The sequence below is a fragment of the Spinacia oleracea genome, chromosome 5 (genome assembly GCF_020520425.1).
Source record: "Spinacia oleracea cultivar Varoflay chromosome 5, BTI_SOV_V1, whole genome shotgun sequence".
Lineage (NCBI taxonomy): Eukaryota > Viridiplantae > Streptophyta > Magnoliopsida > Caryophyllales > Amaranthaceae > Spinacia > Spinacia oleracea.
The window spans coordinates 37,493,261-37,637,439 of NC_079491.1; the positions used below are offsets into that span (position 1 = coordinate 37,493,261).

The window sequence follows — 144,179 nt, forward strand, 5'->3', positions numbered from 1 at the left end:
TCGTAATTAATTAAAATAATAAATATTCTAATTAACAAAATACATTAAATAAAATGCATTTAAATATTATTTAAATGTTAATAAATCGTAAGATGCTTTATAAATATAATAAAATATACTTATAAATATTATAAAAATACGAGGTATTACATTGTGCATCCCCAGACCACCCTTCAACTTGTGCAACTCAAGAACTTCCTTTTTCCGCCAATATATAGGTCGTTTATCCATCGATGGGGACCACCAAAATCTAAGAAGAAGGGAAGAAATATTGTTAAGGATTTTCTTAGAGATCAAGTACACAGCCAAGATGTGGGACGCCATTGTTGCAATAATGCCATTTATTAGGATTAATTTGACGACTTGGGAAAGATAAAGAAACTTCCAATCGGACCCCCATAGACCTTCTGTCTACTTCCATGGGGCAACCTAGATACGATCCTAGCTTCTACACCTTATCGACACCTAGCACCCCTTTCAGCAACCTTTTGAACATGTGGTGCGTGTTGACGAGAATAAGACAAAGGATCTTTGAAGGCTAATTATTTCGCCAGAAAGTGAGCATAACAGCTCCATGGTGTTCTTCATTACCCCGAAGCTTGCTAGGTCCGCTTTGATGAAGAAGATAGCGTCATTGGCGAAGAACAAGTGATTGATTCTCGGAGCATGCCTTGCTACTTTAAGGCCCACTAGGTCACCTGATTCTTGGAGGTGGGTTAGTTTACGTGACAACCCTTCCATACAGAAAATGAAGAGGTACGGAGAGAGGGGGTCTCCCTGGCGCAACCCCGCTTTTGGCACTATTTTTCCGAAGGCTCCTCATTAACCAAGACCATTGTTTATGCCAAATTTCGTATGGACGACCTTTGGTTGGGACATAGACGACTAGATAAAATAAAGTATGCAAATGACAGGAAATAAATGACAGAAAATAAAGAGAGACAAGACAAGAGATGGTGACGCGGAAAACCCGAAAGGGATAAAAACCGCGGGTGGCAATGAGTCCACCAATCCACTATGTTATCGGCATAAATAGCCTAGGTGAGTACAAGTACAATGTATATTTGCGTGTATATAAATATGGCTAATGGCAATGCTTAAGTAGAATGTAATATAGGATCATAAGTGGATGAGGATTATCGGAGAAGGTGATTGGTAATGGGCGACTGATGTTTCCAAGGTTTGTTTCATGGCGGATGATACCTCGTGGAAGGATATGTATTATGAGAAAGTGCATTATTTGAGAGATAGATCAGGTTCATATCATTAGGAGAATGGTCTTTTGTTGAGGTTAGTATAGATAGACGTGGGTAATGATAATTGGGTGTGTAATGGAATGTCTATATGGAAATTAGGAGAGGTAGGTTTATTATCTTCAGTTGCTGCTAGGCTATAGGTATCGTGGGGGAATTGCAATAGTTGGTTTAGCTCTTGGGATATATTTTGGCGGAGGAAGTAGACAGCAGTAGTAAAGGTTCTGTCGTAGCCTTTTTCTTCCTAGAGTCTTACTTGGTGAGGCTATTTATACAGAAGTGTAGGTCAGATAAATGTGTTAGCAACTGCCTCCATGATCTTTTCAACTGCCTCCATGATCTCCTCAAATAATTCCTTGATATTCTCTAACTGCTTTGACCTTGACTCAGCCACAACGACTCCCTAAAAGTAGGAGTTAACTGGTACGATCTGATTCACGTTGACCCGTTCATGCCGTCGACCTCACGTCATACAAAACGACCCATAACAATAGCCCCCATTTTCCTAATTGTAGCAAGCCGGAAGTTAGGAAAATAATCTTCAAAGCTTGTCACCATCTTCGTTTGTTATCGACGCTAATCTGTCACTGTCTTCGGCTTGTCCGTCATCTTTCGTACTTAGCCTTGTTCAATGACGTCGCCACCTGGTGTCATCCACGATTTCTGACAGCACTCGATGTCATCATGCGTATATTGGTGTCTTCATGTCGACGTTGGTGTCCTCAGCTTAATTAGATGTAAACCTGACATCTTGTGAAAGAATTGTTTCTCTTAACGAGCGTAAGACAATAGGATGTAGTTCTTAAAAACCTGTGCGAAAACATGTTGAGACATAACGTCAGTTAGGTATCTAGCGTCATGGCCAACTTTTGTATCTTCGTCCGTAGTTTGATGTTTGCGGGCGTTACGGCCAACTGTTGTACCTTAGTATGTCATTTGACGTTTGCAGGCGTCATGGCCAACTGTTGTATCTTAGTACGTCGTCTGATGTTTACAGGCGTCATGGCCAACTGTTGTATCTTAGTCTGTCGTCTGATGTTTACGGGCGTCATGGCCAACTGTTGTATCTTAGTCTGTTGTCTGATGTTTACAGGCGTGCCTCTATTGTCGCTGTTGTGTGACATCTACCGTATGAAGGCGGTATAAGCCTCTTCATTTGTTCGTAGTCATGCGAAGAATTTAGAGAAGGAAGTTGCGTCGAGTGTGCGTATGGTTGAATCGTTTTAGATGGTTGCAATGTCATGTGAGGATAGGTAGCAGACGACTAAGTTGAAGTTACAGGTGAATGAAGTGGATGGTTCGAAGCAACCTTATGACGAATGTCAAGAAGAGTCGAAGGGTTGTGAGGTTTCCTATAACACGAGGACAAGGGATAAGATGTTTGGATGGCGCAATCTATGGAAGGAGACTTTAGCCTATGGGATATTCAGAACAACAGTTTAAGTAGGACATGAGCATTCTGGGTCGGCTTTGTTTGTCGTCAGTGTTGAGGGGGAAAGACGTGTGTTTCTCTGTTTTGTATTTGGCGATTGGTTAGGAGTTTGGACAAGCGTCGAGGGTGCATATGAAGGAAATAATGCCCTTGGTCCAAGTATGCATTCTATGTTAAGTCTAATAAATGCGGTTCAGTATTAATTAACAAGTTAATAATTCAGTGAGATCAAGTGAGCTGAATGCCTAGCTAGAGGCCGCTTCAGTTCAAGTGGAATTAATGATATTAATCCACAGCTTACTCTTGACTGAACCCGTAGGGTCACACAAATAGTACGTAAACGGATCAAGTATTTAATGGCATTAAATACTCCATCTATGAATATTCGGAACCGACGGATCTTGGTTTCAGTGGGAGCTAAGATCGTCACAGGCAAGAAATGAATACTCCGGAAACGATGATATTGCCGGAAACGGAAATATGGATCGTATCGGAAATATGAATATTATCCAAGTCGTAGATGTTGCCGGAAACGGAAACATGGTACGTATCGGAAAATATTGTTGGAAATGGAAATATTACCAGAATCGGAAATATTGCCGGAAACGGAAATATTGTCAGAATCGGAAATATTACCGGAATCGGAAAATAATTCCGGAAACGGAAATATTAAATATTTGTTCGAAACGGAAATTAATTCCGGAATCGGAAATATTAAATATTGTTCGTATCGGAAATAGATTCCGGAAATGGAAATTTAATCGGAAGCGTATCGTACGAATTAGCATCGGACGAGGCCTGCCGGACGAAGGCCCAGCACGAAGCCAGGCCATCGCCCAGCAAGCACGCACGCCACAGCCCAGCGCGCACAAGGCCGCGCATGCGTGGGCCGCGCTGCGTGGGCTGCTGCTCGCATGCGTGGGCAGCCCTTGTGGCTGCCGTGTGTGTGTGAGTTTGAGCTCATGCGAGATTCCTGAATCTGCAAGAGTCAGTGTATGATTAAATGTCTATTCCTATTGGATAAATTGATTAAGTAGAATTCATGTAGAATTCTAATTCCAATTAATTCGCATCCTACTAGGATTACGATTCCTTTTCCATAACTCTATAAATAAAGGCCTAGGGGTCATAATTTATATACAAGTTTCAAAGTATTCAAAAGTGAGTTTTTTGAGAGAAAATTCAAACACCCATCTTGCCCCAAAAGTGCCGAATTTTCTGAGTACCTTAAGGGCGATTCTAGTTGGTCAATCTTAAGGCGGATCCGGACGTGCTGTGGACTTTCTACGGAGGGACGACACTTGGAGTCCTAAAAGACTTGTTCTTGTTCGGTTCGGGCGCAGCTAGGGAAGGCACGCAACAAAGAGTATGCATCTAAACTATGCTAAATGATTATGTGTAAATAATATGTTTCCTGGGTTAATGGTTGTTTCCGCATGATTTATGTAAATGTCATATGTATCATAACCTAACAGTGGTATCACGAGCCCCTTATTATTTTCATAATCTAAATTGCATGAACATGGTTAAATATTACAAATTTGCAAGAATTAAAAGGGGTGATTAATTTTCGTAATTGTTAATTAATTGCAAATTGCGTTTATTTAATTATATGTACGCAGTTTTTTCGGCAGTTTCTTCATTACTCATCCGAATTGAGTGATTTTTGTGTCAATTCCGCATGTAAAAGGCATTCTAAAATTTTGACAAAAAAAGTATTTTTCTGCCGAACCCAGAATTCTCAAATTCGAAGCCTAACTATGACTTTTCGAAGGTTTTAGTTTTTCGGATGCAAAATTTCGTAAATTTAAGATGTTAAATTAAATATTTGCGATTCTTGTTGATAAATCTTGAATTTTTGATTGACCTACTGCATATGTTTAACAAGTTTGAATGCCTAGTCTTGTTAATTATGCAATCTAATTTGTAATTATGATTAATTTGTTGAAAATTAGAATAATTTAGAATTAATTTGATTTTCATAATTAATTGTAATTTAATTAGAAACCTATGATTAAAAACCACCATAAAAATTGTAAATTTACGATAAATTTTAAATTTTTATGACCTAGACTTGAATCCATATCAATCGGAAATCAATTGGATAATAAATTTTCGATTTTTCGCCCTAAAATTATGAAATTAATATTATTTATTAATTTGTCATTAATTTTAAATATAAATTTTAAATTTTTTATGCGATTCGTTCAAATAACTTGCACGCACGAAGCAATGGACGCTTCGTGTTACCCTTAAGGGGTGTTGTATAATGCGGGCATGCGACGACGAGCAAGGGAGCTCGTCGCCCGTGCGGCACGAATGCAATGAGCAAGGGCGTAGTGCACGAGCGCAAGGCAGCAGCCCTGCCTTGTGTCGTGTGCCACGAGCAATGAACGGATGGGCATGGGCGAGGGGCGAGCCAAGGCAGTCGCGTGTGGGCAGCAAGCGAGCTGCGCCACAGCGCGCGCTGCCTCGCACAACAGCGCGCAACCTCGTGCGCAGCGAGCGCAAGCTCGCGTGCCACGAGCGCTGCGCACAGCATCACTCGCGCGCACAGCGCGCGACGTCGCCCGCCCAGCGAGCGATGTCGCGCACCAGCGAGCGATGGCTCGCGCGCGCGCAGCGAGCGATCTCGCGCGCCAGCGAGCGATGGCTCGCGCGCACCAGCGAGCGATGCAGCGCCCCAGCGAGCGATGGCTCGCGCGCACCAGCGAGCGATCTCGCGCACCAGCGAGCGCGGTAACGCGCGCGCGCTGCGAGCGATAGCTCGCGTGCGGTGGGCGCTGTGCGGAGGCTTGCGTATGGGACAGCAGCAGCTATGCAACGAGCGCATGGGCTGCGCGCACATGGCCAGCAATGGCTGTGTGCGTACGGCCCATGGGCATGCAACGCGTAGGGTGTTTGCGTTTCGATTAGATCGTTTTTGAATGTTTAATTTGAAAATTTCAGTTCACGTAATTTTAATTGATTTTAAAATTAATAATTTGAATTAATTTCTTGGATTTTAATTTTGAATATTATAATTATAATAAATGGCATTTATTCTAATTATTTTACTAAAATTAAAATCATAAATTAATTTAAATGTGACTGAAATTAAAATTAAATTTTTGGATTCAATTATAAATTTATATGAGCTTTAAATTTTAATTAAATTTGTATGTTTCCGGTTAGACTAGAAATACAATTTTATGTTTAAAATTAGTAAAGCATATGAATTTATTGGTTTGAGTGGGAGTGCTTTTAGTCATAAACTCTTGATTAGGTCTACAAATCCTTAAGGTTAAAACAACTCGATTAGAATTAATAAGGACTGAATAATTGGTAGATTATTGGTGACCTTGATTAATTGCTGCAAATGTTTACGTGATGCATAATGTGTTTTACTAACCAGCTATGTGGGCCATTCATGATAATGAATGGGTGAATGGTATATATTGTATATGTACTGTTTTGCAGGTTATGAAGTGACTAGTATGGCCCAAATAGGATAGAAAATATGGTCTGCGTACCATTAATTTGAATGTAATTGGTCTAAAGCACCAAAGTTATTTTTCAATTCAAATATGGTCTGCGTACCATCAAATAGTTGTAATTAGTTATAACTTATCCTATTTGAAGAAAATGGTGCCTCCCACGGAGATTTTCAAGACGGACTTTGAAGTCAAAGCTTCAAGATGAAGTCGGGCCATACTAGATCACAAATATCTTATGCATGTTTTAAGTTATTTATTGCTTTAAATATGTCTTAAAATGCATGAGATCAAAAGCTTGATTATGTTGCATGATTAAGGATTTTAGTTCACTTAAAATCTAACCAACATAGTAAGAGCCTTAAGTTCCAAACTTAAAAATTGAGTTAAAAGGTGCCATGCCAAAATATACACTTGCTTGGATATCCTTTACATCAATCTAGTAATAGTTTTCGCTCAGCGAGGTGTTACTTATTGGTCCTAAAGGGGCAAGGTACACAAATAATTGTGAGTACATGTTAGTTTTGGTGAAACTCAACGATATAAGTAAGGAGTCCTTTTATGTCGTGGCAAATTCGATAGGTTTACCTAATAAGTTCTTAGACGTACCTATCAACCAAGAATAGTTTCTAGACTATTAGCAAAAGGCTTTTGCTTACCTAAGATGTTCTAGGATTAAGTCGACAAACTGTGCTTAGTTCTTCAATGATTTTAGGATCTTGGAATCATTTTATTCACACCTGCCGGAACACATAACTTGAATAAAATGCTTAATAAACATTGAATTATGCATGAATGCTAGAATTTAAGTTTATTAAGAGAAACTGTGAATGGTTATTTATTTGTTTATTCTTTTCAATTGTAGTTTTAATATGGCAAACAACAATCAAAACATCATCATGGGTTCTGAGCTTATGGTCAAGCTGAACCTGACAAATTTTCTTGAATGGGAAGCTAAGCTAGTTGAAATAGTCAAACTCAATGGACTTGAGTATGTACTATCACATCCCATGCCAAGCTACTATGCCAGAGACATGACCCCTGAGAGATTTTACGCCTGGGATGCGGATCTCAAAAAGGTTATGAGTCTCATGCTGAACAATATCCCTGATGATTGGGCTAGAAGGTTTGTAGCCTATGAACCTTTTACGCTCATCAAGAATCTGAGGGATATCTGTCGTGGAAGTACGGAGGACAGGGACCTGAACGTCCATGAGTTGATTGAATCAATGTCTGGACTAAAGGTTAGTTCTCCCAACAGGTGTTATAGGATGGAGGTCCAAGAAACACATGTTCAGCTCCTTCGCACTAAACAGAGGGTAGGCGTCCCACTGAGGTTCCATGTGGATCTTATGTGTTCATATTTTGATCGCCTAAGTCTACTAGGAACACCAATAAGCGAAAGGATGGCAGTCTCTGTCTTGCTCAATTCACTACACAGTGGGTTTGGTCGCTTCAAGCAACAATACCTAAGTGAACCAAGAGAAGAAACAGTTGCAGAATTTATTCACCTTGTCAGAAAGGCTGAAATAGTACTGGACTGTGAAGCCAAGGATTTACTCAAGGCTAGAAAGAGACCATTCAAGAAAGGTGGAAAGTCCAAGGGCAATGCTAAATCAAAGCAGGACAAGTCCACATCAAGCTGTCTTTATTGTGATGGAATAGGCCATTACAAAAGAGAATGTCCAAAGCTAAAGGAAGATCAGAAGAACGGAACAGTCGTTCCATCTTCAGGTATTTTCGTTATAGACTGTATACTTGCTAATTCAACTTCTTGGGTATTAGATACAGGTTGTGGCTCACACTTATGTTCCAATCCACAGGGACTAAGAAGAAGTAGAAAGTTAAGCAAGGGAGAAGTCGACCTACGAGTGGGAAATGGAGCACGGATTGCTGCATTAGCCGTAGGAACTTACTATTTGTCGTTGCCCTCCGGGCTAGTTTTGGAACTGGAAGAATGTTTCCATGTTCCAAGTCTTACTAAAAACATCATTTCAGTTTCTTGCTTAGATGCTAAGGGATTTTCCTTTATAATAAAAGACAATAGTTGTTCGTTTTATTTTAAAGAGATGTTTTATGGATCTGCTAGATTAGTCAATGGACTTTATTTATTAGATCACGACAAACAAGTATATAACATAAATACCAAAAAGGCCAAAAAGGATGATTCAGATCTCACCTATCTGTGGCATTGTCGATTAGGCCATATAAACTTGAAACGCTTAGAAAGACTTCAAAGGGAAGGAATTCTAGAACCATTTGACTTAGAGGATTATGGTAAATGCGAATCATGTTTACTTGGCAAAATGACAAAGCAACCTTTCTCTAAAGTTGGAGAAAGAGCAAATGAACTATTGGGTTTAATCCATACAGATGTATGTGGACCAATGAGTACAAATGCTAGAGGTGGTTTCAGCTACTTTATCACTTTCACTGATGACTTCAGTAGGTATGGTTATGTCTACCTAATGAAGCATAAGTCTGAATCCTTTGACAAATTCAAGGAATTTCAGAGTGAAGTAGAGAATCAATTAGGCAAGAAGATCAAGGCACTGCGGTCTGATAGAGGCGGTGAATATCTGAGCTATGAATTTGATGACCATCTGAAAGAATGTGGAATTCTATCAGAATTGACTCCTCCTGGAACACCACAATGGAACGGTGTGTCAGAACGGAGGAACAGAACCTTGCTAGACATGGTCAGGTCAATGATGGGTCAGGCCGAACTTCCATTAGAATTTTGGGGACATGCACTAAATACAGCTGCACTCACTATAAATAGAGCTCCGTCTAAAGCTGTCGAAAAGACTCCATACGAATTATGGTTTGGAAAGCCTCCAAATGTGTCTTTTCTTAAGATTTGGGGATGTGAAGTATACGTCAAACGATTAATTTCAGACAAACTTCATCCAAAATCTGACAAATGTATCCTTGTGGGCTATCCAAAGGAAACAAAGGGGTATTACTTCTACAATACATCTGAGAACAAAGTGTTTGTTGCTCGAGATGGTGTCTTTTTGGAGAAAGATCACATTTCCAAAATGACAAGTGGGAGAAAAGTAGACCTCGAAGAAATTCGAGTCGAACAACAAACTCTAGAGAATGCTCAAGATGACATTCAGGATGAAACTCAGAGATCTTTAGAAGAATCTGGTGAGAATCATGGCCAATCTAGAAATGTTACCCCGCGTAGATCGCAAAGATATAGATCTCAACCGGAAAGGTACTTAGGTATTTTGACGAACGAAAGCTATGACGTTCTATTACTTGAAAGTGATGAACCTGCGACTTACAAGCAAGCTATGACGAGCCCTAGCTCCAAGCAGTGGCAAGAAGCCATGCAATCTGAATTAGACTCCATGTCTGAAAACCAAGTATGGGATTTGGTCGATTTGCCAGATGGCTACCAAGCCATTGGAAGCAAATGGGTTTTCAAACTGAAAAAGGACAAGGATGGGAAACTTGAAGTTTTCAAAGCTAGATTGGTTGCGAAAGGTTACAGGCAAGTCCACGGTGTGGATTACGATGAAACCTTTTCACCAGTTGCAATGCTAAAGTCTATTCGAATAATATTAGCAATCGCTGCATATTACGATTACGAAATATGGCAGATGGATGTCAAAACTGCTTTCTTAAACGGCGTTTTAACAGAAACTGTGTTTATGACACAGCCTGAAGGTTTTGAGGATCCAAAGAATGCTAAAAAGGTATGCAAGCTAAAGAAGTCAATCTACGGATTGAAGCAAGCATCCAGGAGCTGGAATATACGTTTTGATGAAGCAGTCAGTGACTTTGGTTTCATCAAGAACGCGGACGAATCTTGTGTATACAAGAAGGTCAGTGGGAGCAAAATTGCTTTCCTAGTATTATATGTCGACGACATATTGCTTATCGGAAATGACATTCCTATGTTGAACTCTGTCAAGATTTGGCTTGGGAAATGTTTTTCGATGAAGGATCTAGGAGAAGCACAGTACATATTGGGCATCAAGATTTACAGAGATAGATCTAAAAAGATGATTGGACTTAGTCAAAGCACTTATATCAATAAGGTGCTTGATAGGTTCAAGATGGCGGACTCCAAGCGAGGCTACCTACCCATGTCTCATGGAATGACTCTAAGCAAGACTCAGTGCCCAAAAACACTTGATGAGCGTAGACGAATGAATGGGATTCCATATGCATCATTGATTGGTTCAATAATGTATGCTATGATATGTACACGCCCGGATGTTGCGTACGCACTCAGTGCTACGAGCAGATACCAGTCAGACCCAGGAGAGGCGCATTGGACTGCTGCCAAGAATATTCTGAAGTACCTGAAAAGGCACAAAGATGACTTCCTGGTCTATGGTGGAGATGATGAATTAATTGTTAAAGGCTATACGGACGCAAGTTTCCAAACCGACAAAGATGATTTCAGATCACAGTCTGGGTTTGTCTTCTGCCTCAACGGAGGAGCAGTAAGCTGGAAAAGTGCTAAGCAAAGCACCATTGCGGATTCTACAACTGAAGCGGAGTACATTGCTGCACATGAAGCAGCAAAGGAAGCTATATGGCTAAGGAAGTTCATAGGAGAACTTGGTGTAGTCCCCTCCATTAAAGGACCAATAGCCCTGTATTGTGATAATAACGGAGCTATTGCACAGGCAAAAGAGCCTAGACACCACCAGAGAGTCAAGCATGTACTTCGTAGATTTCACCTTCTACGAGAGTTCGTTGAAAGAAAAGAAGTCGAGATAAGCAAAATTGGAACTGATGACAACATATCAGATCCATTAACTAAACCTCTGCCGCAAGCGAAGCACAACTCGCACACTGCAGCTATGGGAATCAAGCATATTGGAGAATGGCTTTGATGTCTCTATTTAATGTTTTAAAGTTTTAGAGTTTAAATCTTTGTAAAACATTATTGGTTAATCATTCACAATAAATGAAAGGAATTCATTTTTCCATTTAATTTGTGGTTTATTAAATGATGAGTCCCTTCAACTTGACGATATATTCAAGATAGACTGTCAGGACCAGTCCTGTGACTAAGAAATGTCTATCAAGTGAACTTGAATGTCAAAGGTTGAAAATGGTCCCTAGTCGGAGTTTTCTATAAAATTGGACGCATAGAAAACGTTAGACGATTAGAATGCAAGATGACTAGTAGTTCTGTTTCTTGAACTATGTGGACATGGCAATGTCATAATCATTTGCATAGATACTTACTTTGGGAAGACTAGTATCGGACAAGACCTATGAAACTTTACTGTAAGAGATGAAAGTCTGTCATAAGTAAATTTCATTAAATTATTAGACACTAAATCCTCAATACCTGAGTGATTTGAGATTACTTGTTTGAGAACTGGTTGCTTTGACGTTGACCAACCGTCGCACCGTAAAAGGAGGCTATAAAGGCAACGCTCAGGTAATCACCTATCAAACGAAGTCTAATCTCAAGATCGCAAGATTGGGATTGTCCTCCCATAAATCGGGATGAGATGCTTAAAAGTTGTACAAGGCCACTCGGAGAGCTAGAAACTGTGAAATGCATGGCCGTGCTCGGATGAATCATAGGCTATGATTATCTGTTTATTTGATCAGTTGAACTCTGAAACCGAGGAACACCTCTGGACATAATAAGGATGACAACTCTTACCTTATGTTCAAGAGCAAGCATCGAGCGACAAAGGAATTAGGAAATGCACACTTGTCCCTAAGGACAAGTGGGAGACTGAAGGAAATAATGCCCTTGGTCCAAGTATGCATTCTATGTTAAGTCTAATAAATGCGGTTCAGTATTAATTAACAAGTTAATAATTCAGTGAGATCAAGTGAGCTGAATGCCTAGCTAGAGGCCGCTTCAGTTCAAGTGGAATTAATGATATTAATCCACAGCTTACTCTTGACTGAACCCGTAGGGTCACACAAATAGTACGTAAACGGATCAAGTATTTAATGGCATTAAATACTCCATCTATGAATATTCGGAACCGACGGATCTTGGTTTCAGTGGGAGCTAAGATCGTCACAGGCAAGAAATGAATACTCCGGAAACGATGATATTGCCGGAAACGGAAATATGGATCGTATCGGAAATATGAATATTATCCAAGTCGTAGATGTTGCCGGAAACGGAAACATGGTACGTATCGGAAAATATTGTTGGAAATGGAAATATTACCAGAATCGGAAATATTGCCGGAAACGGAAATATTGTCAGAATCGGAAATATTACCGGAATCGGAAAATAATTCCGGAAACGGAAATATTAAATATTTGTTCGAAACGGAAATTAATTCCGGAATCGGAAATATTAAATATTGTTCGTATCGGAAATAGATTCCGGAAATGGAAATTTAATCGGAAGCGTATCGTACGAATTAGCATCGGACGAGGCCTGCCGGACGAAGGCCCAGCACGAAGCCAGGCCATCGCCCAGCAAGCACGCACGCCACAGCCCAGCGCGCACAAGGCCGCGCATGCGTGGGCCGCGCTGCGTGGGCTGCTGCTCGCATGCGTGGGCAGCCCTTGTGGCTGCCGTGTGTGTGTGAGTTTGAGCTCATGCGAGATTCCTGAATCTGCAAGAGTCAGTGTATGATTAAATGTCTATTCCTATTGGATAAATTGATTAAGTAGAATTCATGTAGAATTCTAATTCCAATTAATTCGCATCCTACTAGGATTACGATTCCTTTTCCATAACTCTATAAATAAAGGCCTAGGGGTCATAATTTATATACAAGTTTCAAAGTATTCAAAAGTGAGTTTTTTGAGAGAAAATTCAAACACCCATCTTGCCCCAAAAGTGCCGAATTTTCTGAGTACCTTAAGGGCGATTCTAGTTGGTCAATCTTAAGGCGGATCCGGACGTGCTGTGGACTTTCTACGGAGGGACGACACTTGGAGTCCTAAAAGACTTGTTCTTGTTCGGTTCGGGCGCAGCTAGGGAAGGCACGCAACAAAGAGTATGCATCTAAACTATGCTAAATGATTATGTGTAAATAATATGTTTCCTGGGTTAATGGTTGTTTCCGCATGATTTATGTAAATGTCATATGTATCATAACCTAACAGCATACACGTCGTTAGCTTAAAATGTTGTTTACGTTGTCTCTGTTGTTCGCTGTGGAATAGATGACACCTGTGAGGTACTCAAAGCACGAAGTTATGTGCTTAGAAGCGACATGTCGTCGTTGGGATCCAATAAGTTTAAGGGCCATGACCATGGAGACGTTGTCGCTTGTAGTTGATAGCGTCGTTCGTTGATGTCGTCTTCTGATGATGTCGTTCGTTGCTGTTGTCGTTGGTGATATCGTCAACAAGTGATCTGTAGAGAATAGAAAAGGTAGAGGTGGACGTTCGCTTGATGCGATGTTAGCGTCGATTTTCAAATAAATAAGATGAAACATAAATATAATATAATTGCGTTTGGAAGGATATATTCAATGCGACAGATAACAAAAACTGAAATTGAACTTTAATCGCAGTGTAGTGAAAAATGTAATAAATTAATTAACGCACGAAGTAAGTGTTAGATATTACTTAATATGGGCTCGTGTAACGAAATTACGTCGTGTCGCTGACTGTCCCTTGATGACGATTCTACAATCAACAGCATTCTCCTGATGTCGTGGCACCTCTCGTCGCCGATCTTGTTTTCGTTCCTGAGATCATTGTCATCGCTTGTATCATCGTCGTCACATCTGGCGTCGTCCCGTCACGTTGAATGAGATTGACGCATCGCTGGTCTTGACACTATCCATTCCAACGTTGGTCGACTTATTGGTTGATCCTCGCAATGTGGCACAAGAAGGAGCATATGGTTAATGTGAATTCCTTATACTGTCTTAAGTGGACTTTTTCTTAACGTCTTTGGTAAAATCATTTGACAAACTTACATTACAATATGTCGTAAATTCAAATACATGTGAACTCTTTATAAATTACCTTTCTTGTTAATCGGTTGACGTCTTATCACTTGTCGTCTTTGGGAAACCCAATGACTTCTCTTTATCCGCCTATTTCGACATGTGATAGTGGTTGAGCCCCAGTGTCCGTACATTTGTCTTAGCGTCATACCTGTTACCAAAATCTTACGACAAGATCATCATGAAAATAAATTGTATCACATCGTCAGTTAAATTTCAAAGTTGTAACAAGTATATTAAACTGAACAGGAGTATGTACTATCTTGCCCCCCTGTGGCGGCTTTAGGAAGATATCATGACTGAAGTCGGCCACAGATATGATGACGTTCGTTTATATTTGACGTCGTACATGCGTGTCAGCATGATGCAACCTCTAAACGTCATGTCAAGTCAAATTACCTCAAAACGATTTGATAAAATGGTTTAGTCATTAGAGAAATTGAGACATTCATGGTGCGATGCAAAAATTTATTAGTTAACTTGATGAACGTTGAATACGAGACATATTAATACAAGAGAACAACAATGAATGAATTGAAATGAGAAAGTGTGTGAAAAATAGTTTAGAAGTTACTCATGTGTCATCATGGTCATTGATGATGATTATTCGACATTCCGATTTCCTTAGCTTTCTCGGTAGTCTGGTGGCGTCGTGTCATCGGTCATTGCCATCTCGTGGCGTCGGAGCATACCGTCATGATCAAGGTAATCTGTTGTCATTAATATACATACTAACGCGTATAGTCGCGGCATGTCGTTAGTAAATGAAAAATAGTTATCACGGATGATATATGAGAAAATTTCAATAGGATATGAGGTGTTAGTTTATAAAATTTTGACGTCACTAATAAATGAATTAAGTCACTCATACCATTCGATTGTGTTGATGACCCTCACGATCTGCGATGTACGTGGCAGCGACAATACGTGTATATTATAAATAAAAGATAACTCACTTCGAAAGTATGTTCGTACCTTTAGCCCCCATTGATATTCATGTATCAATCAACGATCTGTTGGCGAACTTACGAAGAAATATATTGTTAAAATAAAGATGTTCGATAATTACTTCTACGTACCATGTTTAACGCCAAGAAACTTCTTGTCGTCATAGGGGTAACCAGAATGGTCGCGTCCTGCTGTCGTGACTTGCTGTCGTGGCGTCATGTTGTATCGTCGTGACCTCATGTCGTGTCGTGACCTCGTGTAACACTTCTAACGTTGGTCGCCTGCTTTACTCACGACCTTGCCAAGCGACACGTCAGTACCTGTAGACAAGACAGTACCTTGTCACCTGCATTCTAACGTCGGTCGCCTGATGTACTCATGACCTAGCCAAGCGACACGTCAATACCTGTAGACAAGACAATACTTGGCGACACGACATGATCAAACGACAAGTGGTGACGATGTTAGTACAAAAAGTAGGATAACAACGTATAGCATATATTTCAAAGTGCTTTTGGAAATTAAAACAAGCAAAGTATACTGTATAAAAAGAAAATCAAGTATACTATATGAAAATTAAATGAGATAGAGTATACTATATGCTCCCCTGTGGCGACTTCAGGACAACTACAAATTCTCCTATTTGATACTTGGACTGAAGTTAGCCACAAAATCTAGTGTTGCCGACAATTTGTTGCTGAATCTCCATTTGTCGCCTTCGTTTTTGGAGACGTCGTCGACTGATGTGGAGGTGACGTCGGACGAAACTATGTTGACGTCATGTCATTGGTGGATGACGTCACGTGTTCGCATCTGTTTTAGTGACAACAAGGACTAGAAACAATATTAGTTTAAATTAAAATCACTGGGGTTGAGTTTTATACCATACTTCTCGCGACGTCAAGTGATCAAATCGTCTCGAGATCTTATCAAGGTACGAGACAACTCATATTGTATCTTGTTTGTGGTGACATCTGCATGATGGTCCGTGACGTCTATTTTCGATGTCATCAAGCGTTGGTGTCGTTGTTGTCACAATATGCATCATCTAGGTTAAATTCGACCACTGCAACGCATCACTTCTAGCGATGACACCTGCTGATGTCGACACCTGATCTGGCGACGACATGTACCCTGACGTCATACCATATTCCATCGACCAACGAGCCTGGCGACGACACCTGGCCTGCTGACGACAGTCGACCCGTCGACGACGCCTGACCGTCGACGAAACCTGATCCGTCGGCGACACCTGACCCGTCGGCGACACCTGACCCGTCGATGACGCCTGACCCGTCGACGACGCCTGACCCGTCGACGACACCTAACCTGTCGCCGACACCTGACCCGCCGACGACACTTGACCCGCGACGACACCTGACCCGTCGACGACACCTGTCATGTCGACGACATGTGCCCTGACGCAGCTCCATCTCATGGTGGCGACACAGTATGACAACAATCCCTCGCCTGGCGGTAACTTTATTGGTGAGCCCAAGTGGGTCGAATATTGTGTTTGGGAGGATATTTGTGGATATGTGTTTGAAGATAAATCTAGCCATCTCCCCACAGACGGCGCCAAACTGTTTATGCCAAATTTCGTATGGACGACCTTTGGTTGGGACATAGACGACTAGATAAAATAAAGTATGCAAATGACAGGAAATAAATGACAGAAAATAAAGAGAGACAAGACAAGAGATGGTGACGCGGAAAACCCGAAAGGGATAAAAACCGCGGGTGGCAATGAGTCCACCAATCCACTATGTTATCGGCATAAATAGCCTAGGTGAGTACAAGTACAATGTATATTTGCGTGTATATAAATATGGCTAATGGCAATGCTTAAGTAGAATGTAATATAGGATCATAAGTGGATGAGGATTATCGGAGAAGGTGATTGGTAATGGGCGACTGATGTTTCCAAGGTTTGTTTCATGGCGGATGATACCTCGTGGAAGGATATGTATTATGAGAAAGTGCATTATTTGAGAGATAGATCAGGTTCATATCATTAGGAGAATGGTCTTTTGTTGAGGTTAGTATAGATAGACGTGGGTAATGATAATTGGGTGTGTAATGGAATGTCTATATGGAAATTAGGAGAGGTAGGTTTATTATCTTCAGTTGCTGCTAGGCTATAGGTATCGTGGGGGAATTGCAATAGTTGGTTTAGCTCTTGGGATATATTTTGGCGGAGGAAGTAGACAGCAGTAGTAAAGGTTCTGTCGTAGCCTTTTTCTTCCTAGAGTCTTACTTGGTGAGGCTATTTATACAGAAGTGTAGGTCAGATAAATGTGTTAGCAACTGCCTCCATGATCTTTTCAACTGCCTCCATGATCTCCTCAAATAATTCCTTGATATTCTCTAACTGCTTTGACCTTGACTCAGCCACAACGACTCCCTAAAAGTAGGAGTTAACTGGTACGATCTGATTCACGTTGACCCGTTCATGCCGTCGACCTCACGTCATACAAAACGACCCATAACAACCATGTAGGTCACCGATGAAACACACTACATTATCCAGTTTACCCATTTTTTTTCGAAAACAACATTACTTGGAGGATTTTTTCCAAGAAATGCCAACTAATACGAACTTAAGCTTAAATTAAAGCAATTTTGAAAATAGCCGCGTTTTCTTTGTTGCCCTTCTTCTTGAGGATGTTTAACATCTCATGGGCTACAAAAACAGTCATCAGAGATCGAACGGCAGGGCACAAAAACATTATGAGATTCGCTTATAATATCATCCATTACTCGTCAGAGGCGCCTCACTAGGCACTTGGATATGATCTTGTATCATGGGTTACTCAGACTGATTGGTCTGTTTTCTGAGACCTTCTCCAGTTGGTCCTAATATAGGGAGAAATCCAATTAATTGGGTGGAGTGGGGTCGGGTCGGGTCGGGTCAATTTTTTTTTTTTAGCGGATACCAAATAGTTACTCCACAGTCCAAAATCCTAAGCATAGATTTGGAATTTCCACCGCGACCACGGTGGTGAAAATGAAGATGATCTTTCTGGTGTCAGCAACTCTACTCAAAATGCGTGGACTATGGTCGAATTCGAACAAATTCATGAACATCAACGTCTGTAATGGACCCCATACGCCTGAACTTGTCAATTCTTAGGTAAAAACTGGTGCCCTTTATTGTTGTTTGTGCTTTGTTCTATGTTTGTGTAACAATTTGTATTGTAGTTGATTGGATTTCCCCTTTTCATTAGTGGGTATTAACTGGAACACTGAATTATTGGTTGGTTAGTTTATAATTTTAGCAACTTTGTGGGCCATTAATGAATTCTTTATGCTCACTCTACTACGTCAATTCTTTAGTACCCTTTTTTTACTGGCGAGGGAAGAAACCCAATTTTGTTAATCCCTAATTAATGCAAGTTGTTCATGGGGTGATGGTGAATTGGTTAATTAGAGGGAATAAGTTCATGATGTAAAATGTAGAATTGAGGTTTTTCTTTTATGGAAATCACATACGGCAACTTTTTTAGTTGCGTAAGACCGCCTTACCGGAAAGACCACTTTGGTTGCTTAACTAATTGGTTCTATTTCTTAACTAATTGGTTACATTGCTTAATTTATTAATTCAATTGCTTAACTAATTAATTCTCTTGCTTAACTAATCGGTTTCAGTGCTTAACTACTTAGTTCAAGTGCTTAACTAATTGGTTCCATTGCTTAATTTATATGACACCAAGGTGGTCTTTTGTATAAGACCGCCATATAGAAAAGTTTGTAAATCACATAAGTGGCTGATCTGCTCATACTAATAGTAAGACTTAAAAGTTTTTCTGAACTTATTAGCCACGCGCTTAACTTTTTTTGATTTTATTGGCCCTTATCTGAACTTACCATAATTGATTAATTGTTAATTGAGTTTAGGCGGCTCTTGTACTCTTAACTTATTTAAGCTTATTGACCCTAAACTTTACTTATATGCACTCTTTTTTTTCTTCAGTAAGTGAAAGTAAGGCGAGGTGTACAGGACTTAAACCCTTGATTTAGAAGATTTTGATTGTCTTACTACTTTAGTAACTTTACTAGAACTAAGTAGAGGATATGTTTGTCAGGCATATGGTTCTTTTCTTTTTGTCAATTGTAATTCAGAGCAAGAAAATAACCATTAACTGCGCTGAAATTGGGAACACTACAACCATGGAGAATAAGGATATGAACTCTATCTGTCCGAGGCTTTAAATAAGCCTTGGTCAGAAGAAATATGAGACACAAAGAATATGTGACTATGTGTGAGGTTATTGGGTAGAGATTCTCAACTTTTAGCCCAGTTGTGTTTTTTATCATTTTCTTGAGGAATTTTGCGTTGGCAATGATAGTCAATGTTACTCAGGCACAGATACTGTCTAAAATTAGTATGTGTGCACAGATACTGCTTTTCCCATACTGCAATATCGAGGATCCGATACGGGATCTTGATTTAAAATAAAGATTCTGTGTAATATAGATAATACTATAATAGTAAATAACTGACAGTCTATTTATGCTACATAGCTTTGTCTTAGTTTTTTCATTATCTTGCAGATAGTAGTTTCAGGTTTAGTACAAAATAGTTACCACCAAGCGAAAAGGTGAGATATGGTCCGAGTTATTCATGTTTGGTTTTCTTAGTTTTGGGGCATTGTCTTACAGGGCATTGAGCTCCATTTAGGCGATAGGGATTATGAAGCCTAAGATGCATAATGTGAGTAATGAAGGCATCTAAGCGAAGTGAGAAGAATTTTGATGGCAATGGCACACATATCATATCATGTGTACCGTGTGTACATATCATGTATAAAAGCACCACCATATGATCTTTTCCTTTCTTTAACAGAAACTTAAAAGGGTAGTCTGCTACTCTGCTTCAAGGTGCCCTACAGACAATAACCGTAATTGAGCCTCACTTACTATAGAATGTCTTAGTTTCCCTATGATAAGCTGATCGAATCCAAAAAATTCTACCAGCTTTTCCATATGAGCGTGTGTTAAGTTTCTGCATCAAATCTAGATATTATGTGTGTTTCTGCATGAAAAAACTTGTGTTTTTACCAAATACAATAAATTATAAAAGGTTAGAGATTTTTCCAAGTGGTGGTGGGCTAGATGCTCATCAAGATGTCAACAACAATTGATAGTAGATAACATAATATCTGTTGGTATATTTCCCTATTGCCGATTTATTGGATATGCAATTTAGATCCTTAGAATTTTTAACTAAGTCTCCCTAGCTGTTCATCATGCTAGCAAACTGTGAGGACTGTATCACCTACAATCAGTAGATTTTAGCAATGTGATGGAGTAGCCAGGTTTTACCTTGTTTAATCCCCTTGTTTCCATTTTTTTTTTTTATTTGAATATGAGAGATTAAGGTTATTATTTTATGCCCTTTCACTGAAAGAATACTTCCTTATTTTTTCGCATTGAAGTAGCTGCCATTTAGTAGGCGATGTATATGACATTGTTGTTCTTGGTTCTTAAAGAAGCGCAATATTTTGTTCATGCTTAAGCTTAATGGTCACAAGGGCTTATCATTTCTTGTGAACTCGTATGCAATGTAACTCGTATCTATTTTGTTTAACATAATATTTTGTCTACCCCAAGGCTGTGAAAACTAGGATTAACGTCACATATTTAACAGGTGGATTGTTTAGTATGAGAGTCGTGCACCATATGAACATCATTAGCTGTCCAAGGTGATTCTTTTATAACAGTCTACAATCTGCATTTGTACTATAAACTACTAAAGAATATCCTGTAATCTTCTGGGAGGATATCGTTTCCAAATTTATTGCTTATCAGAACGTCTCTAATGTTTTTAGGGACATTGACAAAGCCTTCACGTTTTTGATAAAGCACTGCAATAAGAATTGGCTTGCATGATTTAAATATTTTTTCAATTAACTTGCAGGATAGAGTACTGTAATGTATAAGATCAATATATAAAAATGGAGCTTCCTCAAATTTCATCTTCATTTAGAAACGCGTGAGGTATGAGTTATTTATTTACTTTCCTTCATGACTTTTTATTTATTTATTTATTTATTTACTGAATATTCATATGCTATATAGTATTGTTTAATAAAAGGAAAGACTCAGTGCTTCTCTGTCCTTGAATATAATGAAAATTAAAATTCCTATAAGTCAACGAAAAATACTGTAAAAATTGTTTATGCTGGATATATATGTCTCAAATGTCAGAGTACGAAGATGATTACGCTAATGCTACTTGCTTTCGAGAAATATGGTACAGGGATCCTGCTTGTGTTAATCAGATTTATTGAGCAATTGTTTAGTTTGAAAATTTCTGTGGTTTATTGATTAGACCTTTTCAGAATCCACCTTATCAAAGAATGTACAGCATCTATGAATTCACCAAAATTCAGAAAAAGCCTTAATTCTCAAAGGTTATGGCTTAGGGATTTGGCTTTCTTATGAGTGCATGCAGGATTCTTAGATTTGAATTAGAAATCCTTCTCCCATCTTCCTTATTTGCAGATACACTTCTTTTCATGAATCTGTCATATTCTTATTAAACGTTAAGTTATAAATTCTTATATGGAGTTTATAAATCCATCTTTCAAATTTCCCCAAAGTAATTCTTTGCAGTCATACTTTGTTTTTTTCACCAAATTACTCCTTACTTTAGTTATGTTGGACTTGACATCAGCTGTCAGCCATGACTTAAAAGTTTGAGTATAAAGAAATTTGGAACACATTGAAGGTTGAGAAACAATCAGAAAATGGTGAAGTTCCTGGCCGTAAAAAATAGTTTACTTGTAATCTTGTACGGAGTAATATTTTTTTCTTGGACCATTCTAAATACAGTTTACCTTGATCATTGAGATCTAAAGAAGTAATAGTTAAGCATAGTGTATGAATGTCATGTACAGGAATGAATTCTTCTCCTAAATAGTGGCTTGGTTGATGTGCATTTCAACATAGTTTTATGGACTCTAGAAAAGCCTTCTTTTTTGGGTCACATGATGAAATATACTCTAGAAAAGTAGCAAAATCTGTATCCTTGTAACGTCTTGGATTTTCTTTGGTAATGAGTTGGGGTGAAGGTTGAATAACACGCTCGAAGGGAAGACTGTGCAGAGATGCTACAGTTACACGCGTTTTCTCTTGATTCACTAGAACCCTGTGTAACACACTCCTATACCTTCCGTTGCTAAATACCTGTAACAAAATCATATCAAAATCTACATTTAGTATACAATAGCATTACTTTTCCAACTTCCAATTATGAAAGTATGTATTCCTTTTGCTTAATGGAATTGATGGAAGAAGCTACCTCTAGATGATCACCAATATTTACGACAAAAGCGTTTGGGATTGGTTCAACTGTCAGCCATTTTTCTTCAAATTGTATTTGTAAACCCTTGACCTCATCCTGGAGAAGAAGGGTAAGGAACCCATAGTCTGAATGTGGTGGCATCCCCAGTGTGAGTTCAGGTTCTGGGCATGGTGGATAGCAATTTGCAACCATCATCTGGCTCCCCTCTTGTAATTCTTCCAAAATGTCATTTTCCTTGGTTATATTCATTTCTGCACTCCAAAGTCCAAGGCTTTCTAGGATGGCCCTCATCAGCATCAGAAACAAGTTTCTGGTTTCCATTGAGTAAGAAGCTGCCTGCTCCCTGTAAAAGAATTTAGAAAAATATTAGGATCTTTACTTTTTCATGTTAAAATATTCTTGGGGGCTAATTAGAGACCACTAATTCTACTTCTTTATTTTTAAAAAGGAAAGCCAGCTACAAAATCTATCTTTTGCTGGCTGCCATAAACTGCTTAAATGAATCATTTCATTGTAAAATAATCATCAAGTGGGCAGGGTTGCGGAAGTGAATTAATTATTTGTTTTCTCTGTTACTACCTTAGGTCTTGTGGCGAAGAGGGCCAGTGAGAAAGGACATCTGGTACGGGATGGCAGACGACCTTCAAAAAGTCTCTCCAACAGTAGACTCCATCTTTATTCTGACTGAAGCTAGTTCCATATCGAACTGGTGCTTTCATATCCGTGGTCATGTATTTGTGTCGTTCGTCGAAAGGGAGCTCGAAAAATCTTTTGCAGACATCAGTCATACTGCTAATAGCATCCGTGGAAATGCCATGATTCACAACCTGCAGCAACATGTTTAAATGGTCAGTCTTATGCTTGAATACCTTATGATTAATTTCTAAAACTTAGCATGAATGCAACTTGTAGAATGGTGCATTGTAGTGCTTAAACGTTGCAGCCAACCAACCTGAAAGAATCCATATTGTTCACAGGCATCAGTAAGGGATTCGAGAACTTGAAACCGGTTAGGCCCTTGTAGTTCAGCAAAATCTATTACTGGAAGTTTGATGTTTGTTTTATTACTATGCGATTCTTTTCTTGTGTCTGGACGGTCTGTGACGGGAAATATGTACTTTTCTGGAACCTTCTTGATTCCATTTTCACAGAGATGCTTCACACCGTTCTGGTATTGGTTTTCTGGTTGGCTGTCCCTCATCCTCTTTTCTGATTGTAGTGAGATTGCTGGAGACATTGGTGTGAACAGCTTCCTGTGACATGCATAAGAAAAGGTCAATTATAAATATGGTCTTAGGGAGAGGAGGGAAGGGGAAAGTCAACACTGTACAATCCGTACCTTTCTTTTGTGAATGATTGAATACGATGAAGGGATGGTTGAAAGTAATTAGTTTGAGTTTTATGATAATGCGGCAGTCTATTTATAGGAGTGGCTTAGTGAGGCTACGTCATAGCCACAGTTGCAAGTTTTTTAAAACCAGAGATCTGAAAAACCAGCTTTGGTATTTTGAGCAAGGGGGTGGGGGCATCAACTACAGGAACCAGCTTTGAACTTGTTAATCCAAGCAAAACAATCTTTCCTGTATAATATGACCGTTGACCAAAGTTGGTCAAAGAAAGAGTTCGTGGGGTCCTAAGCTTTCTCCATTTGTGCACTGCCAAATAATGTCAAGGCTTTGTTTATTCTCCTTGATCTAGTTTTGTCACTTGAATATTATTATATGTGTCATGCAACTGGCTGACTTTTGGCATAATTTTTAAAAAATAGGGTCTATGTCTTATATAGGCTGTCTATGGTGCTGAAATAGTAATCATGTCATAAATTTCTTTTAATTCAGTGTATCTTCCCGGATGTTTAAGATAAAAAACTTGGATGCTAAATAATTGCTCAAGTTGTAAAAGTTGTGATGTTGTCTGCTTGACAACAAAAAAAAGCAGTAGTTATGGACAAATTACAACTTTCTCTGCATTTAAATGGGCATGTCATTGTTGATGCGTGGTGTCAGAGTTACAACTTAATCCGTTGAGCCAGGTGGGAGTTCTACTGCATAAATTTTGAGTAGTAATTCTGGGAAAGTTAAAATCCACTTGAATTGAACTCCCATTTGTCATTTATACACTTCTTGACAGTTTAATGTTCATCATAATCACCTACTTTGTAATATACTTGTCATATGACTTGTTTTTGTTGGTAGAAAGACTTCTTAGCAAATTTGCCACTACTGCATTGCAGGCAATATTCATCAGAATTCGTTGGTACTCAGCATCTCGGATTTTCTAGCCCGTAACATGGACAGAGCAAGTGTGTTATTTTAAGCACATTTTCTCTAAACTGAATTAAATTACAAATTCGAGGCCATGCATGTATCAGCTGAAGTTTAACAAAAAGTTTGTTTGACTGTGTCAGAATGTTTGGGGTGTTGTTTGCAACTTGCAATTGTTTTGACTTTTTCTTATTAAATCAGTTGACAGGTTTTGTTGGGGTTAAATTTTCAACATTCTGTATATTAAATCTATTATCATATTGAGCTAACCGATTAACCAATATAATTTTTACTTATTAAACTAAACGTGCTAGTGACTCTGGAGTAGTTGGTTATCTTTGAGTCATTGCAAGAGGCATTTACAGATTTAGGTCACATTACAGCTGATTGGCTAGGAAGAGACCAAAACCAAAAAAAAAAAGTGTGGGGGAGATAAGGAGTGGCTCTAAGAAAGTGCAATAATGAGATTTGGCTAAGGTTGCAATGTGGGCTGTACTAGTATCATTACGTGGGACATGATTTTGAAAGTACTATTCTTTGTCCTTCCGCAGACATTGGTCCATCCTGCTGTCTACTTTTGCTGCATTTTTTTTAAAAAACTTTTTTTTTGTTCTGTTGGATTTATTTGTTCAATATATTATTTCCTTTTCTTCTTGACTGTTAAATTTGATGCTGAGTGTTTCTGCCAGTTGCTGTAGGCTAAAATGAGGGATCTAAATGGAAAGCTTAAAGGTGCATTGATTTATAAAAAGTGATTCCCATTTTATTTATGTTGGCCTGATCCATTGTATATGAAGATGCCAAGAGTCAAGATATGAGCTTAGCATCTCCCAGTGTCTATAGGGCTAGTCTTCTAGGGTAACAAAATGACCTACATTTTGAATTTGAAGTTGGGGTAATGAATTAGCTTTTTTTCTTTGCTTTAATAGTAATATTACTTGTTTTTGCCAATAAATGTGGATTAGTTACTTTGTTTTAACATTCTTTACATTAATTATTTAAACCGCGGAGCTAAAAATCATCATCATCATCATCATCTAATTGTCGTCGTGTTTGTCTCCTTTGGTAGGCAGTGTAATAGTAATGAGTTTATAGACAGCATAACAATGACCATATGTATTTCGTTAAAAATTCCCATCAGTTGCTCACGGCAATGCTTATTAATATCCCAAGGATCGCTTTTTCATCATGCTGAGTGATAATGGAAATTTATGGGGAGGGGAAGACATGTTTAGGGAGGAAGTTGCTTTGCGTTAACATCGGATGGAAGTTTACAAAATCAGATAGAAATTAATTACTATAATTGTCGTTTATTATTCCCTACCCAATTAGCCGTTGTGATAATTAACGCACTAGAAGCTTTAGTATTTGCGTTGTTATTGATAATACATCGCCTTAAGATATGCGTATTCTTATATGAACCTTGTATTTGGATGAAATATCATATTGGGTCATGGAGGCATATGGCTGGAGTTGGACAGACAATTTAAAGAAAAGTTAAATATCCGTCCCCTGTTTCTCTCATCATCATATCATCTCCATTCTGGTGGATATTCTAGTCCTTCTGTCATTTTTTCGTAATTTCTTGGTTTATTCTCTTCTATTTTCGTTTGCCTTTGCTTCTTTCATTATTATATTTGAATCACCCAATCCTCAAAACACTCATGAAAGAAAGAGAATATCCCGCTGTCCAATGACTATGTCAAAAGTAATTAAGTGCATGAGAGTGAACATTTAATTTCGATGGTTGATGAAAGGATTAGCACTAATTTGACTTGATTATTCTTTTAAGAGACATACTTTCTACCGAACAAGCAGTAACTAGTATTGGAGGTTTGTTGTAACACTTGTAAGTAGTGTTTTGAGAGGCGAGTGCTTAAGTGGAAAGATTTATGTTTGTGAATTCACAAAAGGGAACTTCCTAAAACATGTAAAGGATGGGTTGGAAATTTGTTTCAGTATAATAACTCTTATGACAAGTTTAGGAATTACTTCATACAGACTTCTTTGATAGAATCCCCTAAAATGCTGCATTACTCCTCACTTAAGTTGCATTTCATTTAGAATTCACTAGAAAATTGTACTTTCTTGTTCGAATATAAAGGGGCAGTGTATAGTTTAATATTAGGATGAGTTCATATTCATATAGGTAAATATTTCTTAAATAATTTGAAAATATTTTAAGGTATACAGTTGTTCGTAAGTCGTAACTATGGAATTGGGAGTAACCATCTATTTGAGTTAAATAGAAGAATTAATTAGCTATTACCACTTTGATTCTTTACCCAAAATCAAAGCATGGCCTTGGGATTTTTGAGATGAGCTGTAAACATTAGTATATACCTCTATATCTTGACTTATCTTAGGACAATCTCAATCTATTATTTTTCATTTGAAGATGAACATATTAGACTTTTACCTCAATGCCTCCAAAAAGGCTTCTGCCTATGGCAGCGGAGTATACACGGAGCTTTACCCATACAATAGGGCCACCGAGGATTTTTTGTTCTTCTGAAAGGACCAGTTTGATTTGACTGTGACATTTATGAAAATTTCAATCATCTTCATTCTCACTTTCTTTGTCTTGTTGAATGTTAATGAGTTGATAGTGGGCTTGGTATTATGCAAATATGCGATTACAAATGTGATCGAGGAAGTTTCCACAAAGTTATCTTAGTTAAGTGATGGAATCAACACCTTTCTCTCGGTTTGCAATCAACAGTCGCATTGTCTCTGCCCCCGTTGATTAAGGAATCACTATGATTTCACTAAAACACCTTTTATATTAGTTGTCTTCCTTCCATCTACCTCAATCACTGCATTTAAGTGAGGTGATGTCTGAAAATCCTTCATAGTCTGTTCTTGTTTTTGGAAATATGAACTTTTTCCAAATGTCTTAACATAGTATATGTGACTATTATTTCTGAACAGAGAAAATAAAATGAAAATATATCATCAACGTCATAACTAATCACGTTTTGTGGGTCCTGGTGGGTTATCAAGCATTGGCTTATCTGGTGCATCACAGCTGTTAGCCTAAAACTTTTATGTAGCTTTGATGGTGAGATGATTCTTATATTAGTGTATGGCATCATGCTCAGTGACAGTCCAAGAGTTTTGGTAGATCCAAGTACTTTTTAATTGGCCTTTCCTACGTGGATAAAGAAGTAATCTCTCTTCGTGGTTGTCCTTAAAGGTACCCCTTACAACCAGGAGCCCAAGACTTGGTTTTAGATTCTATTACTTATGATTAAGATGCTTTACATTATCTAATTTTTTTGGACGTTTCCTTGTAAGGTAAGTACCCTTTTTCTGGTTAGTGTGCCCTTAAAATAATAGTTTGAGACACGAGTGACATTTGACTCTTTTGAAGGTCTGTGAACTTGTCAAGCAAAGGGTATAAGGCTTGTACCTAAGCTAATATTATAATTATAGTATTATCTGGTTATAATTATAGTTATCTTATTATAATTATTGTATTATCTGATTTCGACACATGGTGTAATGACACTTTGTTTCCCGTCTTCATGCTTGATTGCTTGCTTTCATGGTGATCTGTCTCTGACATACTTTAATTGTTCACTAGTTTTTGGTTGAGGCCTGTATGGTGTTATGCTAATATAGCTGTTAATTCACCTTTTTCTCTAATCCTTTATTAACTCCTATATCTTTTCAAACATGTGTTTTGACACCTTAATTGACTTGGAAACTTGGAATTTTTCTTTGAAACAAATAGTACTGATTGGGAAGTTAAATGAGTCCTTGTTGGACAGTTTCAATTTTCAACAAGTCTAATGCTTCTAGGAGTTCGGCTTAGATACTTCAATCCTTTAATTTCATAGATTGGTGGAGTACAATGAATTTGTAAATCTAGGTTTTGTTTTATTTCACATGAAAATTCCTTTATTTGAATTTTGAATTTTGAATTTTGAATTCCTCCCGTTTTACCTTAGCGTTTACTGGAACTTGTTGGTTCCTAATTGAACTTATATATTCTCAACCTGCTTAACTTGTTTTCTACTGCATAATGAACTGGGTAACAAGGTTTTAAATTTTGGATGCCCAAAATTTTCTACTTTCCTTCGAAGCCCGTTTCTCCACTTATCTGTGTTTAATGTGACTGGCACACTCTCATTTAGCTTTGAAATTGAGTTACGATATTATGTGAAGAGAAATGGATTAGTTTTATATTTGTGGTTTGAACAATTGTAATGTGAAGATTAGAAGGTAAATAGATAGATTACAGGTGCATAAATTTAATGTGTCACGTCACTCATGTATGCATCATACTAGCACGCGACATGCACAGGTTGCTGTGAACAGTTGATGCTTTTGGGGGCATATTTCGTGCATACAGGCAGAGGCGGTATTGAAATTGAGACGAAATTGTAATTTTGTCAAAGGACCAACTCAACCAAAAACTTAAGCTGATGGTTGAAGCCCCAAGATTAGTTTTACACTATCAAATTTCCTTGTAATTTTATAAGGAATAATCATCTTTAATGATAATGCAAAATGTGTACAAGCATTATCATGAATATGAGATTGGAAATATGAAGAAAAAGAGATACTTGGAGTGTACAAGCATTATCATGAACATTAAAATGAGACTTTTCTTACTAAAAGACCTGTAAATTCATTTTCAATATCATCATGTATGGTGCTTGCTGAATAGGCTGTAAAATTTTTGCACTCTGTTCCACCATGAAGGGTTAATTTTATATCATGTAGTTGAGTTTTTACCAAGTTTTACTAATTGCTTGACTTAAAGTGCTTAATTTCCTAGAGCTAAGCTGCTATAGCTACAAGGAGGGCGTGGTTCTTTGATTGACTTGTCACATTCAAAGTTGTTTAATTCATAGTTCAATGAAGGAAGACTTTCCAGAACACTTTCCTGGAAATATTGCTTCAAGATACACAAATATTGGTTGATAGACAAAGTCCTTTTGTTATGTCAAGCAAACCACCTCTAAAAGTCAATCCTCCCTGCTAGCAGCGACAGCTTCATTGAAGAATGTAGTTATCAGCTCATCTGAAAGTCTTAATAGATTAGCTTGTGTTTTAATTACTTTGTCTTTTTATCCACATTAGGTGCATGATTTTCTGCCACATCACTATTGGGTATTTTATGCAGAGCTACATTATTTTTTTATTTATTTTTGTTTTTTTTAATATGCCTTTCTTGTCCTATGTCATTGCATGCTTTTTTACTATGAGTTGGAAACATCGTTTTTTATCTTCTTTTTATTGTACTTTCCCTTATTTATTCATCATTATTTGTTTTTATGTAAATATGTAGTGGAGTATGATGTTTGGAGAATTATTTGTTATTGCTAGTTTCCTAATTTAATTATTATTGTAAATGTTTTCTTTTTCTTTATCTACCTTCCCTTGCCAGATTTGTTGAATCCACTCAAATCCACACACTAATGAATTATGAGAAATTGGGACGAAATTGAGACAATTTACTTCAGACGGATTGTGGTAAATAATCAAGACTCCGTAGTATTTTCTTTTGCATTTTCTGAGTATCCGCTTTGAACAATTTGTTTAGTCTTCTTCCTCCAAACAGAAACGAGTAATGCCTTGTAAGCATGTTATCAAATTTCCTTTACTGTAGGAAATACCACTCCTGTTGCTAAATGCTGAGTGTGTATGTCTGTCCTTTTGGTAAGCTGCCATACCAAATGTCCTTGATATTGTAATTTATGTGCATGAGACTTCTGACTTTTGGAATTGTCTGTAGTTAAAGGAGATTAATGTATTCGTATCAGGCGTTTACTTTCTTTTTATATTTTTGGGCAACAGTCGTTTACTTTGTTTTAATAATGGCAACGTTAATTTGGAAGTCTACCATTGTATACTGCATAATTGAAATGTCAATGCCACTGTATGACTTAGACCTATTCAATAATTGTTGTATTACCGAATTATGCTTTCAGGTGATGATAGCTGCTACTTCAATTCTAGGTTGTACATGGGAAATTTTAGGTGCTGAATAGTTGGCACGTGGCACGACCAAGTCTTCTTCTTGAAGCGGGGAGCATTACTTGCAAGAAGAAATTTGTTGCTGAAAAGGACTACGTTAGAAGACTGAGAATCATATGTCAATGCTGAGAGAGAGGTAGCATCATTTTGTGGATTTTATTATTGCCATTATGAGGCTGCGATTACTTGCTTGACCATTTGATTTTAGCTTCATTGTATCTTGTGTTTTATTTAATGGCTTATGGTTAGAATCCACCGTATGTTATCTTATATACAAGTTTTATCTGATTTTTGGTATATGGAATGGGTACGTGGATGCAATTTGCTACCTAATTGTGTCAATTTAGTTCAAAAATGTTTCACTGTTCCGATTCACACGTAACAAAAGTTTCAGATGATAGTTGGAGGGATGTTGGGGGGGAGGGGGGGGGGGGGGAGAGGTCAGAGAATTAGGTATACTTTATAGTGATGCTTTGAAGGTCCTTAAACAATTCTTGTCCGGTGCTTTCGTGTGTTGAATCTTTTGGCTTGATTATTTGAGTTTTCAAGGTTGTATGAAAAAAGTGTGCGAAAGGTGAGCATCCTAATAAAATCAGACAAGTCTCTTGTTTGGGTATTGACAATCAAAAGTTTAGTTTCCCTGAACCCAATGGCTACTACTTAATTGGGACAAATTCTGGCCCAGCCCACGATCTCCCCTAGTCCCAAGAATTGGATCAAGACTATAAATTTTGGTTTCTTGACGAATCTTAAAGTTAAATATAGCGTTGTTATCTGTCTGAATTGACTTAATGTTTGGATTCTCCTCCGTACTCTGTCTAGGAAAATATGGAATGAATCCTTTCACCTGTCTATCCCATTACGAAAATTGTTCATTCTTGATGTTTTGGTAGCTCTACTTTGGGATGTTTGTCTCCCCTGTGCGCTATAGGGTCCTTTGCAGCTTGATGGGTTTGCACCCACTCAATTAGTCAATTGTGACAATGTTCTGTTAACTACTTTTATGTCATAGGAAAATGCATATCTGAATCTAGTTTGGTTTTATGACATAGGAAAATGCATATCCTTGTTTATAGATATCTTAGATGGTTTTACAATATGCCTCTACCCACTGGATTTTTTTTCTTCTTTTTGGGTTTATTGCACAGTAAGTTTGGTTGATTCCATGGGCGTTACTGGTTGTATGTTGTGTGTCTGCCACTATCAGCCTTCCAAATGTTCTAAAGTCTTAACTCACTAAGCAACATTGGAAGCTTGTAGGTTACATCAGACACTCAGAATTGCTCAATATGCTTTCTTATGATAAGATGCTGTGTAAGGAAACCTTATTGATATACCGTCAGAGAAGATTGGGGTATGTAGGATTTTTGGGAATGAATATCCATCTAGGTTTTGATTCATTGAGTACTGAAGCCATGCAGCATGATGCAGGGATTGAAGATTGATTGTGAGAGCAGAAAAGCTGAAATAAACTGGACATGATTGTTTCACAGCTCAGCTAAGGAGCAGTTGCTTAGTGTTAGAAACAGGAATATTGACATGATTTCATATGGTAAATGGAATCAAGACCACACTACAATGGACTCGATTGACAACAATTATAGTCCAGAATAATCTTTTCATTTTTCCTTTTATGCTTTGTCCTCTATCAATTACACCATTCCCAGCATGTCACCATTTCCCGACACAACACTAAGATTATAGTTTTGCACCTATAAATGTCTTTGTTGTCATTCAATCACATTGATCATCCATTGGCACAGCCGCCTGTATGCTGTAATCAGGGGATATTATGCGAGTTACAGCATTACTGCAGACTGCCAATCCATGAGAATTGACCCCCCCACCCAGCTCCTTGTATGTCAGAAACATTAAAACATGCTTCTGAATTTGGGAATTTTTTTCCTCTCTCTGAAATGTGGGGGTATGCTCCTCTAACCCCTAAAGTACTTGTGAAGTTACAAGTGCTAGTGTGCTTCACTTGCAATTGGGCATAACAATTTTTGCTAGTGTACACAACATTCATGCTGCTCTGAAGTATTTTAGTTGTAGCGTAGATGATGAAAATCAGCTTTTATCATCTTATTATCAGTGGTCTGTGGGTGTGTACTTAATCAGTTTCTTGTGGGATTGGATGAATATCTAGTACTCCCTGTTTTAAACCTGAACTTTGACATTAACATTAGCTGATTACCTCAATTCCTAATTCCTATAGAGAGACTCCCGTCTTTTCCTTGGTAAGCGGGTCCCATGTAGGTAGCTTACCCTTGTATGCCAGAGACTGCTTCAAAGATCTTTAAAACACATTACCCATCTGAAACTTCACAACTTCGTCCAATTTCTTATAATAAGCCAAAGCCAAGTAACATTGGATTAGAGTTATAAATTAGTTAGTACAATTCGAACTGGAAGTACTTTTAATAAACCAATTGCTAGAACTTCTCTTTAATGTATGTGTATAATATAATTATTTCCAATCTTTGGCTAGAACTGGAAGTACATTGGATTAGAGTTATCTGGCATGATTGTTGTTATTTGTTAATACATGTCAATGATCACCATGTTTTTAATTTTTATCTTCAGCATTCAGCAGCTTGCGGCAAATATCTCACATTGGACAAAATTATGAAGTTGATCAGCAAATGACATTAAGGTATGTTTTGCAATGACAATTTGAAGGTAAAAACTTATTATAGATAATTTCAGAAACAGAAGGATGGACGGAGGGGGAGAAAACTTTAAAATAAAAGTTGAACAATTTCTGTAAGAAAGCTGTTCTCTGGATTAACGTGACTGAATTCATTTACATAAAAATAAATTACGCTGCACTGTAGGATGAATATAGTATAGGGTATCAGACTTACAATGCTGTATGGTATCTATTTTCACAGTAGACTTGTGACCATCACATATCAATTTGGTGATGCCAAAAGTGGTTTAGTTTGTTCACCATCTTTACCTGATGATAATGATTTAATTACCCAGTAAAGTATCCCTGCAGAAAAGAAACTGAAAAACCAAGCATTGTTGTAAATTGTGATGAATAATTCGGGGACTGAAGTCAGAATTCCGAGTTTGTGTAACAAACCGGGCAGCACTGGCACAATTCCGGCAATCAAAGCTGCCATTGCGGACAAATTATAACCCCCTGTATAATAATAGGATCCAGTGTTTCTGTATGTGTATAAATCATTAATGTTAAGCTTCATATTCTGAATAAGATAGTAATCTGCCAATATAATTCCCCCAATTGGTCCCATGAGTGCAGAATAACCTACAAGCCAGGTATACACAAAACTCTCACTTGATTGTAGTAACCTCCATGGTTGAAAGGCAATGCCTAGAAATGCTGTTAAAAGAGCTCCCTTCCAAAATGTGAATTTAGATGGGCTGAGATTAACAAGTGCATTTGCAGGGGCAACAACATTAGCAGCAATATTGGTAGTGATTGTAGCAAGGCTGATTCCAACAATTGCCAGGGTCATTGTGGTAATACCCCCTATCTCTCCAAGAAGCTGAATAGGGTTTGAGATGACTCGGCCAAAGATGACTCTGGTAGAAGAGGTCACGGCTAGCCCAACAAACGTGAATGCACCCATGAAAATGGGTAAGCCAGCTTGACCAATGATCTGATCTTTTTGGGTCTTTGCATACCTTGTAAAATCAGGGATGTTGAGTGCCAGAGTTGCCCAGAAGCTAATATTTGCAGTAAGAGAAGGGAAAAAAAGGGACCAGAATTGTGAACCGGAAAGATGGGAAGTTAGAGAAAACATATGCCCAAATCCACCGGCATTGACATATGACCAGATTAGAAGGCAAGATGTTAGAGCAATCAAGATTGGAGCTGCAAATTTTTCAAGCACTCGAATTCCTTCCATTCCTTTCCAAACAATTGATAATTGAGCCAACCAAAATAGAAAGAAACAGGAGAATTCAAGTGGAGAAGTGCCTAACCAAGGTAAAATGTTAGCCAAGGAAGATTGCTTGATTGAATTGGGTAAAAGTAGGAAAATAGCTTCTCCTCCTATCCAAGTTTCAATTCCATACCAACCACAACCAACTAATGCTCTTAGAAGAGTAGGGACATGAGCACCTCTAATTCCAAAGGATGATCTTGCTAATACAGGGAATGAGATACCGTAACGTGCCCCTGGTTCGCCGGTAAGGATAAGTGGGACTAATAAAATAAGGTTGGCTGCCATGACGGTGGCTATACCTTGCCACCATGCCATTCCAAGATCAGCAAGGCTTCCAGCAAGGTAATAAGATGGTACACCAACAACCAACCCAATCCAAAGGCTTGCCATCTCCCACCCTGAAAATGTCCGTTGACTTTGAGTTGTTGGCTTGAGATCATCATTGATAAGTGTAGGATCAGCCTCATTTACATCTAATTCAGAGAGATCATCATTCATAAGTGTAGGATCAGCCTCATTTACATCTAATTCAGAGAGATCATCATTCATAAGTGTAGGATCTATATGAGAATATTGAACTGGTTTTATCATTGAACATCTTCTGTACAAGTAGGGAGTTGAGGAGTAGTTTTGAGTGATGCTTAATTTGGTAGGAAAGGTGGATGGGATGATGCAGGAATATGTGGGTTTTGGAGTGTGCGAAGGTTCAACTTGAAGCTGAGGATGATAATGCAGGCTCAGATACTTGGACATCATACTCAGATCGAATTCTGAATTCTGAATGATGATTCACCCATAAAGATGATGAGTTGACGGTTTGTTTGGCTTTGGGATAAGATGATGAAGGGCTATTTTTTCATGGATGGTCACTTTCATGTATTTGGAATTGGAAGCTACATCTACATGGGTTGATTGAATATTATTCTAAATTTAATCACACACCTGGTGTTTAGTGCTTAAACTGCCAATTCATTCTCCAACCAGACTGCCTTATGTTAATTATAATCTCAACTTTTTATTTGCTTTTATTTTTATAAGATACTACGGAGTAATTTTCAGCTCGTGCATTATGTGTTTATGTTTATTTTTGAATAATTATTTCCTCTTTTCTATTTTTATTTTTTAATTGCACCATCTGATGTTTTAAGTTTCAAATGCAAATTTTTTGTCATTAATATATCTAATTATACATTAGTTAAAATTATAAAAATTTAATATTTAAAAATATATATCGAGATGAATCTAACAAGGTCTCACGTGATTATATTTTTTTTTTTGGCAAGGTAAGATGAATAGCCCTATCGGGTCGGAACCCCGCACGGGGTCAACCCGTCCGGGTTAGCATGATAGACACTTTGAGAGTGGGGAGAGTGGTAAGGGGAACACCCTCCACTCAAAGTGCCCCTAGTGGGGATTGAACCCCCAATCTTTTGGTTGGAAGGTGAAATCCTTTCCACTAAGCCAAGACACACTTGATTATTATATAATTTTTTATGTGTATCACAAATTGATAAAAGAGAGTGTAAAATTGCAAATAGTCTAATAATAAAATAAAATAAAAATACCCGGAGGAAGTGCAAATTATTGAATTTGTGAACTGTGATTATGAATGTGAAAAGAGCTTGTTAGGTATTACTGAACTTTAATTTGCCATAATTAGGCCCAAATTTCGTGGAAAATAGTAAGGACATTAAGATGGTTGGGAACTTGGTTGATTTCTAACCCATCTAAGTTTTTTTTTTTTTAACAAAGAGTACATTAAACGAAGAAACGTATTATAACCTATATCTAGGAAAATAGAAAGTAACTAACATACAAATTACACGATGGAAGACATTACAAACATTAGAAACCAAACCGCAACCGGAATTCAAGACCAAAACCTTATTGATTTGCAGCTCCAAAACACTAACTCGAACCCTGCAAAATAAACTACTTACCAAAACTTCTGCCAAAAGATTCAGAGGATGAATACCCGGGGCACTTGAAACAGAGCAAAGAAGGGACAATCACGCCGGTGAAGAGGCCTAAACCACGCGAAGGCAACATAACTAAACTTTGATGGAGGAATATGAGAGATCGCACTAGAATGCCATACCATGTTGATCAGACATTGGACAACTACTAACCACTCCCAGGGATCGAAATGCACATCCTGAGAGTCTTGAGACACTGCCAAGGGAGCCACATTCCTTAGTGACTCCTCGATGGACACGCCTGTATCAGAGTGTAGGACATCCTGCAATCCCACAACAAGAGAAAACAGGCAACTGGAGAGCTTTGCTTGCCCCAAGCATTGAAGTTGGGGAGTCTCCTTCAAGATGATATTTTTAATAGCGATGACTGAAGTCATCACCAGGACGAAATTGACTGACATTGAGCCAACCCACGCGACACTAGACCAACAACAGGCACAACAAACACAATCTTCCCAACAAACCAAACCAAACCAATGAAAACTGAATTGTAGCTTGAGAACCCAAACATGATTCTTTTCAAACCAATCAATCAACCAATTTCCTAAGCAAACCCAATCAAACCACTTCTTAGGAAACCAAGAAATAACCATATATAAAATAAAATTCAATTAATCCAACTATGGTCGTTAAACTCTCGATTCGGATCTTACGATTCTACAATTTTACCATCCAAAAATACTTTACCGATCCGGATCTTAATGTGTATAGAATTTTACGATCCCACCTTAATAAATTATTGGAGAAGTAGGACCTTAACACGATCATCGATTTGATTCAACATATATTGATATTTCAAATATTGAAATTATATTTACATTTTATGTACTAAATAAATCATATTCAAATGCCATTAAAAAGTACATAGTATATTACTGTACTAATAATGAAAAAATCAAATAAATTTGTATAATTTTTTAAATTAAGATTTGAAGTTAATCATAACTAAAACGTTAGTTTCAACAACTTAGCTTATACACATCTTATCAATTACGCTACAAACTATTTAAGTATCACCTTATTGAGCAAAAATTGTATTTAAGTGTTAAGAATATTTGCAATGCATGATTTTACATTGCATTATAGCAATATAAATATTATATCTACGATTTAATAAAATCTTACTATCCTACGATTCGATTCTACTGTTCCAATCCTACAAATCTCATCGATCCAAGGTAAGATCCCGATCCCAACAACCTTGAATGCAACTACTCTTTTAATATCAATAGTGGTTTAAAAGTGATAAACTTTTCCTTAATTTGTTAAGATTGAGTTAACATCAAGGATAAGGTTGATCCAACACTAATTAGCCACTAATACAACAACACACAAAAAAAACACCCTAGGACACTAATAGCAAAGACGTAACATTTTGACGACCACCATTAACAACTACCTCGTCAATTAAGAGGAATAGATCGATAATTAGTTATACTCAGACCTTTGATGGTCGGGTTAGGCCGTTGAGCACTGGCAATTTCATATATCATCTTTCATATTATTGTTGTTTATTATATACGAATGGCCTAGGGCCTTCGATTTGGTATACTTTATGTTAAACTTGCTCAAATTCGTTTGATTTTAGTCTTTGGAGATGAAAAAATGACACTTGTTGTTTAACTACATAAATCCTCATCGATAAATCATGTTTTGTAGAAACAGAAAAGTAAAGTCTCCAAACTCTCACAACAAGAGATATTTAACCGAATATGACACTATATAATAGGAAAATTCACGACACTAGTATCAACTATTGCCGGCCAGCTTTATAAGATTTCAATTTTAGATATCCTAAATAACTTCAATTTTGGGAGTCTCAACTCTTACCGGCCCTTAACCAATATAACCTACTACATCAGTTAATAACACCGCGTGCCAGACTCATATACAAAGAAGTATTAACCAATTGAGGTTGGCATGAGTGGTTAAGGGTCTCTTGCTCCTTAACCAAGGTCTCGGGTTCGAGCCTTGAAAATGGAAAAAATCTCAACTGGGAGGGATGCTGCCCATCGAGGTACCCATGCAAACTCCCGCGGGAGATTAGTCCACTCGCCGAAGGCGGTGGGAACTCCTCGTAGTAGAACAAATATATATATATATATATATATATATATATATATGTATATATATATATATATATATATATATATATATATATATATATCATAACACCTATAAAGCTTTACACTTCAAATACTATTCACCCAATAGTGTTTTTACACATATGCCCTTCATTTCCTTCATGTTTTTTTTTTGTCCTTATTCTTAACAATAGTTAGATCTCTGTTTTGCCCTTACTTGCTCAATGTTGCCACGCGGAGTCTTTGATTCTGGCAGATCTGGTTTGTTTCGTTCCTCACCCTGCTCCTCTTTCTTTGGATTCTTCACCCTCGCCTCTTTTCTTCATCCTCGCCTCTCCTCTTCTCTTCTCTTCTCTTCTCTTCAATGGCGTTCCTCTTCCTCTTTTCTTCACCCTCGCCCCTTTTCCTCCTCTTTTCGGCGCTTCCTCCTTTTATCTTTTCTAATTCTAATGGCGTTATAAGGTGTTCCAATAATACCTTTGATGCCTCTTACGCAAAGCCCAGTTGCAGAACTTTGTTTTTGCGTTAGAAGCATCACAGGTATTATAGGGAGTCTGATTCAATGGTGTTTTTTCGACTCAGTCGTCTCCATCTACTGCGGTGAGCTGATTCTTCGATTCGAAGCTTTGAATCTGGGTAATTTTGTTTTTATTTCTGAGTTTTAGTTCGATTCCTTGGCTATGTTTTCGATCTGGATTTCCTTTTTTTTCATTTGTGAGTTTTGATATGGTTTTGATTTATGAGTTAATTGTTCTTTTGATTTTTTGCTGTTTGCGATTGTGTTTAGGATTCACCCAAATAATTATGTTTTGATTTATGAGTTTATATTTTATATTTCGTTTGAAGCTAGATTTCCTTTGTTTTCATTTGTGAGTTTTGTTTTGGTTTAGATTTATGAGTTAATTGTGCTTTTGATTTGTTGTTGTTTGCGATTGTGTTAGGTTTGTGTTCTTTCATATGGTTGATTGTGTTCTTCGATTTTGGCAAGAACCTTACAAAACATAAGGTCTTTGATTAATTGTGGTTAGCCTTAATCAGGTGGTAATGATATTCCTGTAAACGTAATTAGGGTACACCTATGTCTTTATGTTGCAGTCCTGCCTTTTTTTTCTTCCTGTTTTTCTTTTTTTACTTTTTCGATGTTATCCTGCTTTCCTCTGTGATATTTGTGGTTTTTAGGCAAAGTAGCCCTCATTCCTCTTGGAAAATACAAATTGCAGGCCCCTTTTCTTGCTGTATTTACCATTTTCTTTTTTTATTTTAAAAGAAAGGCATCTTTTTTTGTTTGACTATTTTTTGTGCGTGTTCTTTTTCAGGCCTCAACCCCAGTGTGCTTTGTCCTTCTTTTGTTTCTTTTTCCTTTTTCAAATACCCTATTTTGTCCTACACTTGCTTGTGACCTTTACTTTCCTTTGGTGTATATATAGTGGGGTTTTTCACTCTTGCTTCATTAGGTTTTTACTTCTTCTGCTTTTCCCTTTGTCCATTATAGAAAGCAAGCAAGAAATTAAAGGTAGTGTGCTGTTCTTTTGGGTTTTGCCTTACTCACTCTCTGTTGCTCTATATGAAAGTGTAATTCCTTCAACCTGATGATAACATACCTAATAATCTGATTTCCATGGACATGATCTATTCTACTGACTTTGTTGTACGCTCTGCTGAATCCCTGTACAGAACTCCCATAGTTTGGTTTCCCTAATCATACTCACTTACCAATCTTGACAATGAGTAGTCCTTGTATTATTGGAACCTTTGATGCCTCTCACCTTCATTGACTGCTTTGTGATCTGCTTGAATTATTTTGTTGATCTGTTAGTTTATTTTCATTGAGTGTCTTTGTGCATATGTATTGTACATATGGGTTAGTAACTTAGTATGCTCCCTTGAAATTAATTGGATCTCTTCTTTTAATTAATTGGATCTAATGTTTTTTAAGAACACAAAGTTCTTTAATATCGTAGTTCTTATTCCTTTAAACTTAACTTACTATACTCAATAGTCGGGTTCATCAGTACAAATTATGGTTCGAATGAAAAGAAATATTCCCTTATAAAACCCTGGTTTTTTATAATCTTAACAGATGGCTTAATATGCTCCATTTAAAAAGCGTTCAGTCCATATGATGGAGCTTTCTGTGTTGTTTTCACCTTTTCGTTTTAAAATCGTGTCCACCACAATCACTCGGAAATTCTACTGTCTTCGTTACTTCGTCTTCTTTTTAAAATTTGGATCTACTGGTTTGCCTAGAACAAACAGTTGTTTTATACCGTAACACTTTTGCCTTAAAACTGGACTTACTAGGTTCAGTGTGGTCGGGTCATGAATGAAAAGAAACGTTCCGTATTAAACCATACTTTTTTTTTATAACACGGGGTCTGTTTATGTGGATTTCAGGTTCGTTGAGTTCATGTGCTCACAAAAAAGCTATTGTCTGCGCACAATGCTTGTCTTTGTAATTTGATAAACTGTCTTGTATTCGTGCTCAAATGACTTTTCTAAAATGACTTTTGATTCTAACCGTTTTGTTTGTTTGTGCCTTCAATTACCTGCCCACCCACAGAATCAATTCTCGTTGTCTGCCCAGCAGAAATCAATTACCAGGCCACCATGCTTGTTTTTATAGCTTGCTAAAATGACTTTCATGCTGGTTATTCTTTGTAGGTTTTGGTTTTCTGAATTATTTCCATGCCTGTGTATGTATTGATTGGTTGAGTTCCAGTCTTTGATTTGTGGCCTTTGATTATGTGGTAGGGTTGTATGGTTAACATATCCTTGTATAGGGATGGTGTTACCCATGGCTCATCTTGCCCTTCGTTATGTGGTCTTTGGCTCTTTACTTAGCATCTTAATTGTCAGTCACCTTTGATGCCTTGCCTGATTAATGTTTCTTTTTCTTGCCAGTGCCCTCCCTTTGTGATCGCCTCCGCTGTTCTGTTTGGTCTTCTTCGTTATTCCCAAGGTAATCATCGCTCTCCTATTAATATGTCCTTGGTGTTTGCTTAGAAATCCTGTAGCTTATTTTCGTTTTGTATTATGTGTAGCTTTGTTTCCCTGCCATCTACCTTATGTAGCGTTGCCTAGCTGTTGTTTTATTTATGTTTTCTACATAGTATGCTTGCTCTTTTAGGTGTCAAACATTAGGTCTCTGCAGTTTGTGTTTGACTGTCTTTGGATAATTTGATTGTTGTGCTCGTCCGAGGTCCCTGGCCTTGTGTTATGTTTGTTTACGAGGCCATTGCATGATGAGGTGTCATCGCATTATTCAATGTTGAGTGAATGCTACTTCCATTAGTGCCTCTTTGCATTTTTTTGCTGCCTTTCTTGCGTGCTGTGTTTTGGTGTGGTTGCCATTTTCTGTATGTAGCGTTGCCTGTCACAAAAGGTTTGCCTTGTGCCTATTTACACTGCTGTTACGGAAGGTTTACCTTGTTCGTCATGCCCTTGTTGCTGCTGAAGTTCCACTCGGTTTTAGGGAACCTTGACCTATGAGTCACTATCCTCCCTCGCTTCAACTAATGTGTTTAGGATGTCGGGAATGCACTGTGCATTTATGTGTGTTTCTCATAGTAGTTGCATCCTAGGAGGTTAAATCATCTATTGATTTCATGGCCTACTTTACAACCTTTCAGTATAGCCTGAGAGCATGAGTTTTATCTCTGCCCTCCTTATGTCTATGGGACTTGGGAGACAACCCTCTCTTCAAATTATGTTTTAATTATGTTCTAATAATCTACCATCTGCGCCTTTGGGAGTTAGATCAGTTTCAGTTGTTGGACGGGCTTTCTTAAGAGTTATTTCTTATTGAACTCTATGCAAGTTGTTCACTAATTGGTAACTGATATATCGTTTACCTATTTACCATGGCCTTTCTGCCTTTTGGTTTGCGCTTATCAATGTTTGGTACTGTTAGGGTTTCGGTTCAACAAAATCTAGGCAACATTGTTTATAAATGCTTTCTCGTGGGTGTCGGTTAGGGTTTCAGCAGCATCGTTCTCAGATTATCACCTTCTTAGGCACTCTGTATACCTTCATGTCTTCCCTTCGAGTTTATGAGGTTAACCTTGAATCAGTTTCTTCACCAGGTCATGTCTGCAGCACCTACGCAAGTTGTGATTTGCTTCTACCCTTTGTTGAGGCAGATTACTGACTGCCTCAAGATGCCTGAACCGGTCTTCCAGTTTGTAAATGCTGATAAGAATAATGCATGTGTGGTTGTGAAGACGGGGTGTGGCCCTATTAGTTATATTTATGTTGGTGGGGAAGCTGGGAAACTAGAGGACTCATGTGAGAAGGCAGCACAGAAAGCTGTGCGTGATCTTATGAGGAATTACAAAGTACGTGTCACAGATATAACATATGAGAGGAGGGTGATGTATGAGAAATGTGCTGGGTTATATTACCTTAAGAAGGCTGCCTTAGAGCGTGTGGAGAAGGGGATAGAAAAGGTCGCTCTGCCTGAGGATGATGACAGTGAGGGTGCTTCTGAGGATCTTAAGCATGTTACTGTAGATTTTGTCTCAATACTACGACTTGTTGTTAGGCACACTGGAGTTCTTAGCACTACTGTTGAGACTGTCGAACATGCCCCTGACCAGTTCACTTCATGGTTTACAGTAGTGCCTCCAAGAAGCAACGTTGGTTTCGAATGCATCTTCAGTGACCGTTGTCCAACTCTTGTTGCTGCTAAACAATCTCTTGCAAAGAAGGCAGTGCACTACTTGGTTGGTGTGTGCAACTTAGAGATTGTTGATGCAAATTATGGCCCCTCCAATCTGAAATTTGATGCTCTGTTATGTGATCTTCAAAAGGAAAGCTACTTAACTGTGAAGGAACGGGTGCTTGGGATCAAGGAAGAAATCGCCCCCTCTCCGCTTCTTGTAGAAGAGGACTGCTTAACTCCTCGGGGCTCGCTGTTTCAGATCCCTTCCCTTGATTCACCTCCGTTGCCCCTAAAAAAGCGCAACATGAAGCTCGCTTCTAGGAAGGCATCTGTTGTGGCATCTAAATCTGATGTCCCGGTTTTTTTCTCAGTTCCATCTGAACTTGAGCTTGTGTTCAAGCGTCAGAAATCCGCTCGCCCTCTAGAATGATCACTGCTTAGTATAGGCTTCACAGTTTGTGGGCACACAGACCCTCCCTTTTGTAATAGGTTATTTTGGTCCTTAATCTGTAGCCGCTGTTTAGGCATTTGGGGGTCTGTTGCCTATTAGAGTATCACCAATTCTATTGGGTGATGGTGTTTCGTAGTGTATCATGTGCATCATGGCATTAGGCTATATGCGCTAAGGTCATCTTGTTCCCTACAATGTATCCTTGTCTTTTTAGTGATTAATAAAAGTATACTTTTTTAGAAACGCGGTTGTGTTGGTATTGCTGTCTTTTTTTTCTTCTTCTTTGCCTTAGCTTGCAATCTTATTCCTCCCACGCTGCCTCAAGTGAATTGCATGCTTATATGGAAGTATGTGAGGCGTTTTGTTTGCAGCTGTGGCTTCCTTGCTCAGCTCGGTTCTGTTTTCTTTGTTCCCTTGCACTCCATTCCTTGTCTTCTCCCCGTTTAGGCTGTATGAGGATGGTTTGAATGCTTTTATGCTTATGGAGTGGATATGTTTATGTCTATTCTGTTATTTTTTGTGGAACGGATATGTCTATGGTTTTAATGTTTTATGCTTATAGGACGAATATATGTGATGAGTTGGAAAACATGTTTTGTTTAATTTCCCTGGGACGGATTGCCACTTATTATTGTGAATTATCACTTTGCACAGGTTAGCATAACAAGATCAATATGGTGCGGACTTGAAACTTGAAAATACGCATGTAACCAAAAAAGAGTTAGTAACTAAGTCATGGTTATTTATTGTGAACAAAGAAGTTAGCTATGACCAAATAAGCATGTACCCCTTAGACTTACTTGACCCTCCTCCCCCTCTCCGACTGTTTCTGTGAAAATACATGAAGCCTCTCATTGATCAGTTTGTTGTTGTTTAATGCTTGTATATGGTAATATTCAATAGCCAGATCCCTTTAACCCATGCATGTTCTGCAGGTCTAGCCTGCCGGTCGGCTTTCCACGTCCTGTTCGGTTTTCAGAATAGGCACGGAAACTGCATTGTCCATGGGTATGTTGCTGTCCTCAGGTTCAGTATTACATACTCCGTATTTGTTTGTTGTACTGTTGTTAACACGATAATCACTTATTATGACCACAAGACAAGCTTCTACGCTCACCATCTCCTGTCACACGCCGAAGCAAACGGCAACGGACTCTTGGAAGTGCGGCCCACCTTACCTTGCCCAGGTAGGTTACCTGTCTAAGACGACCTTTATCATTTTCATAGGATGGAACAAACTAACGCAATCTTGAAATCACCAGCGTGCCTATTCAGTCCCCACTTGAGCCATCATATCAACAGGACATACACTTTCCCCTGCCAACCTTAGGAAGTAAGGGACCTGTATATCGTGCCTTCCCTTCATAGCCTTCACTCTTTATCCTCCCATGCCTGACATCTGTCGTGTTTGATCATAGCTACTGCAGTGATTTCTCAGGCATCGCTGCTCTCAGCAAATGCTTTTCCATATTACTCACCACCTTCAGGGGCAAGTAGTAATAGCAGGTGCTTAAGGACTACCAATGGGTTGTATACAAGTAGTATCGTGCCGACTACACAGGCCATACCTGTCTCTAGCACACACAGGTAATGTGATCGTCCTCCCTTCCCATCTATTGCTGCATCGCATGAAAGCGAGCTGCTTAAATGTCCGGATAAGTTTTCAGATTCTTCATTTGTAATGTACAGTGAGGTCGGGGAGTCTGCGCGCCTCTAGTGAACCTGGTCTAGGAGCACCCCAGGTAGCACGGAAGACGCGTCGAGCTGCACGCAAAGAAAGTAATCTCCTTACACCCCAGTATTGCTCTTTTACCTAACATGCAGACGGTTCAGATCAGACCTCATGAAAGACTTGATTCGGTCCTTGCATCGGACAGACGACACCGTACTTCTCTAACCGAGTTTTTCAAAGAAAATGCTGCTACACCGAATGGCACGGGATACTTGTATGGTAGGTTTACAGAAAAGTACCGATGGGACTCTGGTTCAAAGCAGTGGTTTGCAAGGAAAAATAAAACTGTGGTTATTGGCAGGCTAGCATTTGTTGCTCCTTCTGAAGGAGAGCGTTATTTTTTACGCTTACTGCTTGTTCATGTGCCTAGCCCTAAGTCCTTTGAAGATCTCTTGACAGTTGATGGATACAGATGTGCAACTTTTCAAGAAGCAGCCCTAAAACGCAGGTTGCTTGAAGAGGATGAGGCGGTTGACCTATGCTTAGCAGAAGCATGCGAGGTGCAAATGCCGTCCGCTCTACGCCGACTGTTTGCAACAGTCCTCATTTTCTGCCAACCAAGTGACCCAAATGCATTGTGGCTGAAATACTATGCTGCTATGTCTGAAGATTTTAATCACCAGTTCCCAGATTCAGAGAGCAAGGTAAAGCAGCTCACGGCCAGATCAGTCGAGCAATGTTTGGAAGAAATGGGAAAATCACTGAAAACTTTTGGCCTAGCCTACTTGAATGAGGCTCAAGATGCCGAGGTCGCTCGAACAAGGGACATAACTGACGCGCTCGATGCACCAATACCTGACCATTGCGTCGCGTGTCGTGACAGGTTAAACCCAGCCCAACAAGAAGCTTTCAACTGCATCATTGACCATGTGAAGCAGAAAAGGCCTGGAGCATTCTTTATTGATGGGCCTGGTGGGACAGGCAAAACATTCTTGTACAATGCCTTGTACGCAGAGGTTCGTCTCATGGGTGAGATTGTACTTCCTACCGCTACATCGCGTATTGCTGCAGCCAACATACCCTCAGGAAGAACAGCACATTCTAGATTCAAAATCCCAATTGATACTGAAGCTTCCCTCGCCTGTGATGTCCCAAAGCAAGGAAGTTTGGCTGCATTGATACAGGCAACAACTTTGATCATATGGGACGAGGCTTCGATGGCACGGAAGGAGAATGTTGAATCCTTGGATATGCTTCTCCGAGACTTATGTGATGAGAATCTGCTTTTTGGTGGTAAGCTCATTGTTTTCGGGGGTGATTTTCGCCAGGTTCTGCCCGTCCTTCCCCGTAGGACACAACGCGAAGCAGTCGCGGTCAGTTTAGTCAGTTCTTCCCTCTGGCCTAAACTCACAAAATTTCGCCTCACAGAAAACATACGTGCTAGAGAAGACCCGGACTTCTCTCCGTTTTTGCTAGCTTTGGGTAATGGAGAACTACAAACCATCGACAATAGCCTTGTCCACTTGCCGAGTGAGGTTGTGAAACCTCTGGAAAGTGGGAAGGATCCCATCACAGACCTCACGGCGCTTACATTTCCTGAGTTAGACCTCAACAACTTCAGCTCTGACATATTTACAACACGGGCAATTCTGACCCCAATGAATGATGATGTTGATTCCATCAACACGGATCTGATTCAGAAGTTCCCGGGCGAGTCTGTTGTGTACAGAAGCTTTGACACAATGCTTGATGACAATTGTAATGTCTATCCTACAGAGTTTATAAATACACTGTGCCCCGGTGGAATGAGCCCCCATGAACTCATCTTAAAGATGGGGAGTCCAGTCATTTTGCTCCGAAATGTACTCCCATCTTCTGGTCTTTGCAATGGCACGCGATTAATATGCAAAGGTTTCTTCCCCAACCTGATTCAATGTGTGATTATAACTGGCCATCAGAAAGGAAAGCATGTTTTCATACCACGCGTTAAACTACGGCCGGCTGTGTTAGGTTATGATACATATGACAATTCATAAATCATGCGGAAAAACCATAAACCCAGGAAAACATATTATTTACACATAATCATTTAGCATAGATTAGATGCATACTCTTTGTTGCGTGCCTTCCCTAGCTGCGCCCGAACCGAACAAGAACAAGTCTTTAGGACTCCAAGTGTCGTCCCTCCGTAGATAGTCCACAGCACGTCCGGATCCGCCTTAAGATTGACCAACTAGAATCGCCCTTAAGGTACTATTATTTTCGGCACTTTATGAGCAAGATGTGTGTTTTAATTTTCTCTCAAAAACTCACTTTTGAATACTTTGAAACTTATGTTATAAATTGTGAGCCCTAGCCTCATATTTATAGCGGTATGGAAAGGGAATCGAAATCCTATTCAGATACAAATTAATCTAACCTAGAATCCTACAAGAACTCTAATTTAATTAATTTTATCAAATAGAATTAGGAATTTAATCATTAACCGAACTCTGCATGTTTTAGGAAACGTGCACGAACACAAACACTTGCACACACACGCACGACAGCCACGATGGGCCTCATGCGTGCGCGCGAGCAGCAGCCCACTCAGCGCCCGCGCGCGCTGCGCGCGCTGTGCGCGCTGTGCGCGCTGTGCGCGCTGTGCGCGCTGCGCGCTGCGCGCAGCCTGCTGGGCCTGGCCTTGCTGTTTGTGCGGCGCGCTTGGCTTGCTGGGCGATGGCCTGGCTTCGTGCTGGGCCTCGTCCGGCAGGCCTCGTCCGATGCTTATTCGTACGATGCGCTTCCGATTAAATTTTCCGATTCCGGAATTCATTTCCGATACAATATTTAATATTTCCGATTCCGGAATTAATTTCCGTTTCGAACAAATATTTAATATTTCCGTTTCCGGAATTATTTTCCGATTCCGGTAATATTTCCGATTCTGACAATATTTCCGTTTCCGGCAATATTTCCGATTCTGGCAATATTTCCATTTCCGATAATATTTTCCGATACGTACCATGTTTCCGTTTCCGGCAACATCTACGACTTGGATAATATTTATATTTCCGATACGATCCATATTTCCGTTTTTGGCAATATCATCGTTTCCGGAGTATTCATTTCTTGCCTGTGACGATCTTAGCTCCCACTGAAACCAAGATCCGTCGGTTCCGAATATTCATAGATAGAGTATCTAATGCCATTAGATACTTGATCCGTTTACGTACTATTTGTGTGACCCTACGGGTTCAGTCAAGAGTAAGCTGTGGATTAATATCATTAATTCCACTTGAACTGAAGCGGCCTCTAGCTAGGCATTCAGCTCACTTGATCTCACCGAATTATTAACTTGTTAATTAATACTGAACCGCATTTATTAGACTTAACATAGAATGCATACTTGGACCAAGGGCATTATTTCCTTCAGTCTCCCACTTGTCCTTAGGGACAAGTGTGCATTTCCTAATTCCTTTGTCGCTCGATGCTTGCTCTTGAACATAAGGTAAGAGTTGTCATCCTTATTATGTCCAGAGGTGTTCCTCGGTTTCAGAGTTCAACTGATCAAATAAACAGATAATCATAGCCTATGATTCATCCGAGCACGGCCATGCATTTCACAGTTTCTAGCTCTCCGAGTGGCCTTGTACAACTTTTAAGCATCTCATCCCGATTTATGGGAGGACAATCCCAATCTTGCGATCTTGAGATTAGACTTCGTTTGATAGGTGATTACCTGAGCGTTGCCTTTATAGCCTCCTTTTACGGTGCGACGGTTGGTCAACGTCAAAGCAACCAGTTCTCAAACAAGTAATCTTCAAATCACTCAGGTATTGAGGATTTAGTGTCTAATAATTTAATGAAATTTACTTATGACAGACTTTCATCTCTTACAGTAAAGTTTCATAGGTCTCGTCCGATACTAGTCTTCCCAAAGTAAGTATCTATGCAAATGATTATGACATTGCCATGTCCACATAGTTCAAGAAACAGAACTACTAGTCATCTTGCATTCTAATCGCCTAATGTTTTCTATGCGTCCAATTTTATAGAAAACTCCGATTAGGGACCATTTTCAACCTTTGACATTCAAGTTCACTTGATAGACATTTCTTAGTCACAGGACTGGTCCTGACAGTCTATCTTGAATATATCGTCAAATTGAAGGGACTCATCATTTAATAAACCACAAATTAAATGGAAAAATGAATTCTTTTCATTTATTGTGAATGATTAACCAATAATGTTTTACAAAGATTTAAACTCTAAAACTTTAAAACATTAAACAGAGACATCAAAGCCATTCTCCAATATGCTTGATTCCCATAGCTGCAGTGTGCGAGTTGTGCTTCGCCTGCGGCAGAGGTTTAGTTAATGGATCTGATATGTTGTCATCAGTTCCAATTTTGCTTATCTCGACTTCTTTTCTTTCAACGAACTCTCGTAGAAGGTGAAATCTACGAAGTACATGCTTGACTCTCTGGTGGTGTCTAGGCTCTTTTGCCTGTGCAATAGCTCCGTTATTATCACAATACAGGGCTATTGGTCCTTTAATGGAGGGGACTACACCAAGTTCTCCTATGAACTTCCTTAGCCATATAGCTTCCTTTGCTGCTTCATGTGCAGCAATGTACTCCGCTTCAGTTGTAGAATCCGCAATGGTGCTTTGCTTAGCACTTTTCCAGCTTACTGCTCCTCCGTTGAGGCAGAAGACAAACCCAGACTGTGATCTGAAATCATCTTTGTCGGTTTGGAAACTTGCGTCCGTATAGCCTTTAACAATTAATTCATAATCTCCACCATAGACCAGGAAGTCATCTTTGTGCCTTTTCAGGTACTTCAGAATGTTCTTGGCAGCAGTCCAATGCGCCTCTCCTGGGTCTGACTGGTATCTGCTCGTAGCACTGAGTGCGTACGCAACATCCGGGCGTGTACATATTGAACCAATCAATGATGCATATGGAATCCCATTCATTCGTCTATGCTCATCAAGTGTTTTTGGGCACTGAGTCTTGCTTAGAGTCATTCCATGAGACATGGGTAGGTAGCCTCGCTTGGAGTCCGCCATCTTGAACCTATCAAGCACCTTATTGATATAAGTGCTTTGACTAAGTCCAATCATCTTTTTAGATCTATCTCTGTAAATCTTGATGCCCAATATGTACTGTGCTTCTCCTAGATCCTTCATCGAAAAACATTTCCCGAGCCAAATCTTGACAGAGTTCAACATAGGAATGTCATTTCCGATAAGCAATATGTCGTCGACATATAATACTAGGAAAGCAATTTTGCTCCCACTGACCTTCTTGTATACACAAGATTCGTCCGCGTTCTTGATGAAACCAAAGTCACTGACTGCTTCATCAAAACGTATATTCCAGCTCCTGGATGCCTGCTTCAATCCGTAGATTGACTTCTTTAGCTTGCATACCTTTTTAGCATTCTTTGGATCCTCAAAACCTTCAGGCTGTGTCATAAACACAGTTTCTGTTAAAACGCCGTTTAAGAAAGCAGTTTTGACATCCATCTGCCATATTTCGTAATCGTAATATGCAGCGATTGCTAACATTATTCGAATAGACTTTAGCATTGCAACTGGTGAAAAGGTTTCATCGTAATCCACACCGTGGACTTGCCTGTAACCTTTTGCAACCAATCTAGCTTTGAAAACTTCAAGTTTCCCATCCTTGTCCTTTTTCAGTTTGAAAACCCATTTGCTTCCAATGGCTTGGTAGCCATCTGGCAAATCGACCAAATCCCATACTTGGTTTTCAGACATGGAGTCTAATTCAGATTGCATGGCTTCTTGCCATTGCTTGGAGCTAGGGCTCGTCATAGCTTGCTTGTAAGTCGCAGGTTCATCACTTTCAAGTAATAGAACGTCATAGCTCTCGTTCGTCAAAATACCCAAGTACCTTTCCGGTTGAGATCTATATCTTTGCGATCTACGCGGGGTAACATTTCTAGATTGACCATGATTCTCACCAGATTCTTCTAAAGATCTCTGAGTTTCATCTTGAATGTCATCTTGAGCATTCTCTAGAGTTTGTTGTTCAACTCGAATTTCTTCGAGGTCTACTTTTCTCCCACTTGTCATTTTGGAAATGTGATCCTTCTCCAAAAAGACACCATCTCAAGCAACAAACACTTTGTTCTCAGATGTATTGTAGAAGTAATACCCCTTTGTTTCCTTTGGATAGCCCACAAGGATACATTTGTCAGATTTTGGATGAAGTTTGTCTGAAATTAATCGTTTGACGTATACTTCACATCCCCAAATCTTAAGAAAAGACACATTTGGAGGCTTTCCAAACCATAATTCGTATGGAGTCTTTTCGACAGCTTTAGACGGAGCTCTATTTATAGTGAGTGCAGCTGTATTTAGTGCATGTCCCCAAAATTCTAATGGAAGTTCGGCCTGACCCATCATTGACCTGACCATGTCTAGCAAGGTTCTGTTCCTCCGTTCTGACACACCGTTCCATTGTGGTGTTCCAGGAGGAGTCAATTCTGATAGAATTCCACATTCTTTCAGATGGTCATCAAATTCATAGCTCAGATATTCACCGCCTCTATCAGACCGCAGTGCCTTAATCTTCTTGCCTAATTGATTCTCTACTTCACTCTGAAATTCCTTGAATTTGTCAAAGGATTCAGACTTATGCTTCATTAGGTAGACATAACCATACCTACTGAAGTCATCAGTGAAAGTGATAAAGTAGCTGAAACCACCTCTAGCATTTGTACTCATTGGTCCACATACATCTGTATGGATTAAACCCAATAGTTCATTTGCTCTTTCTCCAACTTTAGAGAAAGGTTGCTTCGTCATTTTGCCAAGTAAACATGATTCGCATTTACCATAATTCTCTAAGTCAAATGGTTCTAGAATTCCTTCTCGATCTTTGAAGTCTTTCTAAGCGTTTCAAGTTTATATGGCCTAATCGACAATGCCACAGATAGGTGAGATCTGAATCATCCTTTTTGGCCTTTTTGGTATTTATGTTATATACTTGTTTGTCGTGATCTAATAAATAAAGTCCATTGACTAATCTAGCAGATCCATAAAACATCTCTTTAAAATAAAACGAACAACTATTGTCTTTTATTATAAAGGAAAATCCCTTAGCATCAAAGCAAGAAACTGAAATGATGTTTTTAGTAAGACTTGGAACATGGAAACATTCTTCCAGTTCCAAAACTAGCCCGGAGGGCAACGACAAATAGTAAGTTCCTACAGCTAATGCAGCAATCCGTGCTCCATTTCCCACTCGTAGGTCGACTTCACCCTTGCTTAACTTTCTACTTCTTCTTAGTCCCTGTGGATTGGAACATAAGTGTGAGCCACAACCTGTATCTAATACCCAAGAAGTTGAATTAGCAAGTATACAGTCTATAACGAAAATACCTGAAGATGGAACGACTGTTCCGTTCTTCTGATCTTCCTTTAGCTTCAAGCAATCTCTCTTCCAATGCCCCTTCTTCTTGCAGTAGAAGCATTCGGATTCAGAAGTGGGTTGACTGACCTTTCTCTTTGCAGATTTGGCGCCAGTTTGCTTAGTTGGGCTGGCTTTGTTGCCACCTTTCTTAGCATTCCTCTTCTTTCCAGATTTCTTGAACTTGCCCCCACGCACCATAAGCACATCCTGCTTATCACTTTTGAGCGTCTTTTCAGCGGTCTTCAGCATACCGTGAAGCTCAGTGAGCGTTTTGTCCAGACTATTCATACTGTAGTTCAGTTTGAACTGATCATACCCGCTATGAAGAGAATGGAGGATGGTGTCTATAGCCATTTCCTGAGAAAATTGCTGATCCAGCCGACTCATATTCTCAATGAGTCCAATCATTTTGAGAACATGTGGACTTACGGGCTCGCCTTTCTTAAGCTTGGTCTCAAGAATTTGCCTATGAGTCTCGAATCTTTCGACTCGAGCCAGATCTTGGAACATGTTCTTCAACTCACTGATGATTGTGAAAGCATCTGAGTTGATGAACGTTTTCTGCAGATCCGCACTCATGGTGGCGAGCATTAGACATTTCACATCCTTGTTGGCATCAATCCAACGATTGAGGGCTGCCTGAGTGACCCCGTCGCCTGCAGCTTCGGGCATCGCCTCATCTAGGACATACTCCTTTTCTTCCTGCATAAGAACTATTTGCAAGTTCCTTTGCCAGTCAAGGAAGTTTTTCCCGTTCAACTTCTCCTTTTCGAGAATTGATCGAATGTTGAATGAATTGTTGTTTGCCATATTAAAAACTACAATTGAAAAGAATAAACAAATAAATAACCATTCACAGTTTCTCTTAATAAACTTAAATTCTAGCATACATGCATAATTCAGTGTTTATTAAGCATTTTATTCAAATTATGTGTTCCGGCAGGTGTGAATAAAATGATTCCAAGATCCTAAAATCATTGAAGAACTAAGCACAGTTTGTCGACTTAATCCTAGAACATCTTAGGTAAGCAAAAGCCTTTTGCTAATAGTCTAGAAACTATTCTTGGTTGATAGGTACGTCTAAGAACTTATTAGGTAAACCTATCGAATTTGCCACGACATAAAAGGACTCCTTACTTATATCGTTGAGTTTCACCAAAACTAACATGTACTCACAATTATTTGTGTACCTTGCCCCTTTAGGACCAATAAGTAACACCTCGCTGAGCGAAAACTATTACTAGATTGATGTAAAGGATATCCAAGCAAGTGTATATTTTGGCATGGCACCTTTTAACTCAATTTTTAAGTTTGGAACTTAAGGCTCTTACTATGTTGGTTAGATTTTAAGTGAACTAAAATCCTTAATCATGCAACATAATCAAGCTTTTGATCTCATGCATTTTAAGACATATTTAAAACAATAAATAACTTAAAACATGCATAAGATATTTGTGATCTAGTATGGCCCGACTTCATCTTGAAGCTTTGACTTCAAAGTCCGTCTTGAAAATCTCCGTGGGAGGCACCATTTTCTTCAAATAGGATAAGCTATAACTAATTACAACTATTCGATGGTGCGCAGACCATATTTGAATTGAAAAATAACTTTGGTACTTTAGACCAATTACATTCAAATTAATGGTACGCAGACCATATTTTCTATCCTATTTGGGCCATACTAGTCACTTCATAACCTGCAAAACAGTACATATACAATATATACCATTCACCCATTTATTATCATGAATGGCCCACATAGCTGGTTAGTAAAACACATTATGCATCACGTAAACATTTGCAGCAATTAATCAAGGGCACCAATAATCTACCAATTATTCAGTCCTTATTAATTCTAATCAAGTTGTTTTAACCTTAAGGATTTGTAGACCTAATCAAGAGTTTATGACTAAAAAGCGCTCCCACTTAAACCAATAAATTCATATGCTTTACCAATTTTAAACATAAAAATGTATTTCTAGTCTAACCGGAAACATACAAATTTAATTAAAATTTAAAGCTCATATCAATTTATAATTGAATCCAAAAATTTAATTTAATTTCAGTCGTATTTAAATTAATTCATGATTTTAATTTTAGTAAAATAATTAGAATAAATAACATTTATTATAATTATAATATTCAAAATTAAAATCCAAGAAAATAATTCAAATTATTAATTTTAAAATTAATTAAAATTACGTGAACTGAAATTTTCAAATTAAACATTCAAAACGATCTAATCGTAACGCAAACACCCTACGCGTTGCACGCCCATGGGCCGCACGCACACAGCCATTGCTGGCCATGTGCACGCAGCCCATGCGCTCGTCGCATTGCTGCTGCATCCCTATCGCAAGCCTCCGCACGCATTGGTGCTCGCTGCGCGCGCCAGCGCTCATCGCACGCGGGCTATCGCTCGCAGTGCGCGCGCGACATCGCTCGCTGGGCGCGCGACATCGCTCGCTGGGCGCGCGAGCCATCGCTCGCTGGGCGGGCGACATCGCTCGCTGTGCGCGCGAGCAATGCTAGGCGCAGCGCTCGTGGCACGCGAGCTTGCGCTCGCTGCGCGCGAGGCTGCGCGCTCTTGTGCGAGGCAGCGCGCGTTGTGGCGCAGCTCGCTTGCTGCCCACACGCGACTGCCTTGGCTCGCCCTACGCCCATGCCCATTCGTCCATTGGTCGTGGCACACGACACAAGGCAGGGCTGCTGCCTTGTGCTCGTGCACTACGCCCTTGCTCATTGCATTCGTGCCGCACGGGCGACGAGCTCCCTTGCTCGTCGTCGCATGCCCGCATTATACAACACCCCTTAAGGGTAACACGAAGCGTCCATTGCCTCGTGCGTGCAAGTTATATGAACGAATCGCATAAAAATTTAAAATTTATATTTAAAATTAATGACAAATTAATAAATAATATTAATTTCATAATTTTAGGGCGAAAAATCGAAAATTTATTATCCAATTGATTTCCGATTGTTATGGATTCAAGTCTAAGTCATAAAAATTTAAAATTTATCGTAAATTTACAATTTTTATGGTGGTTTTTAATCATAGGTTTCTAATTAAATTAAAATTAATTATGAAAATCAAATTAATTCTAAATTATTCTAATTTTCAACAAATTAATCATAATTACAAATTAGATTGCATAATTAACAAGACTAGGCATTCAAACTTGTTAAACATATGCAGTAGGTCAATCAAAAATTCAAGATTTATCAACAAGAATCGCAAATTTTAATTTAACATCTTAAATTTACGAAATTTTGCATTCGAAAAACTAAAACCTTCGAAAAGTCATAGTTAGGCTTCGAATTTGAGAATTCTGGGTTCGGCAGAAAATTACTATTTTTGTCAAAATTTTTAGAATGCCTTTTACATGCGGAATTGACACAAAAATCACTCAATACGGATGAGTAACGAAGAAACTGCCGAAAAAACTGCGTACGTATAATTAAATAAACGCAATTTGCAATTAATTAACAATTACGAAAATTAATCACCCCTTTTAATTCTTGCAAATTTGTAACATTTAACCATGTTCATGCAATTTAGATTATGAAAATAATAAGGGGCTCGTGATACCACTGTTAGGTTATGATACATATGACAATTCATAAATCATGCGGAAAAACCATAAACCCAGGAAAACATATTATTTACACATAATCATTTAGCATAGATTAGATGCATACTCTTTGTTGCGTGCCTTCCCTAGCTGCGCCCGAACCGAACAAGAACAAGTCTTTAGGACTCCAAGTGTCGTCCCTCCGTAGATAGTCCACAGCACGTCCGGATCCGCCTTAAGATTGACCAACTAGAATCGCCCTTAAGGTACTATTATTTTCGGCACTTTATGAGCAAGATGTGTGTTTTAATTTTCTCTCAAAAACTCACTTTTGAATACTTTGAAACTTATGTTATAAATTGTGAGCCCCAGCCTCATATTTATAGCGGTATGGAAAGGGAATCGAAATCCTATTCAGATACAAATTAATCAAACCTAGAATCCTACAAGAACTCTAATTTAATTAATTTTATCAAATAGAATTAGGAATTTAATCATTAACCGAACTCTGCATGTTTTAGGAAACGTGCACGAACACAAACACTTGCACACACACGCACGACAGCCACGATGGGCCTCATGCGTGCGCGCGAGCAGCAGCCCACTCAGCGCCCGCGCGCGCTGCGCGCTGCGCGTGCTGTGCGCGCTGTGCGCGCTGCGCGCTGCGCGCAGCCTGCTGGGCCTGGCCTTGCTGTTTGTGCGGCGCGCTTGGCTTGCTGGGCGATGGCCTGGCTTCGTGCTGGGCCTCGTCCGGCAGGCCTCGTCCGATGCTTATTCGTACGATGCGCTTCCGATTAAATTTTCCGATTCCGGAATTCATTTCCGATACGAACAATATTTAATATTTCCGATTCCGGAATTAATTTCCGTTTCGAACAAATATTTAATATTTCCGTTTCCGGAATTTTTTTCCGATTCCGGTAATATTTCCGATTCTGACAATATTTCCGTTTCCGGCAATATTTCCGATTCTGGCAATATTTCCATTTCCGATAATATTTTCCGATACGTACCATGTTTCCGGCAACATCTACGACTTGGATAATATTTATATTTCCGATACGATCCATATTTCCGTTTTTGGCAATATCATCGTTTCCGGAGTATTCATTTCTTGCCTGTGACGATCTTAGCTCCCACTGAAACCAAGATCCGTCGGTTCCGAATATTCATAGATAGAGTATCTAATGCCATTAGATACTTGATCCGTTTACGTACTATTTGTGTGACCCTACGGGTTCAGTCAAGAGTAAGCTGTGGATTAATATCATTAATTCCACTTGAACTGAAGCGGCCTCTAGCTAGGCATTCAGCTCACTTGATCTCACTGAATTATTAACTTGTTAATTAATACTGAACCGCATTTATTAGACTTAACATAGAATGCATACTTGGACCAAGGGCATTATTTCCTTCAGGCTGCATCCTCAAAATATCCAATTCTCTTTCAGAGGAAACAATTTCCTATCAAGCTCAGTTTTGCAATGACAATCAACAAGTCCCAGGGTCAGACCCTTAGTCAGGTTGCCGTTTACCTTCCTCGGCCATGTTTTTCCCACGGGCAGTTATATGTCACCTTGTCACGTGCAAGACAAGCCAGCCAGGTTACAGTAATTTCAAAGAACTCTCCACAGCAGCTACCTGGTACGGAAGTTGAAAATGTCATTTCGTACGACGTGCTAAGGTTGGCTGGTATTATTTAGTCTCCTGTATACATATGTAAGTCTTACTCATGCCTTGATTCTTTCTATGTTTTACAACGTTCCTTTATTTTTGCTGATATCGTGTTACAAGTTTCTGCCTTTTCCCTGGTGGTTGTGCCTATTGTCTAGCAATGTGCCTACTGTCTAGCATGAGAATTAGTTTTAGGAGTAAATGTATGGTTCAAGAGAAACTCAAAAAAAAAAACCCATCTGAGATTATCCACTATGATCATTGTGGTACTCCTTAGCAGGCTAAAATAAATTGGGTATTTGTTTAGGGCCTTTAGGCAGTACTTAAGTTCCGCTTTTCCTTATTTTTTATTTGTCTGTTTTTTTTCTTCCTGATTTTGCTTTTTTTTTTGTCATTGTAGGAAGCATGCAGACATTTTGACAAGGCGAGTCTTGTGTATGATCAGGTTTGTATTCTGAGCTCCAAATGTAAACTGCATAGATTTTAAGTCTATAATTATTCTTATTTTTTCACATGCTTTTTGTGAGATTACTAAGAGTTTGGCGTTACCCATGTTTCCAATTTGAAATTTGTTTCCTGATTGCCCGTATTTCCTTGGTTATGGTTAGGAGATTCATTGAGTGCTAGCATTTGATTGTCCTTCTCTTTTCAGACATGATTTTCATTGAATACTAACATTTGGTGGTCCTTTCTTTCCAGGCATCATCATAGTAACAGATATGTGGTCGAGAACATTCTATATGTGCTTCACAAGCTCTCGCATTACTGAACCTAAGTCTCAAGGTGCTTCACAAGCTGTTCTCTATGCATCTATAAGCGTGGCAGAAGCTATAAAGGAAGGAGTTACGGATGCTGGATTAATTGGGTTTAGGTTCAATACTGTTGGTGTTACAGATCATATTACATGGCCTATTTGGGTTCACCACTTTTAAAAAGGCTCGATGCCTGGTAACGACCATTAAACCTTCCTCTAAATAAGATTATGCTTTACTAATTTTCCTTTAATTTAAGTCTTGTTTGAAAAAAAATGGGGTGTGGAGGGTAGTGTATTTCATGCTTATCAACTTATGTATCTTGTTGAAGTATTTATTTATTATTCCAAGGTTAAGATATTTTTAAAATTAATGATAAACAATTATATAGTACTACTTCCTTGTACTTACCCCTTTTTTCCCTCCAATTTACTGAAATTCTATGATGCACAACTAAGAAAATCGGGTCCCCATAACTGTCAAAAAAAACTGTCAGATTCCTTTATCTATTTCTGCTCTTGCTGCTGTACACCTTACTGAAGATTCCAAATACATCTTGTCTTTGACAGCCACCATGAATTTTAAATATTTATACTTGTACTACCATATAGGACTACAGTTTGCCAATAAGGAAAGTGTATGACAACTACTTGGTCCAGCTGCTTTCTTACACTGTTCAGTCACTGTTCATATCCCTTTTTTGCTTGACCCGGTTAATAACCTACTGGGCTTAAGCTTTCAACCACACATTTACCTCTTCCCCTATATATACACCCATTCTTTTTCAGTTGACCTAAAGGATACACTCTTATTCCTTGCCAACATCAAAGACACACTATTCTCTGTCAAGTATAACTTCAACCTTCCCTTTGTTCTTATTTGCTTTTAAGCTTGGACAAGCTTTTACTTTCAGTCATCACCATATTTAAAGTATATTCCTTGTTTGTTTTTAATCTTTTGCTTTCAGTCATTATCATATTTTGCAGTTTATTCTTACCATATTTGGTACTTATTCAACCACATGTAGCATGCATCCCAAATTTATCTTTGACTTGTTGCTCATAAATGCTAAATTTTACATAAATGTTCACCTCATCATTTGTTCAACTGCTTGTAACTGCTTGAGGTTTTTGTTTTTTAGTTAAACTGTTTTACACTTTTAAAAAGAATGCTTACATGTGCTTACATTAAATAAAAAATGCACAAATTATGCCTCTCAGCAGTTGTGTTTTTCTTTGTTGTTAAATTCCAGGGGTTTAGGTTTTTTAAAATTCTCAGCTTTTGTGGATTTTACTCCAATCCTTTATTATGTCACCGTTTAGTTGCTTACTAGCCTTAGTTCTGCTTGAGGTTTTTGTTTAATAGTTAAATCGAGAATTCATATGAAAACAAAACAAACATAGTTTTGCTTAGTTTGCCCTTTATTCTGTATATTCAGAAAAACATACAAACATATGGATCAATTTGTCGTATTAGGTTACTTATTCTCGGAATTAGATTTAGTTTGAATTGCTCTCATATTGGAGCGAATCACTTGAAGATTAGTTCGGATTTTTGGCAGGTTTGATAATATGTTCCTGATTTAGATAACATGTTCGCATATGGAGTTCATAATGACCTTTTTTTTATAATCCATGCCACCCTTGCATTAGTGTGCTACAGAAAGCCCGTCTGGGTAGCTATTACCACCATTAGTTTGCGCTTTCCGCCTCCCCATTGCTTCCCAATATGCTGACCCTTCTCCCCATTCTTATATTATTCAGCCTTCAAACATGAAACGTGAACGTGTCCATTTGGATGAGATGAACACCAGCAGCAGTTCTTACAAGGTCAAGGTGAGGGTTGTGAGAAGGGTCGAGCTAGGCCATCTCCCACAAAAGGCATTCTGTACCAGCACCTGGTTCTGGAAGATGAAAAGGTATAAGCTAAGTGGTTTAAGCATTCTTTATTAATATCATATATCACAATCACTTAACATGCTTTGCTACCATGTACAATGCTGGAAAATATACCTGTATGGAAACACAAGGGTTGACCGAACTTGTGAAGTGATAAAATGTTCATTTTTTTGTCGAACGGTAATGTAGAATCTTAATGCTTAGCCAATTGTCGTATTGATGACACTTAAACTCAAATGTTATGGCTTTTGGGCTGCTACTCTCCTCAAAATGGACAATATTTTTTTCCCTTGAATGTTGTACCAATAAGTACAACTGTATGCCTGGTTCATTGTTCGCTTCCCATATTTTAAGCTTGGATGGACCCTTTAAATTGCACTATCAGTTACAGAGCATGTTTCTTCATTGCACCACTTGGTCTTCACGTCTTGATGAACTCTTTTTCTTACCGCACGATACCATCTGTTAAGAGATAATTCAATAAGAAATTGAATAAAATGAAACGGTTTGTCAATAATCCAAACTCTGCTGTCTAAAGTAACTTCATGTTATACCTATAGTTCTAAGGTGTTTGTCTGCTTCAATTGTAGTTTCTTAACTTGTACACAAACCATGTCTTCAATTTTTCTGCCATTTTTTCCAGAATAACAGGATGCGTGGGGCACTATTCGGGGATCAAATTGAGGCTTACAAAGACGCCTTTGTGCACAAGGGAGAATACGAAATAGCCGATGCTCAGATCAGGCCTGCTGACGAGCAGTGGAAAAAAAGCGATGCAGAGCTTGACTTCCAAATGACCTTCGGGAGACAGACAGTGATTCAGCGTGTGAACGCAGAATCAGGCCCTGTGCAGCCCGAGTACCTATGCATTGCTTCTGTCCCACGCGCTGGGGATCCCGAGGACAGATATGGTAATTCCCTCATCTTGCTGTACAATTATATTTACTTGATTATGGACTTGGAAATAAGTTCATGCACCTTCCAATCATATACAAGCCCAACTAACACTCCTTTTACCTGTACTGCCAGATGTCCTTGGCATTGTTCTGTACGTTGAAGAGCATGCACGGGAAATTACAACTGGTCAGGACCGCCAGGCCTTGGTCCGTGAAATTGTCCTGTCTGATCACAGGTAACTCACCCACAAAATAACCCCCACTTTACACTGCATCATCACTTAATCGGCCTCTTATTAAGCTATTCCCTATTTCTCTTTTCCAGTTCTGAACAACCACTTATCATTTCTGTTTGGAATGATCTCGCTGGGTCTGACTGTGACGATCTCTCCTCTTGGGCCGAGAAATTTACTGTCGTTGGCTTCACTTCTCTAAGAGCCACTTCCCACAAAGGTACTTCTTTTTGCATACACATTCTTAGTCCATGTGCACCGTTCTCTGCATACCCTTGACATCAAACGTCTGTGGCACAGGTTTCTCGCTCACATCAAGCATGTCTACTATGTTTGTTCATGGTCCTCATGGAGATAGGGCAATCGCTCTTCGAGAGTGGTAATGTATCTTTTATCTTCTACTATCCTTGATCACCCTTGCATCATACCTCAGCTAACTGCCTTATATTTTTTTTTGCAGGGCTTGTAACCACCAAGATGTCCTATCTGACAGGCAAGCTCGGGTGTTAGATGTTAGGAACCCCTCCTCTGAAAGGGTGATCATGACTGTGGATGCTCTGAAGCGGAAGAAGGCAAGTCACCTCTTCTTTAATATTCTATCCTCTTATTTTCTTATCTTGTACGCAGTCAACACCTATTGAGAAAATACACACTGAATATATATCACTAATGATTGTGTTTACTGAACAGAATACCAACACTCTCCAGGAGGAGCGTTGTTGGATACAAGTAGTTGTCCCTGAACCAAAGTTAGAAAAGGTGCATGCTTACCTAGGCTGCCCTAACTGTGGGAGGACCACATATACTCCAGTGGGAAAGGCCTACACGTGTCTCACCTGTAAGAAGCAGGGTGTTATCTCCTCTCCTAGGTTTGTCAACTACCCAACACATCAATTCAATCCCCCTACCCCATCCAATCCCGCCCTTTCTCTCTAATACACTTATTTTTGCTTACTTTATTATTGGTACAGGATCACTTTCAACTGTGAAGTTTCCGATGGCACAGACAAATATGCATTAACTTCATTCACTGAGGATTCTGAAAAGCTTTTCGGAATGACTGCTGCTGATCTCTTCAGGATGAAGCACACTGTGAGTACATTTGAAAATCCTACGTAAATAATAAAACTTATACGGTAAAGAAACTGTTATATTTGTTCAAAAAAAAATCTTTTTTTCTTGACGGGTAAGATAAATAGTAAAGAGAGCTAAAGCATTATTTTTTAAAGTCTGAGTAATTTGAACCTCACAATAATGTATAGGCAGATACGAAGGCTGTTCATGTAGGGTTAATAACACGATCTCAGAAACTTGTTTTGAGTGTCACCGACTTTTACATATTTATACAAAACAATACGAGTCCTCTAAACATGCATTTTATTCACCTGATATTTACTAGAAACAAAATTGAACTATAAAACAATCCAGAACTCTAAGTAAGAGAGATGCCCCCATTTAGGGCTGGTGTGATTTGACGATATACCATTAAATAAACTGTGATTTCAGAGATGATGTTATTGTGCTTAGTTGGTGCTATATCTTGCTACACCTAAATTTTTATGTCCAGGTCCAGTGCCTAGAGAATAACAATGATATAAAAATTGTATACTATACTTGATCATAAACTCTGTAATTCTCACTTATGACAATCATATACAAATAAAGGTAGAATTGTATTATAGTATATCCCAAGCATCTACCTAAATTAATCTCAACCTTCTCTTCAAATCTCAATTCTTGCTATGCTCTCATGCACACACCCCTAACTAAATTACATAAAGACTCATAGCTTCCCCTAATGGAATGCCAGACAAACTCACAGATTTTGACATATTTCTGACAAACTTCGTCCAAAACCAGCTGTCACTTATGTGTTTGTGGGTTGTTTACCTCTCCCATTGAAAAAGCATCTCAATTGTCCATAAGTGTACCTCTCGCAATGAGGGAGCATCTTAGTTGTTCTGCGGATCCCTGGTTATAATGTTTATGATTGATATCAATTACAACTTCGAAAGTCTCGTTGCTATTGGTTATTTCTGACTGGTAAGATCATAAACTTTGTTTTGAATGGCAACGATGGAATTGCAAATGTTGATCTTCCTACTGTTTCGTGAGTATTCTTATTATTATCCATAATGTTTGACCATCCTTGTACTATAACACTTTCACAATCTATTTAACCTGGGAAACCATACATGTTAGGGGAACAATAAAACTCACTATAAACGACTGGTACATGCCTTACGTATTACTCCTAATATGCAATGGAATGTGTCATGATACATTGTTTAAACGTAACTGATATATGCCTAATATCACCCTTCATTGCAGGCTGATGCTAGGACCTTCGCGTCAGCATACGAACTTCTCAGCACCAGGCATGTTCTGATGGAAGTTGGGCCAACTATGTCCTTGTCCAAAAGCAATGCCCTTCAATGGTGCTTGAAACAAGTGGTCATCAAGGATGCCCCTCGTGAGGAGGCTGTAAATCAAGATGTTGCTGCAGTGGATGTCGCTCAAGGTCCTGCGGCAGTGGATGTCGCTCAAGGTGCTGCTGCTCAGGAGGATAGTGATCACGCTGTTGCAGAGGATGTCGACCACGCCCACACTGCCCCTGTTAAGAACTAAGTGCTGCACTTCATCATTTTGTCTAGCATGCTCATGGACTACCTGCATTGCAGTAACAATCAGTTACACCCCTCTCTTTAATGGCTATGTGTGTGTCTTTTGCTAGGGGCCTTTCCAAAGGCTTGGTATTGTAATATATTAACTCTAGCTTTTATGATTATGGTTTTTCTTGAGGAACATGGCTGATTAGCAGCTCATGTTCCTAGGAAATATCTAAGTATCTTTTGCCTTTGTGGCTCCAAACTAATGGTTGCACCCTTGTAATATATGGGTATTTCATGTAGTGTATTATCACTTATGGCTTCTAAGTCACAACCTTTATCCATTGTATGAGAAGTGCGAACTGACCAACGGTCCAAACACTGTTGTATGGAGATCAGTACACAACATTTGGTGATTTATGTATTTGCCTTCATATTTGTCATAATGTCAGGTGAAGCAAAGAAGTGCAGAATGGAGCACCTGTTCTGGTTTGTTCTTTTCAGGGTTGAGGGATCCATACTTGGTGGTGGTGTGAAGTAAATCGGCCTTATTTATAAATCGAGGAGATATTCTTATGACTTAATTATATATTTACTAAACTAATATGATCTTAGGGCTTAGTTTGTATAGCACCGGAATAACCATAGTATATTTAGTCCTTAATGTGGTAAATGCTCTTAGACTCTGTTGTATGGATTACTGTGTGTTATCTTTGAGAAATAACTCCAGGTTCATCTCCTTTTCCTTCTTTCGTTTTGCAGGTTCATGTTGGCTTTTATATTTTGCTGTCGTCTTCAAAGGTAAATCTCAGTGTGTTTTTTGGATTTTAATAGATTGGTTGTTGTGTTTGGTGAGTTATTTTAATTGGGTTACATTTAATTTGATGAGTTATTTTAATTGGGTTACATTTAATTTGGTTGTTCTGCTGCATCACTTGAAGGTAACTGCAATTGAGTTTGATGAGGAAGGAGGCTTCCAAATGGCTGTAGGAAGCAGTGAGGGAAAGGTAAAATATGGATTTTTGTAGCAATTTTCAATTACCGTCAAATATGATGTTTTCCTGACAAGAAGCTCTACATCATGTGCACCATGTCCTCAACAATCATCAGTCTGTTGTCCGTTTGTAGTCTCTGTAGGCATAAGCATCACATTCGTTAGTCCATCAGAATTCTATTAGAGTATAAAACTGTAGAAAACGTTTGTGAATTCTATTAGAGTATAAAATTATAGAAAACATTTGTTCAATGTCTTGTAAACAACTACCTCTAAGAGAAACATTATCTCCGCCCTTGAGTGTACAGCCGGATTGACATCTTGAGCTCTAAGAGAAAAGTGTACAGCCGGATTGACATTTTTCTGCCGTACACTGATACTTTGGATGAAATGTCACTACCGATGTGTCTGAGGTCCCTGCACTTCCCCCTCACCAAACCAAAAGAAAACCAGAAAGTTACTTACAACTTATAAGCATGGTGTTTGACTCTCTTGAACATCTAAAGTAGCTACCTGACATAGTCAATGATGTGTTGGAAGCTTTCTGCCACTCAATCACTTTGTCAACTGGTTACCAACTGCTGCTGCTAAACTACCTCAGCAACAATTGTTTGAATTTTCTGTTTCCACCATACAGATCTTCTTTTTTAACACAATCACCACCTCTTTTTTTACTTGGGATTTTGGTTTTTAGTTGGATTATTTTTTGTTTGATCTAATTGGAATTGAGGCTGTTTGCAATTTTGAATGTGTGATGTGGATAATTTACGTTTAAATTAGTTGTTTCACTGGCGATTGTGCAGTAATTTAGGGTTTTAAGTTGGGCTTTTTCAATAATAAAGCTTAATTTTAGCTGTTTTTCGAGAACTATATCCCAATTGGACCGGTGTAGTTTGAATTGATTAGTGTAATTTATGCTTCAATAGTTGAATGAAATTGAGAATTTGGTCCAATCAAGAGTCCGACAGCGCTTTTGAGATTGCTTGTATCTCCTGAATTAGAATTTAGAGCCAATTGGATGGCTATTCGCTTATAGTTTCTTCTTATCTTTAGATGATTGTGCACATATTTTACGTGCTTACATTATTACTCATGCTTCTAGATTCCAACAATCCCCCCCCCCCCCCCCGAATTGAATTATGTAATCTGTGAAACTGGAGCGTTTGGCTTTCTATTTCGATTCTGATATTTCTCCATGGCATCTTGACAAACCGTATATGGGAGGATTTTCTGCCTTCTGAATGGCCTCAGGTGTGTACTACAATACTACCTTCTCAAATATAATTTATTTACTTTCTATCTCCTCACCTTTCATCAATTTTATACTGCGGTTATCTATCAATGTATTTGCTTAAGAAAATTTTCTCTTCATTTTTATATTCATTGTTATCATTACAATCAGATTTCCACCGGCTTTCTCCTTACGGATTTTATGACATTTGTTTTTATCCCTTGGGGGACCGTGCGCGCTAGCGCACGGTCCAACAACTAGTATATACAAAGAAGTATTACATTTTTATTAATAAAACCTTTCTTTTTTAAAAAGTAAATATTCAATTCTCCTATTTTCTCTCTCCACCGAAACCTTAACCTCCCTTACCTCCACCGTTGAGCACCACACACAAGGACTGCCCGCTCTTCTCCCTTGCATCCTCTTACCCTCTCGTTTTTCTAGTTACCCCTTGTTCTCTTCCCCCCTTTCTCCGGAGTCTATCTGGATCCGACCAACATTACCTTGCCACCGGCTTCTTTATTTTCTCCTTCCCTTGCCATTGATATCACACTACTACATAGATAATCAACAAAATCAAATTTAGTTTATGGTAGAGAGTTATATTAATGCAGCATTTTCTTTGTGTTTCTCAACTATAATGCATAATTAGTGGTATTCGTAATCAACGACATCAAAATACATAAATAGTAGCATTATGATGCATATAATGCCAAATTAATGCAAAAATAAACAAACACCTTTAGTTTTTATCTACGAAATTATCACTTTAATCTTCAACATCATCTTCAACATCATTGTAGTAATTATTTTCTTGAGCATCATCTGATTCCACAGAGCTTGAATTAGCCATGTCGATATCTCACGGTTTGTTTTTCTTTTTGTTAATAGTTTTAATTAGATAGGCAGAATTATTTGGGAGATATGGTCAAAGTTTGTTGCGTTTCAGTTAGGCGCAAAATCTGATTTTTAAAAATAAAAATCATAAAAGGTGAAAATCTTTTTTCTTTTCTGTTTTAAAAAAAACATAAATGCAAATTAAAAATATCAAAACGACGTAGTTTTAATAGTGGTGCATGTAGAGGTACGTACACCACGATACACCATTTGACCGTAATTTTTTTATTAAAAAATAAAAACATAAACTATTGTATAAAATGTTACGGAGTATTGGATTTGTTTCAACGTATATTTTAAACTATAATATATATATTTTCTTTTTCTAGTGTATTAAAATAAAATTATAAATATAGACATCAAGGTAGTGATTTGGCAATGGAAAATTTTTAATTATCTTGCACAATTATTTAAAATAAATGGAGGAAACATTCAATTTCGTATTATGAACATCATTGCTTACAATCTATATAATAGAGAGGAAATCAATGTGGTGATGACAAATGTCACTCATTGATTCGCCTCTCTTTTAATATAATAATATACACTTTTAAAATCATTTCTATTATAAGTATATATAGAATAATTTTCAAAATCTTAATTATACAAAATAAAATTATACAAATTAGTATATATGAACATAAATATCTTAATTTGTCTCATTAGTCATTACTAATTTACATACTATTAATGTGTACTCCCTCCGTTCCATAATGTTCTTCACTTTTTCATTATGAGCGGTCTCCAATGCACTACTTTGACCGTTAATAATTTTAATTTCGCATTAGTAACAATTATAAAAAAAATTATATTTAGAAAATTTATATTGAAAGGAATCCAATTATATCCCACAAGTTAATATTTATACTCTTAATCATACTATTAATTACGGTCAAAGTTTTTAAACTTTGACCATATGGATAGTAAACACGAGGAACATCATGGAACAGAGAGAGTATCCAACAATATTGCAACATTTAATTCCATAATAAAAATATTACGTAATGCAATATAATGTAAAAATATAATACGGAGTATAAGATTTTAATTAAAAAGTAGAAATATATTTTATAGACTCATATAAAAATTGAAAATGAATATATTAAAACTCTAGAAAACAAAGAAATTTTAAATGAGATAATTCAAAAGGAGTAAGAACATATAATGGCAATGTTTTCCATAATTAGTCTAACAAAGTTTACTAATTTGTAATACAAAATTAAATTTCTTAATTTGGTTTACTACGGAGTACTATATATTATTTTAGAATATTATTAATAATTAATAAATATAGTACTATATGTTATTATAGTATATTAGTATATTAGTTATTAATAATAATGAATAATATATAGTAATTAATAATAATACTGAATATTAATTAATAATAATAATTAATAATATATAGTACTAAGGACTACTATATATTAATTTTGTTTACATTGACTATTCATGGTACTATGTTTATTAATTATTAATAATATTCTATTAATAATAGTACTCCGTAGTAAACAAATTTAACAAACATAATTTTGTATTAAAAATTAGTAAACTTTGTTAGACCAATTATGGAAAACATTGAAATTATATTTTCTTACTCCTTTTGAATTTTTCTCATTTAAACTTTCATTTATTTTCTAGAGTTTTATTATATTCTTTTCAGTTTTTATATGTGTCTATAAAATATATGTCTACTTTTTAATTAAAATTCTTATATTATATTCTTACATTATATTGCTTTACGTAATATTTTAATTATGGAAATAAATGTTGGCAATATTTTGATAATGGGGCGAATTTGGATTTTAGATTGAGCTAACTACGAAGATAAACATAGATGATTAACTAACATTGACTAATAAATAGAGATTTGGTGTTGGTGAACGGATATAAGGATAACATGTACCCACCTTAGTGATAGGGTGAGTTTGAATTATAGGATTTGAGAAAACTCACCAAACCCTAATTATTTGTGTCACTTTAAAATATCCTTTTATCAATATTATAGCTAATACAATCAATTTTAATAAAAATATATGTCAATATATTCAAATATTAGCTGAAAGGATTTGTTGTGACTTAACTACCGAATATAGAGATGTCAGATTGTCAGGAGGACGAGTTTTTTTTAGACCACACACCCCCGCGTGCAGCCACTCTAAGTGGGCGGGGGTGGAGAAAAGTTTGATGGGTGATGGAATTAAAAAAAATGAATTATTCGCAGCTGTCGGGGCGAGGATGGATCTTAGATTGTTCTCGCCTGTCTCGCTTATCTTTCAACTATTGATTATGAATATATCAATATTTTTGTACTACTACCTACATATTATAATTTTGTTTATTTACTCAATTACTTTAATCAGACAATCGAATTGTCGAAAACTTTAGAATGGAGTTTTAAAATTCAAAGCTTTCTTGCCAAAAAGAATGTTAAGAATAGGGGTGGTTTCAGACAGGTGCGGATACACGGGTGGGAGATGGAGCGGGGATGATGTTTATTTTTCACCCCTTGAGGCGGGATTAGGAGGGGTGGGTACCGCTTCTATCGTGGGTGGCAAGGATGAGATTGAGAATTTAGGCGGGTATGGGTGTGGAGGTCTCGCCCACCGTCAAAGTTATCTCTAGTTGAATAAAACAAATGACAGAGGTAAGTGATGAAAGGTTGGGTAATGAGGTAGATGCAACAAGTGATAAGTGAGTATGAGAGTATGACTATCGAAGTGAAGGGTACGTGCATGAGAATAACTTTATGCTTGACACAAGGGATGAATGGGGGTGATAATAATTTTGTCTAAGTAGCCTTATTTGTTATTATTTTTTAACAAATAAGATACCAAATGGGAAAATAATAATTTTATCCATCATTAATTTTAATTAGAAGAATATTTATAAGCTCTTTGATGATAATTGTCTACCATTATAGTTTTATATTTCATATAAATTTATATTTACATTACAAACCGTGCATCAGACGGGTACTATACGAGTTTCAACAACTAAATTCGATAATTATAACCGCCATGGATTGACTATTTTATACGTAGTATATTTAATGACCAACTTCGATAATTATCACCGCCATTGATAGTAATATTTTACTACTTTAAAAAAATATGTAACTTCCTTAAACATGAGCATAACTCGCGTAATGTAATATTTTTCTACTATTATACTACCTACGTAATTCCTCAATGTTAAATGCAACTCTTTGATTTTTACACTAGGTATTATATTCACTAGTAGAAAAAACCCTTGTTGCAGCGGGCTTTTAGACCCCTGTTGCAGCGTACATCGTATGCTGCAACTGGGGGGCCTGCAACAAGTATTGACTTGTTGCAGCGTACAATGTACGCTGCGAAAAGTACTTTTTTGCAGCGTACATTTGCATGTACGCTGCAACAAGTGTGTAAAATTAGGCAAAAATCAAGACTTGTTGCAGCGTACAAAATGATGTACGCTGCAACAGACTGGTTTGTTGCAGCGGGCTTTTATTTGCAGCGTACATCATTTTGTACGCTGCAACAAGTCTTGAATTTTGCCTAATTTTACACACTTGTTGCAGCGAACAAGTATATGCCCCCTGCAACAAAGCTGTGCTTTTGGCGGGAAAATTTTAGTTTTATTTATCTATAGCTAGGGTGTCTTGCACCAAATATAGGAACCTGTCAACAACAATAAATAAAATATCGCAACCTGTAGAACAAATATAAAAAATAATAACTGGTGTTTTGTATACATATATATATATCCCAAAACCAAAGTGCACGTACTACATTCAAATATACGTTCCAATTTCAATGTACGCATACATTTTAATGGAAACGATTGTTCTATAACAACTAAACCACCTCGATCAAGCGCGCTCAAGCCAATAGTAAATACTTGCGGGTAAAACACTTAGCCCGTTGCTCACGAACCACATCAATTTCCTCACTAGTATAGGCGCATTCCTCGGAGTGTAGACCTTTACAAAAACAGAAATTTCAACTAAGCATTAGATTAAATTCAAATTAAATATCACACTTTAACATTCAAGCAACTAATAACAATGTCCTAATAGTCTTGGAAACTTAAAGCTAAGCATATTAATCATGTAAAAGGTATAAAATGAATTCTTAGGTTATGTAGCTCAAATTTGGGAGCGAAAATGTCATTTTAGCCTAAATAAAACCTATAACGACCCAATGAGCCTTAAATGTGCGTAAATAGATTGGAATGAGTCTTAGAAAGTTAAAACTATGCATATTAAACATGTAAAAAGTTTAAAATGAGTCATTAGGTTCTTTAGTTCAAAGTTGGGAGCGAAAATGTCAATCCAGCCTAAATAAGACCTATAACGACCCAATGAACCTTAAATGTACATAAATAGATTGGAACGAGTCTTGGAAACTTAAAGCTAAGTATATTAATCATTTAAAAGGTTTAAAATGAGTCCTTAGGTTCTTTATTTCAAATTTGGGAGAGAAAATGCTCATTTTAGCCTAAATATGGCCAATAACGACCAAACAAACCTTAAATGTGCATAAATAGATTGGAATAAGTCTTGGAAACTTCAAACTAAGCATATTAATCATGTACAAAGTTTAAAATAAGTCCTTAGGTTCTTGAGTTCAAATTTGGGAGCGAAAATATCATTTTAGCCTAAATATGACCTATAACGAACCAATGAGCCTTAAATGTGCATTAATAGATTCGAATGAGTCTTAGAAAGTTAAAACTATGCATATTAAACATGTAAAAAGTTTAAAATGAGTCATTAGGTTCTTTAGTTCAAAGTTGGGAGCGAAAATGTCAATCCAGCCTAAATAAGACCTATAACGACCCAATGAACCTTAAATGTGCATAAATAGATTGGAACGAGTCTTGGAAACTTAAAGCTAAGTATATTAATCATTTAAAAGGTTTAAAATGAGTCCTTAGGTTCTTTATTTCAAATTTGGGAGAGAAAATGCTCATTTTAGCCTAAATATGACCTATAACGACCCAATGAGCCTATAGGTGCATAAATAGATTGGAACGAGTCTTAGATCGTTAAAATTATGCATATTAAACATGTAATAAGTTTTAAATGAGTCCTTAGGTTCTTTATTTTAAAGTTGGGAGCGAAAATGCCTTATTTTAGCCTAGATATGACCTAGAACGATCAAACAAGCATTAAATGGGTATAAGTAGATTAGAATAAGTCCTAGAAACTCAAAACTAAGCTTATTAATCATATAATAATTTAAAAATGAGTCCTTAGGTTCTTAAGTTCAAAGTTGGGAGCGAAAATGTCATTTTAGCCTAAATATGACCTAAAACGACACAATGAGCCTTAAATGTGCATAAATGGATTGGAATGAGTCCTAGAAAGTTAAAAATAAGCATATAAAACATTTAGTAAGTTTAAAATGAGTCCTTAGGTTCTTTGGTTCATAGTTGGGAGCGAAAATGTCATTTTAGCCTAAATATGTCCTATAACGACCAAACAAGCCTTAAATGTGTATAAGTAGTTAGAATAAGTCTTAGAAACTTAAAACTAAGCATATTAAACATGTAATAATTTTAAAATAAGTCCTTAGGTTCTTTATTTTAAAGTTGAGATCGAAAATGCCTTATTTTATCCTAAATATGACCTATAACGATCAAACAAGCATTAAATGGGTATAAGTAGATTAGAATAAGTCTTAGAAACTTAAAACTAAGCATATTTATCATATAATAAGTTTAAAATGAGTCATTAGGTTCTTAAGTTCAAAGTTGGGAGCGAAAATGTCATTTTAGCCTAAATATGACCCATAACGACACAATGAGCCTTAAATGTGCATAAATGGATTGGAATGAGTCCTAGAAAGTTAAAAATAAGCATATAAAACATTTAGTAAGTTTAAAATGAGTCCTAGGTTCTTTGGTTCATAGTTGGGACCTATAACGACCAAACAAGTCTCAAATGTGCATAATAGATAGGATTGAGTCTTGAAAAGTTAAAAATAATCATATGAATCATGTAATAAGTTTGAAATTAGTTTTTAAGTTCGTTAGATCAAAGTTGGGAGCGAAAATGTCATTTTAGCCTAAATATGACCTATAACGGCCAAAGAAGTCATGAATGTGCATAAATAGATTGGATTAAGTCTTGTAAAGTTAAAACTAATCATATAAAACATTTAATATGTTTAAAATGAGTCCTAAGGTTCTTTATTTCATATTTGGGAGCAAAAAAGCCTCATTTTAGCCTAATATGACCTATAACGACCAAACAAGCCTTAAATTTGCATAAGTAGATTGGAATGAGTGTTAGAAAGTTAAAACTATTCATATTAAACATGTAATAAGTGTAATACTCTGAGAAAATATGTAGCTTTTCCTATTTGGTTTATTGTTCACAAATCAGGATCTTTGGACAACAACAAATGCTTATTAATCCAAGAAGCTTTTCCTATTTGGTTAAAACCCACACATTATTCACAATCTTCAACTTTTGTGATAATCATAAATCATAATGGACAAGCACTGTAGAATAGAGGTAGTCTAGATGCCTGAAAAACCTATAGCCTGGATATCGAACCTCCTAGTTAGATGAAAGCTCATACCTGACCAGATGCGGCCAATCCATCAGTTAAAAGAGAGACAGCCAACCACACTTGCATACAGATTTGATGAGCAGCCATAGCTAGAGGACCTTGACGAGCAGCCATCGAGGTCCCAATCGTCATAGTTATCAAAACAGCCACAGTTCTTCCAATCAGAAATCCACCTGGAAAAAAGGTAAACATAAGGAAACAGACGGCAATCCAAACATGTACGAGTAACACTTTAAGTAGGTACAAACAATGGCCACTTAAGCAGACTAATTTAAGAAGTTTGTAATGGTGATTATTAAGTAGAAGGTTATTAAAATCAATGTGTTGGATAAAGAATCAAAAACAGAAAATAACCATAAACATTTCTCTGACACTCACCAGATTTTAAATAGACCCCAAACTTCAGATCTCCAAATTTTGGAGGTAATAATATTACTCTCTTGCTAAGAAACCAAATCATCAATGTACAGACATAAAAAGTCAAAAAGTCAATATCTACACCTGCATTGGCCGTATCTGATCCCACAATAGAATTCAGTGAAGATTTACCTGTAGGACTATTAGAAAGAGCTAGCTGGCTAATCTGAGAAGTAGCAGACTCCAGAGATTGCTTTAAATTTGGATCTTTAACATCTGTCTCCTCCATATCCTCATCAGCTGAATATTTTGAGTTCTTAGCTCTATGAACGACAGCCTACCAAAGCCGAATTAACTAATCAATCTTCTGTTAAAAACTTAAAACATATATACAAATGGGGGGGGGGGGGGATTATACTATTTTGAGATTGAGGCTATCACGAATGATTTATTTTCAGGGATAAAGAAGCTATGCTGACCTAAAAATTATACTCACAAGCCAGAATGATTATCACCCGGAATCTACACTACAACAAACTAATAACCGACCTTACATATCATATGGAAAAATGGTAGCTGCAAAGAGCTCATTGACTTCTTGGACTCTACCGAGATCTCACAACTTTATGAGAATAACTGGGTACGACCTCTAAGAATAGTACTTTCATGAAAAAAATTGTTACACTTTCAAATTAGGATGTCTTTTAAGCAAAAAGCTTGTAATGTGGAACAGAGATGAAGGCCAAAATATAATCATAACGGGAAGACCAGAACTCGTCATCAAAACATGATTTGGAATAAAGCAAGGGAAGTTAAGCCAAACCAATGAGTCAGTGACAACAACTGTACACTACCTCACTAAGTCTATATACAGGAAAATCTAGCAGAGGATGCGCATAGAAAATAGTTGCATTGTTACATTGATTTATTTTGTCAGTGTCTCTCACATACTCCTACCATGTTAGGCCTAGCTATAGTGACTGGACAAACGAATTGAACAAACAAATTAAACAAACCGTAAAAACAAATTGAACAAACCCTAAAAACGAATTGAACAAACGAATTGAACCCTAAAAACGAATTGAAAAAATGAATTAAAGAAACGAATTGAACAAACCCTAAAAAAGAATTGAACAAACGCAAAGAACCCTAAAAACGAATTGAAAAACCCTAATTCTTAAAACAAAAATCAGGTAAACGAATCGAGCAAACCTAAAAGAGCGGACAGGTAGCCGCGGCGAAGAGGTTGACGGAAAATAGGACGCGAGCAACTTTCTTTCTTGAAACCACCGGCTCATGTTTCATTATCCAATCCCACATCTAATAAGACCACACCAAATATACTTGTGGAAGAAATCAAATTACTAGTCGTCTTATAATAAACAATGATTACATTCATGATACACAGACTACCAAATAAACAAAAATATCACATAAATGGAGGAAAAGATTGGCATTAGAATGCAGAACAATGAAATCCAACTATCTAATGGAACCAATTACAAAATTTTTGTATATATTTGATTTCCAGAATTCCTTGCTTTTCTACACAGTAACTGGTTGCAACATGTAATTATCTTTGCTCAGGAGTTTCTTAGCATAGGAAAAATAACACATGAAAATGAGATCCTCTATTAACCAAACCATACAATCGAATCTATGAACTGAATCCCCAATTAAAAGCTGACCCATGGTTCCTTTGCCAATCCCCCCCACATAAAAGGCTTTAAATTCAATCAAAACAAACAAATTCACAAGCATAACCAACTCAATTATACAGTAGCTCACACTTTATCATTACTTAATGGAAAAACCCAGTTAATGATGTTCAAATTCGCAGCAACAACAACAACAACAAAGAAAACTGAAATTGTGCATAAATTAAGGTGCTTAAGAGAAAATTTTACCCATTGTTAATTTGGCGACGTTTGGAGTCGACATCTTTGCTCAATCGAACCGCCTTCCTTTTCCGCACATCAAGAATAGGACTCAAACAAACAAAAAAAATTAAATGTATGAATCCACCAAAATCAAGTTCCGCAATTCCAATTGATTAGAAATTGCAACTCGACATCTACAATACCAAAACCTAGTTGTGAAATTGGAATCGAAATCAAAAGGCAGAATGATAGGCAGAATCAAAACGGCCGAGCAAGCTAATAGGTGGCCTCTGGCGAGGAGGCTAGAACCACCGACGAAGAGAAAGGGTTTTTTTTTGAGGGGATGACGCAGGGAAAGTTAAGGGAGAAGAAGGGAGTTGAGAGTGAGAGATGCTTAATTTGTTTTGAATTAGTTTCAACGAATATTGCAGCGAAATTTTTTTTACCCGGGTTATTGCAGGGGGCTTTAACAAGTACGCTGCAACAAAAACGAGCTATTGCAGCGGGCTTTTAAAATGTACGCTGCAACAAACTTTTTTGCAGGGAACAATTAAATTGTACGCTGCAATAACCCTTTAAAGGGTTTGACCCGCGTTGACCGACTGGTTGTTGAAGCGTATTAACACATGTACGCTGCAACAAGGGGGTTGCAACAGGGGTTTTTTCTACTAGTGATTCACGGACTCTATTCTTTGTTTTTAGGTGAACATTAATATCTTATGATGAACAAAGTCATGCAACATTTTGTTGGTTTTATCTTTATACTTCCATAACACTACCACTTTTTTAAAAAAATTCTAATTGATAATTTAAGATGTTAATGGTTGAAGTTACTTTACTAATAAACGTGAAAATAAAAGTGGTTTATAAAAAAAAATGGAAGAAATAGTAAACGCAAGAAAATCAATGCACAACTAACATGTGACCCTCTCTACTTAAAAAAAGTTCCTCCAAATATTTTTGACCAAACAAGTGAATTATATTTTACTCAAATTTTAACACGTACTATTCGGACTAAAAGAGAGGCAAATCTATTTAGAGCTGACAAATACCGCTTTGTGATTTGCCTCTCTTATAACATACCATGTAAATAACTAACCTATGATAAAATAATTCATATATTTCGTATATATTTTACCTAAAATATTCTAATTACTTATGGTAATAATCTAATGTAGGTTGTCTCAGACATGTTATAGGCTCATTGTTAATTAACAAAATGAGACCCCTAGCCATATACTTTTTATTATGACGGACACTAGCCTATACTTAATCTTAAATATCAAAAATAAAACTTGGCACGTTCTCTTTATAGTACTATTTTTATATACAGAGCATGCATGAATAATAATTTACTTGATCATATTATTGAATTCCTAAGGGCATGTTGATTGAAATTTTGACTAATGTATCTTAATCAACTATTTTCAAAATTATAATATCTAGATGATTAAGTTTTATCATAATTAATAGATTTGCAACAACAAAATGTTTTTTTTATGTTAACGTAAATGATCGCAATTTCCATTTAGAAGTTTGTGCAAAAACTAAAGTTTGATAGGTAAATGGTGTACACTTGATGATGCATGGGACGAGTTTGGATTTAGATTGGGCTGACGACAAAGATAAACGTATAGGATTGACTAATAATTACCAATAAATAGAGATTTTCTATTGGTTGACGGGTATAAGGATAACACAGGGCCGGCCAAAGGGTTGTGCAACCAGACCCTCGGCACAGGGCCACCGAAATTTTGGGGGCCCCAAAAAATTTTGAAGCCTATATGAATTTTTGTTCAGTGGTCTTTGATGATCGCATGCGTACTAATTTTGAAGTGCAAGCCCATTACTGCGTACGGACTAGACTTTTGCTTCCCTTTTGTTTTGTTCAAAGTCTCTCTCTTTCCAAGAATCAAATTAATTCTTCCTTTATTTTTATTGACTTATTTAATTCTTCCTTAAATTTCTCTCTTCCAACCTTTTGTATTCTGTCATCCTCCATTTACCCATTAGTTTTGTTGGTTATGTCAAGAGTTCCAGTAAGATTAAAAAATACTGAATAAAAAATGTTGAAATAACCACATTTTTAATGGAAGATTAAAAAATCCTAAATAATTTTTGTATGCAAATGGCTAAAAATAATACGGAATACCTCATAATATTTTTTCTAATAGTATCTCTATCCAATTTCAATATTTTTTTCAACAATTTCAATTTAAGTATTTGTTTTCAGAAGGAATATTATTTTCCAAATCCATACATAACTTATCCTCCAAGTTTTTTTTTGAAAGGCAAAAATTGATCACTACCTATTTTGTCATAATATTCCTCTTAAGGTTGTATTTTTTTTCCGGGAAAGAGTTGAACTTTACATTTTATTTCAAGGCCATGAGAAATTGCTAAAATGCTTGTTTCCCTTAGTTACTTGAATTTTTTATGCTAGATACTCTTTTAAAGAGATAAAAATCAAGTTCTAACTGATAAAATTGACGAACTTTTTATTGGGCCCCAACTTATATATTAAGAACAGGGCCTCCAAAATGTTTGAGACGGCCCTGGGATAACATGTAACCATCTTGGTGATGGTGCGTATTTAAAAATTATCAAAGACTCTGAGTTTTAAAATATAAAACTCACATACCAACCAAAAACTAGTTGAGTATAGGGGTGGGGTTGAGGCGGGTGTTGATACACGGGGGTGGTGGAGAGAGGATGAATTTTATTTTGTACCTTTCGAGACAGGGATTGGGAGGGGTTGGTATCGTTCATATCGTGGATGCAAGGGATGAGGGTGAGAATTTTAGGCAGGTAAAGGCGTGCAGGCCCCGTCCCACATCAAAGTCATCTCTAGCTGAATAAATTAAGGCTCTGTTCTATTCGACTTATTTTGTTTGAACTTATATTATCTAAAATTATAATCTGAACTTAACTGGACTTACCTAAACTTATATTTACTTATCTAAACTTATTTATCTGAAAAAAAAACTTAGTTTGACTGAAATTAACTTATTTGTGTGTTGAAATGTCTGGAAAAAAAACTTATTTTTTCTGAAGTTATATTATCTGAAGTTATCTGGACTTATTTTGTAGAACAGACCAGTCCAAATGGTGTAGATAGGTGTTGAGTGATTGGGTAATGAGGTTGATGATGTGACTAGGTGAGTATTTACCAGGTATTACTATCGAAGTGAATGATAGATGAGATAACTTTATTTTTGGACACAAGTGATGAATGAGAATGAAAATAATTTTATCTATATACCCTTAGTTGTTTAAATTGTTTTAATAATAAATAAGACACTGAATGAGCAATAACAAGTTTATCCATCATTAATTTTAATTAGGAGAGTATCTGTAAGCTTATTCTTAATGAAAATTATCTACCTCATCGATTTCATGTAAATTTATTTTTATATCGTGCATCACACGGTGCTATATTAGTTTTAACTTTTAACGGACTAAACTGATCGACATCCTTGTCGATAAAAGATGTGAATAGAAGTGTGGCGTAGTAGCTTTGTTGGGACACATCAGCTTCCATTTAGAAAGAAGAATCACTAAAAATGAGCTTGAAAACATAATTGTCGATTAGTGGGTTTTATTGAACTTGTTAACAAGTTACATTTGTCACTCGTTTCACCGCATCCTTTGCACATTCCCATATTTATCGCATTACTATTGAGTATTGACACGTATCTATTGACTTTTTAAACAGTTGCTCTTGATTCGTTATTTTAACTGTAAAATATTGATTATGATTTTGATGATTCTTTGAATTAGTCATGCAATTAAATACCATATCATATTATCATGCCTAAAACATACACATTCTTTTTACGTAAACAACTCAAAGTTTGCCTTAGAAAGCTCCGTGGATGTTTACAATAATAACAACGTTTTATTACATTGTTTGTGTTGTGTACGTATATGGAGCATTAATTTATTGTTTTTGGACATAGAAAACAATGTAGATGAGATTTAATTGTTGATTAATACTATTTGCAAAACTAAGCAGTTAACGTCTTAGCTAGACATGTATTTTTTTTTTTATTTTTTTTTTTGAGGAAATAACCCGAATATTTAGATCTATTATTAAATGCAAAACAATAATTAGAGCCACAACATCTTCTATTACTAATTTACTACTGGACACCCGCCGACCAAACTCTTGTATCAAGAGGAGTAATATGAGCAATATTGAATTCACTAATTTCCATTTTTAAGGTCACGAGTTTAATCGTTATCAAGGGCAATTTTTGGTATTTGTGATCCTCTTATTCCCATCCCCTCCTCCCTTCTCAAGAGTAAGACTACCAATAAGAGGTTTTATAGCTATGGTAGTCTACCAATAAGAGGTTATGTTTTGGTATAGTCGGTATTCTATTACCAAAAGAAAATATTAGAATAATAAAATTGAACAAAAGATCTTGCACGTTATTGTACATCAAGATAACTTTTATTGAGTTTTATAATTTTTATCCAATTTTTTTTTTCAACTTTTAATATATTTTGATTAACTTTTACATTATGAAAAAAAAAGTTTATTAATAAATATTTTAAACGGTTAAATATTAATTTTATACATTATTAGAAATTTCGAAAGAATATTTTTTTTTTTATCAAAATTGAAAATATTATCACTAAAAAAATACTTTCTCCGTATTTACTTAAGAGATACACTTGATCGGGCACGTGTATTAAGAAGAAGAATTGAATGAATTAAAATAATAAAGCAAGTGGGGTTGGGTAGATATTTTAATAAGTAAACAAGTGGAGACCATGTCATTTTGGGAGGTGGGAGGTGGGGTGGATAAATTAGATGTATTATTTAATTAGATGGTGGGGTTGATAAGTTACTAAAATTGACAAGTGTATCTCTTAAATAAATACGGCCGAAAAAGGCAAGTGTATCTCTTACATAAATACGGAGGGAATACGGAATAGATAACTTTTACACATTTAGAGTTAACTTTTAATCCAGATATATTTGAATAAAAATTTGTGAAAACCATCATAATCGTGAACGAAAATAAAAAAGGGAAAGGAAGCCAAAATAGAATAATATTTACGTTGATAATGCATTACAAATGTTTTCCACAACAAAGAAAAGTAAAAGTAAAAGTAAGTAGGGTCATCGTCCTATAAATCCTCAGCTTTGTGCGCAACAACCAACTCCTATAAATCTCAGATGACTTGTTCCACTACTCATACAACAACCTAACAATTTTACATCCCCTCTAAAAAAAATCAATGATTAAGCCATGGAGGACATAACTTCTTCAGTCCAAAGAAAAGGAAGTAAAAGTTATCTCCCTATCTTAGTAATTTGTATAGGTGCTATAGTGACCACATCTGTAGCACTCTCACTTCTCCATATAATGTTGGTAAAATACTGCAATCAAAGAACACAAGCTGATCTCTCTACTGAATCTTCAACAACGATTGGTCTAGACAATCGCGTAGTCAATACCATTCCAATTTTATTTTACTCATCGAAAACACGTGATTTGTATCGAATCAACCAAGGTGATCAATGTGTCATATGCCTTGGACAACTTAACAAAGGGGACTTGATCCGTTGGCTCCCTAATTGTGGCCATGTATTTCATGTTTCATGCATCGATCATTGGTTCCATGACCATATTAATTGTCCCATTTGCCGTTCTCTAGTACGTTCTACGGCGTCTACTAGTGGCGGCGGTGGTGCTGGTGCTGGTGCTGGATGTCGGCGTGGCCTTCCTAGGACAAGATCAGGCGGTAGGCTATGTCATACGACGAAAATGGTGATTCCGATTCAAAGATTAGGGCCAAGAGATTTGGCTAAGTTTGGTATAAGGCGATCATTATCTATGGATGAATGTTGTGTCATGAATCATGATTGATACAAGGGAGCAAACTACTTCTTCTTGTTTATTATCTAGTAATCATAGTACGTTCTTGTAATCCTCCATTATCCAAAATCGACTTCTTATTAACTAGATTATATCAACCTCCGTCAATTAGGCGTTACAATAATCAAATGTTTAGCATGGGATCCAGGTCATTGCATGGTTTAAGACTTTAAGGCCAGGCCAGGGAGGTACTTAATACTTTCAGGAAAGATGGAATTCTACCTTATTGATTAGTTACTAACTTTTCTTATTTTTAATTAGTTTTTAAAAGATTAAACCGATTAGCAATTTCTATTTTTTTTTTCTACTGTACACTCGTACTTACGCAACGGAGCTAGCTTGTTATTCTTTAATTATTGTATTATTCCTTTATTTTTATTTTTTTACATGGGATAAACACACATTATTAAAAGAGTTTACGAATTACAACTAATACTAAAACTACGTAACATTTGGGGGCCGATTAAGTACCTTACACATCCAAAGCTTCTAAAATGAGCTCTACTAGCTCTTACAAACCACTTACAACACAAAAATATTAAAATTACAAAGATAGTAATCGCCTTGTAATCTGACTCTCGATTGTTGAAGTCATCCTCCACACTTCTATTTCCTCTTCCACTTGGGCCGAAACTTGGGCAATGAACACTAAGGAGAATCTCTATAATTTTTACTTGCACACGATTTAAGATATTTAGAGTCAAAATAATGGTTAGAGGAGCAAAAGTCAATCATGGTGCGATATTTCCGGAACGGAGAAAGTATTTAAGTTATATAATCTATATTACAAAAAATAGTAGGAAAGTCTTAATATTCTAATTTGTTTCCTTGTTTTTATAGACTATCTTATTTACATAATTTCATAGTAAAAATATTATGATGACGCATAGCCTACGTGGAGCCTATATGTAACCATTAAACTCCGACACGTAAGATTGCGGCAACTAAATGTTGTCGCAAATTGCAACTTTTATCATCACCCAAATTAATTATTTTAATTCAGTTCGTTAAAAATACTTTGTGTTTCCGATGTACTTTGTAATAGACTAAGGATAAAATGCAACTAAGGTTTTGTTTTCTTCTTCTTCTTAAAAACATGAGAAGATAATAGCTCAATATATATACGTGATAATATTTCAAAGATATAGGAAATCTAAAGCTAGTAGGACATTTTATTCTCCTATATAGTGGAAATGTAGCTCTAGCGTTTTAAAGAGGCTCGGATGGAATAAGTCAAAGACCCCATCACCTCCTACTATCAAATTGTAGGTATGTAAATAGTACTAGAATAAGTCGATCAAACCCAGTATGACAAACACGTACATATCAACTCTAAACCATAGAAGAAAGGAATAGAAACACATATCAACCCTAAACCCTAGAAGAGAGGATTTAAGAAAGTTACGTGAATTAAAATCCCAAAAACATCAATAAAATTATGTATTTCATATTCTTTTGCCTTTATAAATTTATTTTGCAGGTTTAAAATTTTAAACATACGGAGTAATGTTTAGTGAAGAGAAAATCCAACTCCATAAATCTGCAACTAGAACAATATACGGAGTATAACCTTATACTAAAAACAGACATTATGAATGACATACCTCATTTCCTGGTGCGCGCAAAATTTTTCCGCCAAAAACCTATTTCTTAATGTTTTAACGGAAATCAGTTTATTAATTTGAAAATGATTTTTTCATTTTCTTTTAATTTATTTGTTTTGTTAAGGGTGGAAACAATCTTCCCCGGGGGAAAACAACTTTCAATTCCTTTTGAAAAGAAATAATACCACAATTTCCTCTCTTATCCCTTAATACTTCTGTTTCAAAAGTATATTGACCCTATCCGTTTTAGTATGTTTCGTAATATTTATTTACATTTTGTTTAATCTATTTTTTGACATGAAAATTTACTAACTTACCCTTTTAACCCACAATATTTACAATTTTTCATTTACTTTAATTTCTCATACTTTATTTTTTTTTCTTACATCCACCCACATTTTTATACATTTCTCTTAGTTTATCCATATTTTATTATATGTAACCAAAATTTCTACCTTTATCTTAATATGTGCAAATATGGTAGTAACCGACTAGCCGTAAAGATCTTTATGAAATGGAGGTAGTACATTTCATTTTCTCTTCTCCTATTTATCTCTCATTTTCATTTCTATGTTCTTTTTCTTTATACTTTTAACAAACAAAAGAAAATATTTTTCCTTTCAAAACTATTTTCCTTGAAAATATTTCTTTCCGCTGAAACAAAAAGAGTCTTTATTAGTATATTGTGCATGTTTTAGTCAAATCAAGGAAAGTTTATTTCTACGTAGTCTTTTAAAAAATTATCTGATTTGTACTCCCTCCGTCTCTTTTTGTTCTTTACGTTTTCCTTTTTGGGTATTTCAAAATGTTCTTTACATTTTCTTTTATATTATCACATAAATGACTTAGTATTCTATCAAAATTTGTGTCCAATTATTATTTTAACCAACTAAATTCATTGGGTCATTTAATCTTTCACACTTTTTCATTGGGACATTAAATTTTTCTCATTTTCCAATATCAGAATTTTAATAAAAGTGAAAACATTATAAATAAACGTAATTTATCTTGTTTAAATAAAAAAAATTGAGGAATCTCGATGCAAAATAATTAATTGTTAAAACGCGTGAAAAATATCAAACGTAAAAAACAAAAAGAGACGGAGAGAGTATGATGAAAGATGAATGCATATTGTTCAACATCAATTTGAAATATAATCAAATTTATATTTCAACATCAATACTAAGCATAACATTAAATACTTGCCATACATGAAACTCCATCCAATATATTGGAAAATGTTTTAACATCAAAATTTCTTTCGTGATAAATGTAAAAAAAAAAACGGTTTTTTCATGAAATGCCCTTGAGGTTTGCAATAATGCACCAAATACTCCTACGCGTTTTAAAATTCATAGAATACCCCTATTTTTTCCAAACTGTTAACCAAATACCCCTATTATGACTTTCTGTTAGTACTCCGTTAAGTCATGTTTATAATTCATAAAATACACCTACATATAAAGTTATTGCATAATATACACCTATTTATAAAGTTCTTTGCATCAAATACCCAAAATTCCTTTAAAACTGCAGAATTTGAATCCAACGGCTAGGTTGAATTTCTAATTTTCCTAGCAATGAAGTAGAGCAATTTGTAACAAATTTCCAGCAATAAATAGGAATTATATTCCATAAAAAGCCGATTAATTTGCAGAGTAGCTTTACAAAAACTCTGATTATATTGCCATTTCCATATACATTTGAAAGTCTATAAAAACTCTTGAAAATTCAAAGTAAGCCGATAATAATACCCTTGCAATGAACATTTACAATCACTCTTGTACTACAATGCATCACATTCTTGGTTACCTTGCTTGAGCCATTTCCACCCTTAAGAAAGAACTACACCAGTAGATGATAGGTTGTCGTACACCCGTCAAAAATAAAATCCTAACGAAACCTCCTAACAATGTAGTAGGGTAAGCAGGGTCGAATCCACAGAGAGATGGCTATTTAAATCTAGCTTTCAAGGTATGGCGAAACTAACAATGTCACGAAATTTAGGATTCAATGTTTAAACTAAAATAAATAGAAAAATAAACTAAAATATCTAGGGAAACGGTTCACCATATTCATAGTTCAGAATCAATCAAAACATCATCAACAACTCAAATATTCAAATTATCTAGAGCACAAGTTAATCCTACGGTCGGGTCTTAACACTCTCAATTCAACATATGCAGTACGATCGCTAACATAATCAGAATTGCTAGTTGTAGGTAAGCCTCTAAAATTCGATCTTTCGATTCTAAATCCTATTAGCATGATTTAATCAAACAATTGATCAGATTGCAAAGATTAACAATATAAACCTAATCAACTAGAAATATCAATGAATAATCAAACCATCAACAATAATAATAAGGATTCATAATATAAACATGGATTCCCAAACCCTAGAAAGCGAACTGCTCAATCATGAAACGAACAATGAAAATCAATTCTAAGAATGAAAACATAATTAAAAGCAATAAATAAAATAAAGAGAAAAATCAATTATACCTCAAAGAATTACATTGATGGAGTATGTAGAAAAACTAGGGTTCATGAAGAAGAAAAGAGAGAAAAAGAACGTGAATTCGAAATCTAGGGAATTGAAGCCTAAAATAAAAATAAAAGCATAAACGAAATAAAGCAATCCTTTCAAGTATTTATATGCTTCCTAAATTCTAAACAAAATAGGAAAAGATAACAATTACATAAGCTAAGATTTAATTGGACGATCACCAAGACGAAAGCATGAACCCGCGTGTGGAAGTAGTTGGGCGGAGAAACCAGCGGGCCCGCTGGTGGGTCGCTGGTTTTCGCGCCCAAGGGGAAGATTGGGCCATCGTTTTGGGCTTCGCGCGAATCGGATAGTCGAGCCATCTTGTTTATGTCATAACTCTTGTTCTACAATGCCTATAAGGACGTGTGACCTGTCGTTGGAAAGCTCTTGAAGTCTACTTTCTAGGCCAATAAAAAATCGCCTCATTCCGACATGTAGAACTTGAGATATCATCAAAAGAGTGAACGCTTGTCCGTTTTGATGCTTAGACAAATAGCGTTTAGCTTCGTTATTGACTCAAAATTATCCCTAGAGATATGCAATGATCCTCGAGTCAACATTCCATCCGTTCATCATCCAAATCAACTCATAACACTCCGAAAGCATCCAAACGACCGTAAAATCACCTGAAACATTAAGAAAACACAAACGGGGCGTAATAGAGTACGATAACGATAACTTATGCAAATGTGATCCTAAATGCAACTAAAATGATATAAATGCCTAATAATGCAACCTAAATGCGCCTAAAATACCCTATACAAATATGACTCATCAAATTCCCCCAAGCTAGACTGTTGCTTGTCCCCAAGCAACACTAAACCAAAGATAGAGAAACGAGACGCACATGACTTTCATAAAACCATGGTAAGACCAACCCAACTCTCGAGCAAACAATCAAACAGAGTTATTGAGACGGAAATCTAGCTCAGATACAAATAGAACCACAAAGCATCGTGATCCACAATCGAAACAACCAATCTTAGCCACAAACTATTCTCAATCAAGCTAGTCGTCGCCGCATACCTTGTAGAATATAAATATATGATACAACATGGGGTAAGATGACAATAGCAAGAAACGATTTTCATTCAATCACAAAACAAACATGCCGATCAAGAGGTCTTTATAATAAGCTTGCAATGGGGCTAGGTAAAAGTAAAGGGTAGGGTATAATTTGGGAAAAAGTGAGAGTAAGGCCAACTTGGGGAGCAAAGGTGAACTATATGCGTCGGCGTGATAATGCCGAAAATCTAACTCCGTCGAACCATGAAACCCGAACAATCAACCAAGCTATAACCAAGGGGAAAAACATAAAATAATTTCAATGATCTTTCTCCATTCCCCTTCCTTGCCTTCATACTATATGCAAAAACGAAAAACATATTTTTGATTTTTCTTTGATTTTTCTCTTTTTTTTTTTTTCTTTTTTTTTTTTTTTTTCTTTTTCTTTTTTTTTTTTTCGAATTTGAGATGACATAAATTGATGAATATGAAAGTACAAAAATATAAATACTAATGCTAACTGTTACAAGCTTGGGTGCCAACAATAATATACACCATTTCCGAACCACGAATCCAAACATAGCCTCGAACCACGATCTATTGGCTTAGTGTGCCAATCAATCAACATCAATGAAACCATTACGAACACCGAAGCTCCCCCAAGCTAGACTCGGGACAAGTAACCAACGGGGCTAATAGGGCTCAATTTTGTGGAGTTAAAACAATAAAAGGACAAGGCTACAACATGGGTATGAAAGGCAGGAACTGATGTTTCTAAGTTCGTCTGAAGGCTTCCTAAGAGAATGGCCTCTGTCATACGCGGCATGCGTGAGTTGCAACTAAACTACTAATGAATCTCAAGCCAAAATCATACGATAACAAGTCACATCAATCACACAAACACATAGTAAGGTGACCTGCAAGATAATTGGCTAGCTATTCTTGACACGAGACCAACATCTTACCGCATACCATTCAATTGGTTCACACAATGCCAAGCAGTTATCAATGTATAGCATGACCGACTGAATTTCAGAATCATAACTAAGTTCAAAAGAAGCTCAAGAGAGTCAAATAAAGCCCGAACATAGTTTGAAAGTCAATTGCACAATGCAGGGTATAAAGACATATGAATGCAAAAAATGCAACTAAATTGAACAATAACACTAGGAAAGCAGTACATTTTTTTTTCGTTGCACGTAAACTCCCACCCCTAATGGATGGTACAAAGCGTACAACACCTAAAAAAGCAATAAAACTATACTAGAAAGCAATAAAGATAGATATCCCTCCCCCAAGTTAAACAAAACACAGTGCCCTCACTGTGAAAAAAGCAACAATATAACTCAAGCAAGGGAGAGAGATGGAAAGTGCTCACTCGTGATGAGCCTCGTCGGCCGAGTAGGACTCGGTAGGACTGTCGACAGTAGAAGCGGTGTGGCCAGAAGCTTCAAACTGACGACGCAAAGAGCCAATCTCCATAGATGTGGTGGATTTGGGTGAAAGCTAGTTGGTTTAGTTGTTTTCATGATACAACAACCGCGAGTTAAAATACTCCAATCAACCAAGACGGTGCATACTTCAAGATTCAACGATCAATCCCAACGAATAGTTCAAGCAATGACAATGTTCGCCCAATGCTAATAATTCAAACTTGACAACCGACAAGCGTTAACCAATCTCAACAAATAATTCATATCACCAACAACGACAACCATTCAGATTCAACAACCAATATTGACATCAAAATTCCAATTTCCTTTTCAAAAAATGATTCAAGTGAATAAACTTTAGAAAAATTGAAATTTTAATATCTTTTGTGCACCACAAAGACTAGAATTTGGTTACGAAAGCACGTGAATTCCACAAACAAGCCACAATACTACACAATTTGCCAATGCCTACAAATAATCAAAAACCCCCAAATTGATTTCAAAAGTTAGGGTTTTAAATTATGAATAGAACAATGGTGAATATGGGAGATTGGAGAGGAGAAAAAGGAGGGAAGATGGCAGTGTTGGAAGGCTGGTGCGCCGACCACCATGCTGCAAGTGGCTGGCGGCAGTTGTTTGTGGTGGACGTCGTAGGGTGAGAGAAGGTGGAGGGCTGGTGGCGCGGAAGGGGATGGTGTCGCGGGTGAGGTTTCACCGACCGTCGGTGCAGGAGGGGGTGATGCAGGCGGCGGCGGTTGTGGTTGAGGTGCGAGGAGAGAGGGTGCCACGGGCGAGGGAGGGGGCTGGTGGATGGCGAAGGTGATGGAGTTGCGAAGGTGATGGAGTTACGTAGGTGGATGACTTAGTATTTTCTTGCTTATTTTGAATCAGGTGGGGCGGGAATTCCAGCGAGGCCGCTGGATGGCCAGCGCACAAGGCAGAATGTTCAGTTGCGAGGGGAGAACGGCCAGCGACGTAGCTGGCTTGGCACTGGATTATGCGCGGATAATGAACTCCTTCGCTGGGCGTGAATCGCTTGCTCGCTGCATAATTGTGGCTTACAAAGCTTGTCGATGCATCGGATTTTCGGAATGGACTTGATCTTGCACCTATAATTCTGAAAAAATAATAATTCAAGCACCACTAAACTCAAAGTTAGAATCGTTAGTGAAAATTAAACACACAAAAAAATAAATAAAAATAAATAAATAAAAACGATTAACGAAAAACTAATCTAAAAATAACAAAAAAAAATTGAATTCAAGTGAACTCGAAAATAAAATATTTTTGTGCTTTTGTTGTTCTATTTTTTTTTTTTCAATGAATTAACCAAATGAAAAATAAGAAATTTAAATAGAAAATAAATAAATTAAAATAGGAATAAAATGAGAAAAAAAAAAATTGAAACGATAGAGAGTTAGAGGTCGGGTTGCCTCCCGATAAGCGCTCGTTTTAAGTCATTAGCTTGACTCCAAACCTCAAAAATCAAGCGCGATAGGTAGATCGGAGAGACGGGCCTTCTCCAATTTTCCAATGAACTTTTTTTTTTTTTTTTTTTTTTTTCAGGGTATAACTTTAAACGTTGGTCGTTCGCTTTGAACTTGGTGCCATCGAGCACCGAACATCTTGCTCCAACTGTTGGACTAGCATCAACTGCATCACCAGGATCATCATCACCTGCAAACCCTTTCAAACCAAGTGCATTATTTGAAAAATTTCTAGAATAAGAATGAGGCAACTTAGCATTAGAGGCAATCAAAGAATAAGACACTTCTTGCATTGGACTTTTCATCTCATGACACAAGTTAAAGCTCACCTTATCATCCCCTACAGTCAAGGTTAGCCTTCCTTTCTTAACATCGATAACTGCCCCCGCGGTATGAAGGAATGGCCTGCCTAAGATTATTGGAATCTGGTTGTCCTCTTCTATGTCAAGTACAACAAAGTCTACAGGAATATAGAATTTACCTACTCGCACGGGGACGTCTTCTTAAACACCTAAGGGGTATTTAATAGAATGGTCGGCCATTTGCAGAGTAATGGTGGTACATTTCAATTCTCCCATGTTCAACTTTTTATAAATAGAGAGGGGAATGACGGACACACTAGCACCTAAATCACATAGAGCCTTATCAATGAATAAAGCACCTATATGACAAGGGATGGAGAAACTACCGGGGTCCTTTAGTTTAGGAGGAGACTTGTTTTGTAACATAGCACTACACTCCTCAGTTAGAGCCACTCTCTCTACACCACCAAGATCCCTTTTCTTAGTGATTAATTCCTTTAAATATTTTGCATACATAGGAATCTGAGATATTAAATCAATGAAAGGAATCGTTACCTCGAGATTTTTGACCATAGCCAAGAACTTACCGAACTGTTGATCAACCTTTGCTTTCTGCATTCGGTGAGGAAATGGTAGTGTAGGTGCAAAAGGGGGAGAATCAGTAACCTTCTCCTTGCCGCTCTTATTCTCCTCTATTTCATCCTCAACACCCGGGGTTTCAACCCCTACATCCACAGTCTTAATTTCAACATGTGCCTCTTCACCAGACTGATGATCACCCTTTGACTTATATTGTCGATGTGGAAATGGCAATCGAGGAACAAAAGGGCGAGAATCATCAATAGCCTTCTCCTTGACTCTTTCCTTAGTCCTTCTAGCCTCATCTCTCCCCTTTTCAATATCTATAAAATCAGTAGGTACCAAGGGGGCATCATATGTAGTACCACTCCGAAGAACTATGGCACAAGCACTCTCTCTAGTGTGATCTTGAGATGAAGTAGATTGCCCTGGAAGTTTTCCCGGTTGCCTTTTTGAAAAAGTATCAGCGAGTTGAGCAACTTGGTTCTCCAACATTCTATTTTGATTCTTCAACTCCTTTATGCTTTCATCGTGGTTCTTTTGAGCAATCTCTGAGGTCTTCTGCATATTCGCTATGAGCTTATACAAATCACTCATGTTAGGCTCTGGAGTGGCATTGCTCTGCGGAGGTTGTTGCTGATAGCCTTGGTGCGGGGGTCTATTAAACCCCGGGGGAGCATTATGTGAGGCTCCTTGTGGAAATGGAGGCCTAGCAACATGTGCCTGAGGTGGATGGAACTGTGGTTGTGACCATTGTTGCTGGGGTTGAGGATTTTGAGCATTGTTGCTTCGATATGAGAAATTTGGATGATTCCTCCAACCTGGATTGTACGAGTTGGAATATGGGTCATCGGGTTGCCTCTGTTGAAAAGCATTCACTTGCTCCATTCGCGTGGTATCCTGCAGACTATAAGAGCACTCATGACCAAAGTGACCTTGGATTCCACATACTTCGCAGTAAGAAGTTGTTACCGGAGCTACACTGGACATAGCATTGATACTCATTGGGGGAGTACCAGACTGAGGGGACTTCAAAGCATCGATCTTTAGGTTCAAGGCTGCCACTTGTGATGACAATAGGGCATAAGCATCGACATCAATCTTGCCCTTCTTAGATGTAGTTCTGGTGGTGCTGTAATGATTAGCGGCAAGATTGGCAAGGAAATCATAACCTGCATCCACTTCTTTGTCAAGAAAAACACCTCCAGAAGCAGAATCAACCGTGTTCTTTGTTTCATCTTGCAAACCATGGTAGAAAATCTGAACCAAGAACCATTTTTCAATATTATGATGCGGGCACGACCGCTGCAAAGCCTTGAATCTATCCCAGGCTTCTCTAAGTGACTCTCCCGGTTCTTGCGTAAATGTAGTCAACTTGTGCCTTATTTCAGCCGTCTTGGTGGGTGGAAAGAATTCTTCGAGAAAGGCTTGTGAAATAGCACTCCACTCTGTCTCCTTGACATCGTTCAACCATATTTGTGCCTTGTCACGAAGGCTAAAACCAAACAACATTACTTTCAATTGGTCTTGAGTGACCCCTTGATGCTTGATAGTGCCACATAGTTGGTTGAACCTCTGCAGATGGTTGGTGGGTTCCTCAGATGGATGGCCACCATATTGATTTTGTGAGACCATAGAGATTAGAGCGGGCTTGATCTCAAAGTTGATTGCCTCAATAGTTGGCATTGTGAGCCCAGTCGGAACACTGCTCGAGGAAGGAACCCCATATGATTTCAAGGATTTAGACATCGTGTGACTCGGTGGAGTTTGTGAGTCTTGAACCCCTGACTGCTTCTTGTTTTGTTGTTTCTTTTTGAGTTGTCGAAGAGTCTTACCAAGATCGGGATCGGGTGGAACTAAGGTACCCGTTCTAGCAGACCTGGGCATAAACAACAGACAAGAAAACGCAGTGAAATTTGCCTCAATTGGAACTAAAAGTTCCAATGAGACGATGGAAACAGTTCAAATAATCAAACTAAAACTAATAGAATCTAGCCGTCTCCCCGGCAACGGCGCCAAAAACTTGATAGATTGTCGTACACCCGTCAAAAATAAAATCCTAACGAAACCTCCTAACAATGTAGTAGGGTAAGCAGGGTCGAATCCACAGAGAGATGGCTATTTAAATCTAGCTTTCAAGGTATGGCGAAACTAACAATGTCACGAAATTTAGGATTCAATGTTTAAACTAAAATAAATAGAAAAATAAACTAAAATATCTAGGGTAACGGTTCACCATATTCATAGTTCAGAATCAATCAAAACATCATCAACAACTCAAATATTCAAATTATCTAGAGCACAAGTTAATCCTACGGTCGGGTCTTAACACTCTCAATTCAACATATGCAGTACGATCGCTAACATAATCAGAATTGCTAGTTGTAGGTAAGCCTCTAAAATTCGATCTTTCGATTCTAAATCCTATTAGCATGATTTAATCAAACAATTGATCAGATTGCAAAGATTAACAATATAAACCTAATCAACTAGAAATATCAATGAATAATCAAACCATCAACAATAATAATAAGGATTCATAATATAAACATGGATTCCCAAACCCTAGAAAGCGAACTGCTCAATCATGAAACGAACAATGAAAATCAATTCTAAGAATGAAAACATAATTAAAAGCAATAAATAAAATAAAGAGAAAAATCAATTATACCTCAAAGAATTACATTGATGGAGTATGTAGAAAAACTAGGGTTCATGAAGAAGAAAAGAGAGAAAAAGAACGTGAATTCGAAATCTAGGGAATTGAAGCCTAAAATAAAAATAAAAGCATAAACGAAATAAAGCAATCCTTTCAAGTATTTATATGCTTCCTAAATTCTAAACAAAATAGGAAAAGATAACAATTACATAAGCTAAGATTTAATTGGACGATCACCAAGACGAAAGCATGAACCCGCGTGTGGAAGTAGTTGGGCGGAGAAACCAGCGGGCCCGCTGGTGGGTCGCTGGTTTTCGCGCCCAAGGGGAAGATTGGGCCATCGTTTTGGGCTTCGCGCGAATCGGATAGTCGAGCCATCTTGTTTATGTCATAACTCTTGTTCTACAATGCCTATAAGGACGTGTGACCTGTCGTTGGAAAGCTCTTGAAGTCTACTTTCTAGGCCAATAAAAAATCGCCTCATTCCGACATGTAGAACTTGAGATATCATCAAAAGAGTGAACGCTTGTCCGTTTTGATGCTTAGAAAAATAGCGTTTAGCTTCGTTATTGACTCAAAATTATCCCTAGAGATATGCAATGATCCTCGAGTCAACATTCCATCCGTTCATCATCCAAATCAACTCATAACACTCCGAAAGCATCCAAACGACCGTAAAATCACCTGAAACATTAAGAAAACACAAACGGGGCGTAATAGAGTACGATAACGATAACTTATGCAAATGTGATCCTAAATGCAACTAAAATGATATAAATGCCTAATAATGCAACCTAAATGCGCCTAAAATACCCTATACAAATATGACTCATCAGTAGAACGCAAATTAGTTTTGCAGTCCCAATTCCAACAGCAAACCAAAGTAATAACTTCAAATATACCGCCTTTAACCTTCATCTGATAATCTCTTTGCAGTTGAATCGTGTTTGTGTCACCAGCTTTATAATAGAGCTTTAACTGATGACTGATCTTCAGAGTGCTGTTCAGAGACATGATATAATGATGTTCAGGAATTTGAGATGCAGTGTGCCATAAAAATAAGGTTCTTGTAGCATAATTGGGTTAGAAACAAAGTCAACAATGCCTGCCCTGTATTATTGTTTTCACGCTTTCCCAGTCCATTTGTGGAACCCCCGCTAATTCTGAATATTCACCTAAACCCTTGCCTTCAGATCTCGTACTTCACAGTCTTAGATCTCTAATGTTCAAAACTTGATAGTTCCATACTTGATACTTAATTTGTTGTTTTAGAATTTAGATAACTATCAACTCTTCCCATTATTTCAATACCTTTCAACCCAAATGTAGTTACTCCATCATCACACAGTACACTTCACAAAAATTGAGTGGCTTTCAAGCAAATTTCTCTCTCCTCCCACCTCCTATGGCTTCCGATTCTCTCCCCTCCCCTGAAAATGGCGCCCATACCCCCAAGAAACCCAAGCTCAATCTGTCAATCACCTCCCCCTCCACCAACAACAACCACAAGAAGATCGAACAAGATCAAACCGCTCTCAAAACCCTAATTTCTCCCACCGAAATCGCCGCCGAATTCACCCACCATGACCACGCCAACAACAGACGTTTCTGGTGTTGTCCCTCATCCGTCATCTCCGCCCAACGATGGTGGCAGCTCCTCTTCCTCCGCCAACCCGATTTTTTCTAATTCTCTCTCCTCCGCTCCAGGATTAACTCCTCCCGCCGTCTTCTCCTCCCCTTAATCAACGCCTCTCACCTTGATGAAATCTCACTCGTCGACAACGCAATTGGAGGAGATAGAGAGTTGACCGGGTCACCGATGCCATCGACGGTGCAACAGAGAAAGTCAAACCCTGGTCGAGGTTGGCGACGGTAGCGGGGGCTAAGATGGTGACGGGGTGAGGAGTGGTGTTGGTTCAGTGGGAGGAGAGAGAAAGTTTGGGTGGGTTGAGTGGGAGAGATAAAGTATGTAGATGAATGGGATTTAAGCCACATAAGGGTAAAAACGTAAATTCCTACTAACGGAGGACTAACGGACGTTAAGTCCAAGTGTATTTTATGAACAGTTGAAAAAAATAGGGGTATTCTATGAATTTTGAAACGCGCAGGGGTATTTGGTGCATTATTGCAAACCTCATGGGCATTTCATGAAAAAACCGAAAAAAAAATAGTAATAATACGTAGTAATAATTATTCTTGGTACCGTGCATATAGAATTTATTCCAACTTTAGATGTATTTTTAAGTTAAAGAAGATGAGTACGTATCAAAATTTCGGTTGTAAGTAACTCTTGTCAAGGATAGAGTATATGACAATAATTACAGTATATTCATAACTCCATAAGTGAATCGTTTCAAAATATAAATAGTTTATATCATATCATACTAAGTCAAAGATGAATACATCTTAGTCTTTCAAGACCTGTACACAATCTTTAAGGAAGTGAGTTATATGTTTGGATCTCAAGTTAAATAACTTATTGATTAAAAGTTGAAAATATTGTATATCAAAATATAATTAATTGAGTTTTGCAGCCGATAAAGAATACTCCCTCCGTATTTATTTAAGGGATACACTTGTCTTTTCCGGTCGTATTTATTTAAGAGGTACACTTGCCATATTTAGTAACTTATCAACATCACCATCTAATTAAATAATATATCTAATTTACCTTATGACCCACCATCCTATTAAACAAATAATTTCACAAACTAATCCCACCTCCCACCCCCCAAAATGACATAATCCCCACGTATTAAATATCTACCCAACCCCACTTGCTTTATTATTTTATTTCATTCAATTTTTCTTCTAAATACCCCGTGCCCGGCCAAATGTATCCCTTAAATAAATACATAGGGAGTAATAGGTAACGAATAACTTGGTAAATATAAGTCATATCTTTAATTTGAAAAAAAGTCATGTGATTAATTAAAATAATATAATGTGCTAGATCACTTAAAAGTTAGAATTTTAAAAGACCAAATATATTTAATTTGGCCCAAATCAATATCAAATCAGTTCATAAACTCATTTTAAGTAGAGTTGATCGTTTGCGGGTTTGGACGGGTAATGGACGGGCAACTTTCCCGAAAATCTGTCCAACGGGTTTAAAAATGATGCCCTTACCCGTCCGCTAAACAACATATTTATTGCCCTTACCCGCCCTGTACATAAAATCCGGGCTGCCCGCGGGCTAACGGACTTATGAAAGTGTAATATAATTTTTTCAAGGAAAAGTTGTCATAGAATAAAACATAAATTAACCCTCTTGTACCTACTGGTAAGTTACTTCGTAGATGGAGAAGCAATGGAGAAGAATGAAGATGTAGTGAGCAAGAAGGACTTAAGAGACAAAGAGAGTAGGAGACTAAGGGTGGGTGCCTGGGTGGTGACTCTTTTGTGAAATGAAAGTGTTAGGTTGGCTCTAGGGTTTCTTTCTTTCTTTCTTTTAGGCAATAGATAATTATTAATTAATTAATTAGATACATACTCTAGAAGACCAAAATGTTCTACAATCAAACTATCAGAATTACAAGAAGTAAGCTTATTTCAATTTAGCGGGTTGGGCGGGCCTGCCAGTTAATAAATTTTGTGTGCCGTAACCCGCCCATTTTTATTAACGGGTCGGGCCTGGCCCTCCCAAATTTCGATTTTTAAAAAAACGTTGTCCAAGCCCGCTACTTTAACGGGCCGAACGGGCCAGGTCTAGCGGGTTATCCCGCCCATGATCAGCTCCAATTTAAAGGAGTTTTTAGTTAGATTATAGCCAAATAGGATAGTTATACTGCGAATTATAAATCATATAAAACTACCACTAGTTCTTAAATGGACTTGGTCCACACTAAATTTATTGTGAACCATGCCTTAAAATAAAGTCAACCACTTATTCCTAATTTATTTTGGCATTTTATTAAGATTATTATGGAAAAAAAATATCAAATTAGTTTCGTTGATACATGTTATGCTTGAATAATGTGATTTTAAGTCACAATTAGCTTTTAAAAACATAGGGTTACTATGCTTTAAAAAATGGTTACTATGTCTAAGAATTTTGATGTTTAATTTATTATAGTTACTATATGAACAATAAAGGTCACTATGAGTATAAAAAAGGTGCTACAGAAAACTATTGATTTTGGATCCACACTAATGTTATTGTGGACCAGGTTCACACAAGAATAATCCTAAAACTAGTAATACTCGTGAAAGTACCGTTTAGCACAATCGCAAGGGAAGAAAATAAATATCTCATAAAGATAAATTATAAACTTTCTTATAAAATTATAAAACTAATTCAATAATTTGAATATAAACACAAAAGAATCCCATCTCCAACATTTTGAGTTTACCCTCAAACTAAACAAGTTTATATGTTACTTTAAGAAATTAATATACTTTTATTCACAAAATATGATTCAACCATTAATTTTGCCAAAACTTATAATCCTTAACGTAGCTCAATATTTTAGTTGCACTTATAGATTTCATACCAAGTGCCTACGTACGTATATTGGGAGCAAAATAATAAAAGTGAAACACATTATATGTTTACTTTTTTTTTTCTTACATTGGTACCATAATTTAGGTTTTTTATCAGGTAAGGATATATGTATTACATTTTTTCACTATTTACATGTTTGATTCATGTTAAGATCAATGATGTCTAAATTTTCTTTACATGAACTTTGTGAATGATTTTTCTTGCCTATGTTTATATATGGTGATTAATTGTAATAACACAACTTTAACTTATATATATACGGATTTTTCACGAAATGCCCCTAAGGTTTAAGTTTATTCACCAAATACCCTCGTTGTTCCAGTAATTCACCAAATACCCCTGAGGTTTCTTTTTCTCGCATGACTTAACCCTGCCGTTAAGTGGCCGGCCATTAGAAACTTTATTTCAAAACCTTTATTTCACCAGATACCCTTGTGGTTTCTGATATTTTCACCATATGTCCCTATGGTATACAATATTTCACACGATTTAACTTGACAACATACAACAACACATTCGATGAGCAAACTGTTCATTCATCACAACTTATTCAATCCAATCAACTACAACAAAAACTTAACAAACCCAAAATATTTGAACACAGAGACATCAAATTAAAACCTTGATCATAATCAGTTACTATCGAATCATTCAATTCCACAAAACTAAACAATAAAAATCCACCATGAAAATAAAATTCAACAGTTACCCAAATAAAAATCCAACCTTTAAACAAAAAAACACAAACCCAATTCAATACCCAACAAAATTGCAAAAACAAGTAATTAAAACTTACCTTCAAATTAATTGGGTAATTCACCAAAATGGTTTACCATAAATTGAACGGATTTTTCATGAAATGACCCCGAGGTTTGCGTTAATGCACCAAATACCCCTAATGTTTCCCGAATGCACCAAATACCCCCGACCTTTTAAAAAATAACACAAAATGTCCTTAATGGGCATTTTCCGTCCATTCCGTTAACTTTTCTGTTAACCTCTAATTATTTTGTTTATTTTCCTTTTTTTTTAATTTACTTTGCTCATATCTCTTTCACCATGGAAGCCTCTCAACTCTCTTTCCTTTCTTCTCCTTCTATGGCTTCTCTACCATCTCCAATCCTCCACCAAAATATTTATTTTCTCTTACTCTCCATCATATCATCATAATCACATCAGAAATCCTAAAAAATGGAACCACCAAAACCACCAAATTCGCAACCACCCCCAAGCCCCCTCTCTGGATCAATTCTTTTCTCTCTCTTCCACACAACCATCCCAAGCTCCAAATTACTGCTCTAGCTCGTCGGCCAAACAAACCAACGCCGCTGACCCGCCGTTAGTCGCCTTCACAACCACGAGCCCAGATCGAAGCCAACCACCCCGATCTCTGAAAGTCGACTTCACAACCATGAGCCCAGATCGAAAGCCAAAACACGAGCCCAGAAAACGGTGAGTCGTCGGCAAATGCGGCGACTCGCCGCCCTCTCCCTCCATGTGCGTCGCCCTCGCTCTCCATGTTCGCCGCCTAACCCTCCATGTTCGCCGCCCTCCATAGTGGTGACTCGCCGCCCTCGACTTCCATGTTCGCCGCCCTCCTTAAATTTAATTATTCAGGTAATTTAAAATTGAATTTAGGTAAATTCAATTATTTTGTTACCCTAGAATTTTAAAAGTAACAATTTTTGCCCAGCTTGGTTTTCTGATGAAGTATGGAATAGGAAGAGTAATTGTTGATTAATTACAGGATTGAGTGGTAATAATGGTTGCCATGGTGGTGAGAGATGAGAAAGAATAAGATGAAGATGATGGCGAATTGAAGTGAAGAAGAACAGCAAAATTGAAGAAAATTCTCCAACAAAAGTTTTGGGGTTAATTGATGTTTGGGTTAATTAATTATTTTTTTGGGTTTAATTAATTGATTTTTGGGTTAATTAATTATTTTTTTGGGTTTAATTACTTAAATTAAAGGTTAATGTTATAATTAATAGATAATATGGTTTCTTAAGGGCAAAAGGGTAAACTTATGCTAACGGGGACTTAACGTTCGTTAGCCTTATGGGCATTTTGTGTTATTTTTTAAAAGGTCGGGGGTATTTGGTGCATTCGGGAAACATTAGGGGTATTTGGTGCATTAACGCAAACCTCGGGGTCATTTCATGAATAATCCGTAAATTGAATTGAATTAAGAAATCGAAGAACAATAAAATCTGAAAATGAAGAACAAAAACCAGAAAAATGAAAAAAGAATCTGAAATTTATGACTTCTAATCATAAAAAATGAAAATCTAAACTCAAATTCGAACTTCTAATTGCTCTAATCTACCTAAATGTTGTTGTTGTTGTTGTTGTTGTTGTTGTTGTTGTTGTTGTTGTTGTTGTTGTTGTTGTTGTTGTTGTTGTTGTTGTTGTTGTTGTTGTTGTTGTTCCTCTAATTACGCTATTGCTGTTGTTATCTTCGAACATAAAAAATGGGCTGCCAAAAAAATTAAGAAAAATGAAGAAGAAGGAAAAAAATCAAAATCCAAAAAACTAAATTTCGAATTCTAAGCTACAAAATTTGTTTTCTAATTGCTTTCTAATCTCCCCACCTCGGACTGCTGCTGCTATACTCCATATATTCTTGCTGCTCCTACGAACAGAACCCTGCCCCCTTTTCGCAAAATGAATCAGCGAGCAGCTGCTTCGTGTTTTTGTGCGGGCACATGAATCTGGGTGTGTGTGGGCGCACGGCTAGGCAGATAAGTTTGAAATGCATCATAAGCGGAGAAGAAGAGGAGAGGTGGCGGAGGAAGGAGAAAGAAGGTGGTGGTTGAGGAAGGGAGGCAGAGAGAGTGGGGGGAGTGAGAGAGTTGGTGTTTTTTGAGGGAAGAACATATGAAGAAGGAATAAGATAGGTCGGGGGTGTAGAAGTTGAAGTAGGGGTAGAATAGTAAAAGCACACTAACAGAGACTTAACGCAATGAGTCATTAAGGGTCATTAAGGGTATTTCATGCGAGAAAAAGAAACCTCAGGGGTATTTGGTGAATTACTGCAACAACGAGGGTATTTGGTGAATAAACTTAAACCTGTGGGGTATCTCATGAAAAATCCGATATATATATGGTGATTAATTGTTTATATATATATGTATGACCAGGTTCTGGTGAGAACCTCTCTTAAGATGAGAACCCCTCTTAAGATGAGAACCTATTAGAACCGTTGGATCAAAACCAGATGGACGTGTGAGATTATATTCTTGCAATCGCCATTCTCTTCCCAGTATTCAACTACTTTTTCTCTTTCCTCCTTCCCCTGAAGTCTGATAACTCTCTCCTGCCCTCTTTTCAATGAAACCAAGTAGAAAATTCAAGCAATCTCTCTGTTCGCAACACCTAATACCTCAATTATTTTCTAGATTCTGTAAATTCGTCCAAAAATAAGGTATAGTTCTCAAGTTTAGCATCAATTGGAGATTATTGGTTTAGAGTTATCATTTTCCACAACTCTAGTGTTTTTGTTTCAAAATTAGACTAGCAATTCATTCATGAATAATGTTTTTGTTTCATCTGTCTTGGTGTGATTTTGGGACCAACATCAGAAAGTATTGTCAATTTAGTTCAATGCTCACTGCTCTTTGAGCTTAATTACATGAGGTAAATGTTGCTTAAACTGTCAAAAAGTAAACTAAATCTCTATAAATGTAAATTAAACCTCTCTAAAAGTTGATAAGTGGAAGAAGGGTCTGAAAAGCAATGTGTAATGTTTGTAGGTTGGGATTTGTGTTTTTTTTTTTTTTTTTTTTTTTTTTTTTTTTCTGGTTTGAGTTTGGAGTACAGATTTGTCAGCTTGGTCTGTATGTGTTTAGCAGCAGGCCAACAACAGCATGAATGAGTTAACTGTTCGTGGCTTCGGAAAAAAGATTAGGATTAGTTTCAGATTTGTTGGCAGCCTCTTACTGTTCTATCAGGACATATGCGCTCCTTTCCTCTGTATATGACAAGTATAAGGATGATGGTTTCAACTGGTTTTATGAAGTGTGACTGCGTGTTTGATCTCTCACTATAGTATAGGTGTCTGCTTTGATACTTCCTGCTAGTCGGTCATGTCTTTGCGGTGTTGTTGCTAGTTCTGTAGACTGTTGTTACATAGGCTTGCTCGAGCTCCTGCTTTCGCAGTTAATTGAGAATGATGCAGGCTCAAATGATGATGTTGTATGCATTGCTGCTGCATTTCAGCTGCTGTATTGTTGGGTCTGATTGCAGGGTGTGAGTGTTAGTTTCACAGTATGTTTAGGGTGTTATGATTAGTCTGTTGTTGCCAGTTGTTAGTCATGTAGAGGGGTCGTTGCTACTAGTCATGTCTTTGTGGTTTTGTTGCTTCTGTATTCAACTTCGCTTGGATGATAGAGGTTGTGTATCATGTCTTTACATAATTTCTTTTTGTTCAAATTAAAAGTATAAAAACAATTCATAAAAGTAAACAAAACTGATTAGAAAGTAAATGAGAAAAGTGGACAGATTCTGAGTTGGATTTGTGTCTGGTATGAGTCAAACACCTACCATTCTCTAAGTTGACCTCAACTAAACCCTTTTAATTTTTTATGATGTCACAGATACACACTCATTCACACACTCGTAAAAGATGATGCATATTACTTTAAATTTACACATCACTTGATCAACTTCAACTTCATTAGTCTCGCGTTTTACTGCTCTCTATTGCTTTTCTTACCTTTTTACTTGGAGGATTGTCTCATGGTGTTTACAGCGAATCCTCATGGCCATTGGAAATGTAAAGCTCATTAATGCCAAACACGTTAAAAAAATTTACTCCGATTTGAACCATGATCTGTATTTTCTCATACAACTCCTGGTTCCTTTTGATATCTAAACAGAAGGAAGCATATGACAAGAGTAGTCTGCAAAAGATGATAAAAAAGGTCAGAAAATAATACTATTGGAGATTTTGGGCGTTGGCTTTGGGGGTTTGGAAAAAACTGGTGAAAATTTGCCTCCAGGAGTGATAATAAAAGCACCTGATGCAGCGGAGTTTATAGTTAATGCAGCTACTGGCTACTGTGGCAAGATGCTTGATCGGTTCTGTTGCATGTGTTTTATACGGGCAATGTCTACATTGAGTGATCGGTGTGTAATTACCTTCTCTCAGATATGTGCTGCTCTCGCATGTTTTCAGTGCCTCGATTGTTGCTATGATCTCTGCGATAGTTGTTGCAACTTAGTGATTAGTTCCGTTTACTTTACAGAGTTAATTATCTACTTTTGTTAATTATGTTGTGGGTTTATTTGGTAGGTAAAAAGAAACGAAAAGATGAAGATGAAGAATATGATGTGCTGATGGTTTGGTTTGGAATGCTCTGATGGTTTGGTTTGGTTTGGTTTGGTTTGGTTTGGTTTGCCTGCAGTTTGTTTAAGGTAGGGACTGCAACTCTTTTGGTTTTCTTTTCTCTTATTTAATATAAGTAGATCATAGCTTGGTAAAGGTAAATTAATTAGGCTCAAAAGTAAATTCATTGGTGAAGATGAATGTGAATGCTTATGAGCCTTCGCCATAAATGTCATCATATTTTGCATCTTTGGGCTTAATTAAGATGTGTTAGACTCAATTTAACCAAAAAGATAGAGTGACTAAATTGTGCAAGAGTAAACTGATTTAAAAGTAAACTGAATCTCTCTAAAAGTGAACTAAATAATAATGGAACTTTGATTGTTATATTTTCCTTAAATATTAAGTAGAAACCTATTAGCTCAAATGGGAGAGCAATGTGCTATGGCACATGGATGTAGGTTCAAATCCTACATAGGTTTACATTCATAAAAGACTCAAAAGTAGATAATAAACTCAAAAGTAAAGTAAAGAAACTTAAAAGTAAATAAGAAAATCTTAAAAGTAAATACTTGTTTTGCTCATGTAGAAAATGTAGAGAGCCTGACAAGGGTGCCTGGTGACTCGTCTGGTAATGAAGGAATTGAAGGAATATCCTTTGTAACACCCCTTATTTGTCCCCTTGATTCCAAAAAACTCAGTAATGATATTCAGTTTAAGCTATCACAGTTATAAACCTGTCAATGCTCGCTGATCATATTCCTCTGTCAGGAGGAGGAAGCGGAGAACTGCTGTCATTATTATTTTGTAAGGTGGAATAATTAGAGAAATAGAGTGATGTCTCTAAGGTTCCAAGCGTGGAGATGTAAACTAAATCTCTCTAAAAGTAAACTACATTGTTGTAAAAGTAAGTTAAATAACAATGCAACTTTAATTATAATTTTTTTTTAAAAATATTAAGTCGCCTATTAACTCATATAGTAGAGCAATGTGCCATTACACATGGATATAGGTTCACATCCTACATAGGTTGGTGATTTACGTGCTTAAAAATACTCAAATGTTGACAATTGACTCAAAAGTAAATTAAAAAACTCATAAGTAAATATGCGAATTCCAAAAAGAAACTCCGGGTAATGGAGGTCAAAGTAAAGGTTTACAAACTAAAAGTAAATAAAATATACCAAAAGTAAATATGAACCTATGTGGGATTCGAACCCACATCTTTTGTGCATTTGCACAATGCTCTACCAATTGAGCTAGCATGCTAGTTAAACAAAGTAAACCAAAAACCAAAATAAGTAAATTGATTGTCAAGTAAAGAAAAAAATAGTTAAAGAAACTCCAACAGAGGACAAAAACATAACCCAAAACAACCCGCAATGACAACCACTACCCCCTACAGCAACACCACACACACAACATTGCTAAAGAGCAGCAGCAACAGCCAAACACAGCAGAACAACTGCCCAACAGTCAATCATTGGCAGTATACCACCCTCGACTGACCTAATTCGAGAAAATCAAATAAGTCAAAAGTAAAACCCTAATTCGAGTAAGATCAATTCGAGCAGCAATAGAACAAACCAAAATTGTGAGAACAACAAAAGATTGAATCTCATAAATTAAGAGAGGAAAGAGAACACACAAATCATGCCCAACATTAGTACACCTATAAAATTTTAGCAATTCAACAGATATAATCTTACTAAAAAGAGCGTCACTACACCCTTTTCCTATCACACCTTCATAACAAGCCTGCTATTACTCCATTCTAGGATTTCTCACAACATTCCAACTCATACTCCCTCAAATCCGGCATTCAGATTAAATCCTTGATTATAAGGGGTTAGGAACCTTACAGCTGATTCAGAACATTCTAATGTATAGTTAATAATCAAATTTCATTCCAACAGTTTCCATCTAAAACCTTACTATCAAACTATTAATCCAACCAGAAATCGGTCTTCAAAGCTTTTCATCGACTTATGCAACCCTCTTTCTCACCATAAAGACCAATTTTCAAAGCTTATAACAACATTCTTCTATCCTCCAAATTAGACTACTTCCAGAATTTAAACAACAATATACTCTACAGACTATATAAATCAGAAATTTTATTGAAAATCCATAGTTAAAATCCCTTCATCACCAACAATGAATTAAAGGGAAACAAATTGATATTTCGATCAATAAGTCCTACAATTCAATTACTACTCAAATTCATCAATTGTAATATAGAAATTGCAAGAGAATCGCAAATGTAACCAAACTCAACACTTGTACTATTTGCATATTCATGAAAGGAAAAAAACAAAACACCTCAATGAAATCAACTCAACTCGAAAACAAGAAGATGTCGCATTAACAAAGAGGTAGGTGCTAAACCATAAACATCACTTGACAGACAACTCAATCAATTCTAGTAATAAAGAATGTCATTCAAAACCAAATTGAGATTACTAATGCAACCAAAACAACTCAATCAGTTCTAGTAAATTAAGTTAATTAACCATATTCCAGAAAATCAAATAAATCAAAAGTAAAACCCTAATTCGAGTAAGATCAATTCGAGCAACAATAGAACATGTAAAACAAAATGGTGAGAACTACAAAGATTGAATCTCATAAATTAGGAGAGGAAAGAAGAAACTTTGAGCATCAATGGACCATTTAAAACATAAAAAGGAATCAGTTGAAACCCTAAAAAAACAATCAAAATCAAAAAAATACATACCTTAATAGTAAATCGCGGGACAATGGAATAGAGGAAACTTCGAACAACAATATAGGAAGAAGCTAAAGGAAGAGGAAGTACTTCACTGCAATCATGGCGGAAAAGGGAGAGGAGGAGAGAGAAAGTCTTCGCGAGAGAGGAGGAAGGAAGAGAGAGAAAGAAAGACTGAAAATTGGGGGGAATGAGGGAGGTCATTCAATGTTACAAAATTACTCAATTGCCCTTAATGTATTGCTTTGGTCAGGCGAGATGAGGGCCGTTGATTGAGTTGATCCGAGGGCTGAGATTAGTTCTCAATTCTCATCTTAAAGGTGGTTCTCACCAGATCCCGATTATCAGCACACATCGCGTGCATGTAAGATTAGTAAAATGCCGACTCCCTCCGTCCCTTAATTAATACTCGACTTGTTTTGACCGGACACGCTTCTCAATGCACAACTTTGACCACCAATTTCTTTAACTACATATTATAAAAGCTTTTAAAATTTTAATATTTTGAAAATATATATTAAGTTGAAGCCAACAATATATTACTCCCTACGTATTTATTTAAGGGATACACTTGGCCGGGCACGAGTTTTAAGAAGAAGATTTGAATTAAAATAAAATAATAAAGCAAGTGGTTGAGTAGATATTTTAATAAGTAAACAAGTGAGGCCCATGTTATCTTGGGGGTGGGAGGTGGGGTGGGTTTATGAAATTATTTTTTTAATAGGATGGTGGGTCATAAGGTAAATTAGATGTATTATTTAACGAACTTTTCACCAAATGCCCCTGGGGTTTTCTTTAATGCACCAAATACCCTTAAACTTTCCAGAATGCACCAAATACCCCTGACGTTTTACAAAATAACACAAAATGCCCTTAATGAGCATTTTTCGTCCATTCCGTTAACTTGTCCGTCAACTCTAATTTTTTTTTTATACTTTTCTATCTTCTCCTTCTCCATGGCAGTCTTTGTCTCTTCTTCTTCTTCTTCTTCTCCCTCTATTCTATGGCTTCTCTATCCCTACTGCTCTGCCCTCACCCTCCTACCTCCACGGCCAGTCGACCACCTTAAGCCCCCTTCTCTCCCCGTCACGCCTCTCTCTTGGCCCATTTCCCTCTCTTCCTCACTGCTACACCAGTCATCCAAAAACACATCCATCGCAACCAGCCAACACCGCGCCCCTTTCGACTGCTACACCGCCCAACTAGAATGTTGCAAACCCCAATCAAATTAAATTACTAGAAAATTGAAAATCCAGGTTATTTCAATACCAAATTATTGCAAGTTACTCAAATCACAAATCTCCAACCTCAAGTAAATTGAATTTGGAGGAGAGAGAATCAAAGGATGTTAGAGCCTGCGACGGTGGTGGAGCTTATTACCCTCGATCTTCGATTTAGAAGACTTATATCTGATTTTCGTTCAAATTTGCTGAAATTTTGGATGGTTATGAATGAATTTGCTTCATTTTTGATAAATTAAATTGAAATTTGATTTTCTTAGTCGAATTTAATTTGATGGATGTGATTTTTTCTGGATTTTGGTGTGAATTATGTGGGTGATATAATTGATTTGTTTGGGGGTTAAGATATGATTTTTGGGTGATTTATTGGATGAATTGTTGGGTTAAAGAAAGAAAAGAAGAAAAAGAAAAAGAAAAAGAAGAACATAGGTGTTCTTGGTGGTTTTTTGTTGCGATGGTAGTCGCGGGTTTAACAACAGAGCAACAAAGAGGAGAGAGAAAGATATGTGGGAGGGAGAAATGACAGGGAGATGGAGGCATGGAGAGATGGAAGACTTCATTAAAGGAGATCGAAAGAGGCTGTGGGAGGTGGTGGGAGGTGGAACTGGGAGATAGAAGAATAAAGAAAAATAATAATAAAAAAAATAGAGTTAACGGAAAAGTTAACGAATGGACGGAAAATGCTCATTAAGGGCATTTTGTGTTATTTTGTAAAAAGTCGGGGGTATTTGGTGCATTCTGGAAAGTTTAGGGGTATTTGTTGCATTAAAGCAAACCTCCGAGGCATTTGGTGAAAAATCCGATTATTTAATTAGATAGTGGGGTTGATAAGTTACTAAAAATGGCAAGTGTATCTCTTAAATAAATACGGCCGGAAAAGGCAAGTGTATCCCTTCAATAAATACATAGGGAGTGTATACTAACATTTGTTTTTGCATACTAGAAATAAAATAGGGTCTATTGGAGTACATGATGCAGATGCAAGAATGGACACAACAACACATGATGCAGCTGCATTGAACATCAACAAACACAACAAACACAGCAATGAGCTGCTTGCTGCTTTGGTGACTCAACTACTACACCTTGAAGATCAAGGCACACAGATTGCTGACATGTAATCAAAGTACATGGATTGCTGACATATACTAGGTTGTTAGAGGCAGCTGTAGGTTGTTATAACCAACTAATCCTAATGATCAGTGGTTCATCTGTATGCTATCCATCTAGCTAGTATAAAATCAAAGCAACTTGATACAACTTAGCTTCTTGTAATAAGAGTTTTACTCTCTCAATGAATAAAGTTTGATTCTCTCTTCTCTCTTTGATTCGAAGTTCTAGTTTAAGAACTTCTTCATGGTATCAGGCAATTGATCCTGCCAACTTTCTTTAATCCGCAAATTCTTGAAACTACTGAAAGACAGTAGGTTGTTAATCAAGTTCAAAGTAACTTGGTATTTTTGTGATTGTTTCTTGTTTTGATTTTGGTTTGCTGATCAAAATGACAACTATACAAGATCCTCATATTGTTTACTACATACATTTTTCGGAAAATCCATATGTAGCCATTGTTTCAGACAAATTTGACGGTGAAGGGTATGCAGAATGGAAAAGAGGCAATCTATTGGCTTTTGCAATCAAGAACAAAGTCAGTTTCATTGATGGTACTTTACCTAGACCTCCAATTGGTCATTCTGATTATCAGGCTTGGGATAGGTGTAATTCTATGGTTGTATCATACTTGTTGAGATCCTTAAGTCCAACACTTGCTAAGAGTGTAGTGTTTTTATCCACTGCAAGGGAAATTTGGAAGGATTTAGAGGAACGATTTTCAATAACTTTAGGGCCACAATTCTATGGTTTGCAGCAAAGTTTGAGTGAGATATCTCAAGGTGACAACAGTATCACTGAATTTTTTACCAAGATCAAGATGATTTGGGATGAATTGAGCAGTGCTAAGTCAGTTCCAGTGTGTGTTTGCACTGGTTGCACATGTAGTGTCAGTCAGAAGTTCTTACAAGACAAAGAAGAAGAAAGACTTGTCCAGCTTTTAATGAAACTCCACAAGAAACATTCACAAGTGAGGACCAATATCCTAATGACGAACCCTCTACCAAGTATAACAACTGCTAGATTTCTTGTGCAAGATGAGAAGCAACAGAAAATGTCTGAAGATCAAGAAACTAAGCCTATGGTCTTTGCTACTGTTAACAGTGATGACAGAAGGAATAATCAAGGTAGCTATAAGGGTTTTCAACCAAGAATTCTGCAAGGTCCTGGCAATTACAAGTTTGCAGTCTCAAACAAAAGAAATTTTTATAACTGTAGTCAGTGCAACATGACTGGACACACAGTAGATAAGTGCTGGAAGCTTCATGGCTATCCACCTCATATCAAGAACAAGAAGTTTTCTAGAGTGATGCAGAGTAATGATGATATTGAACAAGATGAAAATGTCACTCATATTTCAGAAGAAAAGTATCAGCAGTTCTTGAGCTTAATCAATAACACAAACAAGCAATCTGATTCCAGAGTAAACATGGCAGGTACTTGTTTAATCACTTCTTTTAATTCAAAATGGATTCACTGATCACATATGCTCAAACCTAGACCTATTTCATTCTCATTCTGTTATTGACAAGGGTACAAAGACCATTACAGTAGTAGATGGTAAGAAAGTTCATGTCACACACATTGGTGATGTTAAGATTGGTTATGGTGTCATCCTATAGAATGTACTTCATGTTCCTAGTTGTCAGTTCAATCTGATATCTACCCATAAGCTATGCAAAGAATTATCATGTGACATTTTTTCACTCATGATAAGTGTCTGATCCAGGGACATTCTCAGAAAACTTCAATGGTTCTTGGTGAGATTGAATCAGGATTATATGCAGTAATTGAAGAAGGCTTGGAAAATGAGAAAATAAAGAATAAAGACACCTCATCCACATAATTTTTGGCAGCAGTAAGTGAAGATATTAAGTTGTGGAATTTAAGGATGGGACACTTACCATTTGACAAGTTACACTTAGTCAATAAAAATTTGCCATCTGTTGGAAGCCATTGTGACACCCTTTGTCAGATTTGTCCTAAGGCAAAATAATATAGACAATCTTTTCCAGTTAGTCAAACTAAGTCAGTCCAATGTTTTGATTTGCTTCATATTGATGTTTGGGGTCCTTACAAGGCTCAAACACATGAAAATTGTACTTTCTTTCTTACAATTGTAGACGACTTCTCAAGAAATACATGGACTTTTCTTATGAAACACAAGTCAGATTGTGTGGATATTCTGAGCAATTTCTTGAACTTTATTCATACCCAGTTTGGTGCCAAGGTTAAATGTTTTAGGACTGACAATGCAAAGGAATTGTGTGAAGGAAGAATTATTTCTTTGTACCACAGTCAAGGTATCAAACACCAGAAAAGTTGCACTGATACTCCACAGCAGAATGGAGTGGTTGAAAGAAATCACATGCACCTTTTAGAGACAGTTAGAGCTCTTTACTCCCAATCTAGGCTACCAGTGAGGTTTTGGGGGGGGGGGGGGGATGTCTACTTACAGCTACACAACTTATCAACAGGATGCCCCTAAGCAGTATCCAATTTGACATTCCTTTTGAAAGGTTGAACAATAAATCAATCAATATAAATCATTTGAGAGTCTATGGTTGTCTTGGTTATGTATCTACAATTAAGGCTCACAGGTCTAAATTTGATCCCAGATCAACACCTTGTGTTCTAATTGGTTATCCTCCTGATCAAAAGGGATACAAAATGCTGAATTTAGAAAATAAGCAAATCATCATTTCCAGAGATGTTACCTTCCATGAAAAACACCTACCCTTCCATATTTCTGCCACTCAACACACAAATCATAGCCCATTATTCCTTCCAGTAAACACTCCTTTTGATCTTCAAAATACTTTTGACATTCCTGATGTCTTTCAGCTCATAGAACCTAATGCAACAGAACCTACTTCCCCACTCTGAAATACTTTTGACTCCTTATCCAACCAAACAACATCCAACCAAACAATATCCTCAAACACTCTTGACCAACCATTTCCTAATTCTTCTACATCACACATTGTTCCAAACCCCATACCGACTAGACAATCCACCAGAACTCACAAATCACCAGCTTGGTTAGATGATTATGTCTGTATGGTCTCACACAACAGCTGGTGTAACATTGTTTCTTACAATGATCTACCAGTTCTGCACAAAGCTTTAGTGAATCAAATCATTAAAGAAACTGAGCCAGTTAGTTTCTTTGAAGCCTCTCAATCCCATGATTGGGTTGCAACAATGAATAAGGAGCTTGAAGCTCTTACCTCTAATGACACATGGGTGATTTGTGTTCTTCCTAAAGGCAAGAAACCAATTGGTTGCAAATGGGTTTACAGAGTTAAACTGAAGAAAGATGGGTCTGTTGAAAGGTACAAGGCTAGACTTGTGGCTAAAGGTTTCACACAGAAGTATGGGGTGGATTATGAGGAAACTTTTTCTCCTGTAGTTAATATGGCCACAGTGAGGTGTCTAATTGCTTTGGCAGTCACTAATTCATGGATTGTTCATCAACTAGACATTAACAATGCTTTTCTACATGGTGATTTAACTGAAGAAGTATACATGAGGGTTCCTGAGGGGATTCTTAACCCTGATAACAAAGTGTGCAAGCTCAAAAAGTCATTATATGGATTGAAGCAAGCTAGCAGATAGTGGTTTGCAAAACTCACATCTGAACTTCTCATTCTTGGTTTTCTTCGGTCTAAAAATGACTATTCTCTGTTTATCAAAAGAGTTCACAACATTCAGACCTTGGTTGCAGTCTATGTTGATGATATTTTGATCACTGGTCCAGATGATACAGAAATTACTGCTTTGAAAATCCACTTGCACCAAAAATTCAGTATTAAAGATTTGGGAGAGCTAAACTACTTCTTAGGCATTGAGATCTCAAGGGTTCAGAATGGTGTCATTTTAACTCAGTCCAAATTCACAAGAGAGCTCCTTTCAGAATGTGGACTAGATGTTTCTAAGATAGCCAAAACACCTCTTCCAATCAAGCTGAAGTTAACTGCATTAGAAGATGAGCCTTATGCAGATCCTACTAAGTACAAGTGCTTAGTTGGCAAGCTCAACTTCCTAACCCACCCTAGACCTGATCTATCCTTTGCAGTACAAACCCTGAGTCAGTTTATGCAGTCTCGAAAGGCATCTCATCAACAAGCCTTGCACCATCTACTTAGGTATGTTGCTCATATAGTGGGTCAAGGCATTACTATCAACTCTTCTTCACAATTGGTTTTACAAGCTTATTGTGAATGTAACTGGGCTGCTTGCCCTGACACCAGAAGATTAGTCACTGGTTACATCATGCTTCTAGGAAACAGTCCTATTGCATGGAAATCAAAGAAGCAAAACACCATTTCAAGATCATCCTATGAAGCTGAGTACAGAGCTATGGCTGCTCCAGCTTCAAAAATCACTTGGCTAGTTAGGTTATTGCAAGAGATGGGGTTGCCTAATCTTACTCCTATTCAACTCAAGTGTGATAACCAATCTTCCATACACATTGCCAAGAATCCAGTTCATAATGAAAGAACCAAACATATAGAACTGGACTGTCACTTCACCAGAGATATGATGATAAGGTTCTAGAAGGCCTTATTGAACTAACTTATGTTAATGCTCAACTTGCTGATGTTCTTACCAAAGTCTTGTCCTCTCCTCAACACTATGAACTTATATCCAAGCTAGGAATGCTTCCTATTGTACCAATCCCTAGTTTGAGGGGGGCTATTGGAGTACATGATGCAGATGCAAGCATGGACACAACGTACAACACATGATGCAGCTGCATTGAACATAAACAAACACAACAAACACAGCAATGAGTTGCTTGCTGCTTTGATGACTCAACTACTACACCTTGAAGATCAAGGCACACAGATTGCTGACATGTAATCAAAGTACATGGATTGCTGACATGTATTAGGTTGTTAGAGGCAGCTGTAGGTTGTTATAACTAACTGGTCCTAATGATCAGTGGTTCATCTGTATGCTATACATCTAGTATAAAAGCAAAGCAACTTGATACAGCTTAGCTTCTTGTAATAAGATTTTTACTCTCTCAATGAATAAAGTTTAATTCTCTCTTCTCTCTTTGATTCGAAGTTCTAGTTAAAGAACTTCTTCAGGGTCAAAGTGAATTATTTGAATATTGCAAAAAGTCAAAATGGGTCGAGTATTAAGGGACGGAGGGAATATTTTTTTGGACTTCACATACGTGGGTCACTGTCATTTGGTGTGGCCCGCAAGCCAAAGAGTTAGAGGAAAATCAGAGCCGGTGTTGGTGGAAGTCCTTAAATGGTGATGATAATATAGTCGATTAGGCCCTTTAATAGGGTAATTACTGCATAAAACAACTAATTAGATCTATTGGACTTTAGTGTAAACGGCCCATGTGGTTGTGGGTCCTCTTTAGATACCACTAACCCGGGCTCTTCAACAGGATTTTACTTTATTAATTTTTTAATCACAAATTCGTAGTGGCCATACTTCATAACCATAACAAATACTTTTTGTGTTATTAAATGGAATTTTTTTAATTTAATGTATGAAATTGTATTCAATAATTTTATGAAGGTTACATGAGCGTTAGAATAAGTTTTGTGAACCGTTCATTAATAGTACTATTAGTACTCCATATTTACCAAGACTAATATTTCGGTGGAATTATTGGCTTATGTCATAACAACTATTTGATCAAAACTTATTTAGACTAGCCTTTAAATACAGAAATGACGAAAGAAACGTTATCATGTCAATTGTATACTCGGCTATTTGGCGGATCTAGAAATTGTACTAAGTGGGGTCACTATTACAAAATTATTGAAAAATTAACTAAATAAGTACTTTTTAATACGAATTAATCTAAAATTAACTAAAATTATGCAAAAAATTTCAGCCAAGTGGGGTCAAGTGACCCTACAAAATTACTGAAAAATTAACTAAATAAGTACTTTTTAATACGAATTAATCTAAAATTAACTAAAATTATGCAAAAAATTTCAGCCAAGTGGGGTCAAGTGACCTCACTCAGCATACATCACATCCGCCAATACTGCCTATTTTATGTCTGATTATCACTAGCTTGCATGAAAGATAATGAGATCTTGTAACCAGAAAAACAATGCATCTCGAATTCTCGATCATGCACGTATAGAAAATGAGGACATATAAGTTTAAAGTAATACCGAGTGTATTAGTAATTATAATCCGGAGAAAGATGGAGGGTTTTTTCTTCTCTTAAAAATAAGCAAAAGGTATTGTGCGCACAAGGTGTACAATAAATTTATTGTACACCAAGATAACTTTAACCCTTTTTTTGTAACTTTAACCTAGTTTTGATTAACTTTTATATTAGTAAAAAAAATTGATAGATAAGTATTTTAAAGGGTTAAATGATTAATTTTATACATTATTAGTTATTTTGAAGAAATAAGTTTTACTAAAATGAAATAATTTATCACTGAAAAATAGATAACTTTTACATATATATGCTTAACTTTTAAGCATTTTGAGTTAACTTTTACTCCAATGTACAATATTTATTGTACACCCATTGTAAATAAGAATTTGTGAAAAACCAGAATTTACCATCTATCCGATTCCGACCTCTTCTTTTTTAAGTAGAGTCTAATTACCTTTTCCTCAAAAATACCACCATGTCTACTTATCTTGGAACATTCTATTATATAATTTAGATATGTAACCCCTTTGTTACCATAGCATAAAATTTACACCTTTTGTTAACCATTCATTAATATGTACGTTGATCGTCTCCAAGTGGAGCCACTTTTCAATGTTCATAGACATAGTAGTCATTTGGAAGTATTGGCATACGTCAAGGTTACTATATGAAATATGTCTTGTAAAGAAAACTACTACTACCTCGACAAGGGTCTGTGTACAATAGGTCTCAGGTTCAAATTTTCCCGCCCCCATCTATTATTTATATTGCCCTCGTGACTCATCCGCACTCAAAAATATAAAAAGTAAAATAAAACTACTATTTGAGATGGAACATGACGAAATAAAAAAGAAATATTAAACTCTCTTTTTGGTAATATAATCCTTAATATATATGCCCCCCAAAAAAAAGGAATTCACCACATTTCTCCTTTTTCTCATTATTTACTTTATCCCTAATTTTTTTTAATTAACTGTGTTTTATTTACCCCATAGTTTCTACCTCTTCTTGCTATATTAATTTACTTTATCCCTAAAATATCCCCAAGTAAGAAAATAAATGCATATGAAGATAGTATCTATAACATCACAAATTCCTATATTACAAGTGGTATAATATACACCGAAGTAAAAGTTAACTTATAATATTTAAAAGTTGGTCTTATATATGTAAAAGTTATCTATTTTTTAGTGATAAAAATTTTCATTTTAATAAAAATTATTTCTTCAAAAACACTAATAATTTAACCTTTTAAAATTTTTATCTATCAACATTTAGTTTATAATATAAAAGTTAATCAAAATATATTAAAAGGTTTCAAAAAACTAAGTAAAAATTACAAATAATTGGATAAAAGTTAGCCTGATGCATAACAAATTTATTGTACACGTTGTGCAAACAAGACCTTTTGCTAGAACATTACACTATAATTTTTTAATTAACTCATTTTTTTCACCTTAACTTTACTTATTTTATAAAAAAAATTAAGTTGAATACATATATACATATATATATATATATATATATATATATATATATATATAAGTTGAAATTAGTTCAATTAAGTTCAGAAAAATGAAGGTTATCTAAGTTTATTTTAAAACTAAAACAAAAACTACTCCCTCTGTTCTTGAATATTAGTCTCTTTTGAAATCTTGATACTATTCACAATTGAAGAGAATCTTCTAATTTGTTTTCAATACGTACTTCAAAAATATTCATGTGAGATCTTATTTTGTTCGTCTTAATGTGTTGTTTAACAATATCAAACTTTTATATTTTTTCTAACATACGTATTTGGAAATATTTACGTTTAAATATTGAGTTGAAATGAGTTAAAAAGTCAAAACATGACTAATATTTATGAACAAAGAGAGTAATAATATTAGTAAATTTTAGGTAAATAAAACTTAAAATAAATACTCCCTCCGTCTCTTTTTGTTCTTTACGTTCGGAGTAGTACGCAACTTTAGATTCGTGATCATAACATAAGGTAAAAGAAAAAAAAAAAAACACAAGTACACAAGTAATTGAACAATTTTATTGGAGTAATGTACAAGTTATAAGGTAGATAGAATTCCCCACCTCAGGGAACATGGTATGTAGGAATATATAATTTTCACATTTATATAAACACAAAAAGAAAATGAAATGTTAAGAAATAAAAGCATAATATTAGTTGTAGGTACTTCATTGATTAATTAACAAAGTTAAATGAATTAATTAATTAATCAATGATCAGGAGTTAAAAGGTGCACGGTGAGGAATCCCTTTTCGTCTTCTTGAATTAGAAGGAGGTGGAGGTGGAGGCGGCGTGGGCGGGTAAATGTCGTGTTGTGAGCCTTCACGCAAAGCTTCTCTTGAACTATTCATTACTTCACCCTTTTTCCCTTCTATGGCAAAGCTTGCATTCCCATTTCTTCTCACTCCTATAAGCTAAATCCATTTCAATTCACCAAATTAAAAACCCAAATATATATATTATTAACAATTAACAATAATGATATCACAGGACAAGAAATTAGTTGGCATCCTAATTATTATTTGATAATATGTATTTGATGGATTAATCATACAACTACCCATCTTTAGTAGATATGATTGCGTGCTTTAGAATGTATCACATGTGCTATTCTAGAGCACTCAAAGTGGAGCTCCTTAACAAGCTATCAACTTTTTTTTCAAAAAAAAATAAGAATGGAGAATTTAAACTTGTGACCTATTCTATAAGGCTATAAAGACTCTCGATGTTTATCATCATGTCTAAATCTCGTTATTACATTGCTATCGATATTTAGTAGTATGTATGATTATTTTAGGTCCAATAATTAATAATGGTATAGTATAGAGCACTCGAAATGAAGTCCGGCCTCCCTTAAGAAATGAGAAACATAAAAAATAAGGTATGTAAAACTGGTAGTGTAATTACCAAGAAATAGATCATAAAAGCTAATTATCAATTGATTTGACATATAGGTTGCAACACACATTGAAAATGCATATTCTAGCCTTGGCCAAGCAAACAACAAAGTACTAAAAAAGAAATTCCAAAATTGTTGAGAAACTATACTTTACGTTAACAATGAAAATAAGTCGTATTTGTTATTTGGTTAGGTTGCATGAAAAAGATGGCTATGGTGTGACAATGCATGTGAAATTTGTTAATGGATCATCAATGGTGGACTTTATACATAATATTAATAATAATAAACATATTAATTATATGATGGTGATTTATCTTTCTTTCCTTCCCTATATTTTTTTTAATTTTTAATTTTTAATTTTTAATTTTTTCTCTTCTTCTTCTTTTAAAGAGTTGCATCATGTGGGTCATTTAATTGATTATCCATGTGGCCGGGCATGAGATCGATCATGACAAATAGACGAGTTGTTAATACTTCATAGTATTAATTAATCAAGATTAATTAATATCACTTCTTTTAATCATAATTCGATTAAAGAATGTACATAATATTTAAAATTTACACGAAATTTAAAAAATTATCAAAGTCGTATGATATATTAAAAATATAATCCAAATTTAACTAAATTCTTATACTAGCTAGAATAATACTCCGTATTTTACAATACAGTGTTTTGGTATTGAAAACAAATATTCTTGGTAGGAATATAATTTCCTTAATAGAATAAAAATAAACAAAGAAAAAAAGAAAAAGAAAAAGAAAAGGAGTAAAATTAAGATGATGGATACCTTACATCCCAAAGAGCAAAAGCAAAAAGGGTCTAAAAGACTTCTCCGGCAAATCTCACACAACTGAGCAATCCCTTTACCGGCTTTAGGCTGAGGCCTTTGATTAAGAAACATAACTCTGGCACTGTTAATCACGTATGTCTGCACTCCACTTATGTCCATCATCTTCTGTACATCTCCTACTCTCACTACGTCGTGATACGACGATCTCCTTATCTACAAAATAATTATATTTATATAAATATATTGTCACGTTCGTAAATGTACTGTTTTAATTGTAATGTGGATAGATATAGATATATCATATTGAAACGAATTCAATGATATCCCACAAATTAACATTTATACTCTTAATCATACTATTAATTACGGTCAAAGTTTTTTAAACTTTGACCATATGAATAGTAAACCTGACAACATTATGGAACAGAGGTAGTATATACGTATACCAACCTGAATGACTTGATGGTCTTTATGCCGGGATGATCGACAATAGTAGCAGAAAGCATCAGAATGACAATCTAAACAAAACATATTACATTCGCTCCTCGCTGCATCGCCGTGGGTTCGGCAAATGTGAAAGAATGTAGTGCCTAACATTGGCTCTAGCCATGGCGGCACGATTGACATTGATGATTTATTACTACTACTATACTACTGACTTACCTGCAGATGATGAGATTACTATACCAATGAACTTTCGAGGTGGCCGGTGCAAATCTTTTTTATGAAATGAACATATATAATGTAAGATTGTACATCGAATAATTAACATAATAACAATAACAATAATAATAATAATAATAATAATAATAATAAAGAATTAAAAGGAAATAATAATGGGTTTCTTTATAAGGTGAATGATTGGCATTACCATTATAAGAGAGAGCTCATCGAGTATAATTGGAGGAAAAAAAAGAAAAGGTGTGATTGGATTCTCTAAAAATATGATGGAGATTTTTACAGAGAGAAAGGGAAGAAAAAAATTAAACAAACTGCAACTTAGAATTCAACAACAAAGCAACGCCCTCAATCCTCATAGTAAGGGGACAAAATTAAGCATACAACCCTTCACAAGCTCAGATTTTACGGCTATGATTGAGTGTGGTGGATGAAGTGTTGTGTCAACCGTTTGATTGGGAGAGGCAGGAGAGAGAAATTGTGGAATGAGTTTGGCGCTTACGCTACTTTTTGGATCTTTTCTTTGCGTCTCTACGTTGGTAATTATTAATATATAGATAGGTATCCACCTATCTATATATGCATATGCAAAAATACAGCGTCGTTTCATCATTTAATTGGTACGCGCGAAGCACATGCTTCTTACCAGCAACACGTATAAAACTGCTCCTGACGTCATTTGGAAGAGAATTCGACATTTTCTCTCTCCTCAACATCACGCCATTTTCTCTCTCATCAAACCTCCCACTCTCTCTCATCAAACCGCCCACTCTCTCACTTCAAACCGTCGATTTCGCTCTATAAAACCTCGATTTGCAGTTCAAAAGCGCAATTCAGTGACAAAACTGAACATTGAGGCAGTTTCGGAAAATTCGAAACCCTAAAAATGGATATCCGTGATGAAGTGAAGCTTAGTAGAACAAAAATTACATTTAATAGAGGAAAAACGCAAAAGTAAGTAATGTACATAATTTATCGCGTTTTCCAGATTTTAATTTGATTTTTTTTCATAATTTTTTGCATTTTCCAGAAAAAAGAACAATCAAGTGGAATCGAGTACTGCGGATGCTGTGTTGTAAGTGAATTTAAGCGTTCTAAACATTTTTTACTCAATTTAGAAGTTGTATGTGAATTTACGTTTTGAAATTGATCATGTTCATAGTTTTGGACCAAATGTTCATTATCATTTACTATAAGATATGAAGTGTCCCTGTCTAAATATTATCATTGTTCTAGAGCGTGTGGAAGCATGAAATATTCATGTTCAAAATATGAAAAAAAATGTTCAAAATGTGAGACATCATGTTCAAATAGGTTATAATAAAATTTTTGGTTTAATTAGCTGTTCAAATATTCGTGTTCAAAATATGAAACAACATGTTCAAAATGTGAAACAAAATGTTCAAAATGTCAAACAACTTGTTCAAATAGATTATAATAAATTTTTTGGTTATATTAGCTTTTGAAATATTCATGTTCAAAATGTGAAACATAATGTTAAAAATGTCAAATAACTTGTTCAAATAGGATATAATAAAAAATTTGGTTAGATTAGCTGTTGAAATATTCATGTTCAAAATATGAAACAACATGTTCAAAATGTAAAACAACATGTTCAAATTATGAAATAACATGTTCAAATATGTTGTAAATTTTTTTTGGTTTGATTTGTCTGTGCAGAAATCCAAAACCGTTGAATTCTGTGAAACCAGTGACAGCAGATGAATCTGATTCTGAAACGTGAGTGAATTTTTATGTTAAAAACTGTTTGGCAGTTGATCATTATAAGAAGCTAATAGTTATATTTGCAGCCTCAGGATGATCGATGCAGAAGAACATATTCCATTAGCAATCCTACAGAAGAGAAAGCAACGAGAACCTGCAACAGCTTCAAAAGTGGTGGATCCAATACTGCTGAAAAACATAAATGAATCATATACGGAGGAAACCGTGAATGATGCGTATGTAACTGTTTATATTCACTTTTATAATTAGAGTATAAATATTATCAAATTTTGTTGTGGTTTGTGGTGTTGTTGTTGGAGTTGCTGCTTTTTTGATTTCATGCATTTTATATGTTCATTTTCTAATTCATCGTGTTCAATATATTATCAGTAATGTTAAATTGATGTTTAAAATTGTTCAGTGTGTTATTCACTTTTGTTTAGGTTGATGTTCAAATTCTTAACTTATAATGTTCAACATACAATGAATCATGTTCAAAACGTTAATTTTTTAAAAATATGAATGCATGAATTTTGTTCCTATATGGTTTATAATTTTAAAAAGTTGTTGTTTATATAGGAACCCTCAACCAAAGAATCAGAAAAAGTCCAAAATCACATTCACAGTAAAAGCTCCAGCTGAAAAAGTTATTGATCCAGTTCAAACTGCTCCGGTTCAAGCTGCTCCGGTTCAAGCTGCTGTGGTTCAAGCTGCTATGGTTCAGGAGGAAGACAATGACGATGGTATGCATGCTGCTAGGACAAGGATTCTGCGTAATGTATTGAAGTTTTCTAAACACAAAAAGCATATTCAGCATAACAATCGCAGGATAAGTATGTCCCCTGGAAGGTAATAATTTGATCTTATTACGTTCTGAATAAATATTCTATTGTTATTGTCTTTAGTTTTGGGATGTTCAGTTTCTAAAGGATCATGTTCAATTTTTAAAATCTCAAGTTCAAATGTTTTTAAAGGATCATTGTTATCAAAACTCATGTTCAACTTTTAAAATCTCATGTTCATATTTTAAAAAATATTGAACAATTTGTAAATAATAACTATATTTGTTGGATAACTTGTGGTATTCAGTTTTTTAGGGTTCATGTTCAACAATTTGATAACAATGTTCAACTTATAAGAGAGCTTGTTGTATTTATCAATTCACTTTAAACCTATAATAACCTACTACAACCTATGTTCAACTTACTACAACCTATGTTCAACTTCCAAAAACTAATGTTCATATTCACCATATGTGGTGTAGGAATGAAATGGCAAGTCCAGAAGCAATAGCATTAAAAATAAAGAAGCAGCAACAAAAGAAAAAAGAGGATTTTGAAATGGAGAAGATGAGAGAGGCTGATATAGCTGAAGAAGAAGCTGAAAGAACAAGAAAACAAGAAGATGAGAGGAAGAAAAAAGAGGAAAATGAGAGGTTGATAAAGGAAGCTGAGAGGAAGAAGAAAGAGGAAGCTGAGATTAAGAAGAAAGAGGAACCTGAAAGGAAAAAAGCGGAAATTGAAAGGAAAAAAGCTGAAAAAGAGGAAGCTGATAAAAAGAGAAAGGAAGTTGCCGAAGCTAAAAAATTAGCTGCGAAAGAAGAAGCTGAAAGAAAGAAATTAGCTATAAAAGAGTTAGCTGAAAGAAGGAAGGCCGAGAGGGAAGCTGCAAAATTGGCAGCAGAAAAAAAGTTGAATTGGCAGCCGAAAAGAAGAAGGCTGAATTGGAGGTTGCAAGGAGAGAGAAGGAGAGAGCAAAGCAGGCTGAAGTTGAAGATGAACCTCCATCGAAAAGAAAGCATATTGCTAATAGGAAGCAAAAGGAGAAAAATGTGACGAATTTCTCTTTCGAAAAGAGAATGACAAGAACATCTTCAAATGATATAGAGAATGATATGGAGCTTGAAGAAAATGATAGGGAGGGAAGTGAGAATGTGACCTCATCTGAAGATGATGATGAAGATGATGAGGATGTCAACATTACACAGTTGTCAGAACATTCTGATAGTGATAGAGACGATGACAATAACCCGTCAAAGAAAAGGAAAACACAAAAACAAGTCATACAAAAGACAGAAACTCCAGTTCGTAAAGCTGGCAAGGAGGAGGATCAGAAGAAAAAGGATACCAAAAAGACAGGGGTGAGGGTTAGTCATACAGCTTTCATGGAATGGGTTCCTAAACTAACCGAAAATCAAAGAAACGCTATTCAAGAAATCGGGTTAGGACCATTGCTCACTGTTAATCTGCCCCAAAATAATCAGGTAATTTTTAGTTTTTAATGTTCAATTCTTAATTTTGCATGTTTAATATATAAAGAATTATGTTCAACACTATATTGTTTAAAAATGTTAAAAAGTAAAAAACACAGTTTTGTTTAGGTTGATGTTCATATTCTTAATGTAGCATGTTCAATATATAAAGAAAGATGTTCAAAACTTATTTAAATTTTAAATATGAATGAAGGCATTTTGTTATTGGCTTCTTGATCAGTATGAAGAAAATTCTTCAACACTGTACTTACCGCGTGGTAACACAATCCGATTGGAGGTGGATGATGTACACATTGTGTACGGTCTTCATATGGGTGGTTGCAGAATCATTGAGTCCAAGTTTGACCATGATACCGAGGAATACAAAAATTTTCTCACAGAATGGAGGAGAACCTGGAATATCAGAACTGGAGCACCTAGTGTTTCAAAGATAATCAAGCGATACACAACAGAAGTTGGATTCATAGGTTGTGAACCGCATGATAACTTCATGACTGACTTCTTAGTGGTTGCGGTGAATATATTCATGAAGTCCAGTCAAAGTACACAAGCAAATTACAGATTTCTGCTATCCATGATGGATCGTAATGAGATCAGAAATTTGGATTGGTGTGAATATGTCCTATCGAGTTTGGATGCTACAGTGGAAGACTGGAAACAGAACAAGACATGATTTTTCAAAGGACCATTGCCTTTCTTACAGGTATTCAACATTTAACCAATAATGTTAAGTACTTTTTAATTCAATGTTTAATACATGAAATTCAACTTTTAATTCATCATGTTCAATTATTTTTATGTTCAATGATTGCATGTTGTTTTTCATACTCATGTGCAACTTTTAATTAAATATGTTCAACTTTGAATTCAACATGTTCTAATGTTTAATGTTCAATGATTGCATATTTTGATTCATACTTTTAATATGTTCAATATGTTCAACTTTTGATGCATCATGTCCAATGTTTAATACAACATGTTCAACTTAAATACATCATGCTGAATACACAGTCATGTCTGATTAATACGTTTAATACGTTTAATATAACTCATTGTCATTAACAAATATTCAATTTTTAACTAGTTATGTTCAAATGTTTTTTTACTATTAATACGCTTTTTAATTTTAATGCATAGCTATTCTACTTCGACCGCGTCATGAAGAAAAGGGTAGAACAACCAAGAACATTTCCCCTGTTATCAACTTGGACAAAGAAAATGGTCAAAGATAGATAATAATGGAAAGGAAAGGGTATGGGCTTGGCCGAATTCTTGACAGAATAGAATTGCCGGAACCAGAAGTGCCTCAAGAAAATGTGCCCCAAAATGTGCAAGGAGAAGTTGTGCAATAACTTGTGCAACAACCTGTGCAACAAAATGTGCAAGGAGAAGCACATAATGTTCAACAACAAGAAAACCCGAAGGTAATTTTTTTATTTTTTTTAATGTTCAGAATTTTATATTCAATGTTCAGCATTTTATGTTTTTTGTTCAGAATGTTGGTTTAAGAATTATGTCATGTCCATAAAGTAATTTTCAATGTTCATAAAATGTTCAGAATTTTATGTCTTATGTTCATTAAGTTATGTCTTATGTTCAGAAAGTTATTTTCAATGTTCAGAATGTTGTGTTCAGAATGATGTCCTATGTTCAGATAGTTATTTTCAAAGTTCATATAATGTTCAGAATTGTATGTCTTATGTTCAGAAATTCATGTCTTATGTTCAGAATTTGGATGTTCATATTTGAAATATTTACATGTTTTTTTTTACAGGATTTCATGATGGATTTCATTATGTTAATGAACAATTTAGGGGCTAACTTGTCTATGTTGAGCACGAAACTGAAAAGGGCTCAAGAACTCTTCCCGAACAACAATTTGGTGAAGAATGTTGAAGAGTTCATGGGCAAAATGGCAAGAGAACCATCAATTCTTAGTCAAGAAGAAGAATTGTATGGGACTGATGAATTCTTGATGGCTGTAGAAGAAATTGAAAGGAATATTGCAGAGGGAGTTGCTAAGGAGAACATAAGGATTGCAAATGAGGAAGACGAATACGTCCAGTTTAATCCAAATCGCCCCTTTAGCCTAGGAATTGGCCTAACCCCAGAAATACCCAATGATAAGGATGGAGCATCAACTTCAAAATCCCCGGGACAAAATAAAGACGAGCACCTGAACCTCGATCTAAATCTGGGATCATCAAAACAAACTGCTGATCATGTTTTGGAAACACAACAGACTGGGAATGTTTGGGATGGCACAGCAACAGTGGCTGGTGAACTAGTGGGGGCACCACAGATTGAGAATGTTTAGGAACACACAGCAGCAGTGGCTGGTGAACAAGTGGCTGCGGTTACCGATGTCACAGAAGGGTAGGATTCAAGTGATATGAATTTGAATGTGGAACACTGAATATTATAAAAATATGTAATTATTAAACAAGTAAGTTATGAATGATAAAATGGTTTTTGATAAATGTTCAACTTTTACTATTAAATGTTCAACTTTTAATGTCATATGTTCAAATCATATATTTTGAAGTAATTACTTATATAATGGTTTTGTGTAAATGTTCAACTTTCACTGTTATATGTTCAACTTTTACTGTTATATGTTCAAATTACTTTTATATGTTCACTGTTATATGTTTAATGTTCAAAATTCTTCTGGAAAATGTTTATATGTTCAATGCAGAATACCAGAGCCCCAAAAACGGCCTCAGCGGGAACTCCGAGACGTACCTGCTTGCTTCAAATCACCGTTCATGGTCAAGTACAAAGATTTATTCAAGACTGTGGAGAACATGAGAGCAATAATTACAGACTATGCGTTTGATGATGGAGACGACAAGTACATAATTAAAATAACATTCATAATTAAAATAACATTCATTTTATTATTTTAATCTTTTGGGATGATTTTTCATAACATCGTTGAATCAATATTGTAGGGAAGTATTATATTTTGATGGAGAAAACTCGATAGACAGAGATGAGATGAAAACATTGGGTCGTGATGGATACATAGACAGCGCTATCGTTGATACATGGTCTGCAATCTTAAACGGGAAATGTTCCAAGACTAAGTTCTACTTCTCCACAGTCCCCTTTGTAAGTATAATACTTGTGGTGTACAGTTCTGGATATTATTATTGATTTCAATGTGCAGAATTGTATGTCTTATGTTCAGAATGGTATCCCTTATGTTCATATTGTTATGTCTTATGTTCAGAAAGTTAAAATCAATGTTCACAGAATGTTCTGAATTTTATGTATTATGTTCAGAAGGTTATGTCTTATGTTCATATCTGTTAAATGCAGTTGATCATCAACACCTTCAAAATCAGTCCAGAAACAGATAGCTGGGACACAAGGCTTCATAAATTCAACCACAGATTGACAACTGAAATGAGGAATGCTAGTGTTCATAGCCTTAAGACGTATAAGGGGATATATTTTCCGGTATGTGTAAGTGCGCATTTTTATGTGTTGTGCGTTAACTTCTATGATCGCTCAATAGATATTATAGACAACCGGAAGCTGCCACAACATGTCAAGGCGGGCACAAAATACGAAGGACACCTAACAAAAATGGTAAGTTAACATCCAATGTTCATTAAATGAATATATATATATATATATATATATATATATATGTACATTAAAAATACTTACCTGCTCTTAAAAAATCGAAAATATAGGTCGAAGCTCTAGAATATTTTTACAAATATAATGATTACAAGGTAGGACAAGGATTGTCAAAGTTCAAAGAGGAACTGATTAAGATGAAATGGCAAAGCAATGAGGATGCAATAAACTGTGGAGTATACCTGTTGAAACATATGGAAACATACACAGCAGACCCTGAATTAGAATGGAATCCTGGGTTAAAAGCAAACAATGTAAGTCTTTTGTATAATGTTCATTTTTTGAAAGCGAATGTTCAATATATTATTATAAATATTCAATATTTTCTTTAATTTTCTTTTGGGTGGTTGCAGCTTGATCAGATAAGGAAATTAAGGATGCATTATTGTGCTAAAATTCTATTGGAGAATGGAAACAGACATAAGTACCGGATCCAGACTGCTGCTAAAAGAAAAAACGAGGAGAACTGGATGCAAAGCGGAAGGTAGCGGAAGTCAGGTGGATTGCCTTGGAATTATAGTTCGTTGTTGTTTATAGTTCATGTAGATTTGATTTGACATTCTGGTTGACATGTTTGATTGTGAAATGTTTGGTTTGAAACAATTTGCGAATTAAGTACATATAGTTAAAGGCTATTTGTGGGTTATAATTTCATTTATTCAAATTCGCATTTAAAATGTTCAATGATAAACACCAAATGTTCAAATAAAACATGATACAGTAACAATAATGTAAGAAACATCAAAAACTATCTTAAACCAAAGTTTAACATAAATCAAAAACGAGTTAATCAAACGTATCACATATGAAATTCAAAAAATAGAAAATATCGGAAATTACATATCACGAAAATTATTTATCAAAATTGGCCATAATCTCATCATAAAGCGATACACGAGCAGCAGGAGAATTCAATTCCGTGTTAGCAGAAATTGGAGCGCATTCCGAATATATTCCTTTCCTTTTCTTAGATTGTGAACCAAAACCACCCTACATTACCAAAAACAAAAAAATATTAGAAAACAATGTACAATATATGACTAATAATGTTCATAAGTAAGACATATATGTTCAAATACCTGAACAAAACATTTCAAAGAGTCCACAACATCGGGTATTGCTTTCTTACCACAAATATCCTCCTACATATGCATCAAATTCGTATATTCAATTAATCAAATGTAATATTCAAAGTTAGAAGAACAATGTTCATAAATAAGATAATACCTGCACAGAATCAGGTACTACACTCTTTCCAGAAATACCTTTCTACACATTATAAAGAAATATATTTAGTTTTGAAAGCATATTCTCAAACTATTTTTTTTATTCATATTCACACACTAACCTCAAGGGATGAACCTAATACACGCAACTCTGAGCCAGAACTTGGATGAGAATAAAGGAGAGGATTTCCCAAAGCATCAAACTCCTAAAAAATTGGATGTTCAACTTTTCAGAAACAATGTTCAACATTTAAAACAACATGTACAACATAGAAAATTCATGTAAAAAAAATAACCTGAACAGAATCTTGGGCTTTAGCTTTAACATTTTCAGCATGTTTTTCAGCACGTTTCCTCCAAGCCTTCTTTTTGTTACACTCCTTCTCAACAATACCCTTAGGCCTCTCGTTTGTCTCACCCTTTTTCCTACGCTTTTTTGGATCTTTAATGGATGGACCATCCTTTCCATCGTGACCAGGAACATCAATGCCCTCAACCGGCTCCGAAAAATAAATAACACCCCTAACACTCTCAACCTTTTGCCTTAACAAATCAAATGCGGTATCATTTTCTACTCTAGCTTCAAGGAAATCTTGACAAGATGTAACCAAACGAACAAACTTCCTCATAGTTTGAAATCTCCAAACAGAAGCGGGAACAACATTTGCTTTGGAGGATTGTTCATCCACAACAGCGCTGCACATAGCTGCTTTCGTCCACCTCTTCAAAATGTATTGCTCAGGTAACATAGCAACACAATATATACTATATATACGAAGAATATGAGAACATAATAAACCCACTTCAGAAAAATGCTTGCATGTACAATTGGACTCAAATGTAATTTTGTTAAACGTAACCTCATGCCTTATCAAATCAGCTGTAGCAGGCTTCCATAACAAATAAACAACTTTTTCTGCATCTTCAAATGTACGTTCCTGATTCAATGAAATTCCTCTCAAAAACTGCTCCTCAAACTTCACATATAGATAACCAGTGTACACCTTCCTTGCATGCACAAGTATACTAACATTGGCAGCAGCCATATGCTGATTGCCCCTCAATACACGATAATCATGGTGATTTTCTTTGCTTCGCCATGCAGATATTGAAGGAAATAATGCCCTTGGTCCAAGTATGCATTCTATGTTAAGTCTAATAAATGCGGTTCATTATTAATTAACAAGTTAATAATTCAGTGAGATCAAGTGAGCTGAATGCCTAGCTAGAGGCCGCTTCAGTTCAAGTGGAATTAATGATATTAATCCACAGCTTACTCTTGACTGAACCCGTAGGGTCACACAAATAGTACGTAAACGGATCAAGTATTTAATGGCATTAGATACTCCATCTATGGATATTCGGAATCGACGGATCTTGGTTTCAGTGGGAGCTGAGATCGTCACAGGCAAGAAATGAATACTCCGGAAACGATGATATTGCCGGAAACGGAAATATGGATCGTATCGGAAATATAAATATTATCCAAGTCGTAGATGTTGCCGGAAACGGAAGCATGGTACGTATCGGAAAATATTATCGGAAATGGAAATATTGCCAGAATCGGAAATATTGCCGGAAACGGAAATATTGTCAGAATCGGAAATATTATCGGAATCGGAAAATAATTCCGAAACGGAAATATTAAATATTTGTTCGAAATGGAAATTGATTCCGCAATCGGAAATATTAAATATTGTTCGTATCGGAAATGAATTCCGGAACCGGGAATTTAATCGGAAGCGTATTGTACGAATTAGCATCGGACGAGGCCTGCCGGACGAAGGCCCAGCACGAAGTCGGGCCATCGCCCAGCAAGCCAAACGCGCGCCCAGCCAAGGCAGCGCCCAGGCCCACCGCAAGGCAGGCCCAGCGCGCGCCAAGGCCATGGCCTCGCTGCGTGGGCTGCTGCTCGCACGCACACACATGGGCGGCCCTCGTGGCTGCCGTGTGTGTGTGAGTTTGTGTTCATGCATGATTCCTAAAACTATTAGAGTTAGTATATGATTAAATTCCTATTCCTAAAAGGATAAATTAATTAATCAGAGTTCTTGTAGGATTCTAAGTTTAATTAATTCGTATCCTACTAGGATTCCAATTCCCTTTCCATAACTCTATAAATACGTGCCTAGGGTCACATATTTCCAGAGATTAATTCAAGTATTCAAAGTGAGTTTTGAGAGAAAAATTCAGTCATATTTCTTACCTAAGAGTGCCGAAAATTCTAGTACCTTAAAGGCGATTCTAGTTGGTCAATCTTAAGGCGGATCCGGACGTGCTGTGGACTATCTACGGAGGGACGACACTTGGAGTCCTAAAGACTTGTTCTTGTTCGGTTCGGGCGCAGCTAGGGAAGGCACGCAACAAAGAGTATGCATCTAAATTATGCTATATGATTATGTGTAAATAATATGTATTCCTGGCTAAATGGTTGTTTCCGCATGATTTATGAATTGTCATATGTATCATAACCTAACAGTGGTATCACGAGCCCCTTATTATTTTCATAATCTAAATTGCATGAACATGGTTAAATATTACAAATTTGCAAGAATTAAAAGGGGTGATTAATTTTCGTAATTGTTAATTAATTGCAAATTGCGTTTATTTAATTATACGTACGCAGTTTTTCGGCAGTTTCTTCGTTACTCATCCAAATCGAGTGATTTTTGTGTTAATTCCGCATGTAAAAGGCATTCTAAAATTTTGACAAAAATAGTGTTTTTCTGCCGAACCCAGAATTCTCAAATTCGAAGCCTAACTATGACTTTTCGAAGGTTTTAGTTTTTCGAATGCAAAATTTCGTAAATTTAAGATGTTAAATTAAATATTTGCGATTCTTGTTGATAAATCTTGAATTTTTGATTGACCTAATGTATATGTTTAACAAGTTTGAATGCCTAGCCTTGTTAATTATGCAATCTAATTTGTAATTATGATTAATTTGTTGAAAATTAGAATAATTTAGAATTAATTTGATTTTCATAATTAATTATAATCTAATTAGAAACCTATGATTAAAAACCACCATAAAAATTGTAAATTTATGATAAATTTTAAATTTTTATGACCTAGACTTGAATCCATAATAATCGGAAATCAATTGGATAATAAATTTTCGATTTTTCGCCCTAAAATTATGAAATTAATATTATTTATTAATTTGTCATTAATTTTAAATATAAATTTTAATTTTTATGCGATTCGTTCATATAACTTGCACGCACAAAGCAATGGACGCTTCGTGTTACCCTTAAGGGGTGTTGTATAGTGCGGGCATGCGACGACGAGCAAGGGAGCTCGTCGCCCGTGCGGAACGAATGCAATGAGCAAGGGCATGGTGCACTAGCACAAGGCAGCAGCCCTGCCTTGTGTCGTGGGCCACGAGCTATGGATGAATGGGCATGGGCGAAGGCAAGGCATGGCAGTCGCGTGTGGGCAGCAAGCGAGCTGCGCCACAACGCGCACTGCCTCGCGCAAGCGCGAGCAGCCTCGCGCGCAGCGAGCGCAAGCTCGCGTGCCACGAGCGCTGCGCCCAGCGTCAATCGTGCGCAGCGAGCAATTGCTCGCGCACAGCGAGCGATGGCTCGCGCACAGCGAGCGATGGCTCGCGTGCATCGAGCGCTGGAGCGCGCGCAGCAAGCGCTGGCGAGCGCGCACAGCGAGCGATGGCTCGCGTGCATCGAGCGCTGGCGCGCGCGCAGCGAGCACCACTTGTGCGATGGCTTGCGATGGGAGATGCAGCAGCTATGCGACGAGCGCATGGGCTGCGCGCACATGGCCAGCGATGGCTGTGTGCGTGTGGCCCATGGGCGTGCGATGCGTAGGGTGTTTGCGTTGCGATTAGATCGTTTTGAATGTTTAATTTGAAATTTTCAGTTTACGTAATTTTAATTAATTTTAAAATTAATAATTTAAATTATTTTCTTGGATTTTAATTTTGAATATTGTAATTATAATAAATTTTATTTATTCTAATTATTTTACTAAAATTAAAATCATGAATTAATTTAAATACGACTGAAATTAAATTAAACTTTTTGGATTCAATTATAAATTTATATGGGCTTTAAATTTTAATTAAATTTGTATGTTTCCGGTTAGACTTGAAATACATTTTTATGTTTAAAATTAGTAAAGCATATAAATTTATTGGTTTAAGTGGGAGCGCTTTTTAGTCATAAACTCTTGATTAGGTCTACGAATCCTTAAGGTTAAAACAACTTGATTAGAATTAATAAGGACTGAATAATTGGTAGATTATTGGTGCCCTTGATTAATTGCTGCAAATGTTTACGTGATGCATAATGTGTTTTACTAACCAGCTATGTGGGCCATTCATGATAATGAATGGATGAATGGTATATATTGTATATGTACTGTTTTGCAGGTTATGAAGTGACTAGTATGGCCCAAATAGGATAGAAAATATGGTCTGCGTACCATTAATTTGAATGATATTGGTCTAAAGTACCAAAGTTGTTTTTCAATTCAAATATGGTCTGCGTACCATCAAATAGTTGTAATTAGTTTTAATTATAGCTTATCCTATTTGAAGAAAATGGTGCCTCCCACGGAGATTTTCAAGACGGACTTTGAAGTTAAAGCTTCAAGATGAAGTCAGGGCCATACTAGATCACATTTATCTTATGCATGTTTTAAGTTATTTATTGCTTTTAAATATGTCTTAAAATGCATGAGATCAAAAGCTTGATTATGTTGCATGATTAAGGATTTTAGTTCACTTAAAATCTAACCAACATAGTAAGAGCCTTAAGTTCCAAACTTAAAAATTGAGTTAAAAGGTGCCATGCCAAAATATACACTTGCTTGGATATCCTTTACATCAATCTAGTAATAGTTTTCGCTCAGCGAGGTGTTACTTATTGGTCCTAAAGGGGCAAGGTACACAAATAATTGTGAGTACATGTTAGTTTTGGTGAAACTCAACGATATAAGTAAGGAGTCCTTTTATGTCGTGGCAAATTCGATAGGTTTACCTAATAAGTTCTTAGACGTACCTATCAACCAAGAGTAGTTTCTAGACTATTAGCAAAAGGCTTTTTGCTTACCTAAAATATTTTAGAATTGAGTCGACAAACTGTGCTTAATTCTTCAATGGTTTTAGGGTCTTGGAATCATTTTATTCACACCTGCCGGAACAATAAAATCGAATAAAATGCTAATAACTTGTTTGAATTGCATGGTTGCTTTAATTTCAAGTTATTATTCATGATAAATGTTTAGACTTTGCATGCTTCAATGTATGTTTTAATTATTGTTTATAATTAAAATATCTTGCACTGCAATAAATCCTTTTAGAAAGGTAACAGTAAATTTCCTCGATTGGTAGTGAATCCAAGAACGATTCACGGAAAAGAGAGAAAGTGAGCAATTTAAAATGTACGTTTCTTATATCGACTTTTATGGTTGTTTTCGAATATCAAAATCGAATGGCAAACCAATTGGTGCTTGTGAATTCAAAATACACTGTAGTTTTGAGATCATAAAGCATTGAGCTTAAACGCTCAGCTTTACCAATGGTTAACAACCTAATATCTTTGTCCATTTAGTTCTCGAATGAGTCTAGTCCCTAGACATTCGAATAGATCAATGCTTAGAGAACTTTAGAAGCTTCTGGTAAGATCATCTAGTTGAAACAAAATATTCAACATAAATTAAAATGGTAAAGAACCTTGTTGGTGACATTGGACATGTCTAACAAAGTATAAAAGTCAACACTAAAGAATTCAATTCTTAAGACTATAAGAAAGGGTACAAGAAATAGGAAAACGAGGAACAAATGAAAGGAATTTACGATTCCGTTTCTACCTATAAGTTTATGTTTAAAGAGAAGTGACCTAGCAATCAAACTTCCTTGGTATCATATACCGCTTGAGGTTCTTACTTCGGTAATAACTCAAATAATGGAAGCTAGGCTACACTAATGGCCTACAAGTGGGAAATGAAGCATGGTAATGCTACATTAGTTGCAGGGTCATCTAGTTTGTTTTAAAGGCTGGAACTAAATGGCTATTTTGTTCCATAATCAGCATACCTAAATTTCTGCTTCAAACACAGAAAGACTCACATTCAGAAGAACAAAAACAATGCTTGTTTGTTTGTTTATTTGAATGAAATGGTCATTTACGGGATGAGTCAATATGTTTGATTAAAACAAACAACTCTTTAACAATAAAAACTTTACTAGGTTCAAATCAAACCCTTGATTTGAGTTCCACTAATCTTTGGCATTGTTGCTTAGACCATATCAACAAGTTAACATTCAAAAGCTCTATTTTAATGGACTTTTGAAAGTTGGTTGATTTCTAGATCAACTTAAGACAAGCTAGTCTTACTTGTTGAAAGTAACAAAAGATATGAACTATTGTTAGAACGCCTAGACGATAGAGTTCAAAGCTAAAGAAAGATTTTATGACTTTATGGTTTTGAGTGAATATAGGTTTATTGACTCAAATGTGATATAAGTTGAATCTGTTTGGGTAGTTCCAAGATTCAGAAGTATAAAATCCACTTGGCAAGAAATCATAAAGATCTAGGTTAGATCATGTTGATGATTACTTGAGACCAAATATGATCATCAATGATTGTGTGTTGTAATTTCACAATCTAGGTCCATAAGATATGGCATATCTACGTTGGAATAATCGAAGTCAATTAGTACTTGATTCGATCAATGATGAATCATAAAGACTTTTCCTATAATTTTTAAAACAAAATGCTCAACTACCACCAAACTAAACCAAATTCGTCAAAGCTATTGAAAAGTAATTTTAGAATAACTTTTCATAAAATATATCTAGAGAGTTGCAAAACTCAGTGGGAGCTTAGTGTTTGTCATTCGACAAACTAAGGCCCAAGTATAGATATATGTTTCATTGTGATTTATTCAAATAAGACACAAGGGTATTGTTTCTACCACGAATTTTTGAGAACATAATGTTTGTTTGCTCGAAATAATGTCCTTTTGGAGATTCGTTTCCAAAATGACAAGTGGGAGAAAATAGACCTCGAAAGTCTTCGAGGCGAACAACAAACATAAACGGACATTCCGGAGGCTTTTCGAAGTGCTTCAGAAAATCCGAACTTATTCTTTAAGGACTTTAGAAGTGGCTTTAAAGAATAGACATCTCTTAGAAGACTTTACAAGTGCTTCAAGGAGAACAGAATATTCAAAGGACTTTCAAGTGGCTATTGATATTCTATTGTTTGATGTTCTATACCCTAGTAGGCATAGAGTTCAAGTCACTGGAACTATGAGATTCTTCTGTTAGATAGTGAAGAAACATGAAGTTCAGGTCATTGAAGCTATCTTATTCTTCCATTAGATAGTGAAGAAACCTACAACTTGCAGTCAAACTATTATCATGTAGATTAATGAGTTTGTGACTTGTAAGAAAGCTATGACGAAACCCAGATTCCCTAAAATGGTTAGAGGCCATATATAGACTCAAATGTTTTAAATGGTTAGAGGCCATAAAACATACTCAATGTTTTGATGACAAAATTGAAATTTTGTTGATTTGCAAGAATAGTTTCACACCTATTGGTTGCAAAGTTTGTTTTAAGGATAAAAACCATCAAACATGAAATTGTGTTCACACACAAAGCTAGATTAGTTGCTAAAGGTTACAAGCAAATTCACGATGTGGATTGTGTTGAAACCTCATGCAAAATCGTAATGCTTAAGTCTATAATTCAAGCAATGATTGCATATTGGTACATATGGCAATTGGATGACAAAACATCTTCCTCACTCAAATGTTGGAAGAAACTATGTACATGGTATGTCATAGGATTTGTGGATCCAAATAAATGCTTGAATAGAAAAGCTGGTTTATAAAATCTAAGTACAGATTTAAAGCAAGCAATTGGGAATTAGAAATGTATTTTAGTGAAGCTAATAAGTATTTTAGTTTCATAAAATATACATGATTCTTATAGATATATAAGAAGTTTAGTGGGAGTACATAAAAACTTAATTGGTCCTATGTGTATCACACACATATCTCTCTATTGTAAAATAACATTCAAATGCTAATGACTTAGATTTGAGATTATTCATCAATGATGGACCATGGCGAAACTTAGTACATACTGGGTATTAAGATCTATTTACAAAGATCTTATGATATTGTTTTGGATTAAGTAATGGCATTTACTAAATCAAACACGAAAGTCTCCATTGGAGATATTCGACCCATGTGAATAAATCTAAGTAAAGGATGTTTGAACTATGTATAAGCATTTACTAAGTTAAACATCAAAGAGTCTAAATGAGATTCTTAACCTATATTATATGTCAAAGAATTTAGCTGAATTTAGTATCTACTGAAACTAGATAAGCTAAAGTTACATGAATAGAATTCAATTGGGAATTATTCTGCAAAAGAATTTATCATGTATGATATAATATGAGGATCGCCAAAAACGTATCGTATGACTTTAGCCATGACGAACATATACCAATCTCTATTGATCTAAGTAAAGATCAACTAGATTGAGATCAAGAATACTTATGGTACTTGAAAAGGTACATAGGAATAGTTCTTGATTCAAGGAAATAAAGATATGCTAAATATTGATGCTACACGCATAAACACTGGCAAAGGATCAAGCAAGACCCTTTGGAGTTAACCATTGATAAGGACGAGCTATAGAGCATCGTGTTTTGAAAATGGCAACATGGGTTGGAGACCATGAGTTGTTGCGTGGGAAATTAAAATAATAATTTCCATGTTCTAAGATATAGTTGGAGAATCTTCCACATATCTATGAACTGCCTGGATAGGTAAATCCAAACAAAGCATCACTAGCAACCTATACAGTTGAAGTAAAAGTAATTATTGCCTAAGAAGCAATAAAACAGGGTTGTTTAAAGTTCTTCACTGAACTTGGGTAGATCACCTATCTGCTGGCTTGATGGTTGTTCATTGAAAAATGCGTAGAACCACTCTTGAAGCAAGAAAAACGTCTGCTAACTTGATGGTTCTTCATTGCAAAATGAGTAAAACCACCATCGAAGTAAAAAAGACTAGATCACATAATAAACAAACTCGAAAAGATCTTATCATCATATCTCGAAGAACATTTGATGAAAAGGATATTAAGATTGGCAAAGCATGATAACTAAACCTATGCAACAAGTGAGAAGCAACACTCACGTTGTAGCACTGGAAATCAAGCATAGCTTTGAATTCCATGAATTGTTTTAGAAGATGGGTTTGAGGCCCATGGTTATAAAACATTGGGGTTGAACATTTATCATATATGAAATATATTTTCATATTCCATTTAATCTTGGTTTAGTATTAAATGATGAGTCCCTTCAATTTGACGATATATTCAAGATAGACTGTCAGGACCAGTCCTGTGACTAAGAAATGTCTATCAAGTGAACTTGAATGTCAAAGGTTGAAAATGGTCCCTAGTCGGAGTTTTCTATAAAATTGGACGCATAGAAAACGTTAGACGATTAGAATGCAAGATGACTAGTAGTTCTGTTTCTTGAACTATGTGGACATGGCAATGTCATAATCATTTGCATAGATACTTACTTTGGGAAGACTAGTATCGGACAAGACCTATGAAACTTTACTGTAAGAGATGAAAATCTTTCATAAGTAAATTTCATTAAAATTATTAGACACTAAATCCTCAATACCTGAGTAATTTGAGATTACTTGTTTGAGAACTGGTTGCTTTGACGTTGACCAACCGTCGCACCGTAAAAGGAGGCTATAAAGGCAACGCTCAGGTAATCACCTATCAAACGAAGTCTAATCTCAAGATCGCAAGATTGGGATTGTCCTCCCATAAATCGGGATGAGATGCTTAAAAGTTGTACAAGGCCACTCGGAGAGCTAGAAACTGTGAAATGCATGGCCGTGCTCGGATGAATCATAGGCTATGATTATCTGTTTATTTGATCAGTTGAACTCTGAAACCGAGGAACACCTCTGGACATAATAAGGATGACGACTCTTACCTTATGTTCAAGAGCAAGCATCGAGCGACAAAGGAATTAGGAAATGCACACTTGTCCCTAAGGACAAGTGGGAGACTGAAGGAAATAATGCCCTTGGTCCAAGTATGCATTCTATGTTAAGTCTAATAAATGCGGTTCAGTATTAATTAACAAGTTAATAATTCAGTGAGATCAAGTGAGCTGAATGCCTAGCTAGAGGCCGCTTCAGTTCAAGTGGAATTAATGATATTAATCCACAGCTTACTCTTGACTGAACCCGTAGGGTCACACAAATAGTACGTAAACGGATCAAGTATTTAATGGCATTAGATACTCCATCTATGGATATTCGGAATCGACGGATCTTGGTTTCAGTGGGAGCTGAGATCGTCACAGGCAAGAAATGAATACTCCGGAAACGATGATATTGCCGGAAACGGAAATATGGATCGTATCGGAAATATAAATATTATCCAAGTCGTAGATGTTGCCGGAAACGGAAACATGGTACGTATCGGAAAATATTATCGGAAATGGAAATATTGCCAGAATCGGAAATATTGCCGGAAACGGAAATATTGTCAGAATCGGAAATATTATCGGAATCGGAAAATAATTCCGGAAACGGAAATATTAAATATTTGTTCGAAATGGAAATTGATTCCGGAATCGGAAATATTAAATATTGTTCGTATCGGAAATGAATTCCGGAACCGGGAATTTAATCGGAAGCGTATCGTACGAATTAGCATCGGACGAGGCCTGCCGGACGAAGGCCCAGCACGAAGTCGGGCCATCGCCCAGCAAGCCAAACGCGCGCCCAGCCAAGGCAGCGCCCAGGCCCACCGCAAGGCAGGCCCAGCGCGCGCCAAGGCCATGGCCTCGCTGCGTGGGCTGCTGCTCGCACGCACACGCATGGGCGGCCCTCGTGGCTGCCGTGTGTGTGTGAGTTTGTGTTCATGCATGATTCCTAAAACTATTAGAGTTAGTATATGATTAAATTCCTATTCCTAAAAGGATAAATTAATTAATCAGAGTTCTTGTAGGATTCTAAGTTTAATTAATTCGTATCCTACTAGGATTCCAATTCCCTTTCCATAACTCTATAAATACGTGCCTAGGGTCACATATTTTCAGAGATTAATTCAAGTATTCAAAGTGAGTTTTGAGAGAAAAATTCAGTCATATTTCTTACCTAAGAGTGCCGAAAATTCTAGTACCTTAAAGGCGATTCTAGTTGGTCAATCTTAAGGCGGATCCGGACGTGCTGTGGACTATCTACGGAGGGACGACACTTGGAGTCCTAAAGACTTGTTCTTGTTCGGTTCGGGCGCAGCTAGGGAAGGCACGCAACAAAGAGTATGCATCTAAATTATGCTATATGATTATGTGTAAATAATATGTATTCCTGGCTAAATGGTTGTTTCCGCATGATTTATGAATTGTCATATGTATCATAACCTAACAGATATAACATCTAAAAACAAGTGATAAAAATCACATAAACCATCTGTCTTCCTCAACCTATCTTTAATAGAATTATTAGTCGATACACTCCTTTGAGAAGACAAAGCTCCACCAGAGAAAGAATCCTTAGAATACGCACGACACCAATGCTCTCTAATCACATACAAATTATTCAACCATACATTCTTCTCACACTTATAGTTCTTAATGAATCTGAAAGGTAAAATGAATATGAATATTACATGTTATTAAATGAACAAGACTTATAAAGAGTTGAACATAAGAATAAAAGGAAATATACCTTGGCCAATAATGTTCAAACTCAGCAACAGTATCACAGTACTTCAGAAGATAACTAAACAACTCAGTAAAACCTTTCATAGCTCTCTGCGTAGCAATATTCTTCTTTGAATTCTCTCAAGATGCCATGTACACAAACGGTGACTAGCACCCGGAAACACATCCCTAATAGCAGCAGCAATGGCAGGAGCTTGATCTGTCATTATAGTTTGAGGTATTCCACCACCCATTGATCGCAAAAAAGATTCAAAAAACCAAATAAATGAAGGAATACGCTCATTAACCAGAAACCCCAAACCAAAAACAACATTATTGCAATGATGATTCATTCCAACAAATGGTGCACATATCATATCATACCGATTTGTCCGGTATGTCGTATCAAACACCAATAAATCACCAAAATATTCGTAATCCCTTTTTATCCTTCCATCCCTCCAAAAGAAACTAATTAAATGTCCATGTTCATCTAACTCAAAATCATAATAAAAATCACTCTTAGAAGATTGTCTTTGAGCAAAGTACCTAATTAACTGATTACAGTCTTTACCATCAAGCTTCATTGCCTTTTCAGCAGCCAAAGCGTTGTATGCATCAGCAGGTAATAAACCCTAAATTAGGAGATCCTCCGACTTCTTTTCTCATTACACGAAGCAAATCAGACACTCTACAACCACTGGCTTTCATTGCACTAAGATACTTGAGCTGCTCCCCTGTAATATCTCTTTGAGACCTAAGCAAGTATCTCTTGTCAGCGGGAATCATATGATGATTGTGAGTCATGTTATGCCTCACCACAGTCCAAACCCATCATTGGTAATAGAAAACTGAATAAAAGCAGTACAACCTGTACGCAATTCAGACCTCTCATACTTCCTCAATGTTTCCTTCTTAACATCTTTAAAACCAGAATTAAAACAAAGAAATCTACGCATAGTCCACAAACCAGTTCTACGACTAGTCCTAATTAATCCCTTACGAATACTGAAACCCTTCCTAAATGCATAATCATTATACATTTCATAAGATTCATCATCACTCCTAACTTCTTTTAACATTAATTCTGATGCAGATGCTTCTTCAACCACTACTACTTCTTTAGACACTGTCAAAAATAAAGGGTAAAGATGATGTTCAATTTAAAATGTACAATGTTCATATATTAAAACAAAATGTTCATAATATCAAACTTCAATACATGTATTGTAATAAAAACGTAATAACCACAACAAAATATTCATAAAAATGAATAACGAAAATCATGTTCATAATATAAGTGAAATATGTTCAAATTCATCAAACATAAAATCTGTGAATTTTCCTGAAAATAATAGAATCTGGAAAAATTCAAAATCATAAAAAACGATAAAACAATTTTTAAAACTAAAACCTAATAAAACTATGAACGTAAAAAAAACAAACATAAGAACGATTTTATGCATAATTGAATCAAAAACCAGAATCGAAAACCAAAATCGCAATAACAGAATCGCAAAAAACCAGAAAATCAGAATCACAAATTACAAAAACAAAAGAAAAACTAAAAAACAATTGAATCAAAACTCACATTCCTTCATCAATGCAGAGAGAATTGAGGAATTATCAGCATTAATTTCAGCAAGTATAGAATCAATGGAACTTTTGCTAGTAAAATTATGAACAGAGCTTAATGTAGAAACAGAAGAAGCCATGGATGAGATTGGAATAAATGAAATTCAAAGAGGAAAACTGCGTAAATGCGAGGAGGAAGAGGAGAGAGAATTTTTGAATTAATCAGCGTGATTACTAACCCAGATTTAAGCTTGATCAATAAGCAAAAGGAAAGAGGGAAAATAGGAAAGAGGCGCTAAGGAAAGAAGGTTGGATTGAAAGGTAAGTAAGAAAAACGACGTCGTTTAACCTCCTATGCACGCTGAGATGCGTGCATAGGTATCCAGCCAGAAATTTGGGTCTACGTTGGCATTTCGGAAGGATGTTAGGGGAGTGGGTTAAGCCAACGTATGTATGGCCCTTTTCAAAACTTTTCTACACTCTTTCTACACAATTTCCAAAGGTTGGGTTATTAACTTATTAACTATAACACGATAAAAGTTAGAGCTGATCTACATGGCCCGGCCCGCTAGCCAGATCTGAAAGTTACCGGATTTTAGGTAGAACATTTCGGTCAGATATTCGGGCCCGGTCCGGCCATACCCAAACTTTTTATAAAAATATCGGGATTTGGATAACGTAAAACAACAATTTTAGTTATAAATTTGGCCCAACCCAAAAATGGTCCCTTTTAAAACTTTTCTACACTCTTTCTACACAATTTCCAAAGGCTGGGTTATTAACTATATATCCCTAAAAGTTTCAAAATAAAAAAAACTATGTATCCCTAATGGCTATACCAGGGTATAGCCATCTATTAATGTACCCCCTCCTAAAGAAAATAAAGAAGTTATATAGGCATGTGGTTTCTTTAAAAAAAATTGCATATAAATTTTTCAAAAACTAGAATTCTCTCATTTTTGTTTTCTCTCTCCTCAAATTTTCTCTCTCCTCAATTTCTCTCTCCCCAAAAGTTTCTCTCTCCTCATTTATACGTGATTTTTTTTATCTCAAGTAACAATGTCAATCGGAAAATCCGTTTGCGTTTTCGCCGCCCTTATCATTCACGACAACGAAGTCGTTGCCACTAGCTGTAAACTTCTTTTCTCCTTTTTTTGCTGTTAATTTTCTTACTTTTTCGTGATTTTTGATTTAATTTACATGTTGATTAGAAGCACATCTTTGATAACTCAATAGATTTTTCCTTTTATGTTCTACATTTGTTCGCACGTCAATTTTATGTGATTTAGAAATTTTCTGGTTGAATCTCCATATTCTCTCTCCATTTTCTTGCAAAATTTCATCAAAAATCGGATCTAGAAATTTTTTATGTTCAGATACAGATTTTTCAAAATGTTCATATTTATATATAGTTATGTTCATTTTGTAAGATTCTGATGTTCATATCAATTTATTATGAAGATTAAATACATAATTGTTTATTAAGTTATGGAACTTTATAATGTTCATATTATGAGAATAAAATGTTCATTTGTTGTGTCTAATATTTTATTTTACTTAAAGTTGATTTTGTTAATATGCAAGTGATTTAAAATAAAATCTGGTTGACATCTCAATTTTCTTGCCAACTTCTTTTCCCAAAAAAGTTCTAGAATGTTGTTTATTGTTTATATCTATATTTTTTTTCGCGGACTTTTCATGAAATACCCCTGAGTTTTGGCGTAATTCACCAAATGCCCCTCGACTTTCAGAAATTCACCAAATACCCCTCACAAATGAATTAATACCCCAAATACCCTTACACTTAACAGACATTAAGTCTCCGTTAACTTAAATTTACCATTTTTCCCTTATGCGCCTTAATATTTCCCTACCACTGCTACTCTCTCAACTTCACCCTTCAACTTCTACTCTCTCTCTCCCCTTGTTCTTCCTCATTCATCAACCTTCACTGCATCCATTAATCACCGGAAAACAACAAAAACTTCTGAATTTTTTTGATAAATTCTCATGTCTTCAATTACTCCTCAAAGCTCCAGCAAAATCAATTCATTTGAAACCCAAACCCAACCACGAATTTCTGGAAAATCCATCTTTAATTTGAATGATATTATCCCAATTTGCTTCAAAATTTGGTTTAAGATTCCCGACGATTTTCTTGGGGGTTTCAGGAATTGCAGCTGGAGGCTCGGGAGTGGGTTTAGGGGTGATAGGTGGAGTGAGGAACACGGTGTATGGCCTGATCTTACCTATTGACGGTGGCCAATACGGCGGCGTTGTTGGGGATTGACCGCCATTTCCCGATCTTACTTATTGATAGTGGCGGGATGGTGGCTTTAGTTCATGGTCTTGAATCGTACAAATGAATTTCTATTTAGTCTGTAGAGGGTGACTTGTGCGTCATCTCATTTAGATTCTGGAGCTGGTGATTGTTTGTTTAGTAATTTCAACTAGAAATTTGTTTTTGTCAGAGAAAGTTGATTCTTGTTTTGGTGATTGTTTTCTCTTAAAATATCACCTATTGTCTATTTGTCTTAGATTTCGAGGCTCGTTAGAGACTATGTGGTATGGTGACTGAACACACTGAGTTTGATCAAGATATTAATTCATGGGTCTTGACAATCTAATAGAGGGGAGGTGTTGTGGTTGCTGGGCATAACTGAACTAGGGAAAAGTTTAGCTGATCAATTTTTTGTCAGAACAACA

At 36.5% G+C, this 144,179-nt stretch overlaps 9 protein-coding genes and 2 long non-coding RNA genes across 14 annotated transcripts; 5 read left to right on the top strand and 6 right to left on the bottom strand.

Moving 5' to 3' along the window:
* The first annotated feature begins 17,395 nt into the window (after nucleotides 1–17,395).
* LOC130461963 (uncharacterized) lies at nucleotides 17,396–33,162 on the top strand. Of its 2 annotated transcripts, XR_008922040.1 has the most exons (7): nucleotides 17,396–18,158; nucleotides 20,946–21,025; nucleotides 22,919–23,182; nucleotides 24,568–24,636; nucleotides 30,541–30,722; nucleotides 31,847–31,940; nucleotides 32,018–33,162. It is a non-coding gene; the product is annotated as an uncharacterized lncRNA (long non-coding RNA). The 2 variants fall into 2 exon arrangements; XR_008922039.1 differs by having other exon boundaries at nucleotides 17,432–18,158; nucleotides 31,847–33,162.
* Nucleotides 21,791–24,090, bottom strand: LOC110774846 (probable 2-oxoglutarate-dependent dioxygenase SLC1). Of its 2 annotated transcripts, XM_021979435.2 has the most exons (5): nucleotides 23,674–24,090; nucleotides 23,287–23,587; nucleotides 22,914–23,161; nucleotides 22,332–22,677; nucleotides 21,791–22,216 (listed from the first exon to the last, which is right to left on the bottom strand). In XM_021979435.2, the coding sequence occupies exons 2-5, from the start codon at nucleotides 23,569–23,571 to the stop codon at nucleotides 21,971–21,973; spliced, it is 1,125 nt and encodes a 374-aa protein (XP_021835127.1). In that variant the 5' UTR covers nucleotides 23,572–23,587; nucleotides 23,674–24,090; the 3' UTR covers nucleotides 21,791–21,970. The 2 variants fall into 2 exon arrangements, with proteins under 2 accessions (XP_021835127.1, XP_056686260.1); XM_056830282.1 differs by lacking the exon at nucleotides 23,674–24,090 and having other exon boundaries at nucleotides 23,287–23,667.
* Nucleotides 33,163–33,330: 168 nt separating the features above from the next.
* LOC110774836 (purine-uracil permease NCS1) lies at nucleotides 33,331–35,472 on the bottom strand. Its single transcript, XM_021979423.2, has one exon. The coding sequence runs from the start codon at nucleotides 35,257–35,259 to the stop codon at nucleotides 33,499–33,501; it is 1,761 nt and encodes a 586-aa protein (XP_021835115.2). The 5' UTR covers nucleotides 35,260–35,472; the 3' UTR covers nucleotides 33,331–33,498.
* Nucleotides 35,473–45,197: 9,725 nt separating this feature from the next.
* Nucleotides 45,198–58,436, top strand: LOC130461442 (uncharacterized). The gene is made up of 5 exons (XM_056829549.1): nucleotides 45,198–45,261; nucleotides 45,364–45,416; nucleotides 45,499–47,208; nucleotides 57,794–58,034; nucleotides 58,417–58,436. Exons 1-5 carry the CDS (start codon nucleotides 45,198–45,200, stop codon nucleotides 58,434–58,436), a joined length of 2,088 nt encoding a protein of 695 aa, XP_056685527.1.
* Nucleotides 58,437–60,540: 2,104 nt separating this feature from the next.
* Nucleotides 60,541–63,413, top strand: LOC130461443 (replication protein A 70 kDa DNA-binding subunit B-like). Its single transcript, XM_056829550.1, has 9 exons — nucleotides 60,541–60,603; nucleotides 61,310–61,577; nucleotides 61,696–61,798; nucleotides 61,888–62,015; nucleotides 62,096–62,174; nucleotides 62,256–62,367; nucleotides 62,486–62,664; nucleotides 62,767–62,887; nucleotides 63,363–63,413. The coding sequence occupies exons 1-9, from the start codon at nucleotides 60,541–60,543 to the stop codon at nucleotides 63,411–63,413; spliced, it is 1,104 nt and encodes a 367-aa protein (XP_056685528.1).
* A 624-nt stretch (nucleotides 63,414–64,037) lies between these two features.
* Nucleotides 64,038–66,479, bottom strand: LOC130461920 (uncharacterized). Its single transcript, XR_008921948.1, has 3 exons — nucleotides 65,669–66,479; nucleotides 65,447–65,535; nucleotides 64,038–64,465 (listed from the first exon to the last, which is right to left on the bottom strand). It is a non-coding gene; the product is annotated as an uncharacterized lncRNA (long non-coding RNA).
* A 4,767-nt stretch (nucleotides 66,480–71,246) lies between these two features.
* Nucleotides 71,247–76,987, bottom strand: LOC130461011 (protein DETOXIFICATION 45, chloroplastic-like). 2 transcript variants are annotated; one of them, XM_056828875.1, is made up of 3 exons: nucleotides 76,354–76,987; nucleotides 74,099–74,262; nucleotides 71,247–71,490 (listed from the first exon to the last, which is right to left on the bottom strand). In XM_056828875.1, the coding sequence occupies exons 1-3, from the start codon at nucleotides 76,385–76,387 to the stop codon at nucleotides 71,380–71,382; spliced, it is 309 nt and encodes a 102-aa protein (XP_056684853.1). In that variant the 5' UTR covers nucleotides 76,388–76,987; the 3' UTR covers nucleotides 71,247–71,379. The 2 variants fall into 2 exon arrangements, with proteins under 2 accessions (XP_056684853.1, XP_056684852.1); XM_056828874.1 differs by lacking the exon at nucleotides 76,354–76,987 and adding an exon at nucleotides 74,468–74,573.
* Nucleotides 76,988–81,587: 4,600 nt separating this feature from the next.
* On the top strand, nucleotides 81,588–82,208 carry LOC110774837 (putative RING-H2 finger protein ATL53). The gene has a single exon (XM_021979426.2). The coding sequence runs from the start codon at nucleotides 81,588–81,590 to the stop codon at nucleotides 82,206–82,208; it is 621 nt and encodes a 206-aa protein (XP_021835118.1).
* Nucleotides 82,209–116,919: 34,711 nt separating this feature from the next.
* Nucleotides 116,920–119,821, bottom strand: LOC110774838 (protein RGF1 INDUCIBLE TRANSCRIPTION FACTOR 1). The gene is made up of 3 exons (XM_056830132.1): nucleotides 119,066–119,821; nucleotides 118,613–118,828; nucleotides 116,920–117,336 (listed from the first exon to the last, which is right to left on the bottom strand). The coding sequence occupies exons 1-3, from the start codon at nucleotides 119,240–119,242 to the stop codon at nucleotides 117,139–117,141; spliced, it is 591 nt and encodes a 196-aa protein (XP_056686110.1). The 5' UTR covers nucleotides 119,243–119,821; the 3' UTR covers nucleotides 116,920–117,138.
* A 358-nt stretch (nucleotides 119,822–120,179) lies between these two features.
* LOC130461444 (stress response protein NST1-like) lies at nucleotides 120,180–122,853 on the top strand. The gene is made up of 6 exons (XM_056829551.1): nucleotides 120,180–120,247; nucleotides 120,324–120,368; nucleotides 120,974–121,033; nucleotides 121,105–121,254; nucleotides 121,598–121,867; nucleotides 122,283–122,853. The coding sequence occupies exons 1-6, from the start codon at nucleotides 120,180–120,182 to the stop codon at nucleotides 122,851–122,853; spliced, it is 1,164 nt and encodes a 387-aa protein (XP_056685529.1).
* Nucleotides 122,854–140,713: 17,860 nt separating this feature from the next.
* On the bottom strand, nucleotides 140,714–141,613 carry LOC110774839 (uncharacterized). Its single transcript, XM_021979428.1, has 2 exons — nucleotides 141,490–141,613; nucleotides 140,714–141,027 (listed from the first exon to the last, which is right to left on the bottom strand). The coding sequence occupies exons 1-2, from the start codon at nucleotides 141,611–141,613 to the stop codon at nucleotides 140,714–140,716; spliced, it is 438 nt and encodes a 145-aa protein (XP_021835120.1).
* Between the last annotated feature and the right edge of the window lie 2,566 nt (nucleotides 141,614–144,179).

Excerpts from the sequence above, each read along its gene's own strand:
- LOC110774846 (XM_021979435.2), bottom strand. The coding sequence starts at position 23,571 with ATGTCTCCAGCAATCTCACTACAATCAGAAAAGAGGATGAGGGACAGC. Across the intron at positions 22,678-22,913 it reads TCTTCGCCACAAGACCTAAG|GGAGCAGGCAGCTTCTTACT; the intron begins GTAGTAACAGAG and ends ATTCTTTTACAG. Across the intron at positions 22,217-22,331 it reads ATATTGGTGATCATCTAGAG|GTATTTAGCAACGGAAGGTA; the intron begins GTAGCTTCTTCC and ends ATTTTGTTACAG.
- LOC110774836 (XM_021979423.2), bottom strand. The coding sequence starts at position 35,259 with ATGATGTCCAAGTATCTGAGCCTGCATTATCATCCTCAGCTTCAAGTT.
- LOC130461442 (XM_056829549.1), top strand. The coding sequence starts at position 45,198 with ATGGGTTGTATACAAGTAGTATCGTGCCGACTACACAGGCCATACCTG. Across the intron at positions 45,417-45,498 it reads CTGGTCTAGGAGCACCCCAG|ACGGTTCAGATCAGACCTCA; the intron begins GTAGCACGGAAG and ends CCTAACATGCAG. Across the intron at positions 58,035-58,416 it reads CGACGTGCTAAGGTTGGCTG|GAAGCATGCAGACATTTTGA; the intron begins GTATTATTTAGT and ends TTGTCATTGTAG.
- LOC130461443 (XM_056829550.1), top strand. The coding sequence starts at position 60,541 with ATGAAACGTGAACGTGTCCATTTGGATGAGATGAACACCAGCAGCAGT. Across the intron at positions 60,604-61,309 it reads GCAGTTCTTACAAGGTCAAG|AATAACAGGATGCGTGGGGC; the intron begins GTGAGGGTTGTG and ends CATTTTTTCCAG. Across the intron at positions 61,578-61,695 it reads GGATCCCGAGGACAGATATG|ATGTCCTTGGCATTGTTCTG; the intron begins GTAATTCCCTCA and ends CTGTACTGCCAG.
- LOC130461011 (XM_056828874.1), bottom strand. The coding sequence starts at position 74,549 with ATGATTTGGTTTCTTAGCAAGAGAGTAATATTATTACCTCCAAAATTT. Across the intron at positions 74,263-74,467 it reads TGGGGTCTATTTAAAATCTG|GTGGATTTCTGATTGGAAGA; the intron begins GTGAGTGTCAGA and ends CCTTTTTTCCAG. Across the intron at positions 71,491-74,098 it reads GATTGGCCGCATCTGGTCAG|GTCTACACTCCGAGGAATGC; the intron begins GTATGAGCTTTC and ends GTTTTTGTAAAG.
- LOC110774837 (XM_021979426.2), top strand. The coding sequence starts at position 81,588 with ATGGAGGACATAACTTCTTCAGTCCAAAGAAAAGGAAGTAAAAGTTAT.
- LOC110774838 (XM_056830132.1), bottom strand. The coding sequence starts at position 119,242 with ATGTCAATCGTGCCGCCATGGCTAGAGCCAATGTTAGGCACTACATTC. Across the intron at positions 118,829-119,065 it reads AAGACCATCAAGTCATTCAG|ATAAGGAGATCGTCGTATCA; the intron begins GTTGGTATACGT and ends ATTATTTTGTAG. Across the intron at positions 117,337-118,612 it reads TTTGCTCTTTGGGATGTAAG|CTTATAGGAGTGAGAAGAAA; the intron begins GTATCCATCATC and ends AAATGGATTTAG.
- LOC130461444 (XM_056829551.1), top strand. The coding sequence starts at position 120,180 with ATGGATATCCGTGATGAAGTGAAGCTTAGTAGAACAAAAATTACATTT. Across the intron at positions 120,248-120,323 it reads AATAGAGGAAAAACGCAAAA|AAAAAAGAACAATCAAGTGG; the intron begins GTAAGTAATGTA and ends TGCATTTTCCAG. Across the intron at positions 120,369-120,973 it reads AGTACTGCGGATGCTGTGTT|AAATCCAAAACCGTTGAATT; the intron begins GTAAGTGAATTT and ends TTGTCTGTGCAG.
- LOC110774839 (XM_021979428.1), bottom strand. The coding sequence starts at position 141,613 with ATGGCTTCTTCTGTTTCTACATTAAGCTCTGTTCATAATTTTACTAGC. Across the intron at positions 141,028-141,489 it reads CTCTGCATTGATGAAGGAAT|TGTCTAAAGAAGTAGTAGTG; the intron begins GTGAGTTTTGAT and ends TATTTTTGACAG.